The sequence below is a fragment of the Ischnura elegans genome, chromosome 4, assembly GCF_921293095.1.
Source record: "Ischnura elegans chromosome 4, ioIscEleg1.1, whole genome shotgun sequence".
NCBI lineage: Eukaryota > Metazoa > Arthropoda > Insecta > Odonata > Coenagrionidae > Ischnura > Ischnura elegans.
The window spans coordinates 118,592,125-118,694,866 of record NC_060249.1 but is presented as its reverse complement, the minus strand read 5'-3'; the positions used below and the strand labels follow the sequence as shown (position 1 = coordinate 118,694,866).

Below are 102,742 nucleotides of genomic sequence, written 5' to 3'. Positions count from 1 at the left end.
ATGTTAAGCCCTTCTTCCTAATAAATAATCTTATTTAAAATCAGGTCATTCTTCTAGGGACACACTGTATATTGTATTTCTAATTTATGATCTGAATGCTGCGATGATCATTTATTTTGTGTTGCTAATATAAGGGGCGGTGTGCCCAGGTAGGCTGGTCGGCGTTTACTGAGGGCCCTGAGCTTAGGGGGCCCCCAAAAGGCTCGCGTCTCTCGAGTTCATGGAAGGTGTAATAAAAAAAAAAGACTCAGATTTCTTGAACCAAATTTTATTTTTGCAATTAAGAAATTATACGTTTTCATAAATTTTCTTTATTTAAACATACTCTGTGCTAAAAGACCATATAAAAAAAAGTGTCTGAAGATTTAAGAGAACCTGATGTTTGTTTGAAAGGGTTATTCGAAAACGATATTTTAGAAGTTTTTTAGATTTCAGTGTATTGTCAAGGAAAAAATTCACTTAATAAATTATAGAACCATCATACATTATTAAATTTTATAAGCTTTAAAGTTCTCTCTTTTTGCAGTATTTTTCCCTACAAAATTGCTATTTTTTATCAACTTTTATCTAGTTTGTAGAGCCAAAATAGCATCGAAATCCATTTCCGGCCAAAAAATATTCTATTAATTTCTGGAGGACTTACAATTCCCACGGTTAGAAAATCTCCATCTTAGGGCCCTGCTAGATATGCACCAGTGTAGTATATTGCAATCTTTCTATGGAAGACCATCAAATTCAATGTTGTGTAATTATTAATGACTGAGGATTGTTTCATCTATATTATGGCCACTAATCTCTGTTACGACTTTGGTTCACACACACACACACATATATGTATAAATTTAAAAATACTGTATGTACATTTTCTGGCTTTTTCCATCTACCACAGCACCGTTGTCCTCGTCCTTTTTCTATCTTATGTTCCTACCCCTTTCTTTCCTTACCTCTGGGTTTACATGAATATATGTATATATGTGGTTATATGTATATATTATGTATGTGTAATATACATTTATTTTAATATTGTATTTAATCATTGTAAAATATGTGTGATTCATCCTAGCTACGTGTCTTAAAAATATTTAAATGGAAAGTTATCGTCATCAATGGAAGCGTCTCTATGAAAATTAGCAACGAATCTTATGAAATGAAAATGTAAATTAATATACTTAGGGTTTTAATTTATAATGAAATTTATATTTTTATGAATCTAAATTTTATGAATACATAACTAAGTAATATGTATCTTAACAGAAATTCCAGCCTTTTTTTCAAATTGTTTATGAAACTACATCTATGTATATTAAGAATGTGATTTAAAAATTAAATTATCTATTGATGCTGTTAGCAGGAAAAATGTACTGTGTCTTTTGTTTTTCATGTGACTTCCATAGTTTTGCCTTTCAATTTAACAATGAAACTGAGAAGTCATTTTGCCATAACTTGCCGATTGAGTTTTATTCCAAACTCAGACATTAATAGCTTTGAAACTAAAATCTGGAAATAAGTTTTGGGCATCACATTTAACTTTGTTATGTACCACCAATACTACAGTGTGCTTGTTGATGAACTATGATGCTGGGCAGTGATACTGTAGTTGTTATTCTTGTAGCACATTGCACCGATAAATAAATACTTATGCAACATAGTATCAAGAGCTTAGGTTGGGATGAAGTACTTTTTTTATTCATTGTGCAACGACTAATATTCCAACTGAAATGCTTTCGATCGACGAATCTGACATTTTACAATCAAGTTCGAGCGTTAAACCATGATTGTAAACTTCGATCGGCATGTCCGACCACATGCGACCGATGGAGACTGAATGAAATGTGGCAGTGAACTGGAAATGCTGGTGTCAATCTTTTGAAATATATTAAATTGCCAGTGGTCTTGTGGCAGAAAAGGAAGAGCATCGGGTGGCGTTATTACTCCATTACATTGGCCCCTACGGCTTGGATGTGCTCAATTCCTTCAACTTGAACAGATCACAAGTTTGATGAGTTGGCAAGGAAATTTAATGACCATTGCCGACCAGCAAAGAACCTGGCAATGCAAAGGCATAAGTTATTTTTTTGAGACTCCAAAGTCAAGACAGAAAAAAATTAATTTTTCAGGAATAATTCCAAGGACAAAAATAATGTGCGAAAAATCCACAGAGGAAAAACATTTGCCTCGACCGGGATTCGAACCCGGATCCCTCAATTTCCGGCCGAGTGCTTTAGCCAGTTAAGCTACGATTAAATTGCATTTATTTTCAAGATGGATGTACAGAGTTATTTCAAAGTTCATTTAGTTATTTTTAAAGACAAAAAAAAACATTAAAAAAACATTAGAACAATTAGAACATTTTGAAGAGTGCTGTTGCCTTTCGGTAGTCTATTGCTCAAGGTCCTCTCTGCATACAACTGTCACTGCCCTGGTGTGTTCCCACATCAAGAGTACGTCGAGCAATCAGGGCGACGTCCAGTCACTTCACTCACTCCCTCGCCTTCAAGAGTCTTAGGAGCCAGGGTCGTGTAGACGGTGGAGCGCCGCGGAGGGGAAGGTTGCTGAGCAGCATTGAGAGACCCCCGCCCACATCCCCACCATGCAGTCTTAGATAAACAAATTTGGATATCAATGTGGAGAGGATTTTGTTTTTATAGGAAGGGAAAAGTCGAAAATTTAGGGAAATAAGCCTATCGTCACTATCTGGACCGGCACCGAAAGTATCCCAAGTTCTGAGGATTCTCCTTAAGACTAGCCATTCCATAGGGGGTTCATTGCAGCCAAGAATATGATGGCTGTTGGTGTCCTCTTGCCCACAAAGTGGGCAGTTTGGGGATGCGGCAAAACGCATACGGTGGAGGTGTTGTCTTATAGGCAACAGGTCGGCTATCACGCAGTACATCGTACTAATGAGTCTAGCATCTTTCCCACTATCAGCCCAGTTCCGCCACGAATTAGACGGTGGACGAGTAAAGTGCGGGTATTTAATTCCCAATGCTCTCTCATAGATAATTTTCGTAGTAAATGATTCCCCCGCACGAAGAATTTCAACCAACTTTTTAATGTTTGTAGAGGCTTTTCGGAAAGTAATGAGATTATCAGCTTTTGCCCATGCATTTTTCATTAAGGTTTTCCTCGGATTGTCCGATCCCGCGAGAATTCGTACGTGTGTCTTCGCTAGCAGTATATCGCATTTTAACGCTACGTCCGTCAATTTTAGCCCTCCGCGATCAAACGGACCGTAGAGCTGCGAGCGGGAGACCTTCCGCATATGTTTATACCAAATCATAGCGTTCGTAGATTTTACTATGATGGCATGAGTCTTGTTAGGGAGGGGCCAAACGTGAGCCGTATACCATATCTTGGGCGTTATCACCTGCTCAACTGCGCGAACACGGCCCGTGAGAGGCAGCGAACTGAGTGTGTACATCCCCACTCCTTGACGTACGGCCCGCTCCACCACTTCCCAGTTTCGAGTGAGCATATCTTCTGGATTAGCGCCCCACCATAGGCCTAATATCTTCACAAATGGAGACACCTCCGCCCAGGGTGCTGGCAATACTGGTCGTGGCCCGCTGATATGGAGGAATTTTGATTTTTTCTCATTGATGATTAACCCGCCGGATTGATATCTTTGAATAATCTCTTTTGCAGTCACCAGCTGCTCGTCTGAATTTACAAATATGCTGATGTCATCAGCATATAGAATAGCTGTATGACGAAAACCTCCAAACGTGATGCCAATGTTCGCTGCTTCTAGTGTGCGAATGACTGGGTCCATCGCAATGGCGAATAATAGCATAGATAGCGGACAACCCTGTCTCACGGAATTCCTTATTTCAACAACCGGGGTGAGGGCATTGTTTATTTTAATTCTGGCATTCACGTTTGAATATAGGGTGCTGATGAACCCAATGAATTTATCAGGAAAAAGCATGCGTTTCATTATTTCAATAATATATGGAACGCGAACAAAATCAAAGGCCTTCTTGAGGTCTACAGCAAGTATGGAGCAAGGTTCTTTTTCCATTTCGGATGCGGATAGAATTATGTCTCGGATGAGTAAGGTGGCATCTATTATGTTTCGTTGCCTTGAGATAGCAAATTGTAACGGAGACAAAACAAGGTCCGTAACTTCGATCATACGGTTTTTAAGCACATGCGCCAATATTTTATAGTCGCTGTTGAGTAGCGCTATCGGCCTGTAGTCGAGGAATGATTTTGGGCGCCCCGACTTTGGAAGGAGGCTAATGACGGCGCATCTTTGGCTCGGAGTCAACGTTCCATCGGTCAATGACTGATTGAGAACATTTTTTAATGTTTTCCCTAGTATATTCCAAAAAGTTACATAGAATTCAAAGGGTAATCCATCCATACCTGGCGCTTTTCCTTTTGGTAGCGATTTTATTACGGCATCGAGCTCCTCCTCCGCAATGCCGCCGGTGAGTGTGTCTTGCGCTTCGAGCGGGAGGGTTGGAAGATTCGGCAAAGGGGGCATGTCCGCCTCACTCCAAGGGGGGTAGCGTTGGAAGGTGTTCGTGAGGTGTGCGGTGGCTTCCCGGAGAATGTCATCTTTGTTGTTTGAGAGGCGAGGCGAGTGTGTCTGGGTTTGTTGTAATCTTACAGTGCGTTGGAGGTCAGCAAGTGTAAGGGGACCCCATGTGTCGGGGTTTAATTCCCGCTGCCAGCACCGTGGGGCATATTTTCTTAGTTCTAAATTAAAAATAGCAGTTTTCAATGACGTAGCAAGTTTTTGAAAGTTAGCATGTTTTTCTGGTGCTTGCATCAGGTCATTCAATGCACTTCTATAAAAAAAGAGTGTGAAATTGATCTCCTTCGACCTTTGCCTCTGTAGTTTCTTTATGTAACTCGCTATTTTAGGTTTGAAGACCTTTTCCCACCAATTCGTGATGTCTGTCATGGGGCGGATGGAGGATATTAGCCCTGTGATTCGATCTCCAATGGCTAATCGAATGTTTTCTTCCCCAAGGATGCCTACATCCATTCTCCAATATGGAGAGGGGAAATGCCGGGCAGTGCAAGGCGTATCAGTGAGGTTAAGGTCGAGCACTAGAGCGCAGTGATCCGAGGTGCTTACAGGTAGAGTTTGGATGGAAATGAATAGGGGTTTGATGGAAGAGGAAAGGAAGAAATAGTCAATTCGAGTGCGAGACTTGCGTCCTGCTCTCGTGAAAGGGGCGGGGCGGGCGTCGGGAAGGAGAGAGGCGTCAGAGGCACGCGTGCTTTGGATGAGCCGCGCGAGAGAGCGGCTCGGCCGGTAAGTGACTTTTTCGCGGTTCGTGTCCGAGTCTTCGCGTCTGTATATCGAATTAAAATCTCCCCCCATTACAGCCTTCCCAGTGAAGGTTGTTAAGTATGACAGTAGATCGTCTTCGAAAAAACGGTCACGTGCATGTCTATTTCCTTCCCCGGATGGGGCATAAACATTGATAAAATGGGTTCCTGCGGCAACGAGTGATAAAATACGTCCTGAGGGGTGACGCCGAATGTGGTGACAGGAGATATTATTGTGGACAAGTGTGACAACACCTAGGTTAGTCCCTAGGTTATTAGAAAATATCTGAAAGTTTGGGTCCGGCCAGACAAAATCAAAAGTCGTCTCCTGTAGCAAGACGATATCAGGCTTCAAATTTTGGATAAAGGACGAGAGGAGTTTTACTTTGATCGGGTTTGAAACCCTGGCAATATTTAAAGTCAGACAGCGCATGGTGGTTGTGAGGCGGGGTGTTACTTACTCTCTTTATTTTTTTCACTTGTGTCGCCCTGGCGCCGTGGTTTCCGACGGCCTGCTTCCCCTCGCCGTTTCCCAGGTCGCCTGGGGCTCTTCGGTGCCGATGTCTCTTGTCTAAACTGCGTCCCATCCAAGGTCTCCTCATCCGCACTCGTCTCCGACGTCGTCTCGGAGACAGGGATGAAGAAACGGCTTCTGGTGACGCTTGGTCTCAGCTCGGGTGGGCAAAACAGGGAGGAGTCAGAGTTCGCATGTTGGTGCTCAGTGGACATGTCTTCAGGCGTAGGGGACAAGGAGTAGGATGTCGGAGGTGGTAATGGAAGAGAAAGGGTTTCTATGGTCGGGTTGTCGCTGATTGGGGAGAGTGAAACGGAAATATTGATTTCCGAATCCTCAGGTGTGAGAGTTAGAGTATCAATGTCCTGTGATGCCGCAGGCTGGCTAGCGGTCTTCTCCTCCATTGTCCGGAATAGGTCCTCGCTGATGATCGTGACTTGGGGGAGTTCGGAGGCCACAATTACGCCACTATTTTCCGTCATGGCGTCTTCTTCCCGTTCGCGCTGCGTTACCGGCATGGGAGAGGCAGGGGAGCAGTCGACTGCGGCGGGAGGGGTTGTCGAAGTGAGGGAGGGGGAAATGTCGGCCACAGCTGCAGGAGGGGGTGTCGAGATCTCGGGGGCGTCCTGCAATGCCGAGCGAGCCTCACGCGCTTGTCGCTTCCGATCCGGGGATCCATGGTCCGATTCGGACTGTCTGGTCCAATGGGGCCTCATGGGTAAGGCTGGAAATTCGTCTCTCGGTGCGGTCTCAAGCGCGATAAGGCCTCGTGCTGCCTCTTCCAAGGACCTTTCATCCAGGAACTGTGCAGAGGAGAGTGGGGCAGCCATTGCCTCTGCGTAACTTCTTCCGCTGGTGTTCCGTGGGCAGTTTTTTCTCTCGTGGCCGACTTGACCGCATCTTGCGCACGTACGCTTCTGTCCCTCGTATATTATGAGAGCACGTTGTCCGCAAACCTTAATAAAAGAAGGTATGTTGCTGTCTATCACCATGCGGGCTAATCTCGTACCTGTGTAGAACCTTTGCATGCGGTGGCTTCCCCATGTACTCTCCCAAATTCTTTGAACCTTTCCAAATTGGGATAATTCCTTCGATATCTCCATCAACCCAATCTCGAAGGGGAGACCAATGATTTTTACTTGGACAGGTGTTCCGGCTGTGCTCTCGATGGAGCACTTTGTTCTCTCGTTTCCTCTTGATGGAAAGGGCAGAGTTCTCGGTCCATCTTCCATGATTATCTGCATTCTTTCTTCGGTATGTAGTTTCACAAAAACCATTCTTCTGTTAAAACCAAATTGGATTCCGTAGATATCATCATCCACGAGGCCCAGCGTTTCCGTTAAGAAAATGTAGACCTCCAGTGGTGAGGGAAAATCGTCCTTTTCCTCCGTCGTGAGAAGAAGGGTGCTTCGTCTTTCAGTCGCCATGGTTGGCACTGGGCGCCTGAGCGGGGGCCGAAGCCGAAGGAGTGCCGGCGAACGAGGTCTCGCTCGCCGGTCGAGCTTTCGCGTTCCCGTTAAACAAGAGCTCGGTAGAAACACGTCCGACTACGAAGGCTACCGAGGCATCAATCTCCCGTGTGGATATTTGTAGACTATAACGGACAAGGTGGTATGGATTGCTGAGCATATTATGCGACTAGCAGTCCAGGTCGTGCGCATGGCGCCACAGCCGGAGGGCAAAGCCCGAACTTTGAACACGGGAGGTGTTCGCTCTAGACTTATTTAAGTATACCAGGACTAGCCACAGCGATAACTTACACGGGAGTCACCCTCAATGCACAAATTGTGCGAAAAATCCACAGAGGAAAAATCATTAGCCTTGATCGGGATTTGAACCCAGTTCCCTCGATTTCCGACAAAGCAAAAATAATATCAAATTGCATTAATTACAGTTTGTTAGCACATTAAATACAAGATTGATAATTACAGTGATGAACTGAAATTATTGAAATTTCTATGCACAATGTTATTCCATTTCAGTGGCGTAACTATAGTATATAGTTCCTATAGGAATATACTATGGGTGGGAAGATATGGGGTGGCAAGCAATGGGGTGTCCGGAAAAATTTTTGAAAAATGGCATGTCTGGAATTATATTTCACATCATTTTGGCACTAAAAATTTAGCTTTAAGCAGATGCAGTTATTATATTTCAAACTAGACAATAATTTTAAATAATTTTTTATTTCCCTGAGACTTTTTGGGGGGGGAGAACTATCCTCCTCATCCCCCCCCATAGTTACGCTACTGTTCCATTTCATGACATAACCAAACATAGCCAGGGACGCCGACTTACAAAAAATATTGGAGGGGCCCAAACCTGGGATCTTGCCCCGGGAAATTTTATAAGTTGTGAGTTTTAGATTTTTTAAGCATTTTAAAAGAGTCATATGATTAGATCCCTGATCATTAGATCAACATTAGAACCCTGATAACTCGAATCTTGACATCTGGACACTCCGAGGAAAATCAACAAGCCTGGCACATATTTTTCCTCACGCCCATAACGAATTTTTGAGGGGGCTCGGGCCCCCTCAGTCCCCATGGAGTCGGCACCACTGACCATAGCAAATGCTTGAAATGTAAGTAAAAAACAGCAAATGGAGCTATGCACCAAGCCGGATTCGATACAAACACAAACAAAAGTCACATATTTTTAGCTGAACAAGTAGAAAAATGCTAGACAAAAATAACCAGAACACAAATTTTTAAAAAATAAGAACAACTTATGCTATTACCGAGCCAAATGGAACAAGACAGCAGGGCAGGCTCGCGGGGTTACACTCCTGGGGCAGGGTCAGTGATGCCCCGTTATGATTATGATTGTCCTAGGGGTCGTCCTTACGATAGTAAGCAGAACTAGTGGTGCGAATGCATGTCTGGACAAAATTTCATGTAGTTCGTAACATTGTCACTTTACGATGGTTAGGCACTGCGAAACCGGAAGAGGAAGCGACAAGAGAAGGACGAAAGAAGGACGTGAAACTGCTATCGCTCTGTTTATTTTCATGTATTTGTCCTAGGAAGGAAGAATATGGGCGGAAAAGAAATTCTACGTTGAACACGGTAATATCATAACCCTCCATAACTCAATAGCTTTGCTAACTGTCAGTTTCTTGTTCAATTTAGATTTCAGTACTGGAGGGCAGCACATGTTTTTACTATCGCAGTGTGAATGGACGGTAATTCCAACGATCGCAGGGACAATCGTAATCCGAACGAGGCAAGCTCTCGCTTTTCACCTCTGCACCACGGAAGGGGGAGGACATGGAAGGGGTAAAGGAAGGAGGCACCACATTGCCACGACAGAAGCTTCGACAACGCTTCCAAGTAGTGGATAGGAGTGGAAGGGAACATGTCTAAGGAAGTATCCATGGGCGTACCCAGCGAGGGGCAGGAGGGGGCAGCTGCCCAGAAGCAAAAATCACAAATGTCTTTAAGGAAAATAATATTCTTTCAAACAAATAATTTTAAAAACTGATAAAGAGCTATTACAGTTTTCTTAAAATCTTGATTTCATTCACCTTTCTTACCAATTGAGCTACCATGGCTTGCCATTCTCTAGTTTTGATCCTGGGGAAGGGAATGAGGAATCCTGATCTGTCATTTCGGCGGATGGGTTCGACCAATAGCGAAATCATTACTTGCTGTTTCTGCAGAAAAGAAAAATTTCCCTATGAGGAAGGAATATTTTTATGATTTTTGGTAGATGCTATTATGTACCAAGACAGGGAGAATTAGAGGGGGGTCCTTAGAAGGTTACCATCATCGGGACTGGGACAAGGGCGTACCCAGGGTGAAAACTAGAGGGGGGCTAGCCAAGGCCGTTCAAGTTGTATTTTACAAGTAAAACCTCATTATGCAGGATGAGGAATTTTCTGAGATTTCTACAGAATCACTTACATGATGAGCACAATGTCACTTTTCATTGATACCAATTGATAACCATGCCTCTGAGATACCAACATTTTAGCACAGAAGAGGATAATGAAACCAAAATAAAAAAAAAAGATATGACGGTGCTTTAACAGTTTTTAAAAGTATTTGCTTCATAAAATAATGATTTTTATTTTAATTCCAAGTCTTACAGTAATAGGTATCATTTTTCTTCAAAAGAAAATTTGTGCATAACTTTCATAATGGACTAAATTTATTTTTGCTTGTTGGGGAGGGGACACTGTACCCTCCTGCCGGGCAATGTGAGCCCGACGACGCCTCCGGGGCAGGGATAGGGAAGGAAGGTTAGGGTTAAGGAATACCCTCCTCACTATGGGAGTGACCAGGTCCCACCACTAGCGAAACCTTAATTTTTATGTGCCGACGATTTTGGAAGATTTTCCCATAAAAGAGAAAAATCCAAAGCTCCAATTGTTGGATATATCACAGAGACAGTAAAAAAAATCATAAAACCGTTTTTACTGGTAGGAGTCACGCACCTTTATTTCCGGAAATGCCGGTGAAAAAATGGGGGTGTGCGGCTTACACAAATCGTCCATATTTTCATGCAAGCCGTGCACCATTTTCTCTCAAATTCCTATCGTTTATTTCTCCAGAGTTTAGCACTGGCAAATAATGTCAGAATTACATTTCTAACATTATTTAACTTTAACTCACCCTCGCTGGCCCGGCCCTTCGATCCTCCCCAAAAGTGACGGCTCTGACTACAATGTGAAAATCAATCAATCAATCCAAGCATCAGAAATTGATTGTTTGCATCACACTCCTGCCAATAAAGCAATCAAGTAGATCTTTGAACCATGTTTCTGCGATGAAAAATAACGATTTTGTTAACTTTGCTAAAAGCGTTGCTGTGGACTACTGGAAAGTGGCCATTTCTGCAAAGTTAACAAAATTGTTACTTTTCATCGCAGTAACACAGTTCAAAACGTACGTACTTGATTGCTTGATTGGCAGAAAAGTGCAATGTTAAGAATCATTTTTTTGATGATCGGATCGATTGATTGATTTTGAAATTGCAATCGGAGTGGTCACTTTTTGGGAGTGGAGTACAACTCATTCAGCCCTGAGGATGGAGTACGACTTGTACCCTGAAACGTCGGCAGCCATGAAGATTGTTAACGCTTCAAAAATGTTAACGCTTGGAGGATCGAAGAGATGGGCCAGCGAGAGTGAGCTCGTCGGGGAAAGGGTTCCGGGTTAGCGACCCTTCGGAGGGTGTACCACGCCCATCCTGCGAGTACCGGCTCCATGGCCCAACGAAAGGCATCTTAACCGGCGAAAGTGCTGAGCACATGGGAGGGAGGAAGAAAAGGTAGGTTCACAGCGGTGAAAGGGTTAACCCCGTCCTATTCGATTTATTTTCGGAATATCGTGCTCCAATTCTCTATTTATTTTTTTCTGTGATTCTCTTTTAAATGGTAGGTAATGAAATGATATTTTGTAATTTGTAATACCTTGTATGTCTGAATAGAGTCCCCCCTTTTTTTCCAAAAATGCCTGTGGCAAAAGTAAAGGGAGTAAAGGGGGGGCTATATTCAAACGCATTTTTTTTAACTTTCCCCGAAACTGAAAATTATGGGGGTGGGGGACTATATTCAGAGGGGGACTATATTCGGAGAAATACGGTAAACGTAGAGCCGTGAAATATATTGTGATTATTAAACATGGAGAACACAGCTATCGCTGCTCGGAGAAAATCATTTCAATCCTTCCAATGCATCATGTTACATGAAATATGAATTATTTATGTATAATATGTACGCTTTAACATTTACAAGCTTTCAAAATAATTATATTGTTTCTCTAAATACTTCTCTAAAATTACGACAGTCCGATGACGAGATACACTCGTCATTGCGCGGTTTGGCATCGAAAGTTCATGACGAGATAGACTTGTCATTACAGCGCAAGGGGTTAATAATCATGGTATCATAACTTAAATTTATCGATTCGACAATGAATCGCAAGTCCTATATTAGACCTCACCCAAAAATTACTAAGAAGTTTTTTCCTCATGAGCCAGGCGCAAAATAGGGGTACACGAGGTCGCGGCTTACACAAGTAAATACCAGGGGTGTCATGGTGTCAGAACGTGCTGGTACCCTGTTCCACCACTGGTTAACAAAAGACATAATTGTCAAGCAACACTTTTATCAATTTTGTTGCTTTAAAATTTCTAATACATACATTCATAGCCAAAACAAAAAAATGTAATAAAATGTACATAATAACTTGCAATAAAAAAACACACGGAGAAATATTTAGCTTCTATAAAAAAGTTAAGGAAAGTGTGTTCCGGTGCTGCTAATTTTTCCATGACGTCAATGGTAAATATGGTATTTTAGTTTAATGGTTTTGATACGTATGGAATTTAAAGAGGTGCTTTATACTGACCTCTTGCAAAACTCATTCTGTCGTCACCAGGGGTGGTCTGGCTAGGCAGACTGGTCAGCGATCATCGATGGCCTCGAGATTAGGGGACCTCCATTACGCTCACGTATTTAGTGAGGCATATTATTAAAGGTGTAATAAAAACAAGACTCTGAATGCATGAGCCAAAGTTATTTTTGCAACTATAAAACTCTACTTTGCCATTAGTTGCTTTGTGTAATATTTCAAATCCTGCTGCGTGAGTGGCGGTGAAACATACAAGAATTGCCATGAGAAAAAATTCCTCTGGACTGGGAATTGAACCACGTACCTTTGGCTTTCCGGGCCACTGCGCAGACCACTACCATATCCGGTTCTTTAATTCCCAATGGCAATTATACCGAGGCTCATGGTACTAGGTGTTAGGCCCTCACGGTCCATCAAGGATGGCAACACGGGGGAGAAAGGACTTTCAATAGGCCACAACCAGTTGAGAACCTCAAACCTGAGCTAAAGCTGCACAAAGTGGTATGTGTGATATTTCAGATCCCGCTGCGTTTTTCTCGTATTAAAATATTTTTTTAAATTTTGAAACTTTTTCACTTTGTTTATTTTGGTCTATATTTTGATAAATTAGTGAAAATTCAACTACAATGTTTTGTTTTAAATTTTTATGACATGTCATACCTAGAAGGACGGCTAGGGGTCATTTGACCCACAACTTGTTTTCGCGCTATTTTCTTTCCTGTGGACACTTTTGTGCCATGCATATCATATAATCAGCCAGAGGCTAGTGTGGTAGATGATTTACTTCATTTTGAACCTGGAAGTACCCGGTTCAATGCCAGTTTCGTCCAAAGGGCTCCTATCTGTATTCGAAAACCTAGGCATAAATTTGGCGTAAATTCATGTAATTATGATATTTTAACCCTTTCGCACCGAATTCCGCACCTGTGCGGCGAGGATTTTTTTTCCTCAACTGCGAATGCCACACCAGTGCGTCCTGAATGTTCTTACCCTAACCAATGAATGCGGCGCCTGTGCGGCACAGGTCGAAAGAAGTGACCGTGACGGACACAATAGACCCACGGACGCGGTCGCCCCTCACGATCCGCCTTAGCGCGAGCCCAGCCCCTTCTTCGGCCGCTCAGGTCGACCCTATCCTATCCTCTCCACGCGGTCAACTAATGTTATTTGCAGTGTGTTTTCCACAAAAATATTTGTTGCTTACTTTTGAAATCCAATGCTAGAAATGAATTCATCTTTTTTTGCTGACCACATGGAAATTTCAAACGAAATTCTAACGTTAATATCAACAGAGTTATAGAACAACTAGTAAATATACTAAATCCGTCTATACAAACGTTAGAACTTCGTTTAAAATTTCTGCATGCTCAGAAAAAAACACGAAATTCATTTTGAATTTAAAAAAATCGATACGAACAACAAGTATTTGCATATATTCTGCGTTTATGTGTTAGCTAGTTGACCGCGGACTCGTGCTAGGAAGGGGCTTTTAATCCCTTTAGGGTCTAGGACAGAGGCCAAGGAAAAAGATTGGCTCCCCACCGAGTTGGGTCCAAAAATGTTTCCGGAGGGACCCACTGCCATCAGTCGACGCGGAAAGGCTTCGTACACAGGAGTAAAGAAAACTTTCAAGAGACTCGTATTGAGGAAGAATTTCCTTCAACGAAGGTCCGGCGCGAAAGGGTTAATTTTGTTTTATTTATTGTTCAATGATTATTGTATTACCCACACCGGAAAATCGTCACGTATCCCATTACTTTTTTTCTGTTGGCCAATATTCATAGCTCTTAGGGACATTATTTTCAATATTGCCTCATTAGGTTTAGGAATAACTGTTTCATCAAACATCTATGTGTGATGGAAGCAACGAAGTCCAAGATAGTGAATCCGATGGTGACTTTGGCGTAACAGCAAATGTACAGCTCTATCCAACAAAATGCAGCTGTCCTTTATGTATATTCCAAATAAACCAGACAAATTTGGAATTGAGTACTGGGTTTTGACAGATGTGAAAGGAAAATACAGCCTAAATGAATGTCCATATTGTGGCAAAGATAATGATTGGCCATCACATCAAGCGTTAGGGAAATAAATAGTTACTAAAGTGACAGTGACATAGAAGAATTCAGGAATAAATGTAACTTGTAACAATTATTTTCATCCATCCAGGTGGCAGGAAATCATAAAAAAATGGAAAACTTCTCTTGCACGGACGATCTGAAAAAACAGGCGTGACCCACGAATATCCATGACCCCTAAAATAGCCATGTAATCCATTCAATGTGAGTGTTCAAAAATACCTTAGGCCATACTCTTAAGTAGAATCAGGCAAACTAGAACAATAATGCACTTTTACTCTGCAGCATGATCTCAGACGACACTATTTGCGAAACGAATAAAAGAATACAAAAGACCATCCTATTTTATAATAAAAACAAAGCGGGAGTAAATATGATGCATAGCATATATCAATTTATTTACACGTTTCCAAATCCAACAGCCATATCTCCACGGGCACAAAAAGAAAAAGGTGCCAAATACCATCAAATTGAATCAAGGCACCAATTTCCTTTACATTTTCCAAATTCCTTTTCATGTGCAAATGGCTGGTGTCCTAACACCCCCTGCTGCACGCTTTTAAGCGGATTGTGGGTTAGTGTGTAGATTTAGATGTAGATGAATAAATCGTCCAATGTATGCATTCAGCGCAAAAAAAATTTTGTGGAAACAGCGCTGAAAAAATACTGTCTGTCTGAGATTTACAACAAAGTAATAAGTTTAAAAAATTTTAATGCAAATTTTGTAAACCCAGTACGCCTATTGCTTAAACATGTAACACAACTTTTGCATTGAGTGAATCTATTTTCATTATTAGATTTGCAATCGAATACTAAATACGGTTTAATTCATGATTCTTTAAAATAATTGTTATTAACTTTTGACGATGGAAATAACATTTAATAATGTTAAATAGTCTTTTTAGTGAACTGATTCAACAATTAATATGATTAAACTGAATATTGGATGAAAATTAGGCATTTTAATCCAAAATACATTTTAGGGGTCAAATGACCCCTAGCCATCCTTCTAGGTAGCGCGAAACTCCTGTCCTCCTAGTGTTAACAACAGTGAAATATGCAACAATTGCCGTGAGAAAAAATTCCCCTGTACCGGGAATCGAACAACTGACCTTTGGCTTCCTGGATCACTGCCCAGTTATCCAGATTATACCAAGGCTCATGGTACTGGTTGTTAGGCCCTCACAGTCCATCAAGGATGGCAACGCGCGGGAGAAAGGACCCAGTGAGAAATGGGTGGTGGAATCCACGTGGAACCCACGTGGAGATGTGACGTGGATACCACGTGTTTTTGGTCGTGGAATCAACGTGGAACCCACGTGGAAATTTGGTGGAAAAATTAAAACAGCAGTAGGTGCTGTCCTAAAACCATTAAAACCTCAACCACTCTATATCTAAACCTTCTATATATGTGTCTACGAATTTTCATGTGCTCTCATGGCTGCCTTTCCACGAATCATATAAAAATAGAATGTGCGATACATTTTCATATAACTAGCGTGGTTTCAGGATGATAAATGACGCAATATCACCAGAGAGTTAAGTTCCACAAATTAGAAATTCTGTTTAACATTTTATGCTAATCACCACAAATCCACTTGAAATCAACGTGGATTCCACGTGGGTCCAACCACTCAATATCCACCACCACCATATATCCACGAGTCAACGTGGATTCCACGTGGGTTCCACGTGGATTCCACCACCCATTTCTCACTGGGGATAATTGCCATGGGAATTAAAGAACCTGGGTAGCGTTGTGGTGGTGGGATATTAAAAAATTGAAACCTAGTTCTAATTAGGTTTAAAAATTTATGTTGAATTACAAAGTCCTGACTTTCCATTTTCAAAGTACATACTTTTTTTATAATTTTGAGGCTTTCTTTAGTTTTCACTTCCCATTGAATTTCCAGTTTGCAGGTACCTCTCACTTAATGTCATTCAATAAAATTTATAAATTTTTTCCCGAAATAATAATATTCACCAAGGTTATCGACACTTCTCAACTTATTTTTGACCAAATTTTATTTTTTAAAAGATCAATTTTACATTATAGAAACAAAGCCAACAATGAAATATTATATAAAAACATGACTAACATACTACACAAATGCAATAAGTCATAATGAAGCCAGCTACATCCAGGGAAAAAATAGTAGTACAATTCAGTGTGTATTGCTTTAAAAAAAGTATCTCTGCGGTTGTATTTTGTCACCTTAATTTCCCTAAATGAGCTGCAGTTCAGATTTCATTGAAGTGTCTTCCTGTGACTTTGCGGGGACATTCTCTCACATGGAATACAAATTAGAAAAGTTAACTTCTTCATCTGGAAAATGATGTTTGGACATGAACAATCAAGGTGATGGTACCTACATATATGAAAATTAGCCCAAGCCAAAACCATATTGCCGTAACTTTTCGTACTGCAGGACAAGTTTCAACGAAAACTGAGTGCTACCAGATCCAGTTCTATATTATGCTGGACTCAATATAAAAATTCTGAAATAATCTTTGATTTTTTCTCCATTAATTACTTTTTTATAATTGTAAGGCCTTATTTTAGTTTCATGTTTTCAAATGAACAATATGGTTATGAGTTGAAATTGAATTTGAGCCTCTAAATGCATTGGAAGAGTTTACATTTTTTGAGATTTTTGGGTGTCTGAACTTGAAAAAGTAGATAGATACAAAGGACCAAAGGGTGGAATGACCTAACTGCCTTTGGTGTGAAAACTTTATGTACCAATAGCTTAGATTTGAATGAAGTTCCTCTGTAGTAAATGCAACCTCTGCGTTGAGACTTTAGAGTGAATAGATCCTCCAATCCCTTCAGAGGATGTGCAGTTGCATTGAAAGATCAAAAATGCAGTAATAATAGAACATGTACAACTAAATGGTATGCATTGTTAGAAGTGGATACATATCTCAGGTGAGATAAGCCACTTTCTGGCCTTTATTAAGCATTAAGGCATCAAATACTTGGTTACTCAGAATATGTGTTGAAACTTGATGTATTAAGCAATATGAAGATTTCTGAGCTTAGTCTCGAATCCATTAGAGCTTCCTCAGGGCAACCCTTGATACCAGGTGAGCAGCAAACTTAATCAATTATTGCTTCTCTATACCAGTGAATAGACATATTTTCCGGCATTAGGATATTGTTTCTCCTCGAGCTAAGGTGCTATTATTTGCACCCATATTGAGTTTATGTTTCCCAATTACCGGAAATCATGTATAGTATGACCAAAGTTATGTTCTTATGAATGGATAATAGAGATAGATAATCACCATTTAAAGATTTGACTTACGTGATTGATACGTATGTCAGTTTAGAGAACTTCACATTTCTTGAAATTTGGATGTAATAGGGTCAATCCATCCATGAATTTTCCTAAGATGTTGTCTCATACATTTCTTTGGATCAGTGCTCAACAATTCACAACTAAGAATCAGTTATCATCATGCATATGACTATCGTGAGAAGTACTGCTGACTTTTGTTGTAGAATGTTCACCAAGAAACAAATATGTGAACTTTTACTGATTTCCTGGACAATTAATGACACTACTAAGTGACAGAATACAACCAGAGAGTCATGATAAGTTATTCACAATCATATCAATACAGAGCTCTTTCCAGTATCAACAATAGAAAGGTATAACAATTTCCTAAGGGTAATACTATTGCATCATGAATTTCAAAAGTTGATTCCCTAACAGCACAAACACACATGAGATCACAATGACATCACTATACATTTCACGTAATGGCAGACATGAAAAAAGCACAAACATCGAACATTTCTTGTGCTGCATGCCAAATCTATTTACAGAATAGTAAATATTTAGATTTGGCTGGCTTGAAAGAAGCCTTTCTGTACAAAAGTACACTGCTGGAGCACCATAATTAAATACAAACTTGGAATGGCGGATCATATGTCCAGAAATTCTCTGCTACATCAGTGGTAACAAATCTTTGGTATTTTTCTTAGGTACTGTGAATGTGGCAATTTCTGTTTTCTTTTGATGGTCTGCATCTTACTGGGCCATTTGTACCTGGCATAAATTTAATGAATAATCATGTTTAGAAGTTAGACATTGATTGAAATATAAACATTTTCAATCACAGGTGAAATATATTGATATCAAGCAAATATTATATAACTAGACAACCCTGTACAAAATTTAACCATGTAGCCTTTCAAAACAATTTCTTTATTTTGAGATAATTTTGATCCTAAGTTATAAAAATTTATGTGCTACAGTCAGAAAATTTAATTGTTGGGTATAATCTTCCATCATCAGCAGACAATGTTGCGCTGTATAATATCATTAGGTTATGATGGAATTAAAATAGTTTATTAGATATGAAATTATTCATGCATGCATTCCATTGTGCAGTTATCCTTGGGCCAATTTTCATAATTTTTCTTTAAGTTTAATGTATAATGAAAAATGCGGCTGGAAACTTATCAATATAAACAAATATTTAATAAAAAGAGATTCAAAGGAGACATCATGGACATAAATTCCATGCCTACCTCTTTAAGCCATTGGCGTTGACGTGGTATCCTCCTTCATCCTTAACGAGGAAGTGCTCATGCCCCTGCGTCCCGTACCGAGTGTGCCGCTGTTGGACCCACTGCCACTCCCTCGGTTGTGCTGCATCAAATTGAGCGGAGGCAGGTTCGGATTCTCTATGCGAGTTGGAGAGGATACTTTTGGCCTCCTGAAAATTCAGAAAGCTTCATTGAATGGAGAGATATATACTATCCGTAAATTGAGAACTAAGTAATTCATTTTGGCCTCACATTGTGGTGTAACCAAGGAGATTGTAAACATCGGGAGGGGGCACTACTGGTTTTGAACTTGGAGCGAAGTGTGGCCAGAATGGGGGTGCTTGGGTAGGACGAGCCACGCCCACTTTGACCAAAACATTGACAATACCATAAGGGTCAATGCTTTCTATTTGGTGAAATTTTTTGTCATAACTCGTTAATATATTAAAATTAACTATGGAAACAATACTCTAAAACTCTTTTTTTCTTGGTCCAGTGGTAGGCTTTGGGAAGTTATGAGTCAAATATCTTTTCCCAGGGAAAAATTATTATCAATCACCATGGTTACGTTCTACAACCAGCTAGACTGAAAATAAAATATTACGAGAGTAAACTAATCATTTAGCTGCCCTTGTACTGGTATTTAATTTTATTACAGCCAATGGAAATCTAACAATTACAGTAATAAAGTATATTTTCAAGGATATCCCCACCAATAAAGCGGCTAACAGAGACAGAGTTTATGCATCAATAAGTATTGCGAATGGTCAGAAAAATCTGATGACAATCATTGGCAAAATACTAATGACTATGGTGGCATTTTTCATTTAATGTAGTTCATTTTCAGAACAAAACTTAGCCACCGCAAAATATCAGTCGAAGACTGAGTCCAAAAATTGTCAAACTAAGATGGCGGAAATTTGACGACCCTAAAAACTCTGAAACAGCGCCTCCATATATTAACAGCTTCCTTCGCTGTAACTCAAAACATAACGCACAGCTAGTTGAATCCAGATTCTGAATTCTTGGATGAATGAATGAGAAAAAAAGGTTTTTTCAAGAAAATAATCCTTCAGCCATTCACTCATAACATAATGGCAAAAAAAAAAGGAAAATCATCTGTTAAGTTGGTCTTGTAATCAGATCACTGGCCAGTATGTGAATGGCTAGTTGATAGTGGCGCCGACTCCATGGGGCCTTAGGGGGCCCGAGCCCCCTCAAAGATTCGTAAGGGGGGGCGGAGCCCCCTCAATGATTCAAGATAATAATTAAGTTATATTATGATCGGTGAAATCACAAAAATATATTGGTACTTTTTTTATTTCCCATGTTTGACGATATTTACCTTTTAAAATACATTCAACAATGTGTTAAAACAAATAATTATAAAGTAGTAAGCAGGTTAACTGAAAACAAGTGGTGTGAATTATGATAGTGTTACGGTGCTCCGACACACTTTGAATATAACCTCTTCCCGAGGCCAGATCCCCGATATGGGCCCCCCCCAATATTTTTTATAAGTCGGCGCCCCTGCTAGTTGAGTGAACAGGGCTGCCCAATGCCTTTGAATGGGAGGTATCAGTGATTCCAGCAGGTTTCTGCGACCCTTTCCAAGAACAGATGGAAATAACCAACCAATCACTGAAGTAATTAGATATGGAACAAAAAATGGAAAACATCAGGGCAAACACTGTTTGAGCATTCAATTTAAGACTCTCTCAGGGTACATCCAGTGGCAGATGCAGGATTGGGACAAGGGAAGGGGGGTGTAAGTGGGAGGTAACCTCCCAGCAGTGGCGGGGGTTGGAACAAAATTACCATTCTATCTAGTCTGCTTGATTAATTCAATCATGTGAGGCGAAACATGATGGAACTCCTTCATGATGTATCAGGGAGAAAAGACAATTATTTATTAAATACCGTTTCATGGCAGTATTCAATAAATTGTGGAACCTGCCATTCTCTTTTCTTTCTGATACATTCTTTCTAGTCTAAAGTGGATACCCAATGGGAGGCTATACCCCCCCCTCTCTGGATCTGCCTCTGGAATTTAACATGCCAAAAGTGTGTAAAATAGGCGTAATTAGTTTAGAGCTAATTTGTATTTTAATTTATTAAATTGGTAACTATATTGGAAAATATAACTACAAGCTTTTTCTCAAAGGGGCAACCCCCAAAAATTTCGATTTTGTCTAGTGTGTGTTTTGACACAGTGGGGTTGGGGGGCTATAGCCTCTATAGCCCATAGATCTGCCACTAGGTACATCTATGCCTCAATACAACCCCACAAAACACTAGGTGTGTGGGATGGATGTTGAAACACTGACTTTGAGCATGAGAGAGAATGAATGCATATTTGAGAAATAAAGATTTGCCTTGTGAGTGCTTCGATTATATTATAATCACAGTTCTTAATTTCACATTGGAAAAAAAACTTCATGCTCCTTTTGTATTCACCTGTGCATTTCTTTTATTTTATTGTTTCCAATGGATGAGGAAATGTAAGTATTTCAGTTCCAATATGATCCTCTCCAGTCTACTCGGCTAATTGGGTAGTTTCCTTCATCAAAGAAAACGAAATGCATTGATTGCTATTCATTACCCACCATTAGGGTTTCATAACATACAAATTCTTTGGTTTTAGAAATCCCAGTTTAGACTAATGGCGATGGTCATTTTTAACCTCATTTGAAAAAGGCCAGATTGGCACCCATGCGATTCCACTCACCTTGACGTCACAGGGACCTAGTTTCTATTTGAGTAGATAGGAGTTTTACATTGTCTGAGATTACCAATGCATGCATGAGGCACAGAGCTCAGGGAAACATGTCTTAATAAGCACCCATTAAAGTTGCCTAAGTTCGGAAAGTTTCCTTCGTTCGATAGGGTATTAATAATCCTTATTTAAGCCAAGCGCTACCTGCTATCAGGGTACTATCTGCTACCTGCCTGCATCATATCAGCGCTCAAGCCTCGCCTCAAGGTCACCTCACAGGGCGGCAGCGGGAACCAGAAATACGTCACGAGGATTTTTCCCACCATTCCTACTTAGCCGTCGCGTTTTCGTGTGCTTGAAAATTTTCACTTTTGGTTTAATCGCAAAAAATAGATATTGTCATTCGAGAATATACGAGTATGAAATGCGTACTCCAGGAGTAATAATATTTCGATTTAGGAAATAAAAAAATAATAGGAAACCACCCTATTGTTCTGTGTTTTTCAAGCAATCATAGACTATAGAATGGCAGGAAGATATAATGGCTTATTCAGAAGTGATCCTTGAAATTTTATGTTTCAATTCTTTTGCATGTTTAAGACCCAGATATCAGTCATGCTGAATCATGTGACATTCAACTCATTTTCAAAATTTTGCCATAGTGGAGCAAAGAATAAGATGGAGGTAGAGGGGAGAAAGGCATGTACGTCATGTTAACAAACAAAATGCCTTCCAATAATACTGGGAAATATTTTCCAAAAATGAGTTATAAAATTTTAGAAATGACTACATTTAGAGATTATTTAGAAGAATATAAATTCTAAATTTCTTCAGTCAACAACGCAGTGTATATAATAGTAGATGACACGTAGGTCGATAAAAGTGTTTGTTTGTTCATGTTTTACTAGGTATGAACTGTCATTTGTTTATGTTGTGCCATAAAAATGCTACTTCATTATTTTGTGGGCCATTGAATTTAAATATGGCTAAATAAGAAGTTGTTATAATTGACTTTGTAAGAGTCTGTAGGGGAAAGTGGGGCAAATTTGAATGGTGAGGGCGGTGAGGGAAAGTGAAATGCCCTTATATTTTTTTCAAGCACCACTGCCATCTTCCAGTAAGTTTCAAACTATAAAACAAAGAATAATGAAATATAAGCAACAACCTGTTGGTATTTGAAGTCTAGTTTGGACTGCATGTGTAGTGGTTTTTATCAGGAAGGTATTTTTATTTTTATTGTAATATGTAGTACTACTTCTCTCTACATCTTACTACAATTACTACCTACCTATTTATTATAGACAATAAAACTGGGATGGATTAAAATGTAATTAGTTTCATGAGAGTTGTTATGATATAAATATTTTTTTCATGTAACGTATTTATGAATTTTTTTTCTAAAGTATTAAATGGTGGGGCAAAGTGAAACATTTCACGTTACCCTCAGCAAATTTTGTTTATGGAATCCAACTATATTCTGATTTCACAGTTGTGGCTAAGTATCCCAGTTACCTACCTACTTGCTGTCAGGAATCCTCTATTTTTTTTTAATTTTGAACAAAGTCAACAGTTCCTAATACAGCATAAGCCACAAATAACTAATTTCTGATGCCCAGAGATCCACCACGAATTGCAATAGCAATATGACATTGAAGATGGGTTGGGCGAGTTTAAGGGAAGAAGACTCATTACTCTTGCTTATTTTTGATGCCATGCCAGATGACATTGTGAATCACACTAACACTTGCGTTCCCAGCATAAAAACTGTGAGTCAAGAACTGTTTGCTAGAGGGATAAGAACAATTCAAATAAGCAGAATTTAGAAGTTAAGAAGCAAAGAAGTCAATCAGACGCTTAGATAAACATGACATAGGTATGAACGAAGATGATAAGCAATGATTTGTAGATTATTTGTAGCAATACAATGTGAAACAAAAAATATGCCACTGTAAGAGGCGGCTGTCGTATTCCTTGCCTCATTTCCTTTCACATCCAAAGTCATCGCTTCCTTCTTCCCTTTTGTTTCCCACTCTCCCAACCCTTACGGCCACAGGAAGTGCTAGCCCGTAAGGTAAGACATGCTGTGAACGTGATCTTGCCATACACCCGATCCAATAACAGAAGCGCTGACGAGAGGGACAATATGGCTCCTTAGGGCAGTCGGCGTGGGTATGGGAATGAAGTAACAATAAAGTGTGATTGTTCCCACATGTGAGTTCTTCCTTTTTCTGCGTGATTTTCCCTATATTCCTCCAGACAATGAGGACAAGAGAGCCATGGGGACTTACACGGCTGAAATACTATAATAAGCCTGTTTTCATCATAACATTACCTCTACCTTAGCAATAGTAATGCATTTTATATTTCCTGTAAAATTGCTGTGGAAGTGAATTGAAATGTATATCAGAGGGTTAAATCTATCAAAGTTATACATGCATGTATATTGTTCATCTGATCTCTTACCTTATGTTTCTCCTGTGCTCAAGGCTTGGAGTGTGTGTTGGGGTAGGTTCCAGGTCACTGAGTGGATAACTCTCTGGTGTATCGGGAGGCATATCATCCGAGTCTATGAATCCGGAATTGTCGAAGCTTAGCTTCTGCTGGTGACCAATCAAACCAGGACCAGGTTCATTCCTAATGGTTGGGGCAGCATAAATGATTGTGGCATATTCCTGGAATGGTAAGAAAAAGTTTCAATTTACAATTAGTTCATGGGCGTACCCAGCAGGGGGCAGCAGGGGGAAACAGCCCCCCCCCCCAGAAGCAAAAGTAAATTTTATTAAAATGACAGTTTTGAGCAAATTTTCTTCAAATCCAAGAAAAGTGATATTAGTATAAAACACGTAATTAAAATAAAAATATTTTTTCTTCCAGCAAATAATTTTAAAAACTAGTGAAGCGCTGTTGTAATTTTCTTGAAATTTTGGTTTCCTTAACCTTCTCTGTGTTTCAACCTGAAGGAAATTAAGGAATGATATGGCGGGATGCGTAAGTATTATGCACAATTGTAAATCATAAGGAATCTGTGCGCATGTATTCTAGGCAAATTACCCCTGGAAAAATATTCCCATACATAATATAGAAGTGTGTTAATTTAAGAGTATATAGTTAGAATGACGTTTTAATTACTCTTTAATTGCTTAATCCTCTGTAATAATTTTTCCCTAATCTTGAAATATTTTTTTCTAATTTCCCTGTCCCATTCTACCCTCTGAGGGTCATAAGCCAAGACTTGTCAGCATTTTCTCTGCAATGGAGGTCATGTTAGGTCCAATGTAAGAGTATGGTGGCTAATAGTTAAGGCCTGCAACCAAATGCGAAAGCCAGTCGACCCTGCCCGGGTTCATGCAAATGGTGAGGGACTCTTTCTTTTTTCTCCTCCCCACCCTCAAACTGGATGTACAGGCCAGAGTGCTGAGAAAACACACTGCAGTCACTCAGTGAGTGGACAAGTGATCGTCCCCCAAGTGATCATTTATCTAGCGGAGTTTCATTAAAAGAAGAATCCCATGACACCAAACCAGCAGTTTATTATTCAATATGGTCCGCTATAACTCAACACCCAAGCATTTTGGTCCGCCATGTTGGGGAACTATTTTTTAATGTATCAATGTGCTCACTCCAGCTGGCCAAGGGAAGCCAGCTGGAGTGGAATCGGCCTCGTGCACTCATCCCGGGTTTTGGCACCGCAAAATGTTTGGGTGTTGAATCATAGTGGACCAGGGATGCTGACATGCGAAACATATTGGGGGGGCCCAAACCAGGGACCAAACTTGTCCCAGGAAATTTTATTAGTAGCGAGTTTTAAGTTTTTTTAAGCATTTTAGATGAGTCATATGATCAACATTAAAACCCTGATCACTCAAATCTCGATATCTGGACACTCCGGGGAAAATTAACAAGCCTGACACATTTTTTCCTCACACCCATAACGAATTTTTGAGGGGGCTCAGGCCCCCTCAGGACCCATGGAGTCGCGCCACCGTAGTGGACTATATTGAATAATAAACTGCTGGTTTGGTATCATGGGATTCTACTTTAAATGAAACTACACATATAAGAGAAGCACAAAGCAAACTAAAGATTCTTGAAAGAATCTGGAACTGTCCAGCACATCCACCCGGAAAGAGTGCGCGAGGCTGACTGGCTTCACTTGGCCGGTTGGAGTGATCGCATTGATGCATAAAAAAATAGTTCCCCAACATCTGGGACTCCCTCCCAGTAATCAGTAAAGGCCGTTTTACACTGTACACGTACTTGCACAATCTGACGTGTGTATGAAGGCTCAGTCAAAATTGCGCCGTGTAAAGCGGTGAATTGCTAGAACGCATGCGAGAATGCATGGATGTGAGATGGCAAAATAGCCCCTGTTCTGATTTTGTCCATGCATTTACGAATTCCACGCCATTTTAGAAATTAATGCAGCTCTAACCAGCACAATTCCGTGCCCGTGTAAAACGGCCTTTACAGACTACTACATTTTTCATGATCCTATTTATTTACCAGACTGACTGTGTTGGAAGCTATACCCTTTTTCCCAACTGATGGTGGGTGACCTTGAATAAACTCGAGGCCTACCCACTCTTCTGACCAATCACAGAAGAGTGGCATGTGAAACATTGTAGGAGGCCACAGGCCCACAGTCTCTCTCCAACTTTCGCGCAGTGAACATTGCTCTCCAGCTCGCAGCATTGCCAAACTTAATATGTGGAGATCGTGCTCATACTGCCTCACATACAGTTATTTCCACAAACTGGCAATGGTGGTTGGCAGTATGGAAGGGAAAAGGGAAGGGGACGAAGGGGAAAGGTTAGTTGGAAGGAGCAGCACTTCTGATGAGCCTCTAGCTCTCTACCACCAATAGTTTGGAAAAAGGATATAACACTCTTTTCACCTCACCAAACCATCCCCCGAGAAAGAGAACTTACAGGAGATGTATCCGTCTGGGTGTTGCGTAGATCCTCAGTGGCACCATAAAGGGGACGAACGGAGCCGTTGATGGGTGCCGTGACAGGGGGCTCTGGGGCCATCATCGAGGGCGCTGGCGGGGGAGGATGGGAGGGTGGGGGAGGGGAGTGGTGGATGTGGGACTTGTTGGAGATGTAGCCTGGCACCCCACGCCCCTGCGGCTGCAGCATCTGGATGCCAGGGCTGGGCTGACCTCTCATCAGGTTGGGAATCGGGGGGAGCACAGACGTGCCGTGATCCACAGCAAAGTGTGCTGCTGTGCCTCTCGGAGTGAGAGCTGCCCAAAGGACTCTGCAAAAGAAACATCTTATTTAAGGTTGTGCATGTTCCATATGGAGAAGGACACTCTATGCCTCATGCTACACATGCAGAATGTGGAGAGCTATCACGGTTTTTCACATTTGGTGCAGACAAAAAATGTCCAATTGATTTTGGCGTGACTTGGTCGAACAATGAGATATTCATGGTGAAGCAAAAACACAGTACTGTTCCACAAACTTTTATTTGCTCTCGACTAGTTTCGATGGCTATAGCATCATTCTCAAGGCAGTTTCCCAGGACCCTCCTTCTAACCTGCCCCCGAACCCCTTACTGTTGTCAAATATATAAGGCTCGACATTGTAATTGCTCCTTCTGTTTGCCTTGAGAATGACGCTATAGCCGTCAAAACTAGTCGATAGCAAACAAAAGTTTGTGGAACAGTACTGGGTTTTTGCTTCACCATGAAAAAAATGTCTACATCAGGCCTTTTGTGCTCATCCTGTCAAGGTGGAAGAACGACTTTCAGCCAAGTGCAACTAAAAGAATTGCTGTGTACGAAGTTATTAAAAAAATGAAGATAAATGCCTATCAAAGGAGGTTGCCAGGTTATTTGGATGATCTCCACCCACGCCCTTACGTGAAGACCAAGGTCTTTGCATTTATCGTGTGAGACATCCCATAAACAGTTCCTCTTTTCTACTTGTCCAATTAACCGCTCAATGTCAGTTTCACTGCCCACTGTGAAATAATGCCCTCATACTGATTGTCCTGACAAATGTATTTGCATTGCATCAACCCTCCAAAATCTTGTGTTTAAGCCAGTGGTAGTAGCCAGGAATTTCATTTGGGGGGTTCCAAAACCAGGAGAGAAAATTTTTGAAAAACAGGGTGCCAAGTAATGGTTTTATTTTTAACTAATTTTAACACTTTTCACAATCGAAAAAACATCATTTGTGAAATAAATATTTTGTAAATTCATGATTTTTCAATATTTTGTTTTCTTTAATGAAGGAAAATAATTGCATTTTTTGTATTTTGGGGGGGAGGGGCCCGGACCCCCTGGCTATGCCACTGGTTTAAGCAGCATAGAGGCTAATATCTAACAATAAGCAGAATCCACTCAGCACGTCTCTTGGTTATTGCTCCAGAGTTGGTACTTGATAGGAGAATTGATTGAGGTGGATATGTGTATGTGACTCCTACTCAGTTTAGACTGACATCTTACGCTTGGAAACTATCAACAACGTGTAAACATCTTGCAATAAATAAAACACAAAGTGTAATAATTCACTTCTACAAAAAGTTGAGGAAAGTGCATTCCAGCACTGCTAATTTTGCCATGACGTCTCTGAACCCAACTACACTTCGAATCCCCTCATTCATGATTGTATTTTCTGCTTATTTCCGAGTTTCTGAGATTTAGCGGAAGGCTCATGCTTGGTTGGTGGCCCTGGGTTGGTGGGAGGCCCAGGGCCTGGACCCTATGGGCCTACCCTTTGATTTGGCCCTGGTTAAATTCCCAGAGTAATTAGTTAATTTGACAGTGGTTTGACTACTGGTGCAGGGGAATTTTTTCTCGTGCCAATTCATGCAAACATCTTGTTCAGTGAACCCCCTCTGGGAAGGGATGAGGGGATATATCCCTCACAAAACCTCAGAGAAATAAATAAAGTATTTAAAGCTATTGCCTAGTTTTGACGTATAAATAACTGCATCTGCTTTAAGTTTCATTTTAAGCACCAAAATGATGTAAAATGTATTTCCAGGCATGTCATTTTCCTGGAAGCCCCATTGCCTGGAGGGGGAATCACCCTCTAGGCCCCTCTTTCTCCCCCCAAACATATTCCTAGTCAGGCCACTGAGTGCAGGTAACATACGTGACTGGCAATAGCGGGTAGTTTCCTTCATCAGAGAAAACGAAAGGCATTGATTGCGATTCGTTACCCTCTATTAGTGTATTCATAATATACTAATTATTTGGTTGTACAAATCCCAGTTTAGATGAAAGGCAATGGTCAATTTTAACCTCATTTGAAAAAGGCCAGATTGGCACCCATGCGATGCCTCTCCGCGTGACGTGACAGGGACCTAGTTTCTATATGAGTAGATGGGAGTTTTACATCGTCTGAGATTACCAATGCATGTATGAGGCACAGAGCTCAGGGAAACATGTATTAATAATCACTTATTAAAACTGGCTATGGTCGGAAAGTTTCCTTCATTTGATAAGGTATTAATAATCCATAATTAAGCCAAGCTCTACTTGCTAGCAGGGTACTCTGCTACCTGCTAGCATCATGCATCGTATCAGCGCTCAAAGCCTCGCCCCAAGGTCACCTCACTTGCAGCAGCGGGAACCAGAACGATGTCACACGGAAGTTTTCCCGGCATTCATACTTAGCCGTCGCGTTTTCGCGCGCTTGAAAATTTTCACTTTTCATTTAATCGCGAAAAATAGATATCCTCATTTAAAAATCTAAAAGCGTGAATAAGGTACTCCAGGAGTAATAATCTTTCAATTTAGGCAATGAAAAAATAATAGGAAACCACCCTATTGGAACATCTTTTGGTTTGAATCTTGGCTCAGCCAAATGATTTATTCACGGTAAATTTCACTCTCGGTGTGGAAAAACGTTTTCGTACTCACCGGCTGGTTCCGTTGTGTGTGTTGGGGTACATGATGGGCTCGCACGCCATCATCCCCCCATTCCTGCCCACGACTCCTCCCATCTGCACCCCTTGTCCGCACCCTCCCATCATTCCTCCGCACCCTCCACCACCAACCATGCCAATACCACCACTGCACATCATCGCCTTTGACTTGGAGCCGGTGGACGTCGACGAGGAGGTCGTCGATGAAGATCCATCGATCGGAATTGAGCCTTTGGTGTTCCTCTCACTTTATTAAATTATGAGAAGAAAGGAACATTAGAGGAGAAAAGAATCAGCTGCACTGTGAAAGTTGAGTCGGGATTAAATTTCCGTGATCAGAAAAATGTTATAAGAAATCAACAGATGATGTAACTTTATTCTCGGAATAACGAACAACTAGCTATTGGGGTACTTCATCTGAGTCACCCACAAATTCATGTAAAGGGAGGAAATTCCTCATTGGAAAATAGATTTTGGGGGAATGAAGTATCATTAGAGGGAAATAATTCTTCTGCACAGCAAAAATGGCATGGTAATGAAATTTCCATGGTCAGAAAAAGTCATTAATATAATTAAACAGATTATGTGACCTTATATAGTGAATAACCACAGGCTAAATAGTGGGGTACTTTTCATCCGCGAGTGCATGCAAAAATTCCACGAAGGAAAAATCATTTAGCTTGGCTTGGATTCAAACTTGGATCTCCCTAATGATGAATAAAGATGATGCTTCAGTAACTCAATTTGGTGAATGCCTGCCATAAATTTAGAAGGTCTGTGTTCTAATCCTATGCAAGGTATATGACTTTTCCTTGGTGGAATATCCATATTCTGTATGCCATAGTAAGCGGCTTCAGTTAAAATTGTCATTCAATGTCTTATCATTTCAAGGAAGAAAACTTTGGACTAATTTACTGGCCAACGAACATTAAACTAGAATAATAAGATCATAAATTGTTTTTAAAATGTACCAAACTTTTGAATGATTTCATTATAAATATTCAAACCTCATAATAGTTTTAGAATCAAAGGGATTTCAGCACCAGATCTCACCCTACACATTCCATAATCACAAAGTACGAAAATGAAGTCTATTACTATCACCTTGCATGCCCACTGGAATAAAGTACTTTCTCCTGATAATCAGTACAAATTTAATGATTTTGGTTGTAAATTTCTTGCTTTTTGATTTTTATCAAATTGTCACAATCTTGTTTTTATATTGCTTATGCTGGAAAATGATTTGAATGTGTGATGATTAAGGTTTATTATCAATATCATCTTTTAAGTAATTATACCCTATGATTTTTCATGTTTGCATTTTGCAGGTTTCTTTCTACTTTTCAATGGATGGGTGATGAAGTTATTGTCAGTGGATAGCTCTGAATAACATTCAGATTAAAAGTCATTATCTGGGACAATAGCATACAGGCTGCAAATTCAATTCCTATTCCAGTATACGCTGCAACCATGAAATAAAAAGTAAGTACATGGTTATCAAGTTTATTTTACTTACTCTCTGCATTTTAGTATGAGCAATGCCAGTAAGGCTCCGATGAGAAGTATTCCAATGCATGATGAGATCAGGATGAGAAACCAGGTGTCATCAATCACAGGACCTATATGGAATGATGTATTAAAACATTATTCACTTCATTCTGACAATTAGTTGATAGACACAGCATATGATATTACCGGGAAGAAGTATCGATGTGAAGAATCACATGATATTTTCATACGTAGCATTCTTACTGAGAAAAAAAATCTCTGTAAAGTATTAGATTAAAGTAAGTACCTATGCTTCTCTGACTTATTTTTTCATCTTATGCTCCAAAAATTAATTAAATCGTTTGTGCTTTTTCCTGTTAGAACTTCATCCCTAAATCTTTTACCGCTTGGTTCATCTTTCAAAAACGAGACTTTTAAAATCTGAAAAATGAAACTAAACTACAAATTCATCTACAATTATATTCCGATATATAACATTAAAAAGTATCGTCTAAGTCTCATAAATATAAATACAAAAAAATTAACACATGTTTCCTTGAAACTGTATTTTTGAACCAATAAAAAGGTTTTGCTGAAGATCTTTCAAGAATTTTGTTGCACAGTATTTAAATGTGTGTTGCACATTATTTGATTATGACTTGTGCATTATTTAAGTGAATAGTTTACGGGTGGCATTAGTAAACATCCGAAACATAAAATATATCTTTTAGTGTTTGAAACCGCTTGGCAAAGGATTTTGGGCTCAAATTGAACAACTGAGGAAAATGATGAAACGCCAATTGATGTTTGATTAACCGTTCAGAATGCAAAATGTCAGCGCTTTCAACAGTAAACGGCTCATTTTTAAGTTTTTTTGTGCTAAAAGTAGAGGTGTGAGTCAATGTTCGTCTTGTATACTTAACGAGAATGTTGAAGGAAATAATTTTAATTGGCAGCGACTATTGCAAGTCCTTATAAGTCGTTCGTAATAACAAAACACATATATGCAATACTCTTTTTTACGTCACTGTAAGTTTGATGAATTTTGTAATTATTGTTTGCGTGTTTTTGGATTCCAAACAAGCAGACATTAGAAGTGTACGTGCCATTGAGATGGATAAAAGTTCTTTTGCCATCTTAAAGCCAATTGGAATCCCGAGCGAGATGATATCCCTGAAGTCACGCAACACGCTATCCTCACGTGTATTTATGATGCCTACCTACTGTTATTGCTCCATTTTCCAAGGCACGAAGGCTAGATGTGCACGAAGTAGTTATTCCCAGAAAAATCTCTGTTAATCGTTAGATTTTAAAATTAAGGTGAAAGATTAACTTAAGGCTGAATCACGCGATTGTTTTCTTCCCATCCCTCTGAGTTATAGCTCCAGCGATAGGTTTTCAGGGACGAAAAAATTGTGATCGCTGTATCCATCATTTTCTGAATCACATGGTCATTCCCACCGTCCCCTTTTCCATCTCTTATTCCGTCACTTTCCGTATTTACACCTGTCATTTAAATAAAAGCCAAGTGTGGTATTACAATCACTGTTATCGTCCATTCATTCTGATTGGCTGAAGGCAGTACCAGCGATGGTTTCAGGAACGGAAAAAGGGATGTGCCGAGTGAAGGAAAAAAGGGATTGGATAACCATCCCAGGAGCCATCGCGGAAAATGATCGCGTTAAAAGGTAATTTTTTCCGCTATCATTCGAGTGATAGATTGAGCTATCGCTCCTATGATGGCGGAAATGAATGAATGGAATGGAAATGCCGGGGAATCAATAAATGATCTTGAGATTCAAGCTTAACACAATGCGTCACAATCGCATTTTTATTATTATACGTGAAATGCTCCTCAGTAGACATCGAGTATTTTCCATTCATCGACACACGTCGACACAAGTCAATATGCGTCGCAGTTTTCGTGTTCCATTCTGTGTTTGTCGCCGACTGTTGTGATACAAGTCAACAAATGATAACGCGCAGGAATTGGAGAGTTATAAACAGTTACCGCGAGTCGACACTAGTCGACGCGTGAGTCGCATGAATGGAAAGCACCCATCATAGCAGTCCGCTCCCTTCAGCGAGAGATTTGGGCGACTTATTCCCCTGAATACACACTTACGTACACGCTGTCCCTAGTAGTTGTGTGTCGAACGCACTCGAGTACAATCATGCGAGTATCTACGTCACATTCAAGTACCCAACGTTGACGGAACGCAGGGTCGGTCCGTTTCATTTCTTTTAGTGCGAGCGCTTCAAGCACGAATACGACTGAAGATGATTCTCAAATCGCCTCTAAATGTGTTGTCAACCACCGTACATTTATACGTGTTTACAAAAGCCGCCACTCGTGTCGCTCACGGAAAATTGCTCCGAGTTTCATGGGAAAATAAGGTATAATCAGTATCGAATCCCGGCTAAGTCAAATATTTTTTCATGGCGAACTTCATCCTTTGGTGTATTTAACTTTGCACCCGTGCGCGTGACTGCGTACAAAGTCACTTGTTCCTTCAGTGCTTTGAAATTCGTCGCCGCAGACCAGCGGAAAATAAGGGTTTTTCTCCCCGACAGTGGCTTAGTAAGCACGACCCTCGCCACATGTGCCACAGTGTGGACTTGTTACGTCAACATCTTGTTCGGTAAAACCCATCCCGAAGTTCGCTCTGAGAAGATGGCTTGGTGGTGTAACTGGTAGCACGCCTGACCGGCAATCGGGAGATCCGGGTTCGAATCCCGGCTAAGTCAAATATTTTTTCATGGCGAACTTCATCCTTTGGTGTATATAATCAGTAGGTTTAACACATATTTATATACGTGATGATTCGATCTATTAAATTCATAGAAGCTCTATGCTACACCTCGCAATTACAAACATTTTAATGCAAAATATAATTTAAAAAAGTGGATCGTATTACACTCATCACCGCGCCGCGGTCATTTTTGAAAACCGATCAAATCGCGACCGAAGTGACGAAAGAAAGCAGCATACTGCGGGATGGAATTGCGCCTCCTCTTTGGAGTCTCCTTGGCTTCAACCGTATCTGAGAAACGGACCGGAACAGCAAACTTTTCAACTCGAGTTGATAAGGAGTTGTTGAAAGGGCACATTTGCTTACAAATAATTTTGGGAAAACTCATCTTTCAAGGCACGATAGTTATCCTCTTTTGCCCGGAAAATATCTTGATTTATTGTCGTAAGTAGCTACTTCTATTTTCTTCTCCTTTACTTTGAATTACATAATCGACTTAATACGCTTGTCTCTATCGCAACGTCAAGTTATTTATTTATATCATCAATGCATTGTAACCGTGATAGCAACATAGGAAATTGGTGCAATATCTCAGGTGAGTACAAACGACATTTCGTATTCGCTCCAAACACTTCATGAAGATTCTGGGTCGTTTGGAGCTAACAAACTTGGCAATTTATGCTCGCTTACCCACCTCCTGAGCTTCATAGCACTCCAAAGACCTGTTTTTATATATATATATGTGTAGACATATGGTCTGTCATTTTATTATAATCATGTGTTGATCACATTGGGTGCTTTCCTTTCATGCGACTCACGCGTCGACTTGTGTCGACTCGCGGTAACTGTTTATAACTCTCCTATTCCTGTGCGTTACCGTTTGTTGACTTGTGTCACAACAGTCGGCGACACACACAGAATTGAACACGAGAACTGCGACGCAAGTCGACTTGTGTCGACGTGTGTCAATGAATGGAAAGCACCCATTGAGCCAATTGTTTCATCTTGTTGACTATGATATGTTATGTATCCATTAGCTAGTCGCCATTTCAGTTATATGAAAGTTTTTTAACATCGTTCTTGTGCCTATAAAATCTCATAAACACTATAGAGTGAAATTGAATCATTCTTTGGGCTGCATCCTGGAGAAAATTGTGCTCATCCGTGAAGATAGTAGATTGAAAATGGCTTAAGCAAAGAATAATACGTCTACGCATTTTCGTTCTACTCCTGGAAATCCTGCACTAGACTCGCTAGCAGTCAGGGGAAAGAACTCCCCTTTTCCCTAGGACTCCCCTATCTCGCATCCATTGCAGTACAAATCGTGCAAATGCGGCGGTAACTGTCGCGCCTGCACCCTTGCGCCTAGGGGTTGTGGAGACCCTCACAGTCATTCGGCGCCCTCCCCCTTTTCCAGGAGTCGTCCGTCAAAAGGCCCTCGCTGGAGCCCCCCCCCCCTCTGGAGGGTGTGAGAGAGAGGGGGGCTGGAGTAGGAATGCTGGGAAGGGCGGGGGCGAGGTATTTCCCCGGCGGGGAGCCCTGGGGCGTTTCCCGCCGCTAAAAATTTCAGCTTGGGCGCAATCGATATCGCCCGGTAGGGTGAGTGCGGGACCCTTGGCGTAGGAGACAACTAGGAGTGAACGTACACATTTGTGTGCGAGTATCTGCCTAAGAGCTCTTCGTGAATTCGGTAATAGCGAATTCTTACCTTTGTGTTTGATTTAAAAAAATATATTTGTTTACATCGGTCAAAACGTTAATTGTGATTGTTATTGCCTTGACAGCCGGCCCTCAACCATTGTTGACAATCAATTTTAATGAAAAAATTTAAAACATTAAAAGATAAAATTGCAAAACAAAAGAAAAAAAAACGAAAAGTATGGTTAAATGAATATAATACAATGTGGAGAAAAGATTTTTAAAATGCTCAAAAATTCGAATAAAATTATTTTAGGCTTATAAAATAATTAGAAACTAAAAAAATAAGAAAAAATATCTTGAATTTATTGTCTGATGTCAATTCCGACTCTTCACAATGCGATATAAGATCTGACGCTTTCCCGACGTATGCTGGTGGTGAAGGCTGCTCGGGTGGTTCATCGGGTAACCATGGGTTACGAGTCTTAATCCTGATCACACGATCATTTGTTTCGTCCCTTTAGTGATCACTCGAGTGATCATTTATTTGAATCACCCAGTCCCTCCCGCTGTCGCTTTTTGCATCATTTCCGAAATCACAGCTCGTTGTCATAGGATCCGCATCACTAAAATATATCGATGGCTAAGTTCTAGCAACACGAATCTCAAAATCTGGCCTGTCTGAGTTAATGCTGCTAATACTGTTAAGTAATAAAAAAAATATATTAAAAAAATATATATAAAAAATAAAATTCAAGCAAAAAAACTCTGTTTGCAAATGTATGCTTCTCTTTCAGTTTTATGTATTTTTTGTTTTTAAATTGAGTTAAAATTATACACAATCAAAAAAATAAATCGTTTTTTTGCTCTCCTGAAAAGTTGCTATTATATTTTTGAGATACGTGTTGCTAGAACTTAGTCATCTTTCGATGGCCAAGTTCTAACAACATCTATCGTGTTTATGTTTACCTATGTCGTTCCTACGATTCTCAAACGTTGCGCTGCAATCGCTCCGTACGGAAATGCGTCCTGATTGGCTGTAATGAGGTTTCAGTGACGGTTTCAGCGACGGAAAAAAGCGACCGGACGAGTGATGAAAAAAGTGATGGGAATCCTCATCATTGGAATGATCGCGAAAAACAATTGCGCGCGACGATCATTTTTCGAGTGATCACTCAAGTGATCGCTGGAGTGATCACTCGAAGATGATGAACAAAAATGATCATGTGATTCAGACTTTACTCCATCCTCAGGGCTCACCATTCAGCCCTGAAGTTGGATTACGACTCGTTCCTCGAAACGTCGGCACCCATGAAGGAGATTACCCTGTAGAATACCCGAGAAGCCCAATCTTCCCAATGCAGTTCGTAGGTTAATATTAATTCTTCATATAAATTAAGTAAGCATCGCATGCGCTCACTTTTAGCGTTTTACATCGCATCCTTCACTCACGACGGCAAGGTAACACTTTGTTGCACTTGTTTGTGCCAATAGGGTAGTTTTCTTTATCGAAGAAAACGAAAGGCATTGATTGCGATTCGTTACCCACCATTAGTGTGTTTATAATATAAAAATTATTTGGTTTTAGAAATCCCAGTTCAGACGAATGGCAACGTTCAATTTTAACCGCATTTGAAAAAGGCCAGATTGGCGCCAATGCGATTCCACTCCACGTGACGTCACAGGGACCTAGTTTCTATACGAGTAGAGAGGAGTTTTACATCGTCTGAGATTACCAATGTATGCATGAGGCACAGAGCTCAGGGAAACATCTCTTAATAATCACCTATTAAAACTGCCTCTGGTCGGAAAGTTTCCTTCGTTTGATCGGGGAATAATAATCCTTATTTAAGCCAAGCGCTACCCGCTAGCAGCCTGTGACGTATCAGCGCTCAAAGCCTCGCCCCAAGGTCACCTCACAAGGCGGCAGGGGGAACCATAAATACGTCACACGGAGTTTTCCCATCATTCCTACTTAGCCGTCGTGTTTTCGCTTGCTTGAAAATTTTCACTTTTTATTAAATCGCGAAAAATAGATATGGTCATTTAAAAATATAATAGCGTAATACGTACTCCAGGAGTAATAATCTTTCGAAATAAGCAATAAAAAATAATAGGGAACCACCCTATTGTTCCTATTATTATTATTGTTTTATTGCACTAAAACTTCCGCAGAAGAGGTGGAAATTTTCACACCGGCAGCTTGTTCTCTTCTCAGTAAATATAACCGGTTGCGAAGTTTGGAGATTGTCGTCGTCTCTCCTCCATTTTTCTCGTTCTAAGCTGATGATTGATGGGTCACCGATGACAGCGCACAAATGTAACTAAACTTTACATCTCGCTTAACCTTCCGGATTTTCGGCTGAAGCTCCGGAAATTATTCTCAATCTGATGAACACGCTTTCATGAAGGAAGAGAGCGAGGAGAAAGAATGGAAGTAAGTATAACAAAGAAAAATATTAAATAAAGATAGTTGAACCTTATCACCATTATTTCCCCGTCGTTCGTTTTAGCTATACATCTAGAACAAGACATGATAGCTCCGTGAGCTAAAATGCGTCGCACGCATTAAAATGATGCTGGGAAAAATGCAATTACATTTTATTTCATCAATATGTCGAACTTCCACTATATTAGGCCGAAACCGGTTGAATTTTTTTTGAAGGAAACAGAATAATTTCAGTTTTAATTGGGTGGAAATTCAAAATATTACTGAATTTTTGAGTAGCCCCCACTTACTTTATACAGTTCCCTTAAAATTTATGTCAGAGTAAAGATGACTCTCTTTAATATCGAAACCACGGAGGGTGGATAGTTGATACGTAATTAATCCCATTAGTTGCTATGGCAACCAGTGTTTGTTTACCGGTCAACCATCCAAAGGCTCTCGGATATACTTGAATGCCGTAGGAAAGAATACGGTAAGTGAATCACAATGCGCACGGTATGGGAAAATGCCACTACATGGTTGCAGGATTAAGTTTTTATAAAACTGCAATATCGGGACCACGCATAGAAGTAGATTTGAATAATAAGCAGCGCATGGATCGATTTAATTATCCGAGAGATGACGTTGGAGGAGAATTTACGCGAGGACAGCGAGGAAAGAAATACGTTTGTTTAGGTTATGTCCAACCTTGAATAAGAGTTTGGAGTAAAGACTCGCGGAATACGGAGTGATGCTTCGCAGGACGAGGATAAGAGTGATCCGAGAGATTTTGTTTTGATGCTTCAAGTAGGAGTGATTTTTTGGTCCAGTTTCCTTAAATAAACAAACCACAGGAATAAACAGTTTGATTGCACAATATTTGGCTCAGCCATATTGCGGTCGACATTTTCAATCGTACTCATCGCTTAAGATACATCATTGTTTATTTACCGGGATTCTACGGTAGCCATTGCGGTTATCCGTGACGAAAATAACTTTTTGTGATGAAATCTGCCTTTCCCAATAACATATTTGATTTTTAGTCGTTTGTTAGCAATTGATTTTACCTTTAACCTTTCGCCATGATAATGGGAGTTACTTTGAGTTGCTGGGAGTTAATTTTCCACATCTTTATTCACCCAACCGATGTCGGTACAGCTCCGATTCTGAAACCGGTAGGGTGAATGGATGTTGTGCGGTAAATTGGAGCACAGTGTAAATAGGTTCGCCATCATACTCACGAGGAAAAAAGAATCATCAAGGTATGACTAGCAAGAAAGAAATAGTCAGTAGAATAACGCAGGCGAAGAGGGCTTTCTACCATAAGAAGAATCTTCTTACAGCTGAGAATACAAGCATAGAAGTAAGGAAACAATTCATCAGATGCTACATCTGGAGTATGTTTCTCTATGGAAGCGAAGCTTGGACGTTGACAGCAGCAGAGAAGTCAAGGGTGGAAGCATTCGAAATGTGGTGCTACCGAAGAATGATGAAGGTGAAATGGATCGACCGTGTAAGTAACGAGGAAGTGCTAAGAAGAGTGGGAGAAAAGAGAAGCCTCATGAAAACCTTATGCAGAAGACGGGACAACTTATTTGGCCACATTTTGAGGCGCGATGGTCTGACGAAGACAATCGTTGAAGGACAAGTGGAAGGGAAGAAGGGCAAGGGACGGCCCCGAATGAGTCACATAGAACAGGTTATAAAGGTTGTAAAAAGTAAGAAATACGTCGCCATAAAAAGGTTAGCGGATAAGAGAGAGAAATGGAGAGCTGTGTCAAACCAATCTTACGATTGTTGACTAATGATGATAGTGACAAGCATAAGCTGGCTATGTTTTCTGACTACTGTTTATTTTATATGATCCATAATCCATAAAAATATTGATATTTGTGAATGTCAATAACTTCTATTAACGTCGTGTTGCCAAATGGGGCCGCCCCAGGCCAGTGCTGGTCATCAGGAAGCAAAGTTTCGTGCGCAAGACGTGGCAACGCAGCATTCGTTCGCTCCAGCGTATTTTTTAATGCCCATATATAATCTGTACCAAATATAAATCATATATTTTCGGATCATAGAAAATTATCAAATGAATTAAGAAGTGTTTCTATCAATTTTATTTTTTCTTTCGGGGTAAACTGTAGGACTAGATAATGTTTAGACATTTTCGTTATTTTGCAACAAAATATGCGTTCTTAAAATTCGCAAAATCCATCTTATTAATCTACATTAATGTTTGCGACTCATTGTGGGAGAAGAATGTTGTAGACGTAGTAGTTTTCCTCAGGTTGAGTTACAAAGTTCATGAAGTTGACAAAACGGCTAATTTTATGGTGCGCGGAGTCATTTATTGAACTCGCGTGTTTTGATTATGGAAATTTTCATAAAACAAAAAATAAATTAGAATTAAAAATAAATTTTCATTTAAAATGGCGTATTATTCATTAGTATGGCATGCACTGAAATCCAGATATAAATTTGCAAAGTACAGCTGCACATCATTTTGACGCCTACAGTTACACTCTTACTATAATCTATATCGTCTCCATGCCTCTTGGGTATCACCGCGTGTGATTTTTTGGTGACGACAATTTCGCCGGTATTCCAACCGGCGTTCTCAGGTCGAGTGCCGGTATGAGTTCTTTTCGTCAATTTTAATAGGGCACGTTGGCGCCAGTTCCTTCACCCTGGAAGATGATTAGTGGGTTCGTTCCTTTCTCACATGACCTTATTCCGCGAGCTCTAGAGAGGGAAATCGTCCCATCTGTTTATGTTTTTCGCCGCATTGATTATTTCTATGGCTTCCTTGATTAACCTGAGATAATATCTCTTTTTCATATTTTGATAATATATACTCGTCGCAAGGCTATGTCTGCATGTGGGAAAGACGGACCCCGAGGGAAGAGAATTATTTTTATGCCCTTTAAGTGCAAAATCATAGAAATAATGCAAGGTACGGAAGTAAGTAAGAACAAGGGAGTGCTCGCATGCTTAACGTAGGAAGAAATCAGTAAGATGAGATAAAAGATACGACATTTGGTTTCAAGTTCAGAATTTATTTGTTAAATAGACAAATAGCAGAATGGTGGTCTTCCTAAAATTTATAATTATCATTATTCTAATGGTATATCAAGTTTTCAATCAGCTATTTAATTGTCACGGCATATATATTCTAGTTTCAATCAACACTTCCTGCGTTCGGACCAGCATTGCCAGGATGGTTGATGTAAAATTTTACTTTTCAAATCATTTATATATTTTGCAATTACCATGAAGGATGGCTTTGAAATTCCAACTTTTACTTGTATGCCAGTTGATTTGTTATAGATCGCCGTAAGCTTCTCTGTAAATTTTAAATTTCGTATGTAATTTCCAGAAAATGTGCCTTTGAAAAAAATTATCATCGTCCGTTGGTGAAATAGGCGAAATGATGGATCATGTTTAGGATTTTTCAGAAATTGATATTTTTTTTTTTTTTTATAAATAAAACATCGTAGCGCTTTTAATTTGTTTTACTGCGTACAACGCGTTTCGGCTCACTGAGCCATCATCTGGTACAAGAGCCGTGCAGTGAGCCGAAACGCATTGTACTCGGTAAAAAGTTTTGTGGAAAAGTGCTACGAAATTTTATTTATGTACATATGTCTAGCTTCCACCAATCGAATCCTGAATCTGTTGAACTTATTTATTTCGTTTCTCGCCGGCACCTTATTTAAGCACCCTTCATTCCTAGAATAGGGTGGTTTCCTATTATTTTTTATTGCCTAAATCGAAAGATTATTACTCCTGGAGCACACATTTCACGTATTTAGATTTTTAAATGACGATATCTATTTTGCGCGATCAAATGAAAAGTGAAAATTTTCAAGCGCGCGAAAACGCGACGGCTAAGTATGGATGCCGGGAAATCTCTCCGTGTGACGTATTTCTCGTTCCCGCTGCCGCCCTGTGAGGTGACCTTGAGGGAGACTTGAGCGCTGATACGACGCAGGCTGCTAGCGAGTAGCTGAGCACCCTGCTAGCTGGTAGCGCTTGGCTTAAATAAGGATTAATAATACCTTATCAAACGAAGAAAACTTTCCGACCTTAGCCAGTTTTAATAAGTGATTATTAAGACATGTTTCCCTGAGCTCTGCACCTCATGCATGCATTGGTAATCTCAGACGATGTAAAACTCCTATCTACTCGTATAGAAACTAGGTCCCTGTGACATCACGTGGAGTGGCATCGCGTGGGTGCCAATCTGGCCGTTTTCAAATGAGGATAAAAATGGACCATTGCCATTCGTCTAAACCGGTAAATCTAAAACGAAATAATTTGTATATTATGAATATACTAATGGTGGGTAACGAATCGCAATCAATGCCTTTCGTTTTCTTTGATGAAGGAAACTACCCTATTGGAACGTGGACCTTCATAATATGTGTCGTGGATCTGAGGGAGTATTATCACCACCCGCCGATAAGCCCAGACAAGCCCCGTCCTCACCATGTTAACTTGATATAACCTGACCTATTACGAACGGCACATATTTATAGAATGTCAGTGAAATCAGAGCGCGGCTGGCGCGTCAATCTTGAAGTCGATTTGAGAGGTTTAGATACAATATTTGAATTTTATATAATTTGAATGTCACTATTGACAAACCTCTTCCTCGTCTCCGGTGCATTTCGAAAGAAATAATAGTATTTCTTATCTGTAACTGATGGATATCTTAAGTCAAATGGGGTGCTCTCATAAAATTAAAATTGTAATTTTCTTTACATGCAAAGATAATTAAGTTAAAGTTATTAACGTATGCAAAATATGGCTTCGTAATTCTCAATATTCTTGTTATTACAGAGCTTCAAAGTTCGTGAAATTACTAAATTATTTCGCGCTACAAGAACGCTCTGTGACCTCAGAATGCGAATAAGAAGATTCGCTCCGTGGCAATAACAAATAGCAACGACGATAACAGACCGTTGCGACAATACTAATTCATAACTTGAAGGGTCTGTGGAAAACAGTTGTGAATAGTTTTTATAAAGGCTTAAAAGACATAGAGATTTTACGGCATACGTATTGTGCAATGACTGACTCCGACTTCGTAAAGGCGCATTCTGGGAACATTCTGAAGGTAGAATAATTCATGATCGCGTATATCTTCTCCGGCAATGAAGATTTCTCGGCGCGGAGTTGAGAAGCCACAAAATTGAAATGTGAAGTCAACAGTCAACTATCTCGTATCTATATGTAAATTAAGTCAACTATCTCGTTCACTTGTAATATAGAGCTTGGAGAATAAAATGTACTGAGAAAAAGATATTAAGAGATACATAGGTTTATCTAAAACTGGGACAATTAGTCTACTGGCACCACACTAACGTATTGTTTACTGGATTCTGACGTCACGCTCAGCAAACATGGCGATGGGTCGTTTGGAGCGCAACATTACTATACTATTTTCAAAGTGGAATTTTACAAATAATATGCAGGTTGGAGAAGAACTGTTTTTGCTATAATTTTTAGTGCGGAGGATATTTTTTTCGCATAATCATCCATTTTCAGTGGAATTTAAAAAAAAATTAGAACCAACAGACGCTCTTCTAGAGTTTTCAACTCCGTATTCCAGCCAATTTAAGTCATTTGATATTGTTCCAAGGAAGGGTACGAAGAGAGAGATAGCCATGAGCAAGGTGCATTACCTTGCCTGGGCAACTCCACGTACTCCACTCCGCCTCCCCCCGATGTCCAGTCGCAAAGGAGACTGCACTGGGACGTCTCGTTGCCCAGCACCGAGGCCACCAGCTCCTCGATGTCGTTGGTGCCGGAGCGGGACCATCCGGCGAGGAGGCCGTCGGAGGCGTTGGGGGCGGCGGTGGGCGCGGAGGCGGCGGCGGCAGCGGGGGCCCTCTGCAGGAAGGATGGCAGCGGGGGCGGGGGGATGGCTAGGATGAAGTCGGGCGGGGGGCCCGCCGACAGCTCGCCGCACTCGGTGCAGAAGGTGGAAGGCCTCGGGGGCGGAGTGAAAGAGGGCGCGGAGCCGTTGGCCGCACCCGGAAACAAGAGAAGGCTGTAGCCCGCCATGATAGGGGCTGCAGAAGAGATGGCTCCTCTCTTGAAGGCGCCGCTACGTATTATCTTTTGGATTGCCTCAACCACCTGGAAAGACAGAAATGGATGATACTTTTTTAATAGGGTGGTTATTATTATTTTAATTCTATATTTCACCGCCAAACGATGGCCCATTATATAGCAATAAGTATTAAATAAATAAATAAGAAGCTGAGATATTATAAGTGATTTATGCCAGATCTATGGAATGAAATTACAAAAAATTATCCCTTTCAACGGTAATATTCATTTGGAATAGGGTGGTTTCCTTTTAATTTTTTATTGCCTTAATCGAAAGATTATTACTCCTGGAGAGCGTATTTCACGCTTTTAGGTTTTTAAATGACGACTTCTATTTTTGCGATGAGATGAAAATTGAAAATTTTCAAGCGCGCGAAAACGCGACGGTTAAGTATGAATGCTAGGAAAAGCCCGTATGACGTCTGGCTGCTGCTGTGTGAGGCCACCTGAGTGCGAGGCTATGAACGCCGCTACCGCCGCTACGATGCAGGCTGCTGGCTGCCGAGCATGGCGGTAGCGTACAGTACCCTGCTAGCAGGTAGCGCTTGGCTTAAATAAGGATTATTAATACCCTATCAAGGGAAGGAAACTTTCCGGCCATAGGCAATTTTAATAGGTTATAGTTAAGAAATGTTTCCCTGAGCTCTGTGCCTCATGCATGCATTGGTAATCTCAGACGTAAAACTCCTATCTACTCTTATAGCATCTAGATTTCTGTGACGTCACGTGGAGTGGCATCGCATGGGCGCCGTTCTGGCCTTTTTCAAATGAAGTTAAAATTGACCATTAACATTCGTCTAAACTGGGATTTCTAAAACCAAATAATTTGTATATTATGAATACCTACACTAACGTAACGAATCGCAATCATTGCATTTCGTTTTCTCTGATGACGGAAACTGCAATTTTCTCAAACCACCGAATACGGCTCGTATTGGCCATTTTACATCGGGATGTTTAACAAATTTAACAATGGGGAACATGCACAATTTCTTTAAAGTACTGTAATGAGAAGGTCCCTTCCTCAAATGTACTCGCCGAAAATCTGGAGGATGAATAATGTTTTTTAGCTGAGTTATGAGTCTTTAAAAATTAATCTTCATCGGCTGCTTGAAAACATGACGTCATCGGATCGTGACGACACGGTACGGTATCCACTGATGATAGACTGAGGAAATGGATAGAAAATCGGTCTATACAGGGGCTTAAACGCAAATTTGGCGAAAACAATTGCAATTTTTACTTCGATGTCTTTCATTAATAGATATACCGCTCTACTCTCTTAGCGAAGTGAATGGTGTACCGTCCGATGACGCCAGAAGCCGTTTCAGGTCACGTGACTTTAAGCGATATTCGATCACTTTTTATTAGCATTTAATGACGTTTATGGAATACTAGGAGTGTTTTGGCTTATATATTTGGACTCGTGAGAAAATTGTCTATTCAGTGAGACTTACCAGCATGATGAACAAATGTCATGCATGTTCCCCATTACAAGTGCCCTGGTTAGGGGAATACTACCCAAGCGGGCTCGAACCCGCAACCTCTTGTTTGGCAGGCAAGCCACCGAGAATAAACTAAAATGGTAACCTTCCACACAATTTTATCTCCTAAAGTACCGACCCGATTTCGATAATGACACTACGTGTCGAAACCGGGTCGGTACTTCAGTAAATAAAATTGTGTGAAAGGTTACCATTTTAGTTTATTCTCATGGATATAAAAAATTACCACCAGATATAGCCGGACACTGTGAATTATGTTCGTAAAGCCACCGAGGCCGGCAATGCGTTACGTTAGTTTACAAAAACTTTTGGGCTATGTCGCCGTGTCAATTTTCGGATGGATCCAACGTTTCCCGACTGATGCTGGTCACTTTTCATGGGAATCTGATTCCCTAGAGAGGTTCCCTTGAAAAATTAACCAGCATCGGTTTCTTATTAATAAAAAATTAGAGCGCATTGGAAAAAATTCAAATGTTTGTTTACTGAGTGTTAATTTGACATCATCAGCGAGCGAGTGTGCAAAAGTTCAAGTCGATCTAACAATGGGATGTGGATTTAAAATGAAAACTGAGGAAGGCCCAAAAATTTTGTAACTAACATGCCTAATGCCCGCGAAAGTTTTAACAAAAAAATGGATGATAAGGTTTTCAAAGTCAATAGAACGTTTTCTTTAGGCTTTGAGACTTCGTATCCTTAAATTTACCACGCTTTAATATACTCGCTTTCCCGTTGGTCCTTTCCGGAAAAATCTTGCAACTCAAATTTCGACCATTCTCGATTAGCTTGAGCGCTGAAAAATACATGATAGGTCAGAACTGGATGACAATGCAATTTTATTATTCTTTTACCACGATCGGAACAGTATTTCGTGAAATATTTAGAAATAAAAATTAAATCTGTAGTTCCAAAAATGGTTACCAAAATGCAGGCGCTGCAATCATTATAGCTGTATTTAACTGGCTTTAGAACGTAATTAAAATAACATCCGCTGTAGTTTAGTTGTTATAAACTGCGGCTGCTGTGTTGAGGATTCTCGGATCGAGACTCTCGTAAAGCCTTTTTTTATTCTAGTGCTGCACTTTGTTGAATGCGACCGACAGCTTCGGGGAGAGATTCAGGGTTCAGGGGAAACACAGAGGTCATTTACGAGACAGGAAGCTCTATTTCCCGATAACCTCGAATAAAAAAGTTATGCGTCTGCATGACTGCTGCCTGCGGGCGAGAGGAACGGAGCTATTAGCCCTATAATAATCATGGAAATCAAATGCTGCGCATTTTAAAATTTTCAATGGGCAAAATGGCTATACTAGTACTATAAAAATAAATTTAACGAATTGAAAAAACACGCTTTCTCCAAAAGCAATGAAATGCAACGAAAAGTAAAAAAATAAGATTTTCATTACTCTGAGAATAGTGTGGTTGCTGATTATGTTTATGAGAGATGAAAGCCTGATTGGTCACTATGAATTGGTACCAACGTTCTATTCTCCGGCAGCTGAAAAGCTTAGTTTTTATTTTTAGCATATTTGATACTGGTTTTGGAAAAAGCGTCATCAGCAGCAAGTAAGTGTGCAAAGTTTCAAACCGACAATGAGAGGTGGGTCAAAAATCAATTAAAAGATTACATCGAGGAAACTCACAAAGAAACGAAGCAAGTTAAGAAAAAGCGTGTCATAAATCTATCAACGACAATAAAAAATACTGTTGTTTTTCAGGAGGGGGAAGGGAAAATTAGCGAAATACATGGCGACCCCACTCCTCCGAATTGGGATCTATTTTACGTTCTTTTGAAGGGGTGGAGTTATAACGGGGGGGCTCCTCTCCCCCGCCTCTTTCCTGCTTCGCTACTTACTCCCGCCTCTCCAATTCTAACGACACGCGGCATCTCAATTTACCCTACCCCCTTTTTAATCTTCTCCAGGGGGATCGGGTTGGTGTGGTGGCTAGAGTGTTGGCTTCCCACCCGGGGGGCTCGGGTTCAAATCCCGGCAGTGGCTGAGAATTTTCAGAGACTGCCGGATCCCTGCTTGAATGTTATGAGGAGGACATTTCAAGCGCAACACTCCGTCCCTCGGATGGGACGTTAAGCCGTGGTCCCCTTGGCGCCTTTCGTTAAGAGCAGGCTAATTCCGATGCCGGGTTTCTCTCCACCCTTCCCTCATGGCACAAATGACCTCAGCTGTCGGTCGCATCCTCCAAATACCATGCCTTAATCTTCTCCACTCCCCCCTCCCCAAGCACCCCCGGGTCTTCCCGGTTTTCTGTGGTTCTTCCCACACGTCGTTATTCTACAGTTAGACCTAGAATCCTCCTTACACATTGGGTTTCCCGTATTTCTTCAGTTGCATCTTTTCTCACTGTCTCCACTCTGTATTCCCGTTTCCCACCTCTTCATCGAACATGTCAATCCTCCCCCCCCCCTTTTCTCAAAGGTATAAAGGTGATGTTCATATGTAATACAGTGTCTTGTACCAGAGGATGGCTCTGTGAACGGAAATGCATTGTACGCATTAAAATATTGTGGAAAAGTGCTACCAGTTTTTATTTAAATATGGGCGGAGCTATCTTCATACACACTGCTCCCAGAAAGGGACTGGGTAACCACTGATATATCTCCACCTCCGCCTTTATTTTAACCTGGGTTGACTGGCGGATTTAGGGGTGGGTATTGGGGCACGTGCCCCTCCACCCCCAGACGCTTAAAATAAACAAGATTTTTAATTCGGTTATAATTAAGTTCTTATGTTTTTGGGTATTTCGCAGTCTCATTCATTTAATTCCAAAGTAATAAATTAATTTGATATTAAAATAAAGAGAATATTTCGTAGAGTAATTGTTTTTATGATATTTTTAATCTCAAAAATGAGAAGACCGTTTCTCTGTCAGATCCTTGTGCCCTCCTCACCCCCCAGAAAAATCCTGGATCCGCCGTTGCCTTGGTCCCTGTCAGAAATATCAGTGAAACTGGAGGCAGATGGAAAGAGACGCCAGGGCGGGCTCGCGGGGTTACAATCCCAGGTCAGCAGTGACGTAACTATGGGGGGGGGGGATGAGGAGATGGATCCCCCACAAAAGCTTCAGAGAAATAAAAAAAATATTTCAAACTGTTTTCTGGTTTTGACACATAATAACTGCATCTGCTCAAAGTTCAATTTTTTAGTGCCAACATAATGTAAAAGGTATTTCCAGGCATTTCATTTTTCAAAAACTTTACCAGATTTTGCCTGGGGCTCACCCCAGGCCAACTCATGTCTACTCCAAGGCATATTCCTAGTTACGCCACTGCAGGGCAGGGTCTATCACCTCTTCGCTTTTCACCTCTGTACTACGGAAGGGCAAGGAAGGAAAAGGATGGGAGGCGCCGCCGCGATAGGAGCCCGACGACGCCTCCAGGGAGAGGATAGGGAGAGGATGAGGGATCTCTCGCCGTCATTGGGATGGTGGGGCCCACTACTAGCGAAACCATGACTTGTTGTTTCTACCAAAGAGGTTGTGAATATTTGGAGGCGCAGTTATCGAGTTTTTAGCGTGGTCAAAGTTCCGTCACCTTAGTTTGACAATTTTAGGACTTGTGAATTCACAAAACACAAAATATTAACAGGGACAACGGCTACCCAATCAGCAACGTTTGGAAGAGAGTTCTGACCAATCAGCGCACAGGAGGAGATCAGCCAGTGCTATATAAGAGGGCAAAAAATGAAAAATTCTCACCTTCGGCCTGAAGACGGAAGCAGGATGGCTTCCGAAACTGTTGTCAACCATAAACGACAGACGCGGCTGGAGAACCCGAAAATTAGCAGTCATCGATCTACCGCTATATTTTGCTACATGTACCACCGCGGTGGTATTTGTACTTTTATTAAAATTACCCATACCCATCTGCCTGCCTGGTAAGCCGCCTAGATCTTCAGGTCCATCGTACAATGAGTTTTAATGTCCGCAATAGAGTTGAATCGGTGCCCTTTCAAGATTGATTTTAACTTTGGAAACAAAAAATAGTCTGATGGAATCACGTCTGAAGAGCAGGGTGGCCCTTACCTCAAAATTGGCTCGCGTCATAATTATAGAATAGACTGGGTTCTAAGGAAGAAAAAATAATGAAAGTAGTTAGAAAAAGATGCGCTCCTATACCTCCGTTTTTATGATTGTCGTCGTTCAGATGGTGGTAAATGGATTCAAAGTAATAGCGTCACGTGCTAGTGCACTCATTTTAATTACCTGTAGTAGAATTTGTCATAGGATGCTGTAGAATGCCGCGAAAGATTATTCGGCATATGCGAAGAAATACTCTGGTAGAATTTTTTCGAAATACCGTCGAATATTATATTGAGACACCACCAGTTTGTTAGCGTTACCCTGTTGAATATTTTGTGAATTCGAAGATGTTTTTATGCAGGTTAGAAAGGGATATAGAAATAAAATTTACTAACTCGTTAAAATAAAATAAATAATAACAATAATTTATAATATTTCTCACTGATCATAGATTGCGCCTGAAGATGATGATAATTCATCGAAACCCGGGTCGCACTATTTAAAAAAGAAGTCGTTTAGTAATTCCAAGAAAAATGGAGATATAAATCTTAAAGGGATGAAATATTGAGAACGGATGGCAAATGAAAATGACTTTTAATATGTGGCGACTCCAGAAAGTACCGATGATCTTACAAAAAGCCTAAAAAATCCCTATAAATAGAATTTAAACTCTGTTTTCAAGGAATCTCAGAAATTTGGGAAACCGGTATAAAGATGGTATGGTTCGAAGAGCAAAAGACGAAAAAAATGAACATTATATATTTAAGAGAGTAACTTCAAGGATATTCAAAGCTTCATTGAAGGTATGATGGTTGATTTGTAGTGATTTAGAGATAAGAATGCAGTTCAGTTCGAGGAAATTACAGCTTAAAGTAATCTTATACCACTTTATTCTGACAGATTTGGTTGTAAATACATCCACGATTAGCCATAAAACGCTGGTGAAGAATTTAATAATGTTTTACTACCACTCATTCTCTCTGACTGCCCGTGATGGAACCTGCGGCTCGGAGTCACGCGACTATCGATCTTTCTGAGCATTTGATCCCCCTACTGACAGCCGTTGCCGTTCCAACGGAATATTCCTTCTAACGGACAATGGTATTATACGCAGAGGGGCCTGTTTATATTTTTCACTGTAATTTTGAGTCATTCCTTAAAAGTTATTGGGTACTCAGGGGGTGTTGAAATGAAATGGTAGGAAATTGAAGTCACCAAGACCTGCTGGTTAAGGTTGACACTCCACTGAAGTATTTGTTTTCCCATATCTAACACCTAAAAATATCTTGTCTGAAGTGGATAAAATGTGTTATGCCAGAAGTTATAGTAAATAGATTTATTTTTCTTGACCTCAATTATTTAATTATGATTAACGTCACGGAGTATAAGTCTCATAATTATATGCAAAATTGTTTGCCAACGTTTCCGTATATTTCTTATATCTTCTTCAGGGTTATGAATGATTTGAACGGTTAAATTAAATTGATACTTGAAGGCGTGAAAGATTATTACAATATTATTTTTTAAATAATTAAATAAAAACATTTAAATTGTACATAAATTGATAAGAAGAGAGAAGAATTTTCGATATACCTCATTTGCACGTTTTTGTTTACGTATTGTAACTAAGCTAGAACAATATCATGTTATTTTGCCCACCATCAAACTGCATTTTTTTAAAGAAAGGGGTATAACGGGACTAATGCATGTCGAGGTATCTTGGCTGACCTTGGAATAACTCTGTCGAGGTTGACTGCTCTCGACTCTTTTGGCTACTAACTCTGCGACGCTCGGCTCACGTAAGTTGGGAAACAAATAATCAGTGAGCAGTACTCTTTGTCTCAAGGGTCCTGCCTTTCAACCTCCGTGGCATCAGATTATCATTTGCGTGTACAACATGACGTGGACACCAATCCAAGTTTTATTTTTTTTTAATATCATGTTGGTGATCGATAGGTTTTATTCTCTTGAAGAACTCGCTTGAATTTATATTAGTCTGTTCGTGTACATGGACTTGTTAAAGGAAATACATGCAATATTTCCTCACATTATTTTTTTCTTTTTTCTCACACTCTTTCCTCACATAGTCGCATTATTGACTGTTGTTAAGCTCCACGTTAATCCCAGCAACAGCGTCTGTAAACAAAGATGGACTTAAAATTATATTTGATGCATTCCCGACGAATAATATAGATAAAAATTTTATTGTTTTATTCTAAGCTTTCGCTCTAAATAAAATAGCAGAATTGAGGGAAAGATCGCGACGAGGGACAAACCAATCCTGAATTAACGCCATCAAGGACCGCATAGGTGACCAATCCTGAGGCACTAGACCAGTTTCATAGTAATTTCTGGTACAGGACGTAATTTTTTTAAATATTATATGAAGAAATAGACTGTACTAAAAAAAACAAATATCTGCGATAAAAGAACTGGAATTGTGCTTTTTATTAAATTTATTATAAATCGAAACTTGAAGCTTTAACGTGGTGGAAGGGCTCCATATTAATAATGAAAAACACTTTGTTACTTCCACAAAATTTTGTGGAAGTAACAAAGTGTTTTTCATTACTAAAATTTTTTATAGCTTGATACACAAAATTAATTGTAACAATGTAACATAGCAACAAAGAAAACAAATAAAACGAGCAGCCCTGAGGATGAGCTCGATACGTCGGCTCAAATGTAGTATTTAACCAGGTGGGAATGCCGAGAAAAATTTACCCGCAAAGGTGGATTTGCTGTCTTTTACATTGGTCGATAAAAACTATGTTCGTAGAAATGAATGAAGACGTCGTGATTGACTTTGGACTCCAGTAATTTTTTTTATAAGAATACATTTCATTCTATTTTTTTAAAGTCTCCACGACTCCCGAGGTGTTTAAGGTTTCTACCATTGCCTTGAGGGATCAAGATTGGTTCACCGTGAATGGTAAACGTGAAGAGATGGAACTTGACCGTCTTTCACGTTCTCTCTCAGGCTGGTTGCGTCCGTAACTTATGCTTTCTCGTCAGTCAATCTCTTCGCGTCTTCCCATTAACTGATCACGTTACACGATCGCGTTCATTGCGCCCAAGACTTCATGTTTAACCCCTCAACGCCGTCATGCGTACCCAGTACGCGCCCTTTAAATTTCGTATGCCGCCGTCATGCGTACCCAGTACGCTTCCTGACCTACTGTATATAATATTTTTTCTCCGCCAGATATTGTATGTTAAATTAAAACTAATTACTCTATCTTTTGAAGAAATGTTTTTCCTCTCCAATAAAATATTCATAGCGGCTTTATGCCTACAAGATGTTTTTAAAATGCTTCGATAAAATTTCGTTTCAAACCAGCGCGTTGACGACTTCGGTCCAAAAACTCAACGCCTTCCTTCAACTGTTCTATCATGAAAACTTCCGCCTATTCTGCTTGAGAGACGTCAACAAGGGTCAGCTACTTTAGCTTGAGATACGGTATCTTCTAAGCTCAATGCCATCTCTCCGTCTTCTCCTTGTTTGTCGTCACCTCAAGCCCCAAGTGTGTTTGGTCCGCCTCGTTAGTCCTTAGCGTCCTAAGCGAAGGGGCCATGTGCTTCGCTCTGCATTTATTTTTATTATTTTTTTTCTGGACAGTAATCAACGAAGATAAGATTCCATCTAAACAGTCAGCGTATACCAGGGCCCCTTCGAGATATTTCCTCGTCTCTTGAGGGAGCTTCTAAACCACGAGCTTCAGTCCACTAGAGTCATTCATGCTGCGTGGTGTGCTTTCAGGCAGTGTGTTGAAATTCTCATCGGGTGTACTTCCTGTGTGTGGTATTTTTTTTATAATTGGGGATCCTACGAAATGGAAATAGTATTGAAAGGCAAAAAAGAGATTCGGAAGTCTGTTTGTGCGTTAGGTTATAGTAAATTCATTGCTGGGGTGAATTTCAAGGACCTGTTATTGCATTCGTACCTAATGGAAAGAAAACGCCATTACAAGTGGTGTATGAAGTTATTCAGGAGACTATTGAATGCGGAAGTCCTAAATTGATATGTTGTTCATAGGAAAACACGTCTAAAAATTTGACTTATCATTTCGCGTGCCATTGGTCGAGGTAATATTTTGGAAATATCCAACGTCATACGAACTGTTTGGACATGGCCGTCACTCAATACACAATTTAGTACCAAGACTCACAGAAATACATTTCCTAAAGACAATTCCTGCAGCTGGGAAGAAATCAAAGTCTCAAAGGATGTGTGAAGTTTGTGCGTAATATGGGAAATGAAGAGTTTGCGTGTACTGGTGTGAAAAATGTGCAGCGGGATTATGTTTGGATTGCTTCAAATCATGTCACACAAAGCAGATTTTTTAAGGTAAATCATTTGAATATTTGCATATTGACGTTTGAAACATTAGCATGTGATTACCTATACGAAATGATACAGTAACAATGGAACAAAGTCAGAGAAGTGGGCGGAGTGGTAAATTTTCAAGTAGGCGGAACGGGTAATCCTATCGAAAGTATCCTTTCTGTTATGAAATTTTCAACCCAAAATAACTAAATTACATCATGTAATTGTATTTTTTAAATGCATAGAATGTTAGAGATCTCGTAACTTGTTCGAAACCAAATAAAAATCTTTCAAAATTGAAAATTTATTCATTAGTTCATAAAAGGATATACATAAAACAAAAAATATTTTTACAAATCGCTCGAAAAATTGATATATAGTAGCGCATTATATTACGCAAGTTTGCAAAAATTTTCAAGGATACTGATCATATATTATGAAAGATATAAATTATTGAATGATAGTATGCCAAAAAGGCTAAGTCATTTAAATCTCATCCGGCCGCTGAGATGGGATTTAATTAAATGCCCGCCGCGCTTGAGGGGTTAATTTATGGTCCCACAAGAGAAGTATTCAATAATGTGCAGACCCTTTTTTTTGCATACTCTAGTTACTTTACTCTATGCTTTACTCTGAAATTCTTATCACTGTACGGAAAAAAACAATGCTGGATTCAATTATTTTGTCTAATTTTCTATGGCCCCTGTGTACTTCTGATGATTGAATTTTTAAATCCGAAACAGTCAGTGGAATAAAACAAGCGAGGGCGGCTTTCGATAAAAAGAAAAATCTTCATACGGCTGAAAATGAAAATATAGAAGTAAAGAAACAGTTCATCATATATTACATACGAAGCTTGTTTCTCTCCCTGTTAAAAATTCCCCATTGAAAATACCCATTAAAATTCCTTATAGGGAATTGGCAATGGGGACTACCATTTCCTATAGGGACACCCATTCCCTATAGGGATACCCATTCCCTATAGGGACACCTATTCCCTATAGGGATAGATATTCCCTATAGGGACTGTAATTCCCTAATAAAACAGAATGAATAAAAACAATTGTTCCATTGCTATGAATTTAATGCTAAATTAAACATTTTTACATTGTATAACATAAATTTGTTGACAGGCTTGCTACTCTTTAACAATACAAAAGGTTAAAGAGGGCAAGATTTGGGGTAAAACTGTACAAATTATGCAATTCCAGCTATGGTTATACACATAACTTTAAAATGTATGTTGGAAATGATGAAGTAAACAATATTCCTGTTAATACAAAGGTAGTATTGGATTTGATGGCCGCGTATAATCTTATAAACAAAGGATATTAATTGTATGTTGATAATTGGTATAATTCGCTAGATTTGTTTCACAAGTTACACACCTTAGGAACTAATGTACAATGTGATCTAAATGCAAAAATATGCCTTAAGATAGAGACGAATTAAAACTCCAAAAAGGTGAAGCCATATCATATTGCAGTAATAACATTACTGCAAATGGAAGGACAAGAAGGATATGTTACAATAATGAACACCAGGCATTCCTTGGAGTGTACAGATACCAAAAAAGTAAAGGTAAAAGGATGGCAAAACGTGTAGTGTGCTTGGAGAAAAAGATAAGAAGAGAATCCACATGGTAGTATGATGTGTGCAAAAAGCCACTATGTTTGGAACATTTCAAGCCCTAAAGAATTATCTCCAATTATGTTAAGTATTTAATTTAATTTTGAATGCTTTTATTTTTGCACACAGTAAACCATCGTTGGTAGCATATACTTTAAGCAAATGAAAGAGTAAGTAACTATTAACAAAATATCAAAATTTGGACCGAATTGGTTAAAAAATACCACTTCAAATGTCTCATACAAACCAATATTACAATTGTGTTCAAATTCTTTCAAAGTTCGTGGTGTTTGGGGTCGATCAGGGGATTGATGTGAATGGTATGCGAGTATTACAAAGGCTGACAGGGAATGAACAATCAATATCTTAGCTGGTAGCATTTGCATCCATCATCAGTCTGGATAGACATGTGAAGTATCATTTGCAGTGGCGGTTTGCCCATAAGGACTCTCGGACGCCGCCCCTCTCAAATATTTGAAAAAGTAAAAATAATAAATATCTATTAATTTATAATTATACATCTGATTAATCAAAGTGTTTTTTCAGTCCCATACATCGAAAGTGTTGGAAAAACACGAAAAGAAATAGCGCGAGAAGTTCGTACTTGTAGCCGTGGGGCGCTGGCCAGAACGTCCCAATCCATCCCCATGCAGTTATATGGAGAGTGGTAGTGGTGGGGGCCGCTGGTGCTATGACGCGTCTAACGTTGTGTCTTATGGAAGTCTTGGGACGTCGTCCGAAAATGCGCAGAGCGACGTGTGAGTTGACATCGCTGCGCAGGCCGGCGGGCGTATAATCTGGCGTCTACTTGGTGCTGCCACAGAAAAGGGACGTACGGAATCAGAATGGTCACTGTACTGGGTGTAGTTATACGATTTTAATTTTTAATTACTGGTAGGTATTGCTACAGAAAATAAATTATCCCATTATGATTGCGTTTTTTGGTGTTTGAATTCCGGAACACATAAAATCCAACCAGTTAAAGGCCGTATTGATGTAGGAAAACTATTCTCGAGTATTTGCCACAGTTCTATTATGATTACGGATTTCAAGAACCTTGGGGAAACTAATATTATAATGTTTAGGCCTGAACAATGTATTCATATCTTCCCGATGTTTAGAAATGCGGTACCTATTTTTCAGATAAATTTATCAAAAGACCTGCAGTATTAGGAAAAATCAGTTAACATTCCCCACTGATTTATAATTTAAGAAATAGGCGCGTGCGTGATAGGGTGAAGGATTAAACATGATTTAACCCGTAAAACGTGACTTTAAATAGAGTCATTCAATGAATGTCAAGAAGTGCCGCGTACAACGCACCTTTTGTGTGTAGGTTCATCATTTTTCTAGCCGTCCTTGTTTTTTTAGGCCATGTTCACCTAATTCCTCAGCGGCAGAGCGGTAGCTGTCTGACGGAAAATGTCCACTTCGGTCTGATTTAAGTGGCTTCCAAGAGTTCATATCAGTGCGGAGATCCTTACAACTCCTATCTGTGGCTCAGAGTCGTCGTCTTTTACGATCTAGAATTTATATTCTATTATATCATGGCAATGATTTCGAAGACATGGTTATTCCAAATGCGACCCGTTGGCGTCTCGTGTGTTTGCCACATATGAATCTTAGACTCAAGGAGATGGTCCGTGACGTCCTTTGTTTGTTTGAATGCCTTTGCTGACCTTAAATTCGTCCGTCAGCTGAATCAGCATTAGTGGACCACGACTTCCATCTCCCTTGAGTAACGGCAAGACTCTCGGAAGGAACGGAGTGAAATGAGTTCAGACATCATTTTCGAGGAGTTAACTGTGCGTAATTGCCGATTAAGAAGTTTCTTAGCGCTGTGTGTACATTCAAGAAGACAATTTTGAATTAATCAACAGTGCTCGTTTTTTTTAGGGAAATATAGGGAAAAATTGTCCCAATTCTGTGTCCAGGCACCTTGTTCTTTTTGGTCGTATTTTTCGTCGGCCTATTTTGTGTCGTCCCTTGTTTATTTATAGACTAGTGCCCTTGCCATGCGTTCAATGGGAAAGAAATCGTTGTCCGGCGCTGATTTCAACGAACTTGTAATTGATCACTTTGCTGGACAAAAGGAAAGAAGGATGGACTTCTGCAATATAACTAAAGGCATGTGAGTATTTCAGATTTTGTTAAAAATGTGTGAGAAATGTTTAATTACTGATTTTAAATCATACTGTATTCAAGAAACAACGCGAACACCGCCAACAAAGTGTACATCTGCAATAGCAAAGCGCGCGCATTCTAGTAGTGTTTGTTGCCTAGTGGAAGTCTGTGACACTCCCCTCCCTCCTCAGGTGTTACAAGTGTCATTGCTACCTAAATCATTGCAAATGTTGTATAGATTTGACAAATAACGCATTATTATTGCAAAGGGAAAACAGAAGTGTATTGCGGGCATATCCGCACAAAGAATGTAGGCGCTAAAACCTAAAGTTACGTATTTTCGTTTGTATTTGCATAATATCGCAGCAAATATATTTTTATTCTTCAAGATCATTGATCAGTATAATCGAGAGTCCGGACTAAGCCGATCCGTATGACCGAGAGTCTACTGCATTTAGTATTTATTATTCAAGCTTTATTAGGAGAACTAGGTATTTTTGTTGAAAAAACGGAACATATGGCATCACAAAATTTAATTCCTAGATTGCCGTAAAAACTTAATAAAATACACGAAATATAAAAAAATTATGACCCCCCGGTGGAGTGCGCCCCCCCTAGCATTTGACTCACGAGCCGCCACTGATCATTTGCTACTTTTCAGTAGCTTCTTCCTTTGGTATTTAACCATGTCACAACTTTTGGTGGCAAATGCCTTTGTGATAACTTGCTTTAGTCTAGTTGGTATATCCCTTTTCAGGTTGTCATCCTGACTCCAGACTCTCTCCATTGTTCCTGCAAATAAATATAGAATATTAGTAATAAAAACAAGGTTATATCATTTGCTATGAACCTATCCTGCAGGAAATCTACCTATTTATTACATTTACACATGGCATCTTGCAAACATATTTATGCACTCCCACTCTAACGCATTCATATTTATGCGCATGCATCAACGTGGCGAACAAAATGCTAGGCTCAACTTCCTAACAAGTATCTATTCTGTGCTCAACAAACAGGTTATTTTTTTATAAATATTTATATATACCCGTTAACTGCCTAAGGAACACCGGGGTAAGTGGAACCCCTAACATAAATAGTTGACATTTCAATAGAATTGAATTGACATTCAATTTTAGTAACATAATTTTAGTAACACAATACTCGACAACACGTGACACAACTATGTTCCCACCCCCCTAATTACCCGCTTGATGAATTCAAGCGCCCAATCGACTCGTTAATTACTATAATTCTTTGACATAATATCTTCCCGATGGTTATTCATTTTTCAAGAAAATACCCTTCGTATACGAGCTAATTGAGATTGATAATTTAATGCCATAACGAACTGGATGCCATAATGGACTGCTAACAAAGTGGATTCTTCTGCGAGAACCCTGATATTTCAACTTAATCGGTCTTAATGGATTGTATTTTTACTATGGCCGAGAAAGGAAAGATCATGCTAAATTGTAATTACACTGTGAACATAGTAATTAATAATCTTAAATACTTATTGAAATGAAATTAGCGGTCCATTAATCGTATCAATACATACAAATGTTCGGTGATTTACTAACGAATAGAAAAAATGTTTCATTTACTTACATGGTCAGCTCAGCGGAGATGTGTTGATGCCTTTTTGCCAGTCTTCACTGCGAAACACGGATTATTTTCCTCTTCCATTGCGTACTTCAACGTAAATTTGCTTGTAAAAGAGGATTCTACAGCACAACTAAATTCGCAAAGTCACAAAACGGTCACAAAATACAGTAACTACGAATGTAAACAATTCATTTGCAATGGCTCTTCGGTCACTGGTATGCAAGATGGCCGCCGGTCGTTGTGGCGCTAGTTTCCAAATACGATATTTAATCCGTTATATTAAAAAATAATTTCGTAATATAATGGGCAAAATATGTAACTAAGGTATTTTAAACGCCAAATATATATTTCCCATAGTTACTAAAAGTTGTGAAAATACTTGGCATTCCCCATTGAAAAAACATGAGAGATTTTCATTCCCCATTGAACACCCATAAGAGATATTCATTCCCCATTGAGTACCCATAGGGACAATATATTCCCCATTGAGTACCCATAGGGACAATATATTCCCCATTGAAATTTAATGGGGAATATCATTCCCTATAGGTTTTTTCAATGGGGACTAATGGGTAATTTTTAACAGGGCTATGAGAGCGAGGCTTGGACGTTGATAGGTACAGAGAAGTCAAGAGTGGAAACATATGAAATATGGTGCTACCAAAAAATGAACAAGATAAAACGAATTGACCGAGTTAGCAATGAGGAAGTGCCGAGAAAAGTGGGAGAAAAGAGATGTCTTGTAGGAACCTTAAGTTGAATGCAGGACAACATAGTTGGCCACATTATGAGGTATGATGACCAGATGAAAACAATCGTTGAAAGACAGGTTTTTAGGAAAGAAATGAAAATGCTTCAATATGAAAAGGCCAGTGAATATAAGAGTTACGTCAAATCAATCTTACAATTAGTATTGCTGATTTATGATTATGAGATCCAAAATAATCTTTGTCCCATTTCAACAGTAGAAATTCACCGTAGCAACGAGGCATAAACATGCATGACACCAAATACGAAAATGCGATCGAAAAATTTGAAGCGATCTTTGCGGAAATTCATTTCAATGAGATACCAAGAGCTGTAGTAATTTTTCACACAATTTTACCCACACATTTATTTTATTTCAGAGTTAATAAAACAGTGTGGAAAGTTACTACAGCTTTTTGTATCTTATTTCAAGTGAACCTGCAATATATTCATTTTAGTTTGAATGTATATATCTTTGAGGTTAATAAGAGCTAAAATTATTTTTTATCAACAGCATCTTTTTACCATCGTATTGCTCTAATTCGCTAATGCCTCATTCACATTACGATAGTCCGAGCCGTCGTCCTAACTATAGTTGACCGAACTAGCCGTGTGAATGCAAGTCCTGACTATAGTTGACGTAGTTCCGAACGTTGCCACTTTACTATGGTTAGGCGCTGGGAGACCGGAAACGGAAGCGACAAGAGAAGGACGAAAAGCTCGTGAAGCTCTATTATTTTCATGGATTTGTCCTAGGAAGGAAGAATATGAGCGGAAGAAAAATTATTCGGTAAATACACGTTGAAAACAGTAACATCTTGTCAATGCAAACCTCAACAGCTTTGCTAATCATCAATTTCCCGTTCACTTTAGATGTCAGCAATAGAGAGCAGCACAGGTTTCAACCATCGTAATGTGAATGCACGATAGTTCCGACGACGGCTCGGACGATCGTAATGTGAACGAGGCATAACTTTATGAAAACAAACATGCGCTCACCAATTTATACACATAAAAGAACGCCGAAAATTGTGTTGGTTACAATATTTATAACTCGAGAACGGCAGTACCGATTTTAATGGCATTTGATGTTTTGGGTTTGTCTCAGTCCCGGATAACAGAATAAACACTAAAAAAATAGAAAAAGTTCACAAAAAATTAATTTTTTTCTTAGGGGTATTTTTTTAGGAGTTGGTAAAGCTGCAAAAGCTGTGAAGTCAGTCAAAACTAGAAGGTTTGTTTTGTTTTTTACCAATTCATTGACTGAGCTTCTTAATTTTATTAAAAACATTTTAATTGTTAAAACGCATTAAAAATATTCACATTGTATTAAAAAAATCAATTCCAGTTAATAAGCCCAGGGGCGGAATTCTGTACACCGTACCGACGATTGTCGGTGTCGGTAAGCCGGTCCTACCGATAAGTCTCGGTACGAGCGATTCAGGAGACACGTTTTACCGACGATTGTCGTTATCCCACCGACAGTTGTCGGTAAACCCGTCGGTACATACCGACGATTTCAAAACGCTCGGTAGGACCTACCGACAAATTTTTAGCAACATGGCGGACTTTTGTTTACACTTTTCGGCCTAAGCTGACGATTTTAAATCATAATCTACGACGCTAGTTCCGTGGAAGTGCTCTAATTGTATGTTATTTATAATAAAAATGATTGATTAAACACTTGAAACGTAAAATTTACATAGTGGGAGCAGTATTTAACTTTGCCAATGTTACACGTATATTACATTATGCGTTCCAATAGCGTAAGGTATTTTACATTATAAATATTCCGTAATTTTAAGTATGTAACGTATTGCTTTGCTTTTAAATTACTCACAACAAGACGCGATAGGTATCTATTGTTGATTCGTAAAGTTTGGATCCGAAATTAATTTATATTTTCAATAAAAACGAATGCCTATTGATGCACTTTCAATGATATATATACGTGGACATTTCGTTCACTTTCATATTAACTTCAATACCCTATGTGAGTGTCTGAGAATGGGGTTTATAATGAAAATAACTCCCCTACCTTCGTAAGTACTCTTGAGATCATCAGACAGCAACGACGAAATAGAAAAAGCATTTTGCTACTATATTTTAGAAGAATATAAATGGCATCACTTAACTCCTCTCACTCTTTGACGTCGTTACCGGTGCACAAAACTTCCCGTAAAATTAATGCTGAATTTACTTCACCATACTAACCAAACACCGTACGGGACTTCAAGATAGATTTTCATTATTACTATAAGAGCACTGAGTAGGTACGTACCGTGTATTCCATCGGTAGAAAGGGGCAAATAAAAAGAATGATTGCACGAAACAAGGAAACATTTAATGAATTATTCATCATAAAACTACAAAAATTTAATTTCAACAAGAGAAAACCTTCATACTCCCAACGGTATATCACAAATTAACACTGATCAAGCATATTTAGTCAAAGTCATATCAACGCAAAGTTTGAAATAACACAAATGGTATCAAAATGCAAAAGTTAACACTTCCAAACAGATAGCGTAAAGTATGTCACTCAAGTTCACAATCACTACACTTGACGCGATGATACTGATGATACCTTCCGTGACATCCGCGGAATCTCGGTGTTTTTCTCCACTAATGTATTTTAAATAGCCCAAAATGTGAATTGAAGCGACAAAAATGTTTTCAAATTTAATAATTACCCTTGTGGAAGTATCGGACTTACGGCGAACAATGAGGCAAACGATGTAAACAAGCCGTGGCTCAAGATGAAGGTACATTGTTACAATACTAATAAAAATAATTTCGTCACTGCTAATCCCAAGAATACAATTATAATAAGCGTAGGTGAACAATTATGTAGCAGACAAAGTCCTCTTCAAGACAATTATACTTGAAAATTCCAATACATTGAGCACCTAATGTTGCCGGTGTTCTTCTATCAACGACCGTTGAATCCTTGAATATAAAGGCTTTTTTACTTGGGCTAGAAAAAATCCGATGGTAAATACAGCAAAATCACGGAATACAAGCCAAATCGCACCAACGGGAGTAAGAAATTGTGTTCGCAGAGAGATTAAACATCGTAAATATTTCACAAAGCAGTGATCAACTCTTTTTAACTTCTTCGCGGGCTGACGAATAACAGATGGCGTTTTCGGAGCCTCATTTGTTTAATGCAAACAAAGGAGAAATATGATTGGTCGAGGCGCCTAGCCTCGCGTGCGAGTGCCACTTTCGTACCGACAAAAGCATTACGTCACGAATTTGTCGGTTGCACCGACAATCTGTCGGTAGCGGCGTTTTGTGAATCACATTTCTATCGGTGCTACCGACGATCGTCGGTAGCTACCGACACCGACGATCGTCGGTATCCGTGTACAGAATTCCGCCCCAGGTCGAGGTAACGCGTCACTACCGTGTTTGTAAACAAATCTCCAAGCAATAGTTGACTATCGGTAATGCCCGAGTTCCTGTCGACGAATCGAGCGGATTCATTTTGTTTCCTGGGAATGTTTTCAATTTCGTTTCATCGAAAGATGAGCTCATCAACAAAGTGTTTCCGAACAAGAACGAAGACGTGGATCATTTAAACTTCGTGATTCAGTATCAAATCGTTGGCACTCTACAATCACTCAAATCTATTGACTGTGTAACAAACGAAGACGGAGTCCGCAACCATTCAACTGCATTTTTATAAAATTAGAAAATATATAGAAAAAATCCGCATATGCATGCCTTGGTCCAGTGGCGGATCTATGGGAGTAAAACTCTGGTCAGCGATCATGATCGGTGTAGTTTGAATAGAGAAAATATATTTCTAACAAGTCATTGTGATACTTATTTTTGTATTTTTATTGATTTTTAAAAACATTATTTTACTACAATGAGTTAAAAAATATTAAAATTAGTACAGCCACTCTTGATTAATAAATGGTGTAACTAAAGTGTTCAGTGATTACTAGGCGGTACGAAGGTCGCCGGGTCAGCTGGTGCATTTATAAATCGAAGCAAAATACGTCCGTTCGATGCGTCCACGGCGTTTGGAGTGCTTAAGCTGCTTGGGATAGGTCACGCATGGACACCGGATTCATTCCTTTGACCCCTGCCTCTAATGAGGATTATTTCCACCTCCCCGATAATCCCTTTAGTCTGAGACGTTTAACGCGTGGCCCTAACGTCTTCAATCCTGATTTTCGGTACCCTATAAGATAGCCTTCAATTTTATTGTTTAGCCCAGCAATCGTAAAGTAAGCATTGCAGCTTAACCGGTGAATTATATTTATCCCTTTCTTATTTTTTCATTGGCGGTGAACAAAAAATCTATATTGTTATGATTTTGCTCATGGTCATCTGCATCTACGTACTACCCCGCAAGCCGCCTACTAGTAAATAGCCGTGTCACGGGGGGTGTTAGGTCAACATCCCTTTTAACAAAAAAAGAAAAAGCTACACTCTGGGACAGAAGTGAAAACTGCAAATAACGTGAACGTCTTTGAATGTGAGGAATAATTTATAATGAAGTGTTTTATTAATCAGTATTAAGTAAAATCATGTACATTTAAAAAAATTGAACGTATTAAAAGAAATTGAGTTATATTGTGCTAACCATCACTATTCTTTCATCGAGTACACTCTCCTGCACGAGTACGGACTGGTGACGGTGATGCGAGTCTAATGGTTTGCATCCTTTCACAAGTACTGTGCATATAGCGAGTATACTGTGTATATACAGGATATACACAATTATATATATGTGTGTAGTAATGGTGACGGTGACGCGAGTTCAATGTCTTTTACCCATCTACAAAAGTGAATTTTAATTAAATTTAATTAATATGAATTAAATGAATTAACATGAAATGAATTAATAAAGATGATTAATAATGATAAATTCAAGACCAGTGTCATTTCTAACGAAGTTAACCATATCTTATGGACGCCAACATACTACAGAAGATCAGATCATAAAAATAAAATGAGAGAGATAGACTGTAGAACAGACAGATTGAGGATGTCTTTTTCCCACGATCAATAAGAGATTATAACGGCAGCGTTAGAACTCATAAATAGAATAGATGGCTTGTAGTGCAGCCTAATAACTTATGTAAAACTGAATACATGTTTCTAAATTTTATTATTATTTCTAACATCATATAGTAGTATAATTTGTTAGTATGCGTGACGTTTTTTGGACCGTGTGGTGTGCATGTGGGAGTCCAGTTGCATGCTGCATGCTGGTGATTGATCACCCTAGTGGTGGCACGCAGGGTATTTTGTAGATGTAGATGTGGATGAATTCTTCATTCCCCGATGAATTTCAACGAGCAACGCCTGAGTGTTTCAGCGATGAATCGGAAAGGTTGTGAATACGTGTACATGCTGTGTGGTGGATGCTATGGAATCAGGGTGCCGGGAACCAGGGACAACACAGGGGGTGGAATCGAGGGTTCTTTCTCCCCCCTCTAGGGTACACAAACCCCTTTCGCATATGCTCCCTCCAGGGGACAGCAGTGTAGGGGAATATTTGAGGGGGATGACAAGGTTCGGATGAATCACAGCGATTGGTGCGGTGTGACTCATAACTGCTAACTGAAAACCCGAAGAGCAAAGATGCGGACGTTTTTACGGTCTCTTCATTTTTTTTCGTTAACGACAAATAAAGCGAACCCCGAAGCAGGAAGGGGATCGAATCCCCTTGTCGTACGGCATCTGTTTCAGGCAGAGGCATCTCATCTTCTATTTATAACAGCCATGAATTCCCATTCGTATGTTTCGAGGATTAAGGACGCTTATCTCGTATAGCCCCCCTTCTGCCTCGAATTCATTCACTCCATACGAGTCCCTTCAATAGATAGTATTTTTATCGTAACCTTTTCTTCCAAAGATGGTTTAGAATGTTCTTTCTTCATAGGTAGATAGCCTTCATGATTAGTAGTCAAGTTTTGCCTCTGCATGAATGTAAAAGTATTATTTGCTAGTATGCGTAGCATTTTTTTATGTCCATGTGGCGTGCATGTGGAAATCATCTTTCATGCTGTATGCGGGTGATTGATCACCCCCTGCCAAGCACCCTAGATATGAATTGCAGGATATCAGGATAGAAACGAGAGAGAAATTAATATGAAAAAGGTGTGCTACTCATTCTGTGCCTCGTACATACATAAATGGCCCATTGGTATGGCTCCTTGATTTTCGCGTTTTCGTTATTGCTTTCTGTTTTTGAACGAGTTAGTGAAGTCGTAGATGTAGACGTAGATGTATAGTTTTTCATCTAAGTTTATTGTCCATTATATTATCTAAGGATTTGATCGTTGGATCATTCTTCCTCATAGAATGTTCCTCCAAGGTCGTTAGAACATTAATTGCTTATGCTTGGTTTCGCTAATAGTAGGGCCCTCTTCGCTTCTATTGCGTTGAGGTGTCTTTCCCTCGTCCCGTCCCTTCCGCACCTTTCCTCTCCCAGAGGCGTCGACGGACTCCTACCGCGGCGGCGCCTCTTTCCTTTTCCCTTTATTTCCTCCCCCTCCCCGGGTGTCTGGGCGTATAAGCCACTGGCTTGGTTCCCGGCCCCGGTGTGTTGTATCTTCAAAGGGCTCCCCTGAGCCCTCACACGTTGTCCATTATATTATAGAAATTCATGCGAGCATATTCCACCCCAACCTTCTTTGCTGCATCGACTCATCCAAGTGAATATTCCGTTTTCTCGTTGGAATACTTGACATTTATAGCAGTGATGAATACTCATTCATGCATATTTGATAGGCTGGTAGGCAAACCCTTCTCGAACAGCACCTGTATAAATAATTCCCCGGTAGAGGTGTGTTAAACTGTTCATCTGATTAACAGTTCATTTTAATCCTGTTCCGTGATGTCAATGTCTGTTCTTGACGAACATTAGGGCCTCTTCTATGCAAAATTAATTTTTTGTTAAATAGTAAAAGACAGAATTGTGGAACATGTATTGCACATGAATCGTATATGCCATTGAGAGCATTATGAACTGTACTTCTGACTTGTCAGCACTGAATACGGAAAAACTTCTATGAGGAAGATCCATTTACCTATTGCCATACTTGCCACCGTAAAGATACACTTCTCTCTGTTCGGGGGTAATTTCCTTGAATAATGGATTAGAGTGGTGGTACTTTGACATGAATGCAATTATTTCACAACGAAATATTGGGAAATAAAATTGCAGGGTATCCTTCCAAAGGCGCAACGAGGTGGGGGTTTTGGGGGATAAACCTCCCCCCAGAGCTCCGAATTTTTTAAAAATTAAATCCATTTTTCTTAATTGCATAAATATTACTTGTATAATTTAGTGAGGATTTATAAAATATCCCTCAGAAAGTCGTAAAACTCACTATTTATCCTAATTTTTCTCTGGGAGGCCCCCCGCACCACCCGCTTGCCCTTGCGGGTATGCCATACCCCCAGACACCAACGTATTAGTTGCGCCTAAAACCCCTCCTAGCCTCAATTCCTGGCTGCGCCCCTGTATCCCTCAGCATGCATTGTAGACGACAAGATTTCAGGGTTTTCACCATTAATGGTGAATGGTATGCGTTCACACTTTTTGAAATATAAATCTAAATCTAGTGAGACATTATCGATGATTATTGTGAAATTGAAAACTAAACTAAATTAAATTTGCGAGGGAGGCAAGATAAGGGGCAGCCTCACTAGGGCAGTCCACATTCTGTTTACAGTATGGGTTCTTATGGAGATTCGTTTCCCATGTTAATCTCCTTAAGGCTGGGAGCGCGGTGTTGTCAATAGCAGCATAAAAATTAACATTGCGCTATGCACTGTTTCATAGTGTGCTCTAATTTAGAAAGAGACGCTGCATTCACTGGCGTCAATAGTTTGCGCATAAAAATTATAGCAAAGGCTATAAAAATCTTATATATCTTCCCTTAAATTTACATTACAAACGTGTATTTTTTTTACTTCGTCTTCTTCTCGCAAATGTCATATAACCGTTAATTATATTGAATTGAATCCTCCACATAAAATTCTTCATACTATTTTATCTGTGAAGGTTTTCACCAATTTTACAATAATGGAGAAAAAATGTAGTTATACCGATTTAACACCCTTTAGGACAAGAAAATTTGGATTTTTGTAAGGTAAAAAGTAGTCGCCCACTAACTTACGTTTCTTACGTCGTAGTTCCCTGTATGCTGCGTATCAAATTTGAAGAAAAATACAAAGTTACTTTTAGTGAAAAAATCATTTACTCATCATAATTTTGAAGGGAGTTACAAGATTTTGATCTTAAGAAGGGAGCTTCGGAGCGGAAGCTTGGCAACACTGTTCTCCATAAGGTCCGTACTGTCAACTAAACGTAGAAAACGTGGAAATCTCTATAGAACTTCAGCAAATTAACGTTTGGATGGCATGACAAGACATGGAAGAGCTCAATGACTGAGAAGGACTTAGTGGGCCGTGAGTGCGTGGTTTTGTGAGCGTTCGTGCGTTATGAGCTCGGTAGCAGTCGGTATATATTTCGATACGAGTAGTCACCGAGGTTTTCTGTATCTCTTTTTATGTTTTCTAGATGACCCTGGAACTTTGATAACAGAAGACTGGAAAAGAATAGGAGAAATAAAAAGAAGGATAGGAATGGCTAAAGAAGTTTTTAAGAAGAAAAGAGTGTTGCGCAAAAAGGACTGCGAAATTAAAATTGAGGAAGAGATTGGTGAAGTGTTATGTGTGGAGTGTACTCATGTATGGATGTGAGACTTGGACGATGAGGAAGAGAGACAGGGACAGGATTGGGACGTTTGAGATGTGGGTTTGGAGGAAGATGGAGGGAATACGGTGGACGGATCGAGTTAGGAATGAGTGAGTGTTAAATAGGATAGATGAGAAAAGAACGTTGATGGATAAAATAAATAAAAGGAAGGGTAACTGGCTGGGAAATTTGATAAGAGGGAATGGCATTTTGAAGGTAGCCTTGGAGGGAACGGTGGAAGGGATCAGGAGAAGGGGAAGGAGAAGGCTGAAGTTTATTGACGACTTAAAAAGAGGAAAATATAGAGACTTCAAAGAAATGGCGAGAGACAGGGAAGACAGCGATGGCGCAAGGGACCTTCCGACGGACAGAACACCACAAGAGGATGAAGATGACCCTGAGAAATTGATTCCAATTTTGGATCTAGTTTTACGTTTCTCTATTTGATTCCACAGAAAAATCCGGAAACAACTCGCAATAGATTTCGTATCGAGGATCACAAAAATTAACGACTGTAAAAGGACGAATATCCATGCCCTAGACAAAAGGTAACATGTCCAGGTAGACTCGAACCCGCGACTATCGGATTACCAAGCAAGGACCGCCGCCACCGAGCCCGGCAAACAAAGGCGGCCGTAAAACCTGGTTTGGTTTCTTTAGCAATAGAAAATCATATTTAGCAATATAAATTAAAATATTGACTGCGGAATGTGGAGAACACGTAAATATAATTGTGTGTGCATATTGACAGGAGTAAAAGATATCGTGAAGTCCATTATAGTAAAAATACTCATTATATGTTTCGTTTCGGGATGATAAATTTTTTAACGATCTTTCTTATCCAATCCTATTGATAAATTTATCCTTTTCATGACCGCTATGGGGCCACTCTTTCCTCTGACAGAGCTAACCTTCCCACTAAATGATGTAGTAGTATGCTTAAAGTTACGGGAATTTGAATTAATGAATCCAGGGATACTTATCAAATTTCCTAAACTTTGTGCGAAAAATCATCAGGGAAAAAATTCATTCGTGGTATGTCCGGGATTCGAACCCGGATCCATCGATTTCCGCCCGAGTTCTTTAGCCAGCTAAGCACTCGGCTGGAAATTGAGGGATCCGGGTTCGAATCCCGGTCAAGGCGAATGATTTTTTTTCCCAGCGGATTTTTCGCACAAATTGTGCATTGCAGGTGACTCCCGTAAAGTTGTCACCGTGGCTAGTCCTGGTATACTTAAATTCCTAAATTTTTTTCTGATGCGGGCACCTTAGAGTTTAAAGTTCAGATTTAACTCTAGGACTAAAGCTATTTCTCGTTTGGACTGCCTTGCATTATTTTCAAACCTATCAGCTTATATTACCTCTAATCCTAAGTCGGTCAATAATTCAAATTTTGAGGTGAATTTACATTGAAGCATAGTGAGCACAGCATAAAGGACAGTATGTATTCGTTTATTTGCAAAAATTTTGATTAATTATCAAATGATACAATGTATCTCTTGAGATGTACTGCCCATTTCGGCAAAATAATTAATTTGATTTGGTGAAATATAAATTCAAGAGAGACTCCATAATGATAAACTGAAGACGAAATGTTATGGGCTTTTACATGTACACATAAACAATAAATTGCACAAACAAAACTTACCAAATATTCACGAGTTAGTTCTCTAATCGCTACCACGTTGAAATTCAATAAGCATCAGCGTAGTGTGGGAAAACTCCTAGAGATGATGGTAGCTCATCATGCATTCGTAGCACGCGTCTCGACCGAGATACATCGGCCGAAGTGGAAAGAAATACGGGGAGATCTCTCTTGCTAGCCAGACTTAATTGAGTACCGCACGAAATACATTGACCAATTAGCCTCATAGCCACCAAAACTATATCCTGTTGATCGAGAGGTTAAATCGCGCAATGAAAAGTCGTGGGATACTCGTTAGGTAGATGTTAATGTCCTCTATACTTCTATGCATTACCTTAAAATATATCTTACGCAGCCCACAACACGCCACCTTCTCAAGTGCATTTTGGGTACTAAAGATGGGCGAAAGCGTTCTTTTCTAAGATTCGGTCCTAATAATTCAAGTAGGGAATTTCAGTTCATGGGATTTGATTCGTCGCAATGAATTGGTTCTTTAAATCGTTCAAAATGAACCGATTGAACTGGATTGAACCGTGGGAATATCGAATCCATCTGAATCTCGAACCTGTGTGAATCTTGAATCCATGGAGAATACATTATGTGTAATCAGGAGCGGACCCAGGATTTTTTCTGGGGGAGTTGGTAATAATTACTGTGTTAATTTTCTATTTATTTTGATAAAAAAGTTATTAAAATGAAATTAGATGATTCAGTCTCCGTAATACACAAAATAAAACGAAAGTACTGATTATGAACGGAACTGTGATTTTCCAATCACTTCGTTACCTGCGAGTGCCAATGGCGCAGCAAAAATTTATCCCCCAAACCCCTCCCCCAGAGCTCAGAGAAATTTTTAAGTTGAATCCATTTTACTTAACTGGATTGATATTACTAACAGAATAGTGTAAGGATTAATAAAATATCCTTCAGAACGCCGTAAAACTCACCATTCCGAACCATTTATCTTTAAAATTCCGCAATTTATTGATCTCGCACCTACCGTTTATCCTGGTGGGTATTCCATACCCCCATACACCCCGGCATTAGTTGTACCTGACAATGAGCCCGCCTCAGCCTTAATTCCTTGCTGCGCCCCTGGTGAGTGCAACTCATCAATAGCGGTGATTCTTAACTGCATTTTGCGATCACCGAAGAGAATCACTCTTAAAAGTCAGCGGTGATTTGTGGCGCTGCTATTCCTGCTGCTTTTTCCAATTCCAATGAATGAGCTCTCCGCAATAGGAACGAATTAACTTATTGAAAATTGGAACATTAGGCAAAATATTTTTTTGAGGGAATAGTTCTGATTCTGAGTTTACATTACGATGATAAAGTAAATTTGATATGGTAAAGGAATTGACATGGGGCAATCATTAAAATCCCGTCGGCATTTTTTAACATATTTTATATTCAAACCGTCATGATTCAAACCGCTAGCTGTATATTTCGTAAAGAATGTCTTATTCATCATAAAAGATGAATAAGACATCCTTTGTTATACTGTTGGTAGCAGTGGTAGCAGCCGACGATATCTTCAACCTATTCACAGTCGCAGTGATTTCGAGTATTCAGTGATTTTTGTCACCAGCTGTGATCGGCTACTTCTCCTCAAACATAGGTAGCGATATATCGCTCATCACTTGGTAGCAGCCTGTGCTTTCATCACCGAATCCAGTGATCCAATCACAGTGATTTCGAGTATTCAATCACCGACAGCGACTGCTACTTTTCAGTAACGGTGATTCAATATATCACAGTTAGCGATATATCGCTCATCACTAATTTCGATCTTTCAATCATTTTCATTGATGACTTGGGATTGACTAAAATCCCTGATTGATTCAAGGAATCAGAAGATTAATACCCTTTAACCAATCAGCACCGATCATAGACGGATGAAGACCTACAGTCCGGCTGCCGAGAGTTGTCCGTTGACAGCAAGAAGGGGTGGGGGGCAATGTTGCCAGGTCAGAAAGGGAAACGCCCACCTCACATGAAAACAAAAGGGTGTTAAGTGAAGAAAGCAGCCAGAAGGGACGACGAGCGTGAAGGATCCAAAGGAAGAATCCTTTGTTTTGGCGATTCGCAGAAAGGGCTTGTGTTGGTGATTCAGACTTGTTTCAGAGCTTCATATGCATGTGACAACGTTGTATGACTAGGCGAGGGTGTGAGGTGCATTTGGGGGACAGCGATTGGTTGCAAACCATGTTGGCGCAGGGATCTCCGCCCCTCCTTTTAAAGTGCCATCGGATTGATTCTTGCCGGCTGGACTGTATCCATCGAAATGAATCGCATGACTTTAGCGAATTACGATGGAGATATTGAATAAACTTATTCCAATAAACACAATATGAAAACCATAGTCAACTGCTTATTTAAAATGAATCATCTCCTGTAATAAAGTGCTATTAGCGATTTGGTATTTTGAAGATGCGGGGAAATATGTTTTGGTGATTCAGACTTGTTTCAGAGCTTCATATGCATGTGACAACGCTTTGATACATTTTTGGAGAGATTTACGAATTTTGAGGGAAAGATGTTTCATGGAAACATTCATGCATGCATTTTGAAAAGCATGTCTTCATAAAAATGTATCCGATTTCGTATTTAGCATGCTAAATCCAATACTTAGCTCTTTTCTCATTAATTTCTAATTTTGCTCTTGAATTACCCCACACCAATACTCATTGCTATACTAAAAAAGTCGAGTGTGCATATCATAGACGTGTCAAGTGCAACGTTTAATTTCAAGTAGAATGTTTTTCACACATTTCATCAGAAGTTACGATGAAAAATAAAAGATGTAACCAAAGTTTTGGAAAGCTGTTTTTTTTTAGTTTCCAGATTTTTCCCAGGGTTGCAGAAACTCAGTATGTTAATATTATGTAAAGCATATTAAGATGAGTATAACAATTTCTTTCGAAAATTCATCTTAAGTAGACCAAAGTAATCCGGAAAATACAAAAAAATCGAAGTTGAAAGCCCCACGTAAAATCAGGGGAATTACGGGTTAGCTACGCGTATAAATTATCTATCGTATGTCAATTGATATTCACGAAATTCGCTGCTGATACAGCACGGAGATTAAAAATACGCTGCGAAGTGGGTGAAAAAAGCGATTATATGGAAGTATGGACGGATGAAAATATCAATTGGATTCACAAAAGTGCAACGCCAGACATTTTCACACCAATAGTAAGAACTTAGAATCAATCACTGAATAAACAGGAAGTTGGCTGATTGATGACTGATCCAAATACCGAACAAACCGGAAGTCGGACTGATTGATGATCTAGTTGTAAATTGTATGTAGATATAATTCAATTATAATATACGTACAATATATTAAAAGGGGCAAATGTAGGCAGTATGATTTCATGGTTGTCACCATTCATAATAACAAGACATGCATGCAAGTAATTTTTTAATCTTAAATTTTAAAATGCTTTACTTGGTAAATTATTATTATAGGTTCTTCTTACCCTTTCTTTTCTTTTATAAAAAAATAACGACACTTTCATTTTTGAAATAAAAAACTTTTCCTATAAACTTGAGGTAGTTACCAGGTTTTTTTTCCCGGCAGCTTCTAATTCCTTCCTTTTTCCGGAATTTTCCGAAAGGGTTGCCTCGCTGTTTTATGCATATGAATTCAGCCCTTTCATCCCCTTTATGTTTCTCCCTCCATAAAGGTGCACCGTCCTTCTAACTCACCTCCCCCCATCATAAAAACCCCCACCCTCTCACCCCTTAGAGGCAGCCCCTCTTCATCCCCCTAAAATCCTGCACCCTCTCTCATTCTGTGAACGCTCTGCTGACTGCAGTTATCGACGGGAGCAGACAGGGGGGGGGGGCGGGGGAGGGGAAAGGTTGGTGTGTGCAACAACGACCGTACACGCAAGCGCCCCCTTTGAAGATGGCATCGCGAGCTGCCCCGGGCGATCCGGTTACCGCCCGCCCCCCACCCCCCTCGACTGCCTTTTCTCCATTCCGACCCTCGCGAAGGGAACTTTGGTTCCTCGGGTGTAGGTGTCTCATTCCCGTAAAATACGAGAGAAATAACAGACGACGCTGGCGGCTTCCGGCGCTGACTGCTCTTCTGCTGACGAACAGACTTTTAGTTCCGTCTTAGAGGTGGGCGCTGCCGGCACCGAAATCTATTTCGCGGCTCTGACGTCGAGTTTACTGAAACTAAGGTCGATAATCTCCTAGAATATTAGTTAAATACACCATTGCAATATTTCCATTCTCTCGGAATAGAAATAGTTTATTACAGTCCGTAAAATTCTATATTAATTACTTAGGATTTAAGTAAATCTATAAATTGAGATCGGTTTACAATGATTTTATATATAAAGTAGGTAGTACGTATCTCTTCTCCCGTAAAAAAAAACGATGGAAATATCATAAGACTTCCCGTGAACAGTGGCCTCCCGGCGCTGACTCAGTGTCTTCATAGCGTTCCGGAATGGTTATGACAAAAGTATGGTAGACTCACTGTTGTAGAGTAAATGAAAGAAGAGGACACTGTTGTCACTAACAAACCTCTCCCCTATACCACGGTCAAAGGAACAATGGACAAAACTACCATTTTTAGGTCATCTTTCATATAATATTGGAAGACTGTTTCCTAAAGACAATTTTAAGTTATGTTTTTATTACCCTATCACCTCCAGTAAACTATTGTTTGATTCGAAAGACCCTATTAATGATAATGAAAATAGTGAGGTGTACTTTCTGAAATATAAAACAAATGATTGTAATTGTTGTTATGTTGGCCAGACTGGAAGGAAATTTTACGTAAAAATTGATGAAACATAAAAAGTCTTTTTTAAATTGTGACGAAAAATCTATGTTCGCAAAAAATTTGTATACCCGTGACAACTCATCCGATTTTAACTTTTAAAATTTACAATTATTTGAAAAGGGTAAAATACTGGATTTTGTAGAAAATTTTGAAATAGGTGTATACTCGAAGTTGATTGGTGAATGTCTTGCCGATGAGGTGGTACCAACGATGACCTAACCATTCCTTAGACGTGAGAGTTCCTCCTCCTCCTCCCTTAAAAACCTTTTCCGATGACCCTGAATGGACATCCCGCAAATGAGTACACAACCTCAACCCCTTCCCCATCCCTGCTTCTATATTTTCCCCCACCTACACCTACCTACCCTCAATATAAATACCAGGCTTTCTGCTCCTTAGGTTAGGCAGCTCTTGATAATGATGCGTAAGCATTGAAACCGGTCGAGGAAGATTAAAAAAGTGTGGAAAAATACTACTGCTGTATCAATTATCACTACTTTTATGCTGACGGTCGTACTTTTAGTGCCGTATAGAGGTGGGCAACATGGAAAACTAGTCCGCGGTGCCGACGACGAGTCTGCTGTAACTAAGGTCGAGAATCTCCCAGAATATTAGTCAAATACGACATTACAATATTACCATTAAATAAAATCCGAAGAATCAAGCGTAATGGAGTGGATATTTTTCCATATTTGGAATAAATACTTGCAATTTTCCACGATAATAAGATTTATTTTGACCTGGGTCTCAAAGTTACTGCACATTGAAGATGATGACGTAACATTGAAACTCAGGTGGTAATAACTTTTTGTGATCGCGAAAAGTTGCAAATATTAATTTCAAAATTTGAAAGACTTTATTTTCCCACGACGAGTTTCGTTGTTACAGGTCATTTTTCAAGTCACAATGGATATTATTCAAAATAACGCGAAAATAAATTCAGTGGAAACATCGCAATGTTTTATTAAACCAATATTAATGACTTCCACCACACCGTGCATCTATCATAGAATAGAATATACTCAATAGTAGGATGCATACTAGATATTTAATTTTAACTGATTTTTAATCGTTATCGATCGCCCGCCGTAGTAAAGGCTATCGGCGTGCACGCACCGCTAAAAATGCCTCCGGACGACACCGTTTACAAATTTTCTCCGTCGGTGATCACGTATAGTGGCCCGTCATTCTCTTGGTAATATAAATAACTGTAATAATTTTTACATTCCGTGACATTCTATATTCATTACTTAAAATTAAAATAAATCTAGTAATAGAGCTCAGTTAACAATTACATTACATAAAAATAGAAAAGAAAAGCATTAAAGGGAAAAACAGGGAAAACAGGTAATTGTGCGAAAAAGGTACATGAAAATTTATAAATCATAGTCATGAACAGCATATTGTGCATTATTTAAATGACTGGAGATTAACGAGAGAAAATTATTGAAGACATATTCATTTGTCTTTAAGGTCGTGCAAGTCCTTTATCTCTAACATATTTCATGCCGAACACGATTTATATCCAATAAATTTGTCAAGAAGTTTTGGGTCCACATTGTTTCATATGTTAATACCCACAGTCTCTGTGTGTCTCTGGTTATTTTAATGAGTAGTTAATCTTCAACGAGTGATCAATCTTAGTTACAACGTTTTTCAGATTTAACTTTGATTGGGAGAAAACTGTGTGCGGTCATTACCATGACGATTTCCATTTTATATTTTAAAATTATGATTGAGTACCCGAGGCAAGTGGGGAAGAGGAACAATGCTTGAAGTGTTCATGGATCTAATGAAAGGGAATACGTCTAATGGACTGACTTTAAATTAAAGGGGTAAGTTCAATGTGTTCATCGCCGCGTAAATTTTTCCATTTGTCTATTTCCATTGATATATATTTCACATTTGTGCATTTTATTTTTCTAGAAGTTTTCAGATTTTTCTTCTCCTTCGATTAGTTTTGTCCCTCCACTAATAAACTTCTATTTCTGAGTCTTTGCATATCAATTTTCCCGAACGACATTTTTTCTAATGAGCTGAACGGTTATTGGTATACCTAATACCTATAACGACCTAAAGGAGGAAAATTGAACTAGACATGGAATTGCCGTGATCAAGTATAAATTATCAATTCATCCATGCGACGGCCTCCAGGGAATCGGGGGAGGTTTTGCCCTAATTTCCAGTAAAATTTAGGAGAGACACTGTCATTAAATGAATTCAGAGATATGCTAAAGGGAGAAATTATATGAGCTGATGAAGCAGATAAAATAAGCGGTTAGTAGATTTTCTAACTAAAATAAAACTCCGATTAACTATCCCGGAGACGATAAGATAGTAATCGTCAGCCATGACTGGCAGGTTTTATCAGCCATCACAAAGCAAAAAGATCTCATGTTCCTAAAAAAGCCTTTTCATCATATTTGAATCGATATCTTTCCAAAACGTTCACCTCTATGAATCATTTATTTCTATATTTTATCCGTATGATGTGATCAATCAGAATAACTCCAGATCACGAATTACGAAGTAGAAGTCATTTCTGCTAATCCATTCCTGAAATTATAAGGCTTCCCTCTGGAGGCTTCTATAAGGCTTCTGCTTCACTCTCTATAACTTATAATTTATTTCTGTAGTGCAGGTTAACTGTAGTTGGAAGATTATTGTTGAGATTGAACACAGGAGTACGCAATCGCTATAAAATATTCATTGAAAAAAATGTAAAGCACTGATCTTTGAATTGTCATGGGGAGCTGTGTCATAACTAGGAATTTGCTTTGTTAGTGGGGGCTACCCCCAGGAAACGATGAGTCCAGGAAAATGTTTACAAAAATGGCATGCCTGAAAATGTATTTTACATCATTTTGGCACTTAAAATTTAACTTTAAGCTGATGCTGTTATTATATATCAAATTCGGACAAGATTTTAAAATAATTTTTTGATTTCTCTGAGGCTCTGAGGGGGATCTATTCCTCCATAGTTACGCTATTGATGGGGAGTAAATGATGTAGTTATGCGCCGTTGCCATCCATGAGTTGATCACCACGCACCACAAGTGCTGTTGGGGCTAGATGTATAATGTAAGATTAGCAAATTGAAGGAAGAGTTAGATCGCAGCATTGGTTTGATATGGTCCCAGCTGCATACACGTAAACACGTTAACTAAGAGAAAATAGTGTTTCACTTCTTTTTTTTGTTTATTTTAGGACTCAGTGAAGTCAATAGACCTTGCAGGGTGAGTAATAAGCTCCAAAGTTGTTTGAAACAGGGCTGTAACCACCTTTGTTGTATAGCGCGACAAAATATGTTTCTCAACCAACTTTTAGCTCCAAATGTGGTCTGGTGAGTCTGCGTCTTCATACTACCCCGCTAGCCGTGTTTTGTATTACATTTTGTAGATACAATCCTAATACACAAGTGTCACAAATTTGTTTGAGGTAACATTTCATTTGAGTAAGAAAAAAAACTTTGAATGAAGGCATATTGCTGGGTTCTCGCTGCAATGGCATCCGGCTCTTCGCGATTGTCTTTCCAAATACAAGGTTTTTTAAATAGCCCATTGCATTTTGATCTTCCTTATTAATCGTGATATGGCAATGAAATTGATTTTTTTATAAACGATTGCATGCGTTACAAAATTACTTTGGGTTTTATCATTTTCTAATCAAGTGAAGGCGATTTACTAAATTTGGTCGAAATCGGTGACTCAAGGGGTGAGTACCTGGTCTAATTTTGGTGGAATGACCCATACAACAAACTGTCTTCTTTAGCGAATCTATTATATTAATATGGGCACGAACCGGGTTTCGTAACGTGGAACCACGTTCCGAAACCACGCTCCGAAACCACGTTACGAAAACCCGGGTCGTGCCCATATTAAATTAATAGTGAACCTTACAAAGTTTTATTTTTTTACTTCCAAGGTGGAGAGGTTTCACAAAGTAAAGCCTGAAGTTATCAGTTATATCCATTATATTTTTTTAAAAATAATCAATATCGTGAGAGTGTTGGTCCAAGAAGCAAATATATACCATTTTTATGGTAATTTGAAAAATATTCTCTTGTAATAATTGTTCCTCATCGCCAATAAGTAGGCTAACCTTTAATACTCAGCATTTTTACGCAGATTCTACTGCCTAAAAACCTATAAAAACAAAAAAAATCTTATTAATGGTAGGATACATGTGTAATTTAAACAAAATAGTCATGGGCGGATTTAGGGAGGGGGGAGAGGAGCACGGGGGCACGTGCCCCTAAAGATGCTTAAAAACTAGACGACATTTTCAATGCAAATATCAATAAGTTTTATACTTTAATATAAAAGTTATGAATATGTACATATTAATAACTTTTATGGTCAAATGAAGCGTAAATTTCGTAAAGTAATTTTTGCATGTAGCTTTTAATCCCGAATACCATTTGCCGGTCAGATCCTTGTGTCTCCCTCAGAAGTAATTCCTGGATCCGCCTTAGAAAATAGTGATGTAAAGTTGATTACACCTTTAGAATGGGATCGTTCGCTCAGACTCTTAAATGGCAATTCGATGAAAGAAGTCGGTATTTGAAAGGAAAATACAGCAAAAAAAATATCTTCCCCGTTCAGCCATTCTCTCGCATGTAGAAAATTAAAAAAAGTCATTAGCTCTCGCCCACTTTTTGTGAGCTGGGGTTGTCATTAGATTTCTGGTTCAGGGAGAACCTTTTATGTTCGGGAAATAAATCGCACGCTAGAGTGTGAATAGCAAAGAACCACGCGACGCCTATTCACAAAACCGCGCACAAGCAGGGACCCCCTCGATATACGTTCGTGACGTCATCTACGTATGTCCGAAAGGGCTTAAGGCAATCGAAATTTCGTCGGGAATATCTCGAGAATAAGGTAACGGTTCGAAATATGGGAAAGTAAGCGTCTCTTTAATTTGTCCTGCTCCATTGCAATCGGAAATAAAATTAGGGAGACCATTTTCCACTTTGTAATAAAATTTATCGAGACCATATTATGAAATAGAAAAATGAAGTTTTATTTCCGGAAATTTTTTTGTTTTATTATCAAATGAGTGCTGTAATTCAAATCATATTAGCGTCAAAATCGCGCAACGGTCACCTCAATTATATGGAGAAAAAATTTATTAATTAATTGGTAGGATTGCTGAGATCTCATTTTTTGGGATCTTAATTTTGCCTTTTTAATCTCTGCGGATGTTGCCTGTGCTGGCAAAACATTTTTTATGACACACGCGGTTCACGCGGCCAAATATGAAAATCATATTATTTCATACTTTACATGGTGGTATCTGTCTGGTTTTGAAAAGGCTTGGTGGCCCATAGCATCATCCAGTATTGCTAAGCCCTTCGGAGTTTTCAGATAAATTGTTACTTAATTCCGAAATTTGCAGGAAATGCAGGAAAAGCCGGATTTAGTTAAAATCACACATCAGATGGGAGTTTTACCGCATTACGTAATTTTCAACCAAAGTGCTGGTTATAACTTTGTTTATCCATTGTTGCGAGTAAATTATGGCTATCTATCAGGTACATTAGACTCAGAAGGCACTGAAAAATTAACGTTAATGTAAAGGATATCGTTACTGGAGCTGTAATGTCAATATTTTTACTCGCGCCTGAGACTTTGATAGGTAAAACACGTGTAGGAACTTCAAAACAGGTTGTAATCTATAAATGATTGACTTGCTGCTACTAGTAGTACTGCTACTCCTAGTACTAAAGCTCCAAATAGTTACTATTTATGTCATTAGTTATTATTAGTTTTATTATTTATAATTAATTTTTTATAGTAAAAATGTGGGTCGTGAACCAAAACATTTATTTCCATCCGATTTCAGATTCAAGCATATGCTGGCATTTTTTGCTGTGGTTTTCCATATAACCAACAGTTTTTTGAGCGAATTATTCTTCATGGTTTCTAATCCGTAATTTTTAGCGCAGATTTTAATTATAAGAACTCAAGTTCATTCAGCAAATTTTTGTGACAAACGTCTTTTTCCGTTCATATTCAAATCTGGCTTCAAAGCCAACACAACAAGTCTTCTCCCTCTGGATAAATTTTGGTTAATCTAACGCATGCTAACTGTAAAAAATATCGAATGCATATCTCTAGTAGCCCCAAAAATATTTATGAAAACTATTTATCTTGAATTATTGCCAAGAGGACTTGTTCTATTTATGAATCCGCGGCTTCATTTATTGTTGTTTTCCTTAATGTGCTATGAACTCCCCAGAAACCAGAGACCGTAATTTAACGCGATAGAAAGTGGGTTCTTATGGATTGGGTACGCACACTAATATATCTATGTTGGTTTATGCACGTTTTTGCCCTTAAATATTTATATACCTAAAAATGTACCATGTATGTACATTAATAAATATATGTAAGCCACAGCATTCAGGAGATTTTTTTCTATTTCTTTTTTTATTGCTCTATAATATTATAAATTGTGTAGAGGCGTAACCAATGGATAATGTTTAGGCCCTGGGTATTATTAGAAGGGAAATTTAAAAAGAAAACAATATAACTGAATAAAAAAGGAATATATTTTGCGTAAAATTGAGCGTAAGGTATTATTTGGCAGATGTACCTATTCGGGGGGAATATTTTGCATGTATACTTTCAATAATCTTGGACGAGTCTATTTTCACAGTCCGAAAAAATTGCAGCAACTGAGAAAATGCGTAATCGTGTGTAACAGCCTTAAATACACCGATGAATTTGATGGTGAAGCAGAGTCAACGCTTTTATTTTTTTATCATGAGAAGTCTCTCTATCCTTCACTAGAGTGCTTTAGGATATTTAATATTTTGAAGTAATATAATACAATTATTGTTCACATCGAAAATTTGAGAATTTGAGAGGAAAATCACGCCTGTATTTCTTTTGCAAACAAGGGCCTCGACTTAACTGGATTGTATTATTTATGTATCCTTAGTGAAAACAACTGAATACGATTAGATAAACTGGTTTACAAATGTTTCCCTACATAGAAAATACATATATTTTTAAATTATGAATATTTCTTTGCTGTTCACAGCAATAATTGATTTCAAAAACAACATATTATTAATATTGAATTAAATAATATTTTTATTCTTCTTGCCTGCATCGTAAATTCATATTTCGGCGTTGAATATTAATTATTTTGGTCACTTTAATTATTTATTACTGTTTCGAATGTATACGAAATTATTAATTAAGATAAAATGTTACCTCTCGCCAGATTTTTGACCCTTCGAAAGTCGTGCGAATGAGGTATGCGTGATCGGATGGCTGATATATATACTCACCAAATCGTATGGTTTGCAATCCTTTTTCTGCCGTATCCTATATCTTGCTCCACCACTCCTTTGGTATCCTGTCACACTAACGTTTCCTTCTTACACTTACGCTCCTTCACACACAAAAAGATCACCACAGACTCACACGTGCGAACACACGAAATAAACGTCGCTGGTTTCACGGATCGACCATGGCTGTCTTTTAGGAGTCGCTGCTGGTGTTGGCGAAAGACTTACGGGGAGAGGAGGAACACCCGACCGCGATGAATATGCGAAAACACACTCTCGCCGAAGCACCAGCGTTACGCCCCAGACGAAGGAGACGCGGATTTTCAACCCCTGCTGCTTGCTGCTACTGCTGGTTTGTTTGTCGATATTCCTCTCGTCTGATCCGCGAGGGGGCGAAGCTAACCGCTGGAGGTTCACCTTTCGTCCGCCAGGGGGTTTCTTGTCGCGGAGGCCGCCATCTTGGATTATTCGGAGGGCTATCCAAATATGAGGGTAATATGGCATTTGCTTTGAGTACGCATATCTTACGAAAGCCACAGTGGCGTCGACTACATGGGGCCTGAGGGGGTCCGAGCCCCCTCAAAAATTCGTTATGGGTGTGAGGAAAAAATGTGTCAGGCTTGTCGATTTTCCCCGGAGTGTCCAAATATCGAGATTCGAGTTATCAGGGTTCTAATTTTGATCATGTGACTCTTCTAAAATGCTTAACAAACTTAAAACTCACTAATTATAAAATTTCCTGGGGAAAGATCCCCGGTTGAGGCCCCCCCGATTATTTTTTTGGTTGGCGTCCCTGGAAAGCCAACATGCTAAGGTATATCATACCGTAAAAATAAGATAGACTGTAGAAAGATTCAGAAGGTCATTCCTTTCTACGATTGATAAGAAACTATAGCGGCAGCGTTAGGACTTACTAGTGGGTTAGTTGACTTGTAGTGTAGCCTTATTAACTTATGTATCCCTGAATACATGTTTCTAAATTTTACCAGCATTTCTAACAATTTTTTTTGCATGTTCTAGCTTTCTGGTGAGATTGCCTTCATGAGTATTTGGCAAGTTTTGCCTTTGCATGAATGAGGAAGTGTAATTTTTTAGAATGCGTAAAATTTTCGTTACCTAGTGGTGTGCATGTGGGAATCTTCTTGCAGTATCTTTCTTTAATATTATAAAAAAATCCAAGCATGATGATTGATCATCCCCTGCCAAACACCCTAGTGGTGGCTCGCAGGGTATTATGTAGATGTACACCACTCAAGCGACATTGTTATGAAAGAGGCGAGTTAAAAACGATAGATTACACAGAAAACAATACATTATTTTCTGCTGATACATTCGATCGAAGAATTTTTGTTTTCATTGAAGAAAATACACTGTGCTATTCATCCGGAGAACGTACTTCATATTATATACTATAGTATGCCCTCTCCCATTCATAAAAGAATGTTGGCTTGAGCAACGAGTAATTTAATTGTCAGTAAGTAGGTATTTAATCTTGACAGTGAAGTGTATTATCTGCGGTTGCCCACCCTACACTTGGATAATACCGCGCAGCCTATGATGCAAAAGATTTGTAATTTTATTAGTGTTTCGGTGTTTATGGGACATTTTCGAAGGATAAAATTGAAACATCCAAGTACGGAGCGACAGTATTTTTAGTATTATAAAAAAAACCTTGAAAGTTTTGAAATTTCTATATGGCTCCAAAAAGGATTGAAACCCGGTCCATTCAAAATGGCAAATTACTCCTGGGTTACTTACTAGCTTATGGTCATAATTGTATCTTTCTCGTGATAAATTGTAAGAATTTGGGACAAAATATTGCAGATGTGCCTATTCAGATGCCACATTCTATATCTACCGACCGATTGGTAAGGGAGCCTTTCTGTAGGTTTGGAAGACAAACCGACAAGAGGAAATAATCTTGCAATTTTGCTTGTAATATTCGAATTTAAAATAATTTGGTTTTGGTCCACAAAATTTTAATACAATCACGGGGTTCTAAGTAGTGAAATCTACTGCATTGTATGCCATATCCCAGTATATGGCACCAGTTGTTGAAATTCGGGTCGCTGATTGCATTAATTTTTTTTCGTACTAAAACGAAGTTATTTAAATTGTGAACATAGCAAGCTTACACTAAATGAAACATGGAATAATTATTTATATTTCCTTGTAATAATTGATGTCGGGCGCTACTCCTTACCACCACCCACTTACATGCATGAAAAGGTCGCTTATTGGTTGATTCCAACGATCATCGTCGCATCAACATTCCTTAAGACCTGTTTACACGATACATTAACACGTACGAGTTAATTTATGTTTGAATGAATGAATTTGGCGGACCGGAACGGTACATGTACGAACGCATGAACCAAATTAGAACAGGTTCTATTTTCTGTGCATGCATTCGCACAAGTTGGGTGGTTACACGGTGCATTCTGGCGTTCATTCTCGCGTTCATACATTTAGACATTAACCCGTACGTGTTAATGTACCGTGTAAACAGGCCTTAAGACTCAACTAGCTCTCCACTTAAATCATTTTACGGCTAATATTTTCACGCCTACGTATTTCTTTCTTCCATTTCACATCCTTCTTTACATAGTCCATGTATTTCATTCGCGGTCTCCCTTTTCTGTTCGTGGTATCCAGTTGTACCTCAACGATTGTCTTACGTTGCCATCATGTGTCTAGATATGGCCGGTTAGGTTGTTTCGTCTTCTTATCGAGGTTTTCACGTGGCTTCTCTTCTCCCCTACACTTTACAAGTACAGTTCCAACAATACCTTTTTTTACTCTTTTATTTCATTTATTTTACTTTTTTAAATAACTGATGTTAATGATTACCTTTTGCCTTTGATTCATAGTTACTTATCCTTTAGGCCACTTTAACCCAAGATGGTTTATGGCCTCGTCTACGACCCGCCTCCACTCTTCTCTCTTTTCCATCATTTCTATTTCGGCTCCAAAATTTCACACATCCTTCAGCACTTAAGTGTCTCCAACGCAGCTTAGGTCTTCCTAGAAGTCTTCCTACATTGAGTCTCCCATTTATTGGGCCTGTTTTATAATGCTGGTGTTGTCCGTTCTCAATATGTTGCCTAGCCATCTGAAACGCCTGCTTTTCAGTGCAGCAATTACCTCCGGCTCGCTATAAATTATCTCAATACTCTATTTTTTTCTAACTTCTCTCCTGCTTCATAAATATGTCCAAATATTTAACAGAAAACTTTATCGTATTGCAGCGATAGAATTAATTATCTTATCACTACTTAGAGTTTTATTTACTTTCTTTTTTCTTCATCTTTATCTTTTTAAGTACAAAAGATTATATGAACTTCCGTGTTCTATCTCTTTCGTCCCCAAACATGAACAACGACCCATTGTTGGTTTTTTCCATGACAACTTTTGTGTGGAGTTATTGAGGGTTTTCTATTCCATTTATATCATACACGTCAGCTTAGATGTTGAGTGTTTACTTGTTTTCCTTTGATAGGCCGTGTTTAACAAGAATCATCGCACTCCTTCTCATAAAAATTCCTAGCCATCCCTCCTTCCCTCCCCATTCTAACTCACCCCTTTTGACCCTCATTCACCCCTACTTTCCCACTTTGTCTTTGATTCTCACGTGAACCCCCGTCTCTGAGGGTTCGTGCCGCCAATGTTTTGGTGCGAGGGGAAAAGGGTTTCGGTGGCGGTGGCGTCGGCTCCTTTGCCGCCCCGACGGAAACGCGATCTCCCCATTTCACGGCGCATTGCTTTCGTTAAAGTGCGTGCGGTTTCGGAGGCGGATGTTCCGGTATAGCGTTACGCCCGCCCCATGCAACAGGACGTGGCGAATTTACAGTTCGTGCTCCCTCTACACTAAGGATTGGTAGAGGGCGGGTGACGTCACTGCTTTGGTTCCAACATACCTTTTGATCGTCGCTATGGTAACGTGGTATAGTGTTTTGTGGGAGTGGGGTGCATTGAGCTGATTATCACTGATTGAATTTATTTTTATTTCTCTTGACAACAATATTTTAACGTTGATTAGTTTCTTGGAGTGTTGTTCTTTAAGAATTAAATGCAAGATTTTTGACCAACGTTTCGTTATATTTTTATACCTTTCTCCGGGATTTTTTTTTGCCATGACTTTGATTTGCTTGTAAAAAAAAGCCCTGATAAGGAATAAAAATATACCTGAACGTTGGTAAAATTTTTGCATTTAATTCTTAAAGACTTAAACTCCAAGAAACAAATAATATTTTGACTAATGTGCTAGGACGTGTTTGTTTCCTATTCTCCGTCATAGTTATTGCTTTGGGGGGTGATATGAATAACTTACCTTCAAAACCTAGGAGTAAGGATAAAAGTAGAGGACGGGTGACGTCACTACTCTGGTCCAAACATACTTCTCGGTCGTCTCAACGGTCACGTGATTTGAATACGATTTGCGAATGGTTCACCATTTTTTTGCTTTTGGATACCAAAAAAATCATCAAAGGGAAGCTCAGTGTCCTTTCCTAGGTGATTAAAGGTAAAAATGTTTTAATCCATTGAATTTCATTTTGATGCATGTCTATTTTTAAGCATATTCTATATTATTGATAAAGTATAAACAAATCATAGTGAATATAATTTGTTTATTTATTGAAATCATATTCGTTGCGAAAAAGCATTCATGAAAGTTTAAAAATATACCGAAACGTCAGCCAATAATTTTGCATTCAATTCTTTAAGACCTACACTCCAAGACACTAATGAACTTTGATACCTGTTACATTTATTCCGTCTTTCTCTCAACTGTCAGACATGTAAGAGTTATTTCACCAACAAAAACGCTTCCATCATAGACTAATACCTATTTTTAAGTCTACATAAGCCAACACAGGCACTGGAAAATGACCGTAAACAAACCAAACAAAGTTAACTGATACATAGCAAGCACCAAAAAAATTAACGATTTATTATAACTTATTACATCTTCTAACATCTTTTTCAACGCAAAATTTTAAGCCACAATATTACTGTCCACAGGAGAATGATGCTTTTAACAGATGATATTGTTCATAGGTGATATGATAAGAAAAAAATGACGCTTTGAAAATCCCGCGTCAATCTATCGTAATTCCGATTGGTAGCGCGGCAGGAATCGATTCGAAAACCTCCACTCCGTGCCCAGCACTAGCGATGAGCGATATATCGCGAACTGTGATTGGATCACCGTTACTGAAAAGTAGCAGCTACTCTCGGTGACTTAACACTCGAAATCACTGTGACTGGATCACTGGATTCGGTGAAGATAGCACAGGCTGCTACCTAGTGATTAGCGATGTACCTGTGATTAAATATGAAAGTTAACAGCAATTATTTTAACGAAATGTTAATTTAAATCAACAACATTAAGTGTTGAAGTTTATAAACAAGCATATAAAAGTTCATAAATCTCCCCCATGCGAAATTACTTTCCCAAATACTAAGTAATAAAGATATTTCGTCATGAAAAATATTTTAAGTTATATTTTCCCAGATCTCGGCTATATATTTTTCTTGGTCGAGACCTATTATTGAAATTATCTGCAATCTTTCACAGAAAAATTTCATGCTTCTCGCTTCATACATATCCCTTGAACGAAATTATTTCCCCAGATACTTCACAATAAAAATATTTCGTTGGAAAAAAAATTTGAAGTTCTGCAGAAATAACAGGTGCTTTCCCTGCGAATAGGCTAAAAAAAGTTTTCTCGGATTTCTATCAGGGTGAGTGTGTCCATTTTCTTCAACTTTTCGAGGTCTGATCCGATACGTTCCTCGTCGTCACTGAATGAAGCCGATGCTATGACCGAGTTCTGTGTCTTCACTTTTATCGCAGTTATTGTTTCTCTCCATTGGTTTTCGCGGATTATCGTCCTACAATGTCCGAATAGTTTTCAGCACTTGTCCCCGAGTGCTTTATTCCAGGGGTATCAATCGTTTAAAATTAAATCCATCGTCTTGATATTTTCATGCTATACAGACCCTTGCCAACATTTTCCTGTACCTTAACTAAAGGAATATTTTGATTTGAGAAAATAATTGGAGATATTTTTTTTCATATTTGAGATATAAGCACGTACTGAATCCGAGCTACTCTCACTCAGCGGTTCAACCATAAGGTTAGTTCGGTTTAGTCAGGATAGAGCTCACCCCGGACTAGTCCACGGGGGTAGGAATTATAATTATAATTAACTCATTTATTGCTCTAGGAGTTTTAACTCCTTTGGAACATACAAATTATCAAAGTGGTGAGCAGTGAAATTAACATATTAATAAAACAATCTGAAAAAAACAAATAAAGGAAGTGGCAATATGCATTACTACAAATTGACATATAGAGTGTTTTCATTTAACAACGAACTGGAATAAGAATAATTTCTTTTTCTAACAGAAAACGAACATTAAACATACCAAGAGACAAATAACACAACTTTATAAAAGGAAATTAAGCTTAAAAAATTAAAAAAGAACTAAATCACTACTTCTCACACAACAATAGGCATTAATTACATCAGTGAGCAGATAAATGATTATTAAATGAATTATTAGGAATGTCACACATTCAGGGTAGGAAGGCTAGTTGCTTTCTCTGGGCCACCTGGCACTTCTTAGGTATTTGATTTGGAGCGTCTAAAGGCTTGAACCCAGGATCCCTCGATCAGGATCCAAGTGCTCTACCCACTAGACTGATGTCAAAGATTCCAATGTTAACCTCATAGCGTTTGACTACTGCGCAGCCACATTTAACGTTCTGTTACATTTACTCAGAGGTCCAGGAACGAGAGACTAGAAACAATTGAGGCGCGCATGCCGCCTAATCGTAGCTCTCTTCTCCGCCTTCGCTTTATTGATTTGTCCGGGTTGGGGGGGGGGGGTGCATCTATCTGTGTGTGCATGTCGCTGTTGGTACCGGCAGCGGCCACTCATCGGCGCTGTTGTCTGCACGACAAAGGGAGGGGAACGACAGAGGTATGAGGGGAATGGGGAGGGATATTAGTCGATTAGGAGGGGGAGGAATTGGTATATGATATTAAATCACAGCGTGAAGTTGCTAATTCGCGGAAGGAATCCATAATGGGAATCGATTAGTATATGATAGTAAGGGGAAAAAATCGGGCGACGTCATTTCGTTGCATTTAAGGATTTCCACCAAAAAACGAAATAACCTTATCCTAACCACATTCACACTGCCTCAACAAACCAATCTTCTATCAGCCCATCGCATGTCTAAATTTCCTCCTAATCTTGTAAGTTTGAATAATTTTTCATCCTCGAAAAAAATAATTAATAAAATGAGTAAATACCTTGGAATCCGTATTTATGAATTCATCTAAGGACAAAAAAGTTAAAATTGAAAGAAAAATAAACGTTCGTTTTTTTTTCAATATAAAAAGATATTGAGATGAAAAAATCAATGACCAATAATCAAATTTCAGTTCATAAAAATTTATTTAACCGCAATTTATTAATGTCACTACAAATTTTGCAATTTTTAATTGTTCTACTGTCATATTCTTAGATTCAAATTTTCTGTTTCACACAAACCGCACTTAACACCGCAAGCACAGGCGCTAAAAATTCGTTGTTCATGCAAACTGGCTGGTTGGTGTGAGTCACTGGACTCACGGGTACGGCAATATCAAACGCACCCTCGCCTCGGCGCGGCCATGGGATCGCGAGTGAAAACGAAATGCCATTTTCATGAAACTGCGAATTAGTGCTCTTATGGGGAAGCTTGGTGGTTCAATCAGTGTTTCAGCAATTCAGGCCTGCTGGGGGCCGGGGGGCTGGGGGTCCTAGATTCAAAGTAGTCCGACACCGTGTTCCTCACCTCCGTAATTCTTCTCGCTCTGAGGTAATGTCTGCCCTATCATTGGTCCCACTGTCCCCCCGTAGGAATTTTCATGATATTTCCTTCATTTACAATGCCTTAAATGGCAAGTTCCGATCCTCAGATATGCTGCCTTTCTTTTCACTCCACATTCCCACCCGCTCCTTCCGTAATAACCACCTACTAAACCAACCTAAATTCCGTCTTTCTCTCTCTCTCAGAGATCACTTTTTTACAGACTCCCTTCCTCTTTCAATACTATTCCGACTACTCACCCTTCCTTGGATCTTTCAATGCCCATCAGATCACTCAAGAGGCAGCTTTGAAAAGCCATCTTCGGAATCCCTTTTCTTTCTTTTTTTATATCGTTTTTATAGTTTTTTTAATGGTTTATATTTGTTAAAGCTGCAGATTTTAAGTTGTCTAATCAATGTAAAGGCCGCTTTGGCTGTTTTTGAATGATTCAATGAATAAATAAATAAAACTTTATTTTCATTACTGGGAGGTGATATAGGGAAAGTGGTCGCTTATGAATGGGTAGGAATTGCATAAAAATGAGACTCGTGTTTTCTAGCGGATTTAACGCAGATGTTTGTCAGCATCCAAGTGGAATAGCATGGTTTTTACTCTACCCATGTACCTCTACCTACTCCATGTTTACTCTACCCTTATACGGAATTTTCTAATCATCCATTGTCCCTAATTAGTTAATCTGTCTATTCAGTTTTCTTCCTCATCTCTTGCCACGATTGGCTAGAAAGTAATATCCTCACCTCTGCCCCTAAATGGAGGTGCAAATGTAATTGTAGTAGACATGACTAATTAGTAGAATATTATTAATAATTCAATAATTCTTGGAGTATAGGTCATATATAATGCAAATAAGTTGTTAGCCAACGTTTCCGTTTATTTAAAACCTTAATCGGGGTTAGTTTTGCACAAATTTTTATAAATATTATTATTATTATTAGTTTTATTTTTTGTTTCTATTATTGTTTTTTAATAAATATGTGAAAACTAAGCCCTGATGAAGGTCTTAAATAAACTGAAACGTTGGCTAACAACGTTTTTGCATTATGTATGACCTATACTCCAAAAATTAATTAATTATTAATAATATTCTACTAATTAGTTATCATTAATTAAATGAAGTCAAGATAAATAAGAGAGAATATTATTAGGAAACTCATGTTGTGTATATAATCTGAAGGGGATGATCACATGTATTTGATTTACGGGATGAGTTTCTATTGTCGTGGTGAAGGAGACAACTGTAGTGCATATACGTATGTGATACATACCATTTTAAAAGTGCGGTCAAAGTCACCTCCGTGCTTAAGAGGCATCATACAGTCAACAGTACATGCATCAGTTCGGGCGTGTTGCTTAGAGGCTGTGTGGGGCTCACGAATGGACACAGGAAGTTTCGGACCACACTTTCAGGGAGAAAGCGGTAAATGTATCTATAGTGCAGTTCGTTGGTACCCAAGTGATATCGCGCGGTTAGAGAAGACGTCATCCCTGTCCGTGCTGTGTTGGATACAGTAATATGTTTCGACCATCAAGGATAAACATTACAAATTATCCTTGAAATGATTAATGGCAAGTTGCTGAAATCCGAAATATATGAGCAAGAAATTTTCCTTAGGTTTCCATATATATATTTCATGGAAGTTTCGTCGATAAACGAAGCAATATCATATCCATGAAGGTTCCATAAGATACTTGTTTTTAATATCCCGATTTGCATTTTAATATCAGAATTTTTCATACGCACTGATGACGTAGATATTCCAAGCATGGGAAAATATTGATTAAAAGTAATAAATATTATTTAGGAGTTCTTCTAGGTCTTTCTCCTCTTTTAATGTAATTCCTTCTAGAGGAGAATTCTCAGTATTATTCTCTGGGATAAACTCATATCGCGTAGTAAATAGTGATCTAAACTAATAATCAGTATAGGCCCCTACACTAGTCCCATACAGAAAAAAACGAAAGTAAACCAAGCCAAAATTGAAAATAAAATACCACTAAATAAAAGTTAAAGTCATTTATGAAAGTAAAGAATTGAATAAGCAAAAAAATGGATCGAAATTATAAGGAAAATCTGGTGCATGAATTTACCGTTCATTTGCGCATAATTCATCCACGTATTCACAATTATATAATCTATCTATCATCTATCGATTTTGGAAGCTTTTCTTGAAGACAAATGCGTCCACTTGCCAGCCCCCTAACACGGTTGCAGGGTGTGCCTTTGTGTGGTAGTTTAACTATCATACAAACAGTGATCAATCTTTGAACAGTCTTCTTTTGCAGTGATGACAAATAAATTACATTTATATCTACATACGTCCCTAAATGCCTCCGCAGTGGGCGTTTAACAAATGGATATTAAGTATTTTTCAAAATTCTCCTCTCTCTTTGCACTAAACAGACAAAATATATAAGCCGCCTGGCAACCATGAAACAAAACACTGTTCTACAGCAAAGTTATACAAATTTTTTCTACGGAATGCAGTTTTTCAACATCGAGATGATATATAGCAATTTTATTCAGCACCTTTTGAGGAATGCACTTTGGAAAACCAAAAAAGATACATAACTCCGTTGTATAAAATCGAAAATGTGTTATATAACAGTGTTACCAGTTTTCCATCCAGTGTCGGTAAAGATCAATAGACTTTATGTAAAAATATTGCGTATGCTGCGCATATATAAAGTGGGAAAGTAATTCATTGATTGTGTGATTGACACAAATTAGTAGCCCAAACTGTGATATTTGTGGGTATATGGAATATTGGACGTAAAAGTAAAAAAAAATTCATCGGGAGAAAAAATCTGAAAACTTGAAAAAGTCGATTAGCTTTCGAGATATATCGACTTGGATTAACATGGGAGCCATATGGGACTACGACTTTTTCGCTTTGATTTTGTACTTTTAAACGTCCGAGGAACATGATATTCAATGGACATGGATAAGATTTTTTGGTCGATTTTTTGGTGTGGTTGCCATAGCGACGAATTGATATTTAGTATTTTTTATTACTGTTTGAATGCTCTCAATGCTTTCCTTATGGGAAAACTTTGGGATTTTTTTTGACCAACTTGCAATAATCGTAGGAAAATTTCCTTTGCCAAAAAGTTAGAGAATTCTTTGATTAATTTTTTGGCTATCTTAAAATTTTCGTACGTCGAAAGAATTCCGAGGAATAAACGATTTCGATTTAACATTGTCGTGATGGGCGAATTTTCAAACTCGGATTTCAGCCTTGAGACATGTGCCATATGAAAATTTGGACTCTTTAGGAAAAACCGTTAGAGGGTACTTCGTACCCTCACGTTTGAGCTCACTTTCTCCGTATCCCTCTTCGTTAATTAATAATTAAATTCCGAAAAATGTCCTGCACGCGAAAAATCATTGTCGCCATTTTTTTGTGGAGCATGCAATCTTGAATATCTTAGCAACCGTTTAAGCTAGAGAAATGAAATTTTCAGAGTAATACTTTTATCACAATGGTCAACTTTTGCAATGATGACCATTTCGCTCGATCGATACATGTGCGAGTTATATCGATACCAATCTCCTTGGTTACGCTTAAATCGCTAATAACTTTCTTCTAAATCAAGGCATGAATGTGAAAGTCATATATAATACTACTGTTAATGTCTTTTCTTCGACAAAAGTTAAATCAAGCGAATCGAGCGATTACAGTCGAAGTTATGATCGATAAAAGGTTGCATTCGATTGAGCCATTTTTCAGACCTATTTACATAGTTACGGGGATAAAAATTATAAAAATATATAAGGGAAGAAATGAATTATGCGTACACATTAATTATTTAGATGAGTATTGCTTCCTAACGAAGATATATCAATATGAATTAATATCTTTTTGTATTAGGTCCCCGTAAGAAATACACGCATTGCCCTATATACGTCACCAATATAAGAACATAGGCGAAATTTTGAAAGCGGGGATAGTAGAGAAGAGAGGGATAACGGTATGGCCATAGAATGGAGGGGTTATCAATAGGATGCGAATTTTTCAATACAGGTGGCAGTATAGTCGAATGTACGATTCGATTTTTATAGCAATTACGCAAATTGGCATAAAATGATAAGTGTATACGTTGGACCAATGAAATTTAGTGAATTGGTACATCATGGTATTCCTCACAATGTGCAATGGAAACATGTTTTGTATATAGTCTCACGCTCGATATATATCGAATCTACTTTTTCTTAAAATATATCGAATTTCTATAGCATATAGGATTTTACATCTAAGGACATAGTAGACCAGGAAATATATAGTAGATACCCATAGACCAGAAATTAAACCAAAAACATTGCGAATTTTTAAGTACAGATGTCAGTATGATCGAAAAATCGATTTGATTATTATAGCAAATACGTTAATTGGCATAACTTCAATTGTGTTTCCGTCGGACCAATGAAATTTGGTGAATGGGTACATCTTTGTATTCCTCACAATGCCCAATGGAAATTTGTTTTGTATGTAGTCTCACGCTCGATATATATCGAATATAATTTTTATTAAAATATATCGAATTGCTATAACACATAGGATTTTACATCCAAGGACATAGTTGACCAGGAATTATATAGTAGATACCCATAGACTGTAAGTTAAACCAAAAGCAATGCCGATTTTAAAGTACAGATGTCAGTATGATCGAAGAATCGATTCGATTATTCTAGCAAATACGTTAATTGGCATAACTTCAATAGTGTTTCCGTTTGACCAATGAAAATTGGTGAATGGGTACATCTTTTTATTCCTCACAATGTCCCATGAAAATATGTTTTGCATGTAGTCTCACATTCGATATATATCGAATCTGCTTTTTCACAATTTATATCGAATAGCTATAACATATAGGATTTTACACCCATGGGCATTCTTGACCAGATATTATATAGTAGATGACCATAGACTGGATATAAAAAAATGTCATTGCGGATTTTACATTACAGATGTCAGTATAATCGAAAGATCGAATCGATTATTGTAGCAAATACGCAAATTGGCATAACTATATTAGTATATACGTTGGACCAATGAAAATTGGTGAATGGGTACATCTTGGTATTCCTCACATTGCCCAATGGAAATATGTTTTGCATGTAGTCTCACATTCGATACATATCGAATCTGCTTTTTCACAAATTATATCGAATAGCTATAACATTTAGGATTTTACACCCACGGGCATTGTTGACCAGCAATTATATAGAAGATGACCATAGCGTGGAAATAAAATCAATATCGTTGCGGTTTTTACAGTGCAGATGTCAGTATAATCGAAAGATCGATTCGATAGTTATAGCAAATGCTGAAATCAGCATATTTTGATTAGTATATACGTTGCACCAATGACATTTTGTGAATGGGTACATCTTGGGATTCCTCACAATGCCCAATTGAAATATTGTTTGCGTTTAGTCTCACGTTCGATATATATCGAATCTACTTTTTCTTAAAATATGTCGAATTTCTGTAACATATAGGATTTTACATCCAAGGACATAGTTGACCAGGAAATATAGAGAAGATTTCTATTAACTGGAATTAAAATCTACGGCATTGCGGATATTACAGTGCAGATAGCAGTTTTATCGAAAGATCGATTCGATAATTGTAGCAAATACGCGAATTGGCATAACATGATTAGTATTTACGTTGGACCAATGACACTTGGTAAATGGGTACATCTTGGTATTCCTCACAATGCCCAATTGAAATATTTTTTGTGTATAGTATCTCATTCGATATATATCGAATCTGCTTTTTCTTAAAATATATCGAATCGTTATTACATACAGGATTTTCTATCCACGTACATAGTTGACCAGGAAATTTAGGGTTGATGATCGAAGACTGGAACAGGATTGCGAATTTTCAATACACGTGTCAGTATACTTGATAATTCGATACGATAATGATAGCAAATATGCCAAAGCTATTTTTTTCAAATTGGAATATCTTGAGAATAACTATTTTTTAGTACCAAAGAAATTTGGGGAATCGTTACAATTTAGTATTTTACACACTGCATTATGGACATATGTTTTGCGAGTGGTATTTCTTTATATATTTATCTAACGTATCTGCGTTTCATTTTCAAGTTTCGCTTATCACAACGCTTTTGGACTTTAAGAGTTGAAAAATAACCACAAAATCATCACTGTCTTGAAATTTTAAAAACCTTATTCCAATTATGTCTCAATGCTAAACTTAGCCTATTCAAATAATGAACTATCCGTCAAATGAAATCATATTGAAAATAACAAATAATTTTAAAAATAAACAATTAAGTTCCTTACCCTTTCAAAAACCGGCAGGCAAATTTTTGAATATTTTAAACACTTATGGACACAATGCTCGACAACACGTGACACAACAATGTTCCCACCCTCCTAATTACCCGCTTGAAGAATTCAAGCACCCAATCGACTCGTTATATTACTTACAATTAGATTATTAAACATTGTTGTATTACATTATTACATAGTGTAAATGCGGCTAGAGTCTATTGACAAATTAAACACCAACTGACTACATCTTTTTCAAACACATCAAATACATCCTGGCTCTCAAGATCGCTGAAACGTTTGCAAGCTTCTTTGTGAGTGTCCTTTTCTATGTGTTCCTATGTTTTTTTATTAGTGTTTATTTTGTCCGTTATTTATACTATCGCGTAGTGGGCTTTCCTCAAGACTTTATATATATATATATATATATAACATACTCTGTGGCATCGGACGCTTCGAATCGAGCTCCCGAAAAAAGCGAGTTTTTGTGTGGTTTTTTTACCTCCCGACCTACTTACTACGTACTGTCGAGAGCGTAAAGTTTTCATCTTTCCATTGGTGTTAAAATCATTATCGTACGCCTCATAGTATAATTTATATTAGTGTTTTTGTGTTTCTGTCAACTCGACTTGCAGTCGCCGGCGGACTCGCCACCTGCCGCCCGGGCTTTGGCCCGGTCGGATGCGGCGGACGAAACATCGCGATCAGCTGATGTAGTCACATCTATCTACACTTCAACTCCAATCTCTAATACTACTCCTGCAATCATCTCTGCATGCAGCATGCCATCTACTCCACCTACTTCACCTAAGAAGACAGCGAAAGGTTCGCCAATACGCAAAATTAATCAACTTAATTGTCCTGATGATTCTTCTGACTCATTACCGCCAAGCACCGTCCTACGCCGGGAGCATGGAGCGCTCGTGGCTACAACGGCTGTACCGTTATCACCTGAAAATTTAAATACGGTAACTACATGTGCTAAAAGTGAAAATATTACTAAAGTTATTAGCAGTGAAAATGTGCTCAGTCCAATTTCGAGTGTTGGAGGGGTGGGGGGAGCCAATCCCCTTTCCACAGCTGGGAGTACGTCACTCCAAGTGACCTTGAAGCCGGCTTCGCGAAGCATTGGCTATGCCTCGCCAACCACTGCAACCCCACCCCTGCCGCCTACTGCCCCCACCTCCCTTGTCGACGCGTCGGACGAGCTCATCGCAAGACGGCCAACCGCCCCGCCTGCCTCCTCTACCGCTCCCGCAACTCAACGACGCCGCAGCTACGCATCTGCCGCCAGGCCGTATGACCACTATGGCGGTCCGTCGGGCGCGCAGTTCCCAACAGCGGCGAAAACTGTCTTCGCCTTCCAGACAAAGAAGATCGTTCCCTCGGATTCCGGTCCGAATAAAAAGAAAGGAATTATTTTATCTGCTATACCTGATACTTCCATTCACACTTACGTACTAAAACTCGGGGAAAAACTTGGAGGGGGGCATAACATTACGCATGCGACCAGACTGGCTCATCAAAGAATTTGTATTTATTTAAAATCGGAGGAGCTGGTCGAACAGTTTATTGCAAATTATGGTGGATTATCAATAAATAATACCTGGGTTGAGGCAAGGCGAATGGTAACCCGCACCGAGAAAATAACACTGAAAAAAGTTCCTCCTGAAGTAAGTGATGCTGATTTGGCTGATATTCTTAGCCAAGCAGTGCAGATTGTATCCCCTTTTTACTCCCTTACACTCGGCGTCAAAGATGACGGCTATAACCATATTGGTTCATGGAAAAGAACGGTATATGTAGTCAGGCGGGAAGGAATTGTTCTGCCTGATTCCTTTCTTGTCGAAATTGGAGATACACCGCACCGAATTTTCATTGAACATAATGACCACAGATGTAATACTTGCAATAAGCATGGTCATATTTCCAAAGATTGCCCATATTCCCTATTTTCACTGGCGGAAGCAGAAACCAACGAGGAGATTGATGCTACAGAGCGGCTAGAAATTCCCGCTCCACCCCCACCTCCTCCTGAACCACAATCCCTCTCCGTTTCGGGAATCGCACAGCTATCCACCATAAACCCTGACCCCGTGCCTTTGTCATTGCATGCAGAACCCTCAACCTCTAAAAATCTTCCTGGTCAAGAAAAGGAAAAAGATCCCCCTAGTATCACTGTTCGGTCACAATCACCTTCTCGTGACTTTATATCCGAGTCTCATGAGAGGGACTCTGATAGTCAATCTTTTTGCTCCCTTTCACTCCCTCTGAATGCTGAGGATCTTTATGATGATCCTGATATTGGCACAGCTTCTTTACTGGACAGGACGGGTAAGAGGAAGAATCCTGACGATCACCGAAGTACGAGGGAGGCCGGTGGATCGCCGCAGAGGAAGAAGGGGAGTAAAGTTAAAAATCCAGACTTTGAGGGTCTCAGACAGATTGAAGAGTTCTATTTTGAACATCCTGATTTCAGTTCAATACCCTATCCTCGATTAGAAAAATATTTATCCGGGGTAAAGCGGATGGATCCGCAAAGGAAGGCCAAAGAACTTCTCCTCGATGAGGAGGAACTGTTAAATACGTTAAAAGAAATAGTACAGGGGAAAATTGTGAAGGAACAAGCTTTAAAAAATAGACTTCACAGGCTTGTCAGTGCTTTGTCAATAGATAAGAGGTAACTACCCTTCATCGATTTTTACACACATTTATTTATTTATTTAATTTTTAACTATTTATTCATACATAGCACTAGGAATAGGAGAGGATGCATGAGATTACATTCATGACCTTGAATGTGCGTTCAGTACGGAGCCAATATAAGTGGGCTCAGTTGTCGTTGTTTATGAATAAGCATAATCCCGACATACTTCTCATACAAGAGGCAAACACTGACTTTCCCACAATGCCTTCATTGCCAAATTACACTTTTTACTTTAGCACACCTGTTATTCCTCATGTCGGTGTTGCCATTGCGATTAAAAATAATATTGGAATATCCTCTCTTTCGACCAAGGTTATTTTCCCAGGTCATGCCCTGGGTTTATGTATGACCATAACGTATCCAGAACGTCATACGTTTTTGCTGGTGACTTATTATGGGCCTCATGATCAAGCCCGTGCAGTAGAGCTGGTACATGAGGTGAATAGGTACATAGAGGCGGCCTATTCACAATCAAGAAACCATAACATTTGGGTTGTGGTAGGAGGAGATTTTAACTGTACCTTGGCTCCTTCTATAGATAGATCATCTGGAATAGAGACACATGCTAGGTATGTCTCAAAATTGAGGCAGTTGATTAATCAACATCGACTCGTGGATGTTTGGCGAAGACTTAAACCTAATAAGCCTGGCTTCACCCATTTTTATCACCGAGGTGTACATACTGCATCAAGGTTGGATAGATTTTATATGACGGACACCAGAGTGCAGTCAGTGCATAAAATATGCATTGAATCTAGCTTTTCGGACCACAGAGCTGTGTCAATGCGCCTCATTATTTCAGATAGGAATAAACATATTCCTTACTGGCGATTTGATAATGCTTTGCTTGAAAATGATAAATACTGCTCCTATGCAAAGCTTTTGATCAAATCAATAGCAGACACACAGGTCCATAAAAATCCATGCGTAGCTTGGGAGCTTCTCAAACAGGAGATAAAAGAGCATGCTGTTACTTACAAAAGAGGATTACGAATGAACTTATCCGCTGAGACCGAAGAAGGTTATTATACTCGTGAGGCTAAAGCCATTGTGGCAAGAGCCGGTTGGGAAAACATCATTACGAATGACACGCCCTCAGCGACACACCTAGCCAAATGGGCTTCTGGAACACAACCAAAGCCAATCCAGAAACTAAAGATTGATGGGCAGTGGGTTGAAGACCCAGAGATTTTGGCGGCTACCCTGCATACACATTTAAAAAATGTTTTTGGCTCAGAGTTAAATATCTCTGAAGACGTCTCAAGTCAAAATAATTTTTACTCTACTCTTGATGTGATCGAGGAAGATAACTCTTTCCACTTGGAAGCTACACTAGAACCCAATGAGCTTTTTAACGCTCTCAGGAGTCTCAAGAAAAACAAATCCCCTGGAGTAGATGGCTTAACAACAGAGTTTTATTTAAAATTCTGGAGGGAATTAGAAAAACCCTTTCTCTCAATGTTGAATGCGAGCTTCGCACGTGGAAAATTGCCTCGATCTACATCTACAGCCTTACTTGTAATGATACCCAAGATAAAAAATGTTGAAACACTAAATGACCTAAGGCCTTTGTCAATCACAAATTGTGATTACAAAATCATTGCGAAATGTCTATCCAATAGGTTGTCTCAGGTAATTTCCACAATTATATCCGCCGAGCAATCCTATTGTGTGCCTGGCAGAACGATATTCGATGCAATTTCGACAACACGTGACATTATTCGATGCTATAACGAAAGTGGTGAACCTCTGGCTGTGCTATCCTTAGACCAGGAAAAGGCCTTTGATAAAGTCAATCATCAACATCTTTTTCGGGTATTTACCAAGAGTGGTTTTGGTTCTTCTTTTACTAATATGATACAGGCCTTGTATACTGGTGCGGAATGCATGGCCAGGGTGGCTAATTGCATAACTGCTCCTTTTCCATTCAAAGTAGGGATTCGACAGGGCTGTCCCTTGTCAGGTCAGCTCTACTCTCTAGCTTTTGAGCCTTTCATCAGAAAGCTGAAAACTCACTTGCAACCAATTGAAGTAGGGAATTTTATAAAATCCAGAATTGTATGTAGCGTCTATGCTGATGACATTAATATTTTCATCACAAGGGAATGCGATTTCAATAAGGTATTAAGCATATTTAAGGCCTTTTCAAAAATTTCGGGTGCTAAGCTAAATCTCAATAAATGTAACGGTCTCTGGGTTGGTCGATGGAAAACCCGGGTAGACTGTCCTCTAGGCGTTGCATGGTCGACTAGAGGTTCGAAATGCCTTGGTGTCTGGATTGATACTGACCCCATACGCGGAGATGCTAAAGTTGAGGAGGAAATAGCTACGAAGTTAAAAGAGACAATGAACAGATGGAAAGTGAGAACCGGTTCAATGTCCTTGAGAGGGAGAGTACTGGCTTGTAACCAGTTTATTGCTCCAAGAATATGGCATGCACTTCAGGTTTTTACCCCGGGATCAGCCATGGTGAGGAGACTACAATCCTTACTGGTTGACTTCGTGTGGAATGGCAGGAAGCACTGGCTTCGTGCAAATGTAGTGACTGCACCCATTAACGAAGGCGGCCTTGGGCTCGTAGACTTGACCACAAAAATAATGGCATTTAGATTCCTTACAGCACAACGTCTATTATTAGAAAAGGATATCAGCCCTTGGAGAGCTCTTGCGTTGCAAAGAATGGAAGCAACCTCGGGCACTGGAAATGCTTACGCTCTCCTCTCTGGAGCGAAAACAATCTACCTTAATCAAACAAGTGACAATTATTACTATTCCCTTTTAGAGTCTTGGAAATCTTTTGATGTACAGCCCCTGATGCCAAGTAATGATAGAGGATCTGATCGACCTCGCTTGACTGGGTGGCCTCCCCCTGATTTAATGCCAACTTTCGTGTTTCACAGCAAGATACACAAATTATTTATGAAATTGCCTTTAGTCAAGCGAAAAGCGTACAAAGAAACATTATATATCAAAAGCTCTGAAACATGGCCTCTGAAATCGAAGGAAACTGATGAAAATGTGCAATGGTTAGGAATCAGAGGGTGGCCAACCCTTGGTTTAGACGCTGATGTGTCGTGGAGACTCTGCCATGGTGCGTGGGCGGATGGTGTGTTCCTCCACCGGATTGGAATAATTCGGACATCAGCCTGTCCCTGGTGCCCTGGTCAAGAGGCTACAGCCTGGCATTTGACATTCCTATGTAGTAAAACGCGCTCGATGTGGAAGGCTGTCGTAAAATCAGTAAAATCACTGACTGAATTAGAGCAAATACCGCTACTTTTCTTATATTCAGGGTTACCAAGGCAGAAAAAATTTGATGCTAAGGGAGTTAGGCTAGCAAATTTTCTTGTATCTCTAGCCAAATCAGCAGTGTATCAAGATGTAACACTTTATTTTAGAGGAAAAGTAGATTTTGTGAACTATTTGCCTTCTGTAAAAAAGAAATTATTGAGAAGGTTAAAGTCCGAAGAAAGCTACCATCGGGCTAATGATTCCATTACAGAATATCTAGCCTTTTGGGGGTATAAGGATTACCTCATAAATTCAAGGACTGGAGAGCATAACAAAAATGC

General features: G+C 39.2%; 1 protein-coding gene across 1 annotated transcript; it reads right to left on the bottom strand.

Moving 5' to 3' along the window:
• Window positions 1-16,225: 16,225 nt before the first annotated feature.
• LOC124157952 (WAS/WASL-interacting protein family member 1) lies at window positions 16,226-82,629 on the bottom strand. Its single transcript, XM_046533060.1, has 8 exons — window positions 82,272-82,629; window positions 43,387-43,843; window positions 30,909-31,011; window positions 29,388-29,639; window positions 26,440-26,770; window positions 23,975-24,183; window positions 18,778-18,965; window positions 16,226-18,292 (listed from the first exon to the last, which is right to left on the bottom strand). Exons 2-7 carry the CDS (start codon window positions 43,766-43,768, stop codon window positions 18,782-18,784), a joined length of 1,461 nt encoding a protein of 486 aa, XP_046389016.1. The 5' UTR covers window positions 43,769-43,843; window positions 82,272-82,629; the 3' UTR covers window positions 16,226-18,292; window positions 18,778-18,781.
• Between the last annotated feature and the right edge of the window lie 20,113 nt (window positions 82,630-102,742).

What these genes read in the sequence shown, in the direction of transcription:
- LOC124157952 (XM_046533060.1), bottom strand. Translation starts at nt 43,768, where the DNA reads ATGGCGGGCTACAGCCTTCTCTTGTTTCCGGGTGCGGCCAACGGCTCC. An exon ending in ACACACAACGGAACCAGCCG is followed by an intron (nt 26,771 to 29,387) that starts GTGAGTACGAAA and finishes TTTCTTTTGCAG; the next exon opens with AGTCCTTTGGGCAGCTCTCA. An exon ending in CCCAGACGGATACATCTCCT is followed by an intron (nt 24,184 to 26,439) that starts GTAAGTTCTCTT and finishes TTACCATTCCAG; the next exon opens with GAATATGCCACAATCATTTA.